Source organism: Apteryx mantelli, chromosome 1 (genome assembly GCF_036417845.1).
Source record: "Apteryx mantelli isolate bAptMan1 chromosome 1, bAptMan1.hap1, whole genome shotgun sequence".
Lineage (NCBI taxonomy): Eukaryota > Metazoa > Chordata > Aves > Apterygiformes > Apterygidae > Apteryx > Apteryx mantelli.
In genome coordinates, this window is record NC_089978.1 from 135,747,886 (window position 1) to 135,882,597 (window position 134,712).

Consider the following 134,712-nt stretch of genomic DNA (forward strand, 5'->3'; position numbering starts at 1 on the left):
GTCCTCTTTGCAGGCATTCAATGTGAATAACATAGCTGGAAGCAGCCAAAGTTGAAGAAGCAGGATGCCAGTTTGTGACCAAGAGTGGAAAGAAAATTTTATTTTGCTAGAAATATGAAATTATTCGTGCTTTACAAATTGTCCCCTGAGGAACCAGCCTCTGGAAGAACAAACCAGAAAGATGGTGGATGGGTGTGCATCTGACCAGTGTTTCTGAGTTATTTTTTGCTATTCTTTGTTGAAGGCAGCACCTAGTCCCAAGAAGCTGACTGAAAGTATCTCTGGTATGCTGATGTTAATTTTAAATAAACTTTGGAATATTAAGAAAATTCGATACGTTTGGAAGATCTTTTATGTTATGTCAAAGAGGCAAAGTTGTGACCTCAGTTTGTATGAATGATATCATTCCATAAGAAAATTAATAAAATAAATGATACACAATTCAGTTGACAGAGAATAAAAGAATTGGAATAATAATCACAGAATCACAGAATGACAGAATGGTTGAGGTTGGAAGGGACCTCTGGAGATCATCTAGTCCAACCCACCTGCTCAAGCAGGGTCACCTACAGCACAATGCCCAGGGCTCTATCCAGACATCTTTTGAATATCTCCAAGGATGGAGACTCCACAACCTCTCTGGGTAACCTGTTCCAGTCACCCTCACAGTAAAGTTTTTCCTCATGTTCATACGGAACTTCCTGTGTTTCAGTTTGTGCCTGTTGCCTCTTGTCCTGTCAGTGGACACCACTGAAAAGAGTCAGGCCCCATCCTCTTCACATCCTCCCTTCAGATATTTACACACGTTGATAAGATCCTCCCTCAGTCTTCTCTTCTCCAGGCTGAACAGGCCCAGCTCTCTCAGTCTTTCCTCACAGAAGAGAAGCTCCCGTCCCTTAATCATCTTAGTAGCCCTCCGCTGGACTCTGTCCAGTAGTGCCATGTCTCTCTTGTACTGGGGAGCCTGGAACTGGACACAGCACTCCAGATGTGGCCTCACTAGGGCTGAGTAGAGGGGGAGAATCACCTCCCTCGACCTGCTGGCAATGCTAGTCCTAATGCAGTGCAGGATACCATTGGCCTTCTTGGCCACAAGGGCACACTGCTGGCCCATGGTCAACTTGGTGTCCACCAGGACCCCCCCAGGACCATCTCTGCAGAGCTGCTTTCCAGCAGGTCAGCCCCCACCCTGTACTGGTGCCGGGGTTATTCCTCCCTCGGTTCAGGACTCTGCACTTGCCCTTGTTGAACTTCATGAGGTTCCCCTCTGCCCATCTCTCCAGCCTGTCCAGGTCCCTCTGAATGGCAGCACAGCCCTCTGGTGTCTCAGCCACTCCTCCCACTTTGGTATCGTCAGCAAACTTGCTGCGGGTGCACTCTGTCCCTTCATCCAGGTCATTGATGAAGAAGTTGGACAATACTGGGCCCAATACTGACCGCTGGGGGACACCACTAGCTACAAGCCTCCAACTAGACTCTGCGCCACTGATCACAACCCTCTGAGCTCTGCCATTCAGCCAGTTCCCAAGCCACCTCACTGTCTGCTCATTTAACCCACACCTCCTGAGCTTGCCTATGAGGATGTTATGGGAGACAGTGTGGAAAGCCTTGCTGAAGTCAAGGTCGACAACATCCACTGCTCTCGCCTCATCTACCCAGGCAGTCATTCCAGCATAGAAGGCTATCAGATTGGTTAAGCATCATTTCCCCTTTGTGAAGCCACGCTGACCACTCCTGCTCGCCTTCTTGTCCGCCACAGCCTTAGAGATGGCCCCCAGGACGAGCTGCGCCATCACCTTTCGAGGGATGGAGGTGAGCCTGACTGGCCTGTAGTTCCCTGGGTCCTCCTCCTTGCCCTTTTTGAAGAGTGGGGTGACGCTGGCTTTCCTCCGGTCCTCAGGCACCTCTCCTGTTCTCCATGACCTTTCAAAGATGATGGAGAGCGGCCTAGCAAGAACATCTGCCAGCTCCCTCAGCACTCGTGGCTGCATCTCATCGGAGCCCATGGATTTGTGGGTGTCAGGTTTGCCTAAATGATCTCTAACGCGATCCTCCTCGACCAAGGGGAAGTCTTCCTTTCTCCAGGCTTTCTCTCTTGCCTCCAGGGTCTGGGATTCCTGAGGGCTGGCCTGAGCAGTAAAGACTGAAGCAAAGGCGGCATTCAGTAACTCTGCCTTCTCTGCATCATTCGTCACCAGGGCACCCACCCCATTCAGCAGCGGTCCCACATTCTCCCTAGTCTTCCTTTTGCTACTGATGTATTTTTAGAAACCGTTCTTGTTGTCCTTGACATCTCTTGCCAGACTTAATTCCAAATGGGCCTTGGCCTTCCTCGTCACATCCCTGCATACTCCACATGGTTCCATGGGAAGTGGTTCTTGTGAAATAATTTAAATAAGGTTTAGAAAGGTAACTGCATAGATTGGTAGTCAACTTTAATAAGACTTAATATAATTTTAAAAAGGCTTAATACAACTTTATATTTTAATACTACGCAATAACCTGACTGAATAATGCATAGCGTTGTATGAGTCAACAGCTGCCTAACTGATTGATCTCAGAAATAGTCATCTGTGGGAGACTAGTATGTGCAATAGTGGAGTGGGGCCTCACAGGGACTGAGACTAGCCCTGCTGTTCAATATGTCATCAGTGATGCAATAATAAAATAAAGTTTAAAACATAGACATATAGACCTCTCTTGAATGTTTTTTTTTTTTTAAGTAATACAGCCAAAAAGCCAAAGTTTTACATCTATTAAGGAAGAAAACTATCTATAACAATAGTGTGGGTGTTGTGGAAAGCACTGGCTCTGAAAAACATGTTGGGGTAGTAGAGGACAAAGAAACCAAAGTGAGACTGTAAGAAAAAACTATACTGCAATCTTTTAGCATAAATGTTGAGAGAGTTATGCAGGAGAAAGAATATGATATGTAAATTTTTAATGGATCTGAAAAGTTAAAAAAATTGTTGAAGAGAACCCTAAAAATGAAAAAGCCATAGAGAAACATGGGGTTTTTAAACTACAAAGTAGTAGCAAAAGACATAACAAGAACCAGTGCTGGCAGCTTAAGTCACAGAAAGTGATTTTTTTTTAAACAGCGATATTGATGAACTAGGGGAAAATCCATCAAGAAATAGTAAATTTTCCATTTCTTTATATCTCCAATATTTTCCGGAAGACAAGCTTTAGCTAAACACATTTAGCTGAATGCTTGAGTATGCAGTGAATTATAAAAGCATGAGATATAATGTCAAACTAGATGATTTTTAGAGTTGCTGGCCTTCAATTCTGATAATTACCTTCCATAGCTCTTTATTTCAAACCAGGAGCGAACACAAACTCAGCCTAGGTGAGGATGGGAGAGGAAGGTGTGTGTGTGAAGAGCTGGAAGGAACAAGAGAAGGAGGGACATTTAACACCTATCCAGGTTCACAATATATCACATTGTGATATGATATATTTCTGCCAGAATGCTAATAGAGAGATAAAGCCCATTTAGTCCTTTTTCTTCCTTCCTCCTGGGCAAAGGCCAGAGGTGAGGAACACCCTATGTTCTAAGAGTTGACAGTCATTGTCATGTTAGTTGACATGGAGACTTAATAACTGGAGAGTTATTAAGTCAGTAGGAAAAAAAATCTGTGTCCAGGAGCCTCAATAAACTGTTCTTTGTATGTTAGAGCTGAAACTGCTTTGCTCTTTCCCCTAACACTGCAGTGTATCCTCCCTTCTCTTACAATCTATAGCACAGTTCATTTAATTCTAAACTAGACTCTTATATGTGGCCAGAAGAATCACACCATCACTTCCTTTGGCTGAAGTGACAAAGGGTGATGAGAATCTAGAAACCTACATCAGATCTACAGCTATACTGAATATATCTAACATTAGTTTAGAGGAAAGCATGGTTTAGTTTCTTGTCTCTTATGTTAGCTTTTGTGTGAATGTAGCTGGTCAGTTATATGAGGTAAGGTGTTTTCTTTATACTTTCGTTCTTTGAATTACTTATGTGTACCTTGATGGAATGATGATAGCATATTAAGTTACTTTCTAATCAGATGGCACCAAATAGCGATAACCTAGATATTAAAAAGAGACTAAATAAAGTGAACAATTTCTTGGTTCTGTTCAGCTAAAGTGTGGGAATGTGTATTTGTGGCATACTTTGCACAAGAGCTGGTTGAAATACCCATCACCACAAGCCTTTGTCCTGACTATTTCTGGGTATTGGTTTATGTGTTATAATACTATCTTGACTTTTAGTGGCTGGGGCTAAGAAAACTAGTGATTGCTGCCCCATAACTCTTAGATGCTCCTTTACCTCACATGTTAAAGGTATTTACCATGAAAGTTACAGAATTTAGGATTCTAGTCAGAACATTATGTATTGCAAAAATAGAAGACATCATGTTTTATCTGTTGCTTTTGGAGAGCGGATTCATTACTGCAGGACTTACCCATTAAAAGAACTAATATTCAGTAGAAAGTGGAAACCAATTTTAGATAAGATTTGCACTTCCTGATCCATAATATTTCATGATTTTCCCTTTTCTAGTTGTATTATTTCGATGTGAAGTGCTCCTGTGGTTGGGAACATGGTTCCACAGCTGCAGAGCCCAATTTAAGAGAGGACTGCTGCAGTCCCATAGTCCATTGCCCTTCTTTGTGCAGGAGCACAGAGAACGATGAGCTGAGTCACTAGTCACTCTTTTCTAGGATGGAAATTGGTTCTCTGTGCAAATGCATACTTACTAACACTGACATAAGGGAAATGAGAGGGTGGAAAGGCAGACCCAAGACAGCCTAAATTTTGATTGGATCATTTTGCTGTAGAATTTCTCAGTCGGTTTATTTTTGTCAGTATTTCAAAATCCTTCAAAACCTTTACTCATCTCCAAAGGTGAAAGAGCTAATTCCAGCTTTTTTCCCTGTATTTCAATGTGTAGGTTAGAAGTCAAACTGTGCTGATTTTTGGAATAGCAAGCTGTTTAATTTTCTGTAAACAAAGGACAAAATGTTGCATCAGCCTTTATCTGTAGTAGGTCAAAAATAAGGAAGACAACCTAAAAAGAAAGTGTGAAGAATCTCCCTGTAGGAAACATTTTATGTAGGAATGTCTGTGGTATGGTAATTGCCTAGGATTTGCTCAGCTTTTTGAGCATGTCTTCATTCCTATATTGATGTTTGTGCTGCCTTTAAAGCCAGCTTTGGTAAATAAGCCTGAAGACACAGCAGTGACATCAGTTTAAACTCCCCTAGCAGGTTAATATTTTCAGCTACTCTGAGCAAAAAATAGCTGTATTTGCTGTTTGCTTCATGGCTCAGTTGTTTGGAATTGCAATACATACACAACAGAGTCATGGAAGTCTTAGGGCTGTGCAGCCTGCACAAAGAGCTGTGATGCATTTTGAAGACTGTTTTTTTTTTGTGTGTGTGGGTGTGTGGGTGTGTGGGTGTGTGGGTGTCCCCACTGAAAGACAGAATGAAGTAGGTTTAAAGTTCCTGGCATTGGTGTGGATACTGCTGTGATGTGTAAGAAGGCACATACATCAGTCCCCTTCAGGAAATGGCACTGAGCAGCTCTTCCTTTTCTGGTGAGGCAGCCTGAATTTATCACAGCAGTTCCATCAAACTGGGTTCACATAGTGGGAGGATACAATATGGAAAGGAACTCTGTCAGCCTTGCACCATTGTCCTGAGTAAGCTGAGAGCTTCAGGTCCTAGAGGCTGAGAATCCAGTACCTTTCATTGGCGATAAGCTCACTTAAATGTCCCTTGGGGAGTGCTGGGAAATCTTTATTTCTACGTCTGCTCAGTTCTTTGCAATTCAAATAGCATGCAGCTGCATGTTCAGATGGGGGTCTATGAGACGCAGAGGTGCTGAGAATTTAAATAAAGCTCAAAGTATCCCCCAAGGAAGAAAAAAAATCTCTGTCTTTTTATTCTCATTATCTGACAAACTTTTCATAGTTCATCCTTAGGATGCTGGCAGCTTCATGGTTCTGCATGGAGAAGGTGAAAAAAGCATTTGAGCTTTCCTTTTCCCCTTTCTTCTCATGCAACTCTGAAAAGTTGATTCACTTGTTTTCCAGATCACTGAGCATATTATTTAGGAAGAGAGGGACAGAGAAGGGGTGTGGAGGAGAGGGATAAATCTAGTCAATTCCTCACCCAAATGAGTGGAAGCTTCTAAAGAAGCATGTTTCAGGTGAAGTGAAATTGCTAATATCCAATGTTCCCAGTTCTACAAATAACATATTAAGAGAAGCTGTTTCTAGCTCTTTGAGGGGGACAGGTCTATTTGAAACAAATTGTTGGTTTGCTTCTATTGTACACATTGATATGCTAGGTTGAATGTCCAGTTTGGAGTACAGGCTTAAACTCCACTTTCCTGGTTTTCTAATACTTGTTTAATTCTCTTAATTAGCTTATTTTTGGAAAGTAAAATACTTGGAAGCCATTGACATGGGTTGTCTTTAACTTGAATTTCACTAAAATGAGGGTAATTTGGATTGAGATGTGCATATTAGAGAGAAGAAGACATCACTAATAAAAAGAAGGCAGCTGCCTGGAGTTTGGAACATACTGTCTGCTTAATATCACTTAACACTCAGTTGTTCAGAGTATGAAGTTAGCACAAACAACATATAAAACCAAAATAAAAATGTTTAAATAGCTAAGCTCTATAATCACTCAGGTTGGAATTTGGCTTGAGCACAGAATTTATCTGGCTATTTCTGCAAAAATAAAATATATATTTGAACCTGGGAGTCCTGGTTTTGTAAAGATTTCCTCATTGTTTTCTGCAAAAATAAACTGTGTAAAGGGTTAAAGTGTATGTTCTGTTGATGAGAAGGTTAAAAGACAATATAACTAATGTGATTGTTCAAAACAAAAGGCAATAATTTTCTCATAACTGTTTAGTACATGTCTGGAAAACGCATCATCTAAAATTAAATGGGATGTTTGTCAAAGTAGCTTAGCCTAGCTATGCAAGTTAGAGTATCCCAAGCTTTAGACAGAAACTTTATTTTACTTAAATAAGGTTCTGGACAAAAAATCCTATTAAAGTTTAGAAAAGAAAATAATTTCTTTTTGATTTCTATGAGATTTAGTACAGTAGGGCTGAAAGTTAATTCTCACACTGTTTTTTTGTAGTTATGTTGGAGTATGCCACGTAGGTCCTGTGTCAAATAGTATGCACTAGCTTCCAGACATGCCATTGACATCTTTAAGAATTTTTGGCAACGTCTGGTTTCATTTATACCACATATTAGCAGGCATTACATGTCATGAGTGTTATTCCATACCTTCCATACCTACTGACAACATGGACCTTTCTACAGAGTATATGGCCCTCTCTCATTTGCTTTATGAATTCCCTGGTGACTATACTACCACACTCTATATAAAGGGCCATGCTCAATGGCTTCACTGCTGAGCTACACTCTTTCTTGCTGATGCTGCTACCAGTGCTCTTTGAGGGTTGGGCAATGGATGGTCTCGGGGAGCAGGAGAGTAAAACAATCAACAAAGGGGTAGATCGAACTGAAGATTATAAACCTATCCCTCATGCTAAGCCTTGAGGGCATGAGGCCTTTGGCTAGCACGTCAAATATCTTCTACCTTGTTACCTTCCTTCAGTTGTTGGCATGACTTGTGCATGCAGCCCAGACCAGCCTCCTCATTGCTCAATGACAGAGTTGGACTAGGGAGACCAGTGTTAGCTGTTGGGACTACATCATTTCTCTTTAGCTGGGATGGCCAGCAGTGGGTACAAAGCTTTATCATCAGATTTGTACTTAAGGTTTCTATGAGGAGCTTGAGTTTGCCTTGCAGTGCTAGTAGACCACCTTCACTAGTTTTAGGCTTGTGCACAAGAGGGTTATTATTGCTGTGTGGAGCTTGACCACCCACAGCTGCTATGAGTATGTCAAGAATGTGTTTGGAGTCACTGCGACTAGTCTACGTTTCTGTGTGGTCTGCATCACTGGTATTCCCCAACTTGTCAGAGGGTTTGCCTGGCATGCATTACCCTCCAATCCATAGATATTCCATAGTTAGGAACCCAGACCTGTTCATTGCCCTGGGTATGGGGTCTACAGCTATACGAATCCTGAGGATATTGCTTCCTGATCCTCCTAGGCCTGGACATCTAGATGGGAATCTTCAGAGATACCAGATACAGTGACTGAATATATTAATTCCTTGCTTTTGGCAACTTGGGCATCTTCCCCTATGGACAGACTCACACTCTCTTTCACTAAAGCAATAGAAAAGCCCAAGGGTTCTCACCTGCATCACAGCTGATTGCAAACTAGTATGTATTCAGCATGGATAATCAGGGAAGTAGGACTGCAACACAAATTAGAGTGTAAATGCACCCCAGAATCTCTGACAAATTGGCCTAGATATGTTTTCTTTTGGATAGGATCAAACTTAACTCTGGGCCAGAAACCTGACTGTGGTGCAGCAAATGTAAATTCTCTCTTGGGGGCCTGAGACCTCTGCTTCTGAGCACAGGAAGGCTACAGTTCTTATAAACATCTGCCTTATAAATGAACAAAACTTTACATTTACTAGCATGTAACCATCTATGGTTGAGAAATTAAGAACAATTTATGTTGTTCTGTTATTGATTCTGAAGCAGAACTTTTTCACGGGAAAGCATCAGTCCATCAAGTATGCGGGACATGGGAACTTACCACCTTCCCACATTACAAACAGGGATTAAATAATTTTCTATTTTGAATGAGCATTTTCAGCAATGACTATCTTCATTTTCAACTGATCTCATTTTCAAAAATGATAAGCATGTGCCGGGTCCTATGAATTCTGGTGGAGAGCTTAGCTGTAGAGCAATAGATATCATCCACATAGGATACTTCTTACTCCTTACATGCAAGGAGGACAAGTCTGCTAACTGTCCTTGATATTGTGAGTCATTGCAGAAAAAACAGACAGCAACCTATGCATGTCATGATTAGTTTCAGTCACCTGCCTCATTCCATTCTGCCACTGCTACTGAGGTTATATTGTCTTAAGCATCTTGAGAACAAGCCAAAATCTTCTGCTTGCTTATGCGTGTGAATTTTTTAGTTATGGAAGAATGCAACATGTTCTATCCAAAGGAGGCAGAATTTTTTCAGTGAGTGAGGAACTCTATAAAATATTTTTCAAAGGGTCCTGGAGTGCCTCAGAATATAAATTATTACATAGAACAAGACATTTGTCCAGGGGGTTCACTAAATTCCGATGTTCATGGACTAAACTTTTTGGCTTAACTTTGAGGAGCACACCCTTCCTCCATCTAAGCTGTACAAGTAAATAATAAAAAAGATCTGAGGCAAGGGTTCATCTTACCAAAACACACAACCAAGAACCCATGGACACTTACATAGCCTTTGTAATACTCCTTGTAAGCCAGACAGTTGTCTTTTTGTCAGAGAATATCGTATTTCAGTGGCTGCCTCTTGTGGAGAAGCTAGTTATGAACATAAAAAAAGAAAAATTGAGACTGAAAATAAAATTACTGAATGGGCTGCAAGGGGTAACACGCAAAGAGATGTGGTTCTTGTTTGGTTACACATTGGCTCTGGAGAGCAGAATACATAACTAGCAGGATATGATGTATGTAAGTACTTAGGGAAGGAGGTTGTACTGTGGGGTTTAAGGACCAAACTTATGGCAGAGATAGGGAAAATGGAATAAAATTAGGCAAAGGAAGAAGGCTGCTTTTTTTCTATTACAGGAGCTCTGTTAGCCAATAGAGTAGTCTAATCAAAGGAAATGAGGGAGACTTGTGGTCTGAGCCAGGGTGGAGTCAAGCCTGGTCATGAGAACAAGGTGTATAGCTTTATGGACAAACACTCTGAAATATAGGTGTAGCACTTGCTTTCCAGTGTTGTGAAACTGACCTCATAAAGCCTGTGCACATTTTATACTTAAGGCCTGGTTTACATCCAACAGAATTGGTTTAGCTAAAGATGAGACTTTAGATTGGGTTAGATTGATGTTTGTAGCTGTGTGTTTAAAAACTAATACCCAGTTCAAGCGAGTTGTATTTAATTGAGGTTGCCTCATATATATCTTCTCTAAACATAAATTTGCACTTTAAAGTGAGATTATGTGTTAGTTTTATTAAGCCAGTGCAAGTGTGTATGGATAATAAAATATCATCCCTGTTAAATATGAGATAAATTTCTAGAAACAGTTTTAAGCCAATATAAGAATCTATAGACCAATGTTTCAGGGTGTCCAAGAATGGATATGACATATACTTTTAAACTAAGCATCAGAATGTCACTGCAAAAATCAGTGTGCTTCTCTGTCAAGGACTCAACAACACAGTTGGACTGTTTACAAATAAAATCTAACCTTTCCTACATGCCACCTGGATATGCTTGTCCTGTACTCTGGGTGTAGTTGCAATCTCTCCTGCTTACCTGTTATTAAAAATTGGCTTTCAGATCTGTTTTACAGGTCAACTGTATGCAAGTTGGCAGTTCTTTACAATCTTATTTGTACTCATGCACTGAGCAAGACTTCCATATCAAAAAAATTCATTTTCAGGCAGTCATGAATTTCTTCAGTTCCTCCTTTTTTCCACTCAGACCTCTGCTGCTACCTTGTGGTCATTTAGTAGAATGGGTTTCTTACATTTGTATTCTATTCTTATCACAAAACTGTCTTGGGATCTTATAATAATAATCCAGATTGATAGTTTCAAGTTCAGAGACACAAAAAGAGGAACTGCCTTGACTTGTCATTTGACATAGAGGCTTTTGTGCTGAATCACACTAGATGTTTCTCAGCTCAGCAGGTTCTTTGCAGATTTTACTCTTAAAAATAAAATAGATTAGATTATTGTTCCTATCTCAGATCAAATTAATTACATTTATTTCTTAAAAAAAAAAAAACCAAAACCTCAAAACCTAACTCTTGAGCCTCTGCATGGAAAGTGAAATGCAGGATTCCTTTCTGGACAGTTAGCAAATTTAGGTAGATTTATTAGTATTAAAATTATTCACATGTACCTGAGTTTTTGCATCTGTCTGCATTTCTTGGAAGCTGTGTAAAGGGGAGACTTCCCATTCAAGCCAACAAGGCATTGTGTCTGCCCATGTATATTGCCCCGGATGCATTTTCTGCCTCCTTGGCAACATAGGGGCAACTTAATCTATACAGTCTTCTCAGCCCAGAGGGAAGAAAGAAACATAAGTTTTGTGCAAAATAAGTGTACTCCTGTGAAACTCCCAAATAAAGGTTTTGTAGTCTGGAGACATTCACATCTATCTATCCACATTTGGTGCCTTTTCCATCTAGCACCAGATTTGCTATCATTTCCATGCTGGGTTTGTTTTCCCAGGCACAGTATTACTAAGGCATAGTATTACTACCAATCCTTTGAGGAAACTCTGGGCAAGATCCAAACTGCTTAGCTGTGTGTTCTGGACACAGTTATATGTTTATCTTTTGCAGAGCATTGTTCTTACCAACAGTGAACCTGTCAGTCTAGGATGCTGCCAGGCCTGTCCCACCTGGATGTCATGAGGCAGTTGTTTGGTGATGGATGGGTGAATGAAGTGGCACTACTTCTGAAACCACCACTGAAGTGTTGCGTAGAAAGATGCGATTTTTCTACCAGCAGGGAATAGGTCCCCTGTTTGTTCAAACAAAAGCAAGGTTGGGCTGTGGGACTTTGGGGGCCTGAAGTTTTATCACTGTGACTTTGTTACAGTATTGAAACAAACATACATGGAATGACAGCCCTCAAATCTGGAAAGGCCATCTTGTAGGGTTCAAGTTACTGAGTCAAATTCAAAATACAACCACCTTCAGGCTGCAGTTATCACTGTCTGTAAAACTCTATCTTCATCTTCCAATTGTTTGTAACTACACAATGCTTAAAGTATCCCCTTTCTTCATTCTCAGCAAGGTGTTCATGATGCTAAACAGCCTAAAATGAATTTTTAAAGTCTATCATTAAAAATTTGTGAAGATTAAGTAAATGCAATATTCCTTAATTAAAATGTTAATGAAATGGCCATAAAATGTATTACATAGTATTTGGAATAATTCTTAAAGCAATGTACCTCTCCTGGTTGAATATGTGCACATAGGGCTGAATGACTGTATAGATCTAGGACACTTGTCTAACAGGACTCTGGCAGAGTATGTATGCACATGCACTACTTGTAAGGTGGCTAGAAATTAAGAGCTTTCTGTTATTAAGAAAGTAAGCTTACTGTTAGCAAGCTAAAGTTAACTCCAGAAGGATCCATCTATCCACTGGAAAGTATAAGTCCATAATTGATGGACACCAAATTGAACATAAATCAGCAGTGTGCCTTTGTGGCAATGACATTTAACTATATACTGTGCTGTATTAGGAAATCTAGAGCCATCAAGGCAAGGAAAGTAATTATTTCCCTCTACTCAGCACAGATAAGGCTGCACCTAGAAGACTGTTTCCGGTGTTGGCCTCTCCAGTGAGAGATAATGATGAACTGGATGGAGGGAATACAGTTAAGGACCACTAAGATATTTAGGGGGCTGGAGAGCGTGGTATGTCAGGAGAGGCTGAGGGAAGCTTGGAGAAGAGAAGTCTGGGGAAAATCTAATTGCTTTGATCAAAAACCTAAAGAGGGGAGGATTTACAGAAAAGGAGGAGTCAGACTCTTAGAACAACACAGCAAAAGCAGAAGAAACAACAGGAACTGGTCATACTAAGGGAAATTCTGATGAGACATAAGGAAAAATTTATCCCCCTGCCAAGGATGGTTCAGTTCTGGAACATGTGCCCAGAGAGCCTGGGGACTCTCAACCCTTGGACATGTTCAGAAATCACCTGGACAAGACCCTGAGCAACCTGATCTGGTTTTGAGAATACCGCTTTTGAGCAGGAGTTTGGAGTAGAGACCTCCAGAGGTCCCTTCCCCCTTAAATATTTCTATAATTCAAACTAGACTGAATTTCCCAACCCCCCCCCCCCCTTTTTATTGAAACTTGTCTCCATATCAATTTTATAGGCTTTTTTTCCAGTAAACAAAACCCAGCTTTGAGAATGATTAAATAAAATGATTTTTTCAATAATGAAATTCTTATTTCAATTAAATGTATAATGAAGAGTTTCAAAGAAATGAAAGATATAATTATACTGACAATTTTTCATGATAATTTTCACGAGTTTAACTTTAAAATGTTATTACCTGTGAAAAGTGTTGAAAAGCTTTGATCCACCTAAAACCCCAAAAGAATGCAAACCCTTGCAAAGATCCTTTACAGTCCCTTTTTGCTTTATGTTGCTTTATTTTGTTTTTCTTCTGCTTTGCAGGTGGCTTTTAGAAAGAACCAGTTCTCTGCCTCAGTGTGGATGAACCAGTATTATAAAAATGAGATACACATTTACGAAGAATAGGGAGAAATAGCTCAGCCAGACTGTTTATGGTGATGTCAGTCAATGCCTTTTGCCTTAGGCCAACTCTCTTCCCTGCTGTCAAACCACACACTAGAGAGATGCCCATTAGTCTTTAATTAAATGGCAGACAGTGAGGAGCTCAGGATTGTCCTCTATTTCCTTTGATTGGCCTGATTTCATTGGTAAGGTCATTTTATTTAGGCAATTCCTGTCTTTGCAGTGAGAAGGTAATACACTCTCAGCCTTTGGATCTGAACTGTGCATGGTACTTCCACACTCCAAAATGCTAATCTGTAGGGAGGTTGCAGGCAATGGAGGAAGAGGCAGAAGAGAGGGAGAAACTCCCTGCCTTTGTGTCCTTCCTACTTTTCAAGAGAAGAATTAATCTCAGCTTGTGTCTTGCTAGACTTATTCTCATTCCTCTCAGACAAGTTTGACTGATTTATGGATTGATTGACTGATAACATACTGGCAAGTTCACTGGAAATGCATATAGAACTGTATTACTGGCCAATGCTGCCGAATTATTCATTAAAGGATAGTAAGATGACTCAAGCAATGGGGTTCTGGCACTTCTCTTGGAAGGTTATGCTAGTATGAAAGCTTCTCATTGTTTCATGGTTATTCATTTTTCCTATTTGAAGCTCTGAGAAGAAGGTCTCCCTAGTTGTTTTCACTGCTGGTCTCTGCATGCATTGGAGTCTGTCAGTATACTATAGAGTAACACAATTTCTAAAACTGTTTATATGAACAAAGACCATTTGAATGATGCAAGAGGTAGTCTGAAAATGTTATAGGGTGAAGGAGAAAAATCACTAGGAAGAAGTGATGGGAGGTGAGGCTGTATTTGGCTTTTCAATGCATGATGGATTTTTTTTTGATTGCGTTTCAGGTACCATGTTGCTCACTGCTCCAAATTCCAAGTGAGATATTTTGTCTCTGAGTTATTGGGAAGATATAGAGAGAGCCTTACAGGGGCTTGCAGCACTTTGATGTTTCCCTCTGTGGACTGTGGGTGGTAAGAGATTATTCAGGGTTATAAGCTTCAGTCATTCTGCTGTAATCTGGATACTGTTGTCTCTCAAGTTTGAAAGTGAAGAAGTTCCTTCAAATGTCGCTTGTGAGCAGTCCTTCTAGGGCTCTTGTAGGAACCTTCTAGGGTTCTTGTAGGAACTATTAATCTGTGTGCATGATGACTAAGAGTTCAACATTTTCCCAATTTTCTTCCTTTTGTGATTTTTCTGCCTTTTATGATAGATACAGCTTTCCTTTAGGGTGTTACAAAATTGATCAACAAGTGCTATACAGAAAGTAACATTTCAGAAAGTGCTCTCAGTTTAATCAGTCTCATGATTTTCTTCCTTGTGAAGACACTGCATGAAAAAGGGGCTAAACTTCAAATAGATTTCCCTGGACTCTCCTATTTGTGGCTCCTATATAATCCTTTCAGTCCCATCTCATGCCTGGCCTTTTGCAGGAGACACTGCCAGTTTAGGAGCATCATCACTGGTTACCTTAGAGCCTTAAAACTCACAACCTGAATGGGACCACAGGGCAGGGCCACAGAGGAAAAATTCCAGCCGAACCAACTCACTACGATCCATCCTGGGCGTGTCTGAGCTGGAGAATATTTCCTTTCCAACTCAGGTGTGTTGTGTCTGGAAAATGCCTTTTTTGGTTGAGCTAACTCAACAGCAGAAACTACAAATGTTCTGCTGGGAGCTTTAACTTTGTACTTCTAGCAGCATGGTCAGATCGAGCCATTTTATTGCTCCTTGACCAATGAAAGTACTTCTTGATAGCCCAAATAAATCCTCCCTGGGACTTACCAGACATGTTTTGTCCCCTATTTGTTATTGTGCCTACAGTTCTTCAGGTTCTAATTTGTGCTGTAAGCTGAACATATCAATGTTTTTATGCACTGTGACTAATAAATGTATTTGTATGTATGTAAATGTATAAATGTTCTGTTTCCTTTCCCCACTATATTTTTCGTAGCACAAACACAAACGCCCACTTACTTGTTTTTACTGTTTATGTCAGTGAAGCCTGAGCAAGGAAATGAAACTTATATTTGTCAGAAGGTAGCAAAGTTAGTACCCAAAGCCCTAGACCTTGCTTTTTGGCAGAAGACAGTGAATTAAAGAGCTATCTGAAAAAAACATATATATATGGAAAGGTCTTTTCCCCTAAAGGATCTTCTAGTGCTTTTCAGTACTTTTTCGTGAAGTACATGTTCATGAAATCAGGCTGATTTATGCAGGCACACACACACAAATCTTTAGCACTGTTTAGTTTTATACCTTTTAATGGAAGACATATGTCAGTATTATTTATATACTCTCTTTGTATATGTGTATATATATGTATGTATAAAGTTAGATGATATATGCTATGCATATATATGTAAGTGCATGTGTTAATATACATATTATTTAATAAACATGTTATGCTTATATTTATATTTGTAAACATACACTTTTCATTAAATATGTATAACCAAAAGAATAGTGCTAAGAATGCAAAATAACTGTATGGGTATTACTTGGATGTAGATGAAGCAACAGAAATTGTTTAGAGTGGCCTGAAAAACTACAAGCAACTAAGGTGGATGGGATGCACCCACAAGTGCTGAGGGAGCTGAGTGGATGTCATTGCTAGGCCACTCTCCATCATCTTTGAAAGGTCATGGAGAACAGGAGAGGTGCCTGAGGACCGGAGGAAAGCCAGCGTCACCCCACTCTTCAAAAAGGGCAAGGAGGAGGACCCAGGGAACTACAGGCCAGTCAGGCTCACCTCCATCCCTCGAAAGGTGATGGCGCAGCTCGTCCTGGGGGCCATCTCTAAGGCTGTGGCGGACAAGAAGGCGAGCAGGAGTGGTCAGCGTGGCTTCACAAAGGGGAAATGATGCTTAACCAATCTGATAGCCTTCTATGCTGGAATGACTGCCTGGGTAGATGAGGCGAGAGCAGTGGATGTTGTCGACCTTGACTTCAGCAAGGCTTTCCACACTGTCTCCCATAACATCCTCATAGGCAAGCTCAGGAGGTGTGGGTTAAATGAGCAGACAGTGAGGTGGCTTGGGAACTGGCTGAATGGCAGAGCTCAGAGGGTTGTGATCAGTGGCGCAGAGTCTAGTTGGAGGCTTGTAGCTAGTGGTGTCCCCCAGCGGTCAGTATTGGGCCCAGTATTGTCCAACTTCTTCATCAATGACCTGGATGAAGGGACAGAGTGCACCCGCAGCAAGTTTGCTGACGATACCAAAGTGGGAGGAGTGGCTGAGACACCAGAGGGCTGTGCTGCCATTCAGAGGGACCTGGACAGGCTGGAGAGATGGGCAGAGGGGAACCTCATGAAGTTCAACAAGGGCAAGTGCAGAGTCCTGAACCGAGGGAGGAATAACCCCGGCACCAGTACAGGGTGGGGGCTGACCTGCTGGAAAGCAGCTCTGCAGAGATGGTCCTGGGGGGGTCCTGGTGGACACCAAGTTGACCATGGGCCAGCAGTGTGCCCTTGTGGCCAAGAAGGCCAATGGTATCCTGCACTGCATTAGGACTAGCATTGCCAGCAGGTCGAGGGAGGTGATTCTCCCCCTCTACTCAGCCCTAGTGAGGCCACATCTGGAGTGCTGTGTCCAGTTCCAGGCTCCCCAGTACAAGAGAGACATGGCACTACTGGACAGAGTCCAGCGGAGGGCTACTAAGATGATTAAGGGACGGGAGCTTCTCTTCTGTGAGGAAAGACTGAGAGAGCTGGGCCTGTTCAGCCTGGAGAAGAGAAGACTGAGGGAGGATCTTATCAACGTGTGTAAATATCTGAAGGGAGGATGTGAAGAGAATGGGGCCTGACTCTTTTCAGTGGTGTCCACTGACAGGACAAGAGGCAACAGGCACAAACTGAAACACAGGAAGTTCCGTATGAACATGAGGAAAAACTTTACTGTGAGGGTGACTGGAACAGGTTACCCAGAGAGGTTGTGGAGTCTCCATCCTTGGAGATATTCAAAAGATGTCTGGATAGAGCCCTGGGCATTGTGCTGTAGGTGACCCTGCTTGAGCAGGTGGGTTGGACTAGATGATCTCCAGAGGTCCCTTCCAACCTCAACCATTCTGTCATTCTGTGATTCTGTGTAAGGGAAATAATTAGACAAAAAGAGAAGATTCAGGTGGGATGCTGGAAGATCCTTCTGCACAATTACAACTCTATAAGGCTATGAAACAGTTACCTCAAACACAGAAGCCTGACCTTTTGCAATATAACTGCTCTGGACTTCAGAAATGGCAGAAGGTATGAATGTGGATTATCTATGGGAGGTTTGGGCAGGTGCAGATTACAATGACACACCATTTTTGGAATTTCAGGCTTCCCTGCATATTTTCTTCTCCTGAGAGGGAAAAGAATTTTTCCAGCCTGGCTCTTTAATCATTATTTTCTTCTTGCCACTCCATGTTCAAATATTTAACCAGCCTCTATTCAGCCTCCAATCAGCCTCCAATTTTCTTCCTTATCTCATATTTAGTTCAGACTTCATCTTTCATAAAGTCACCAAATTCACTTTAATCTCAGAGATTTACTGGTTTCATTGCTAAAATTCCAAACTGGTTGGTCTATAGTGATATGCAGGCCTTCCACCTTATTCTCAGGCTATTGGGTGACTAGAAGAACCTTCATAATTCTTTGTATGGTAACAACCTTTTGTTTAAGTATGGAGAAGCAGGTGGTCTGCCGGCTCGGGCTCAGGGATATTAGCTAAAGAGGAAAGCTGCTGGTCTTTTTTTTTTTTCTTTCTCATTATCTGCTCTGTGTCTTCACAGAAAATTGCAGATGACCTGACCCATCTTGAAGACTGGGAAATCCTGTTTGGGAGATTAATTAATTTGGGATTATTAGTTTTGCAGAGAATTTACAATGTGCTCAGAAACTTTCTGGAGTTATTTCTGGAGGGAGCCTAAATGCAATCTGAATGGCAAAGCCATCTTGCTCGTCAGGTCTTTCTACAATTTCTCACTCTCCTCTGTTAGACGTAGAGTAACCTCCAGTGTTCCCTGGAGCAGCTACTATATGGTAACTCACTCTTAGACTTCTGTTCTCTTTTTCTAGACTGACCTCACTCATTTTAGATATAATTACTTTTGAACAGTTGAACTATAATTGAGAACCAAGATAAACATTGTCCAGAGAGGGACGATGCAGATTTCCAGCCTACTAAGTATTTTGTAAACATTAAGATTCAATGCCTTTGGTTAATTCTTTGTTTTTTCTAGGAGCACCAACTGACAAGACTGGTAATTTTTAAGGCTTGATCACCATTCCTGAGGAGCATTCCTGAGTAACCTGCTAAACCTAGCAACATTTCATATATGTCATCTGTTACCAGCAATGCATGAACTTATTGTTCCTTCTACAGTTACCTCAGGCAACTACAGGTTGAAGGTAAATCCTAAAATGGTATATTGTGGGATAACTGTTTTTTTTCAGTCACTGCATATCTTGCCTGCCTTCTGCAGCTGCAAGGCTGAAAGTTGCATCTCAGCCTAGAGTTCTTCTCTTGATTTGTGGAAGGATGCAACCTACTTGCTTGTTGAAATATTATTCCATGCTGCTGCTGAAGGATGCAGCTAGACTCTGCTCTCTTTCTTGTACGCATTGCTGTCCATTCCTAATCACCGGAGTCACTGGAGTCTGCATGAGTAGAGAGAGGCAGTAAAGCTTTCAGAGCAGTCTCCTTGTCCATGGGGTGCATGGAAACCAAGCTAAATCATACGAAGTGAACTTGCCAGACTTGGGTGGAAGGGTTTCTCCCACCTTTTTCTAGGATACTTAATTAGGATCAGGACTCACTTCCCACAGTTGATTTAAGAGAAATGATGATCCCCATGCCTTCCTTTAGTGTTTCATAAATGTTAACAAAGCTTGAGACTAGCATCCAACTACACACACATGATTACGCTTGTTTCCTTCTGCTCTAAGCAGCAGTGGAACAGAGGTACTGGACTGTATTACCCACTGAACCATTTAGGGGCAATTACAACCATTCTAGCCTGTCTATCTTTTTAATAAAGCAGATATTATGTGGCTCACAAAGCTGAGCAGCTGATAGCACTACGTAAGATGTTATGCAGTGACAGGTAATGCTGGGCAAGTGTTCACCATAATATATTCAAGCACACTTCAGTCCTGCTCTGCATTTCTCCTGTTCTTTCGTCTTTGGTTTCTACATGCCCTTTTGCAGACGCAGGTCAGCAGAGAGACGTTGCCCTTTTCCTGATTTAGTTCTTTGACCTCATACAGCTCCAGTGTAATATCTGTTAGCAAGATCCTCTGTTATTCCAACTTCGTCCTTTCAGCACGTCTGCCAGTAACTTTAGGCTTGACTTGTCATTTTCTTAAGCACAGCCTGATCCATTAAAAGCAGATGGAGTGGTTTTCATTCTCTTTTTATGAAGCATGATGCTGCACGTTGTTAGTACATTTCCTTAGGCTATCACCTTATTTAACTTTAAGTCAATAAGCTGATGAAGAGGAACCTTTTTCCTTTTTTCATTTTGGCAGACTAAGCTGACTGGGTACATATAGAAAGAACTCCTGTGGCTCCCAACATCAGAGAAAATTACAGTGGGCATGCAGCCAACTTTCCCTTTTAAAAAAAAAATATTTATTTCTATTAACAATGATGTCTTTATTTTCAAAGTTTCCAGAAGGACCATTATGCATTGTACTCAACTGAAGCTTCCATGCTGGAATGGAGCAAGATGAAATGTTTGAATACTTAATTAAGATTATTTTTCGACCCAAGTTTCCTGGTTAAAGCAGAGGGATGGGAGTCAAGCAGAAAGTGTTGTGTTCTGCCAGCGTATCTCCATCTGTCGGAAAGAGAGGAGTGTGTTACTGAATTCTGTCCTTTGACAAGAATCAATGATCTAGTCTACATGAGACTGACTGATGAGACTGAAATTGGAAAGGAAATCCAGAAACAATGTGTGGAATTCATGCAATTCCTGAATGGAAGATCAGATGTAGCCTGCTGGAAAATTCTGAAGCCTGGCAGTAGAAGAATTGAAGGTAATTTGGCAGCTGTAACAAAGTCTAGTCAAGTACAGTAGCTGTTGCACAATTACTCTGGAATCACAAATTACCATCTGAGTCAGAATTATATTTCCTTTGTGAAATTTTCACCAGCTCTCCAGTCTTTTAAAAACTGAACTGTGGATCTTCTGGTTATGCAAAATGTCTGAATAGGTGGATCATTCACATATGTGTCTTGCCATTTTTCAAAAGTGTCTGTTATCTTGAGAACAGAAAACTCTTACCCATTTTGAAGTCTGTTTTGCTCATGCAGCAAAATTTGCTTCCTCTGAACACTTCATTTGTTGTAAGGCTATCAATGGGCAATTTTTATTCTTCCAGGATCTGGGAATCACCCCTGCTCCAGGCCTCCAAGGATAGTGATGGTCAGGCTATTCAGAAACTTCTTGCTGGTAAAGCCTGTGGCAATCATCAGAAAGGTAGGGCCCCTTCTTGTGCTAGCCTTGTTTGAAACACTTGTGAGAAGAAAACGTCTAGGGCCTGCATGTTTGGAGAATAGGCACATAGCTGTATCTGTAGCAGATAATGAACTTGTCAGGGTGGAGTGGAGATGGCTCGATAATGGGGATTCAACACTGAACTTGTTAATTTGATATTGTCTCTCTAGGTGCATTAGGGGAGATAGCCCTTCATGTGGCTGCCTTGTATGATAATGTGGACACTGCTCAAGCTCTGATGGAGGCAGCCCCACAGCTCGTCAGTGAAGTAATGACATCTGAGCAGTATGCAGGTAAGAATTGAAAAGACAATTTCAGAACACCCAAATGGTCCAGAATGGTACAATATCTGGGTGCATCTGCAGATGTATCTAGGATCCAAAGCAGCCACTAGAAATGACATACACAAGGAAGTTATGTTTTATTATCCTTTGACTTTGTTGTATAACACATCCGGATACTCTGCTTTCGCTTCAGGAAGTAAACCGATGCTGATCTAAGGTTGAAAAAAGTAAGGAATATAATCTAGTGATTTGTGTGGTAAAACTGGATATTTACAATTTCCCTGTCATTTCCCTACAAGGCTCTGCATTTTTTTTGTGCCTCAGTTCCTCCATCTTTAAAATATCATGAATTTTTTTCAGAGCCATAAACAAAGGCCAATGAAAAGTTTGATGAATTAACATTTAAAAAATTCTTTTAGATACTTGGATAGAAACTGTTACAGATGTGTAAAGTTTTTAGAATTTTACACTTTTACATAAGTGTAAAACTATTAAAGAAGCATAGAAAAATAACTGGAATAAACAAAGCACTAAAACACTTTAATGAGAAATGCTGAGAATGAATATTATTCATTCTGAGTGGCAATTCTTTCAATGTTGTAGTATCTGTCTTTGGGCCAAGATAAATTAAAGACTGCATGGATGAAACACTAGGCCAGATGCTGTGCTGCTTCTCATAGGAGAAAATCCAGAATGTCTTCTACTAAGTCACTCCCAACAAGTGAATGAGATGAAAGTTTGAGCTGAGGATTTTAAGAGAGTCTAAGGAAGTTAGGCACGTTATCTTCACAGTTCCATGCATATTCGATGTTGATTCCCATGGAAATCTTTGAAACGCCTATATTTTCCCAAGCAGCTCTCTCAGTTTTTCACTAATAAAATAGCTCTGTCTGTGTTATGGGTTTCTAATTGTTGAAGTGCCTCTGGCACCCTTGGTATGATGTGGTGGACACAAAGGAGATTGTCTATGTGTTGCAGGGAAGACTGCTCTTCCCATTGCTGTAGTGAAAAAGATCTTCAGTCTGGTGAAGGCAATGGTGGAAGAGCGGACTGATGGCAACAGTCCTCAGGCCACTGGAAATGTTTGCAGGCACAACAGTTACAATCTCCTCTACTTGTGAGCTAAACTGCTGTGATGCCTTTTTCTTTGACATGCTCAGGGTTTAATAAGCTAGCTGGGTATCTTTGCATCTCTTTTCCTTTTCTTCTTTCTTTTTTAGCTCTCTCTCTACTGAATAGCATGTCTGTGAGTCTTCCATAATTCCTTACTTCAGAATTGCCAGGGAAGGCAAATCTTGTCAGAGAACTGTGTTCCAGAAAATCAGTCTTCATTAAAAAAGAAAAAGGAAGAAGTCTTTAGTCCCTGTACTAAAATTTTCCAAACTGGAACTAATTGTTACCCATCGGCAGAGGCCTGTCAGAGCCTGCAGAAGGCCTGATACAGTAAAGGGAAGTACCAAACTTTAATTCTGGGCATTAACTCCAAAATATAATGATAATGATACTGGCAAGAACTGTTAATGATTTCACTTTCACCCATTATAGCAGCTTCTTGACTAAACTGAAACTTCATACCATGTTTTCTCATGTGCCCAAGAGCATCAGCTCTTCCGTACCAGCTATCAAAAACTTTAGTAACCACAACTGTGAATGCAGTTATGCAATACATAATTCTGAAGCATGTGGAAAGTAATACCAAACCAAAGCCAGCATAACAAGGAACAGAAGAACAAAAGGGCAAACTGTGCAAAAATATTCTCTTTGTTGAATCATGTCTTCTTCTCAGATAGACCTGTTGTTCTGTGTGCTCACGCATGGTGTAAGGTAATATCTGATATCAGCCAGAGCTTCACAGTTTGACCCTTAAAATAATGCAGAGTGCTTTGTGTCAATGATAATATTCATTCAAAATACATCTGTCTCAAAGAACATGATATGAAATATCCACCAAATTTCTTATCTACTGTTTTGAAATTAAATAGTTGCCTCAGAATGCACAGAGACTAGTGATTTAATCATCTGTCTTTTCAATTTCTTTCTCATGTAAATGAATTTGTTTCTCCTGTTCTCTCCTATAGTGTTCATGTCATGTCATCTCAGCTTATTTGAAGCATATGACAGTTATGGAGAGCAATTTTTAAAAAAGATCCCAGGAAATCTAACAAAAAGTAAAGGAATGAAATTTAATAAGAAAAAGTGTAGACTGCATATCGGGAAATATTTCTGATAGTAAGTAACGCAGGCTATGAACTATTTCCCCAAGGAAATCAACAGCGATTTCAAAGCACTAGTCACTTAAAAGTAGGGCAGACAAAGTTCCTGAAAAAAATGAAAAAGAGGAATTATATGTTTAGTTGACAATAAGTGAGGCGCTCTCTTGACACAAAAATTCTATCTTTCTATTGTAAAGAACTGTCTCTGAAGCGTTGGAACGCCTCTTCTGACAGGATTTGGCAAGACAGAGAAGATGAGATCAGAGCTGTGGCTTGTTGCGGGAAAGAGAATCATTGTTTTTACTGTACTGTTCAGCTGAACTCCCTTCAAGAGCAGAAAAACTCTTCAGGACAGATGGAAAAGACTTCAAGACAGGAACTGTTATTTTTCATCTCCAAATTCTATGATTTGCTTTTCATGTTTCTTCTCTCTGTAAAGTTTAGGTTTTCCCTTAAGGTATTACTGGGTTGGATTGTCAGTTGGTATAAACTGGAATAGTGCAATAAATGTCATTTGTTGATGTATACAATAATCTAACCACTATATTAAGGAATTGTCAATGTTACTATATGTGACAGTAATCAAATGTGTTTAGGAAAGAAATTTACTGCCACTGAACCTTCAATTCTTTTTCAGTCAGAGATCTGTGATGTGTATATATATGCATATATGCACTCTGTGGAAGGATTCTTAGGCTTACACTTCCATTTTTTCCCTGATAATATTAAAATCTGCTCCTACTGAAGTTAGCATCACAGATCTTTCAGTCTCACAGTTTTCAGTTTTCTATCCTAAATCTGCTGCTGAGCCAACTGTTTAACTCAGATTGAGAAAACAGGAAAGCTTTAGAAGAGGGTTACTAATCTCTCCATGCACTTCCTTAATGAAAGTAACAATTGAGAGAGTTAGACATTTTCCAGACAAAATCTGCTAGAGATGGTGGGCTTGCTTACTTCCTATACTACTCGTGATTACTTCACTATAAATATAGCGACATATTATTGAAGCAAAGGTATTTCAGGTGAACTGCTTTTCTCAGGAAAAAAATTATCTTTGTGAATAGAGCCAATATGAGACTGATGCACTCCTTTACATCCTACTCACACTCTAAAATGGGATTGAAGTGGGATGTAGGCCCTGCACTGCTTCTCTGTACATGATGAACTTCTTATACATGAATGCTAAGTAGGTACATCCACTCAGGTTCCATTTTGCCCTGCCAACAGTGATCATAAGTAGGAGTTAAGATTCTAAATAGGAGTTAAGATTAGTATAAACCATTCCTCGTCCTTCTTGTTTATCCTTTCTGATATTTCCTCTTTGTTATCCTTCAGTTCAGCTTTAAGGTTTATATTTCATTATATGAATCAATTGTCCTTTTCCATCCCTTTAAAAGCAAGGGGGATTGCTCCTTCCACTCCTGTCTCCTTAACGAGCACAAAGATGAAAGCCTGAGAAAAAATGTGTTATAAATTATGACTCTGTTTGTGCAGACTATCTTCACTGCTGCTTCTATGGCACCCTCTTAAGCACAACTATTTAGCCCTGTTTTTTAGGGCTTTGCTGCATTTTCAGTCATTTTAAAGCTATAGGTCCAAAGCAGTTTCTTAGTTTCAAAATTCTTTGTGAATTTACTGCATGCTGTTTCAAAGTGATTCTTATGTGCTTACTGCCCATCCTGGAAGGTCTTCTTACTCTCTCCACCTTCTTCTCTGAAATATGTACATCTTTCATTTGCTCTCCTTCACTCTAAGATTCTTGTCAAAACCATTTTCTGTCTTTCTGAGGCAATACCTCCAGATTCCTGTGCTACTTTTGCTCTCAGCAAGTCATTTTGGGATCCTGTTGTGAGAATTTTAAATAAAGTGGTGTTGGGTGGGCAGAGACACTTTTTTGACATGCAAGTTTTTTCTGACTTTTTACATTATTTGTGCAACTTCATGTTATTTCCCCCATACCCTTTAACTATTCTTCAGGGGAATACACTTCATCTTTTGCTGCCTGTGCTGGGAGTGAGGAAGTTATATGGTTACTCATTGATATTAGAGCTGATGTCAGACCACAAGACTCTTTGGGTAAGAACTGTTCAGTAGCCTCTTTCAGTTTTACTTAAATGATGTACTTTCAAACAGTGTATCCCCTATTCTCAAATTGTGACTGCAGTCATGTCACTTTAAGAGTGTTGAAGCATGAGATTCAAAAAGTCAAGTGAAAGGCAGTGAAGAAGGATGGCCATGACTTATACATAGCATATGGCCCTTCCATAAGAATATGGTCCATGTCACAGAATCACAGAATGGTTGAGGTTGGAAGGGACCTCTGGGAATCATCTAGCCGAACCCCCCTGCTCAAGCAGGGTCACCTAGAACACATTGCACAGTACTGTGTCCAGACAGCTTATGTCAAGACTTATGGAGACAATCTGTAGGGAACATGGGGCACCTGAACTCTCCAATTTCCAGAAGTCAAAGGTCTGTTGATGTCCAGAGCCTTTGTGAAAGAAACCCTATAATATTAGTTTTGGTTTAGTCAAGCCTGTCCCCTATGGCAAGGCCCAACACTGTAGCGATGTGCATATGAAAAATAATGCCAAAGACTGGAATTTCAAAGTTATAAACCCTGCCAATGGAAATGCTGGAAAAAATAATCTATGCTGGAGAAGCTATGAACCTAGAGCTGTCTAGATAGATAAATGCTCTGCTCCAAATTCCTATTCCTAAATCAGAAATGAAAGAGGCTTTTTCACTGATAGCCTATCACACCCATTCCAGGTCAGCAACAAACTAATTAAAACTAACTAAAACCCTTTCGATAATATATTTTTGTAAACTGAAGGCCTTTAGTTGGCAGCTGCTGTCATTATGTTTTCAAGGGGATGTGTTTGTAGCTCACTGAGGGGATACAGAATGCTAACAAATGGCTCTCTCTTACTGGACCTGAGTGGGGACTACATCAGTCTGTAATTTCTGAGATAAGTTTTTTTTCTTACTGTTTCACAGAAGAACTCATTTTCTATCTGACCTCTATAGGCAACACTGTTCTCCATACCCTTGTTCTTCAGCCCAATAAGACCTTTGCCTGCCAGATGCAGTCTCATCCTGTCTTAAGAGAAATATAACATAGGGCTGGAAGCCCTAGACCAGATTCCCAACAACAAGGGGCTCACTTCATTCGAACTGAGAGGGATAGAAGGAAACACCATGGTGAGTATGTGCATAGCATTCAGCTTACCTAAAACTGTTGTCACCCTATCACCTCCTGAACTGAAGATGTTGATTGATTACCTGCATATGGGACCACTTAGCTACTGAAATGCAGCTGCTCAAGGGAAAATGTGATGAGACTGGACCTGTGCTGATCCAGAGAGAACTTCTCAGCTCCTGCATCATCATTAGCATGTTACATCATACAGAGTATCAGAGTATTGTTCCATCAGAGCACAACAGTAGGATGCTTAACTTGAGAGCCTTGAGGACGCTAAGAAGGGCTCACTGAAGAGGCCATAGACATACAAAGGAAGCATGGCTGCCTTGTCCTAATGTTTGGGTTAAAATTTGATGCTGTAGTTTATGGAGACAATCAGGTTATGCTGGCCAGGGCCATGATAACACAGTCTTTTTTTGTTGTTGTTGTTTCCCCCCCCCCCCCTCTTTTTCTGTTAGCTTTTTACATCATCTTCCAGACACAGGATCCTGATGAACTGGACCACTTCTGCAACTACCCCATGGCATTTTTTCGCATCTTTGAGCTCTTCCTCACCATCATTGATGGACCTGCCAGCTATGAAGTGGACCTACCCTTCATGTATGGCATTGCTCATTCAGCCTTGGCTGCTATTGCCACTCTCCTTATGCTCAACTTGCTCATCACCATGATGGGCAAAACCCACTGGAGAGTTGCCTGTGAATGGTATGAGCTTTGGAGAGCACCGGTGAGGTACTATCCAGCTACATAACTCCCTGTTGTGAAGAGTGTGTTGGAAAGGACAGACAGTTTGTCAGGTCTGAAAGGGGCAGAGTTGGGGTCCCATTGCATATAAGGCATGTTTATTTGAGAAGAATTGTGGATTTTCTTATGGAGGGAAGAACTGAATTCTTATGAGCGAAGGTGAGACCTCACCAGATGAGCAGTACATATAGATATTTCATGAATTCAAAGGTGCTTAAAAGGGTATATTGTATCTTGGATACACTGGTCACATTGCAGTTATGAGAACGCCCTCCTATTTCTTCTGTTTCTCCATCCCTCAATGCCTGTCAGATATTTATTTATTTACTTATTTAATTACTGCAGGTTGTTGCCACTATGGTCATGTTGGAGAAGAAACTCACACGATGCCTGTGGCCTCATTCTGGAATCTGTGGCCAAAACTATGGTCTAGGCGACAGATGGTATCTCAGGTAAGCCCTTTTAAATTAGACAACTAAACATGGTAAATTCACATGTGTAAACTTATTGGGGAGGACTGTTCTACCCTGTTCCAACACACTGTTCCTGTGTAAGAAACCTCATCATGCAGGATATGGTTGTTGGAATTTGGTGTGGAGTTCTGAAACCTGAGTGTGGGCAAGAACGAGAAAAAAAGTTATAGGAATAAGAACTTTAAAAACCTTGTTGCATTATATTTGGCCCCACTCCCATACCCCAAGTGCAGTATTTTTATCTACAGTTCATCATGAAGGAACAGAGGAACATGAGGAACAGAGTCTAGCTTACAAGGGGCTTAAGTAAATGTCTCAGCATAATTACACCTCCTAAACCCTCATTGTTAGAAAATGTCTCTTCATGTTTAATCTTGAGCATCATCCAATTCTTCCTCACTCACTCCCACTCCTGAATTCTTTAAACAGTCTCTATGTCTTACCTAAGCATCTTGGAATGATATCCAGGTGGCATGGAAAGACCAAATTATTTCATGTTGTTTGAGCTTGTCAAACAAAGTAATCTTTTATATTACTTTGTGATAAAGGGGGGGGGGTAATAGATAATAAGCTATAAAATAAGGGGGGATATTATTGTTCTCACACCCTGATCAGAGAGAAGCATGCACAGAAAACAACATTATGTAAACTAAAAAACTTGAACCAAAATCAACTGGAATAAATTGATCCTGAATGAATTTAGGCTAGAAGCTAAAAGAAAGACTTCAACAGTGAGAACAGTAACAGTGCTGTGACCCATCACAATATCAGTTTGTTTTTTTTAAAAACAATTACTTTTAAGGTCAGAGTTATTCAGTTTATAAATGGGATCATATAAAACGATGCTCAAAACAGCAAAAGATTTATTTGATGATCCAGGAAGTCCTGGTAGCCTTATACAAAAAGAGCAAAAGCATATCTTCAGCCTTTCTGTGGAGAAGGCATCATCTCACAGCCATGAGGAAAGGGAGCATACCTAAGCTGGTAGTACTAAAGGCTGACTTTACATTTCAGCTGCCTATTGCACTGCACCCTGATGGGGCATGACAGAAGTCACATGAATGTTACATTGATTTTAAGATGTATATTCTTGCTTAATAACTTAGTATTCTTTCCTGGAGAGATCTAACAAGCATCCTAAACTTGAAGAAATGCAGTTTAGCAGTCTGAACAATAAACATTATATCCTTACTAAATTCTGTGTACATGAAGTTAAACAGCTGTTCACATGAACTTAAACACATTTCCTAAGCTGACATTTAGTTTCCCAATGGATAGGTTTGATTGATTGACTAATTTTTCAATTCGCAATAATATTTCTCCAATCAACTAATTAAATTGTTTCTCAGTACAAATTGCAGCCAGCCCAGCTGTACTGCAGAGTACTGCTATTTTTACTGTAGTTCTCTTCAATGGGGAAAACCATATTGGTTTTGATAATGATTAGTATTTTTATTCTTTAACACTTTATTTTGCTTCTCACTGCATTTGAAAATAGGAGCAAAGATTTTGCTCTGTATTCTAAAACAGCCTCCCCCCACTTATATTAAACCAAGGACTGAGAAAATTATACTTGCCCCAAAGGAGAAACCTTTTGGAAAGTTATGAGTCTGTAGAGATGACAGATTATAATACAGCAGTTTTGTAACTTAAGTTATAGTTGAAGCCTTAGGATACATTATAAATATTGTTCTTTTAACATGGCAAAACTAATAGATCTATCTTTAAAAAACTTCTTTTAGTGCCTTCTCATTCACATCTGTAAAACTAGCTGATTTTTCTGAATAAAATGTATTTTCTTTCTTTTTTTTTTAATCTTCTGTTTGCTTGCAAAGTCAGAGTGGTTCAAATGGGACTAGAGTCTATTCTCATCAACAGAATTGTTTATAAATGGTCAATCTGTTACAGCTGTCCAAATGTATGGACAACAGTAGATTTGCATAGAAGTTAGCAGAATGTAATGTGAAGACAAGTGGGTTGCATGGATGTAACTAAAAAAATCTAGTTTTAGCCTGCATCATGTCTAATTTCTAGTGCCATTGTAAGCTAGAAAGAGTCCAACTTTACTTAGTTTGGCCTAACTTTAAGGGATTAGTTTTCAGATGCAAACAGTTTTATCCTTGTCAACTAAGCACACTTGGTCTGCTATCAGAGACATAATTAACAGCCCAAAATTCATTATCTAGTTGGGCATAGGTGCCAACCCATTATACTCATATTTGGGACAGTATCTGCTCCTAGAGTAGTTGAAGAAAAGACCATACTACTCTGATTGTTCAAGGAACAAAAGCCATGGCAGAAATTAAAAAGCTTGGTATCGTTTCAAGTTGCGTATACCAACTGAGAATATTTCAGGAAGGGAATTTTCCTTTTTTATCACCTAGAAAAAGGAGGTAAGATATGTAAGCTACAGGACTCTTCCAGGGTGGTTAAGTCTTCTCTTCAGTCCCTCAGGTAGCAGGGCACCAGGGGGAGTAATTTCTCTCTAAACAGGTCTGAGAGCTGCAAAACGACAGGCTGTAGAAATGGGCACAGCTAATGTCACATTACCTCAGTGCAGCAATTTCACTAATACTGAAGTGGAACTGTTTCATACACAGAATGTTATGACCCTGAATGCCAGAGCATAATGTAAATCCTGGAGGAGGTGCCATTTCTTCAGTATAGGGTTGGAAAGCAGAGGATTATACTGTAGTTCTTTAGTAGGACATGAGGTTTGCCCTGCTATGCTACCTTTTAAGGACATTCAGATTCAAAACTACATGTGGTCTACTGTCCTTAGAGTGCTCCTTAGTTATGAATGGTTGGTAGTGTGGGATGCATGTGAACAGCTCATTGCTTTGCCCCCTCTAGCCTCAGCTGGTTTCAGGGAAGAAAGACCCAATTGTGTCCTGAACCCAACACTGTTGCTTAGCTCCACCTGTACGTGCAAGGGCTATGTAGTGACTGCAGAGAAACTGCCCAAGGCCGAATGGATTCAGGATAATTCCCTTCACTTATACTACCCCCGAATTAGAGTCACTGGCTGCAATCCCTGACCAAAGGAGATCCAGCATGAGGGACAGCCCCACCTTTGTCTGCTAAGGTAAGTTCCTTGGTGCTGCTCATCATTTCCCACCATACACAGAGGTTTCATTCAGCTTAATAAAATCTGAATTGTCTCAGACTAGGGGAGCTACAGCAGCTTCTTTCTTTCCTAGATGCTAAAGATGTTTATACTAAGGGACAGATACTCTCTCAGCTCTCCATCAGAGCCATGTAGTATTAGCCAGCTGGGGCTCCCCCCACTAGCCCTAGTATAGTGCTGTCACAGTAAGTGCTAATGCCACGTTCCCAAACTTTAAAAACAAACAAAACAAAAAAAGGATGCTGCAGCCCATGTCATCTGTACATGCACTTGGGAAACGTGTGTGCCAAAACCACAGAAATCGCTGTGTAACTCATACCATCAATGAGCCTTTCTGCAACATCATTCCAGGTGTGGGCGCAAAAATCTTAGCTTAAGAGCTTGTCTTCAAATACCGTGGGTGAGCATGGCCTACTTGTGACACGACCAAGCCATGACTCGGTGAGGCAGATGTGGACTGACATGTAGCTCCTGGCTCAATTTCATTTGGCTGCCTAAGTACAGTAGGTAGGAACTTGCTTGGCTGATGTGCTCTTTGGCAACATGATAATGAATTGTCACACTGCAGCAGAGTCGATTGTCTGTTTGGGAGACTGTCCAGTAACAGACACCAAAAAGGCGAGTGCAAGGAATAATCAGGAATAATCAGGAATTCCTCATCAGGAATAATTATGAAACAGTGAGCCCTAAGTGGAAGTTTCTTCCTGTCTCCAGATAGCGAAAAGTTGGTAGAAGAGTTAAAGCAGGAGAGTTTTTAGTCTTTGTAATATGTTCTTTCCTATTACAGATGTGACTTTTCTGAGTTCCCATACAAATGCCTAATGCCCTCAGGAAGGTCTGGCCCTTTATACTTGTGCACATTACCCAGTCTTCTTACCATATATTATAGATACCATATGGAGTAACTGTGGGCAGTAATTTGTCATTCTGATCTCTCAGCTTCTTATCTGGTAGGGGTTATGAAACTGTAACTGTTCTTTGCATTGTTTATCACTCTTATGGTGAAGGATGTATAGACAGATAGCAGGCTCCTAGGCTCCCCACTCCTTTTCCTCCTTATTCTCATCCCTACCTGTTGAGGGTCCTCCCATATTGCAGGAAATCCTAGTTGATATTATGGGAATAGAAGGTAGGATTTCTGCTTTCACATAGGGTTGAGAAGAGAAAAGTGAGATAAGGATATTGGTAATGCTTTTGCCATGACTGCCTTTTCTCCATGCTTGCAGAGTCAAGGAGCAATGACAAACACTACCAGATTCATTGCTACACAACAGTCTTTGCATCCTGGGGTATGAAAGATACCAAGTACTATGAAAATAGGGAACACCCTGAGAATAAAGAGGATGGAGAGACTTACAGAAAACAGTCAGCCTTTTGCACTCTTTTGCACTCCATCTGTGACCCCACGCCTGTCCCTGTGCAGTTCTAGCCAGAGCCAGGACATCTTTAAACTTGACCCCTTAGACCAATTGCAGGGCCGTTTTAACCTTGCCTTAGAACTTGAGGAAGAAGAGGTCTACAATGTCCGATCACTACTTGCCTGCCTCTGTATAGTGAGTAAATCCCTTTCCTGTGACTGTAAAAAATACTTTATCATACCCTTGATATGCAACAGTAAATATCCTATTGCCTGCACTCCCACCACGCAGCTTATTTCACTGCAGCTCCCTCTAAGAGGATAATAAACCTCATCGGTATAGGATTCAGAGAAAGCTTCCATTTTGTCTCCCATTGCATGAATGGTTCCTGCATGTACTTTCAGCATGTAAGTTTCCACTAGCCTAAAAAGAGGCCACAGGACTTGAACTAGGTCACTAACTTCTTCTCCTCTAATCTTGACCACCGAAGATATGGAAAATGTAGCCTGCTGTGTTGCCCCACACTGCTTGCAGTAGTGTTAGAATATCCTCACATACAAATGAGCATACATGCATTGGTCCCCTGGTCAGTACATATGGAATACATACATACATACAAAACATATGATGCTAGAGACTACAGGTTCCCCTCAACATCTTGTGCTGGATATGCTTTCTGAAGCGGATGACACTTACTTAGCCTCAGATGCTGTAGGTGGAGCTGACAGTCAGCATACATGTAACTGCGGATTTGTGAGTATTACAAGTTCCTAGAAACCCTTTAAAAAGCAACAGACTGATTTTCTAGTAGTGGACTGACTCCAGTCTGATGCTTTTCTTTTTAGATCTTCACACTCACTTTCTACTTATGTGAATATTTTCTTCTTCCTTCCCTGGATTACTTTTGTATTAAATTCTTTTATATCGTGAAAGAATGCACCTCTACGCTTCCTCTTCAACAAAAAACCCTCCCAAAAACAAACAAAAAAACCATATTGTTCTTATGGTGCAATAAAGAGTCTGAACTGTGTTGACTGTTCTAGTGCAACTGTTCTGGTACACCTCCTGTCATATTATGGGACTCTTCATTAACTATTAAGTGTGTTTTCTCAGTCTTCAATTGCTGGATTGACTGGGGGATTTTTAAATCCACACAGGAGTAGTATCTGCAGAAGTGGTACTATTCTAACCCTGCCTGGCAGCTGGAGAAATACAAAACAGTAAGTTGATGACTAGTTCACAGTTGGCCAACAGATGGGTACAGATCAGAATAGCCAGGGTGACTCCCTCTCTAGACACAAAGACAACAGGTTTTATTCAGTGGCTTTATGGGGGTCTTGCTTAACAAGGCCATTTCCATTTCCTTTCATATGGGTTGGTGAGGCGGACAAGTGCATTATTTATGAGTTTTCCTCTCAAGTTCAGCTTCCTGTTCTTATACTCCCGCATAGGGACAAAGAAAGTCTCTGCTCTGCTCCTCCCCAAAGCAGACCTCTCCTTAAGCAGGTACTAGTCTACCTGAAGGAAGACATAACCTATGTCCTCTGGTCTTCCTCATGCATCACCACCAGAGAGCATACTGTATGGTTGATCCTGAGGACGTTCTTATTCTTTTTAAGGTCTGAACTGACTGGCTGGACTGGTACCTTTCTCTGTACAACTGATTGCTTTTGACGAGAACTTGTGAAAGAGGTTCAACCTCCCTTGATACAATGGTATATTTGGAGTTGAGTACTGCAGATCTGCATTTTCTTCAAAAACAATCTTCAACACATAGTCTGTGCCCAATGCTGTTCAGTTCATCAGTATTTATTTTAGGGCACTAGCTGGAGAGGGTGAGAAAAGAAACAAGCATTTTTCAACAGCAAAGGGCTTCAGATTTTTCAGTCACTCTCTTCAGTGTCTGTAATGGATTCACAAGAGAACAAGAAGACCCAAATTCTGGGTGCTTATGATTTGGAGTGTTAGAACTTCCATCTTTCCTTCCAAGTATAGGCTGGATGGAACAAGAACCTACCTGGTTTCCCTCTCCAATAGCCAACAGAAGAAGGATGGATTTTGGGAATCCTTACTGTTTCATTTTGTCCCAGTCCCAGTCCATAGAGAGAGCTGTGTTGCACCAAGGACTTGCCATTCCTTGTCTCAGCACAATGCTGTAGTATATATCCCTCCTGGATCATGGAATAGATTCAAGAACTGTGCATGAAATTAGCATGGAATTTTGAGCCCTTTACTCTCAACCTCTGGAACAGGTACCAGGTGACATGTTTCATCTCTTAACACATATTGTGCACTACCTGGAACTTGAGTTCCCCACCAAGCTGGCATAGCAAATGATAGGCTGATGCCCATCACCATCTGACTTACAATCTCACACACCAGGATGACATTCTTTTAGGAAAAAATGGTAACTTTTTTTGCCTTTATTATGTCTTTGCAACTTCGCTGGGCTCCCAGCCACAGAATAAGCCTACTGATGGTTTCATAAAGTTTTCTGATCCCCTTTGCTGGCAGAGAAGAGTCAACAGGTGCTTGTGATCTGTCCAAGCTATTATTCCACTCCTCCCCACATTATTATAACTTTCCCTCCCCCAACCCCTTCCCAGTGTTACAACATCAGTCACATTTAAATGCCATCATTTATGTAGCTCTGCTCTCAAGACTTTGTTTTTGTTATTGGAATGAGACATTCAATGCACACTCTCTGGCTGCATTAAGTCTCTAAGGAACATCTTGCCATCTCCTTTTCTTACAGCGAAAATCCCTCTGAATCTCCTCAGAACCTTTCCCAGAGTTTGAGACAGGTGGAATGAGGGTGGTGTAAACGTCACACTTCAGCTGGTTCAAGCTGATTCAAATGGACTCGCATGAGCTGGATGCTGTTTAGAATCTTTTTCTGGTGACCAGCCAGGGTGATGCCAATTTGCTGGATATCTCTGCAAGAGAATGGAGGGTGTGGAAGGTGTTAAAAATGGGCTTCTTGTTTTGAACAGTCCCAGTCCATCTCCCTGTAGCTCCATATCAGTTTGTGTGGATATCATCTTTGTGTGAGAAACAGTTGATAAGGTTTCTGCTTTCACTTTGCAAATGTGAGGTGGAGGGTGGAAAGAGGCTGTTTTAGTCTCAGCTTGGTAGGTTATGATACAGTAAGAAGCAGTGGAAGAATGTTCCTTCTCTTGGCTCCTGTCTTCTACATAAGATTTCAACCCAGTGTATGGCATGGCTGCTTCTACACATCCACCTGAAAATGGTTATTACCTATGGCAGCTGTCATGAACATTTTGATGTGACAGTCTCTCTATAACACTGACATATGTTTTGTAGTGTGCATGGGACCTCTAACAGTGCTTATAGAAACAGATAAAAAATGTACAACTGTATGGAGGGTGTCCATCGGCCTAAAAAGATGTAAGAAAGAGTAACTACTTTGCTCTGTATTCCCTCTCCTTTCTCATGTGCATGTTTTCCCCAGATAGTTCTTACTCCATATCTCTCAGCCTGCTTTTGCTTTGCAATAGGGTCTTTTCTGCATAGAAAACTCAGTGTCTGTTATTTCCTGCTGTCTGCCCCTCTACTTACTCCAGAGTCATGCATGATATGACATCAAATGCGATCAGACCAGCCTGGTCAAAATTCTCCTTGTAACGGCCCATCTTGATGGCATCCAACCACTCATGGGCACTGCTGAGTGAAGGGAAATCTGGAGGATAGTTGCTCAGCAGAGGCTGAGATGGTCTGAAAAAGAGGTAAATTCTAAAAGCCCAACTTACCATCAGCTGACCACAGTGTTAAGCTCAGAGTTAAGAGAAGGAGAAAATGCAATCTCAGAACAGTATAGAATGGCGCAAGACAATGGTATTTGTTCTTCATGATTTCCAGAGTCCCAGCTTGACATCCTGTTTCCAGGATACCTGTCTTCCCATTTCTGCCTAAAAACAATCAACACAACCTAAGGAGCTTATGCTTTCTTTCCATTTTATATTTTCTCAGGCATGTTCTCTTCTTGTTGCCCCAGACCCTTTCCACATTTTCTGGGTCTAGACCTATCTGCTGAGAAAGGAGTTGCAGTGGGGAGGTTTCCAAGGAAGAGAGATGAGACCCTGTATCTTTCTACCTTTGTGACTTGTTCACCCTCTCCAAGATGCTCTCCTTAGACCAAACGGTAACCTATGAGAGAGGAAGTGGGTCTTCTGGACTCCAGCACTCATCAAATTATAACATAACAGTCAAAGGGCAAAGAAACCACTGTTTATAGATGGCATTCGCTGTTTTCCTTGCTCTCTGAATCGGTCCAAAAGCTACAACTCTCCTTATGTTCTAGTTTTTAGTAAACCAAGCACAACTATGCACTTCTCCTCTCCCCCAGCCATGGACTGCATTGCAGTGGGCCAAGGTTTTATACCCAGGGGAAAAATCCTCCAGGATAACAGGACATAATTCTGCCATCAGCCTGACAGCCATCTAATCTTGGTTCCATTTACTCCCCCAGAGACTTCTCCTTTGCTGAACTTTGGCCTCTGGTTTCATCAGGCTGCAAAATGCAGATGGGAAAATATGGGATGCAAGCTGCAGTTCTAATTACAGTTCTAGCTACAGATTTCCTTTCCTCCAAAGCTAAGGTCTTCTTGTCCTTGATCACCTCTTCTAATACGTTGTGTAGCTGCACCCAGAGCTGTCCCTCCCTTCATCCCCAAGGTCCCTCACTCATGTTTATCCTAAGTGCACCTCATACTCAGCACTCACAACTCCTAATTCATCCTGATCACCCTCTAAGTGAATCAGACTATACAGTTCTTCTTCCAGTCCCCTCCCTCATTTTTTTTTCTTCCTAATTGGTCCCAGTCTCAGATGAGAGGGCTGGATAAAGACTATATAGCCTAATTCACTGTCGTCTTCTCCTCATGATGCCTATCCAGAGACCAACCCTATTACTGTGCACTAAATCCTCATCTTACCTGCTGCTCCCACTGCCAGTGGCTTTGAGTGCTGATGGCTTGCAGATCATTTTATCTAGGGCACTGACTATTTGCTCAAATTTGGGTCTCTGGACCCACTCCTTCTGCCAGCAGTCAAGCATCAGCAGGTGCAAAACAGTTGGGCAGTCTGGGGGTGGTGGTAGGCGATAGTCGTGGTCAATGGCATTAATTACCTGCAAGGAAAAGAAGAACAATGCTTGATCACGGCTGGGAAAAAAAAAAAAAGACAAACAAGCTGCAGTCACTGGGCTATGTATGACTTTCTGCTACTCAAATTGATACAGAGGAGAGAGGTAGATGAACATTCTCACCGCTTCCAAAACTTACATCCTGATTGGACATGTCCCAGTAAGGCCTCTCACCATAGGACATCACCTCCCACATGACAATGCCATAGCTCCAGACATCGCTGGAGGAGGTGAATTTGCGATACTGGACAGCTTCAGGGGCAGTCCAACGGATGGGGATTTTGCAACCCTAGAGAGAAGTGGGAGAGCAATCAGAAAGTTAGTGAGATACGGACTATTTGAGGAAGTGACATAACCAAACCGATCAGATGCCAGCAGCATGGCACAACTCTGAGCACAGGATGCCAGCTCTGTTAACATTGTCTTGTAGTTACTGCTGGTTTAAATTTAAGCTATGTTTAAGGTCTCCACCTTGTTCTATTGAGACATACAGATGAAGAACCAGAATCAGGCCCCCTGACTGCTGTAAATTCCATGATGCAATGGAATTTAGCCTTTATAAAAGCATTAGGACACCTACAGTCATTTTAGACAACCCCAACTTGTAATACCAAGGACAGATACACTGAGTGACTAGCGTTAACTCCTTCCTCTTTCCATCTTAACCTCTTTGCAGGTATGACCTGTCAGATGAAGTATAATTCAGGTGCTGGTTCTTCTGAGCATATACACCTAAAACTTGCCTCCCTTTCAGCTACTGGATTCTTCTTCATCCCCCACACACCAAATGCTGGTTTCAACCTCCCTGTTATACTCCTTCTGCTGTTGTGGTATATATAACGGCTGACAGAACTTCATAGGCAGTAAGTTCATTTGATGGTTGATTGTAGGCCCCCCCAAGGGATATATTTGATGGGTATCTTGTCTACAGGAAAAACCTACTTCTACCACAAAGAGTGGTAGTATAGGACCTCAATCTCTCCTTCAGTCCTTTATACTTCCTGTAAGAAATCGATGAAAGGGGAAGATAAAACCTACTTCAATTGATGGGGTTTGTCCTATTCACCATTATTCCACAAAGAATTTTACTGACACCTCATTTCACATGGCAGAATGGATCAGATTTTCAGTTATTCTTGTTCTTTACTGGTTTGGAACAGACAGCCCCAGGGTGAAAGGCTCCACCCCACTTTGCTCTGGTCTCAGGATGAACTGAAAAGGGTATGCCAGAGAACTCCGTACCACAATCATCTACTGAATGTTCTATGGGTATGAAGAACACACAAAGGCTGTACATAGATCTAATCAAAGAGAAACACAGGGCAAATTTATGCTTGGCAGCACAGCAGTAAATCCCTCCACAGTGGTAACTCACCAGAGCTCCAGTATAGGTGGGGTTTGAAGCATCATCTTCCAGAAAGCGGGACAAACCAAAGTCTGAGACCTTGCACACAAGGTTGCTGTTGACTAAGATGTTACGTGCTGCCAGGTCACGATGCACATAGTTCATATCTGAAAGGTAGTGCATGCCAGCCGCAATCCCTCGCAGCATTCCCACCAGCTGTAACACACTGAACTGTCCTTCCTTCTGCTGCAAGTGAGGAAGCAGATAAAGGTTTTTATGACTACAGGAAATGAAGCTAACAGGAAATAGCAAAGAGCAATATAACAAGGCGGATTTATGAAGTTAGAGTACATATGTCTTAAGTTCAGCCAGTCTCTGAAGGTTCAAGGACAGCAAGTAAGAAAGGAGGATGGGCTGCTTAAGGCAAAAAATCTCTAATGAAGTCAGACACCAGTGATCTACTTCTGAAGACAAATCTCATCTTGTGGCTATAATCTCCGTTAACATTCTGTGCCTAGAAATTCTGTGCCTTGTTACCTGCTGAGCTGGCTAAATGAAGGGGGGCAATCCATAGACAACTCTGCAATGAGTTCTATGCAATTCTATACAATGGGTTCATGTACTCTTCCAAATGTACTTGCAAAAGTAGTTGTGGTTGAATCAGCATCTGATTCAGTAAAGAAAGAAATGAAAGAATCTGCACTACAGAAATATCTGTATTTTTGTTTCATTATTAGGAACCCCCTCCCCCCCCCCCCCCCGAACTGGAAACTGAGAGTGCTAAAAAACTCTACAGTTAATGGGAAGTTTAATTACTTGAAGTCACCTGAAAACATTCAGTGGAATAAAGCCTGAAAGACATTACTAGAAAGGCAAACTTTGAAGCATGCATGTAGCAACTGGAGGGCCATGAGCAAAGGAAAACAATTTAGTGTTGATTATCAATAAATATTTGAGTTGGAGAGGTCTATCAGAGTATAGAGATTTTATATTATGAGTGAGCATTATCACCATGCTGGCCCAGCAAACATTTAATCTGATAACTTGCTAATATTTCTATTGCACCTGCAGAGAGCAGTTGAGATGTTATGGAGACAGGGAGGAAGAGGAAGGATAGATGAAATTAACAGATCTGAGAGTGGCACAGAGCAAGGTGAAGAAGGAACAGTTGTTGGGGACTACAGCTCATGGTACCCTGAGGAAGGAATCCAGCGATCCATTCTCCATGAACTCTGTGACAATCATGACTGGTCGGCTCTTGGTGACCACACCCTCCAGGTGGATGACATTGGGATGCTCAAACTGCCCCATGATGCTGGCCTCGCTCAGGAACTCCCGCCGTTGTTCATCTGTGTAACCTGACTTCAGGGTCTTAATAGCTACTGTGTATTCACGCTTCCCTGGGGGTTTTAGGCGCCCAAAACACACCTCTCCAAACTCTCCTGCCAGGAAGGGAAAAAACACAGCTCAAGTAAGGCAACACAGCAGAGATTTTTAGTTTTGTGCAGTAAAATATTCTAATATGAAAAACTCCAGGCATTATTTGGGAAGAGGGTTACTAGGCTGTTACTGAAGGCTCTGAATTCAGCCAGCTTGGAGGCTACTATGATACATCTTCAGGGTTCAAATGAGGCACTCTGGGTCTTCTCAGGGTGTTCTCAACTTGTCTTGGGGACAGCATCTTAGGTTAATTAGGTTAAGGTGGATTTGGGTAAAAATGAAGCTTAGCTATCCAGAGAGACTTGATGTGCCAGGAGGGAGGGTGGGGTCCATTTCAGGCCAGCAGGGTGTCAGCTCTCAAGGTAGATAAGAAGGCACTTCAGAATCTGTAGTTTCTCATGCTACCTGATCCAATGATGTCCTCAATCTTGATTAAGGACACATCAATCTCCTTAGCAAACTCTCTAATTGCTTCATTGGGATCTTCATAGGTTGAAGGGTCAATGTAATATTTCACTCCAAGCCCTGCAGTGGAGAAGACAGTCCAAAACATCACGAGAGTCAGCCCTTGAGAGAAATGGGTGCTAGTGAGTCCTGAAAAGAGACAGGCCCTTGTCATCTGTTCCTCAGGAACACTTACCTCGTGCACTGATGTACTGCTGCAGGCGGTCTGTGTATGGAGTCTCTCGTCTTTTACTGCAGGACATAAAGAAAAAGGAAGTCAAAACACACACAAGAGTCTTCCATAGGATGCTGGAGTAGGCTTCTCCCTGCAAGGCTCAGAGGATCCTTGAACTTAGGGATGGAAGATGGGTATGAAGATCCCAGCCTGTCCATCTTTTATTAACCAATGCAATCTTTTTTTTAACATGGTAGTTTCTAACAGCACTGTGTGCAACCCCAGTTTAGATATGTCAAATGACAGGGCCTCCAGCACTATCCTGAAAAAAAAAAAAAAAAAAAAAAAGCCCTGTAGTTTAGCATTACTGTCTTGGAAGCTTTGTTTCCATGGAGGCTAAATTTGCCTCTTAATTTCATTCAACTGCTACAAATTATTCCTTTCAATACCAACCTAAACCCTCTCCTTCAATGCCTTTTAATTTCAAGAACATTCTCCTTTTAAGAGCCATTTACTCAAATTTCACATACTTAATGTGTTTAATTAACCCCAGAAAGGTTGATTCTTTATTTCTGCTCTTTGTCTCTTAACAGCACTTACTTTGGTTAACCTTTGCCTAAGTATGGTACCCAAAACCATCCGTACAGAGCCATATGGACAGAAATCTGTTCCATAATGTGACCTCTGTGTGTGCAGCTCAAAACAGGTATGATCTTTGTTACTGTAATATTTTTTACAAAGATGCATCTGATTTCCAGTCAGCATAGGTGCTTCCCAGCATAGGCTCTTCTCAAATTTTGTCATCCCATTAAATGTGTATAATTCAATCCATTTTTCCCACATGAGCTAGCTGTTTTCCAAGCTTCATCCTATTCTTGTTTGCTGTTAATATTTTCCATTATTCGAGTCACTTTCTTTGTTCCCAACAATGTTTACAGTTCTTTCCAAAAAAGTATAATTTATGCTCATTTACATGCTTTTCTAAATTATATTAATTAGACTAGATCCCAAATCAAACCTATAGTATCCTGCAGTATCCCTGTGGTATAAATGGATTCATGTCAACTCATACACTTTGCTGTTTAATATCCATCTCATGGTTGCAGTTCTCCAGCCTCTTTTGAGTGAGCACAAGACCTTCTATTTGCTTCAATTAGCATCTGAAATCAGAATTTCCTGAAACATGATATTACTTGGCTTTACTAACAGGACCAATCCTATCATTCTGCAGGAAATTTTGTCCATTATACATACTGTGGGAAGAAACTGGCATGGGGGCCTTTACCTAAGATCTGTAAATGTGCTATTGCATCTGGCAAGTCAGGTCTACATTAGCTTTTTTTCCAGATCATCCATCATTAAAACAAACAAACAAACAAAGAAATAATTAGCTTAGATAGATAAGTCTTTTACACTCTGTATTGGCAAGACACTGTGTATTAACCATTTGCAAAAACAAGTTAAAATTATTGTATTCGTCTCTAAATACATTCAATCTTATAAAAAGCTCATTTTGATGGCCTTCCTCATTTCCTACATCTTCAAGCTTACTCTTCTAGACAAATTTAAAATACGAATTTGATATCTCAGCTTTTTATAAGCCACTGTTGATTGCACATGCTCCCTCATGTTTAAATTAATCTACTTTTTACGATATATTTTTCTGTGTAGCTATATTTACAGAATCCCTTTGACACCCTTCCCCAATGCAGTTTTGGTAGTATTAATTCATTCTAGTTTAGGTTTAGGGTTTTTTAGAAAATATATGCTTTATTGAGTTGTGTACATAATATCACATTTCCAGCTGTAACAAGAAATTATATTTTAACAGTTCAAAGCTACAAAAAGAGGCAACAATGTAAACATAACAATATTTGATAACGCCTGTCTTTCCAGAAAGAAAAATAATAAAATAGAATATACATGGAAGAAGAAAACAAATACAGAAAGGGGAAGAGAACAACAACAACAACAACAACAACCCCCCCCGAAACTAGATGTCACTTTCTAAAGTTATGCAGTTTATAAATTTCTTTAGCTCAGCACAAGGAAAAGCTAATAAGTCCCTCCTGTTTAGAGGCAGAGTAGAGGAAAGATACAGAAATCCACTATTGACAATCTAAGGGATAAAGTTCAAAACTTAGTAAGTCCAAGAAGTGGGTGATGACTGTTTCTTTTCTTCAACTGTCAAAAACCTCCATTCCTTCCTTTTGTACCCCTACACAGCTCTGTGAGTGACCCTTATTTCTCTTTCTGCCTTTTAATAATTCTGTCCTTTTGTCATCACAGACTATCTCTGCAGTGACTTATCTTCCCTTTTTTCTTTCCAAAATGGCAGGTGGTATTTGCATTTTTCAACCTAGATTTTATCTGAGCCTGTGTTTCACAGAACCATCTGGGATGTACAGCTTTTTTTTCTTTAGCAAAAGATCTATGGTCTCTCATCATTCTTGATTAAAAGATACTTTGCAGCTCCTCAGCATCTTCTAAATAAGTGAGTCTAAATACTTATTCCACCAGTCTTTCTTCACTACATTGTTTCATTCTCTACTTGCTTGCCTATTTACAGTCCCTTTCTGAAGTAATTCATTTAAATAAATTTTGAGCACTAGCTTTAAAAAGCTCCGTTGCTACCTAGCCAAATCTCAGCTAAGTACATGAGTGTTTTACCAGAGGACAGGCACCTCAGATGGGAATAATGGGGCAGGATCTTCCTTTAAATTCAGAATAGGGTCTCAAGGGCATTTGAATGAATGTTGATCAGGTTGTCTCCCTTGGGACAGGGTTATGTAGCAGGGGTAAGTAAGTTCCACTTTCTTGGGTGCAGGCACTGGCAAATGAGCAGGTCAAGGAATTCACCTCTTGAAGATGACGGCAAGGATGGCAATGGCAGCAATTACCAAGAAGGCTAGACCACCAAGTGCTGAGCCCACGATAAGCGGCAGTCGGTCCTGCACCATCTCCGAGCGCTCCCCTAGCAAGGGAGACACACACACACACACACAAAAAATGCAGAGGACAAGGGCTGTTAGAGTTTCCCTTCTACTCAGCTAGGTTTCACCCATAATTCCATTCCCACCAGTCCTCTGCTTTCAAGGCTATTCCTGGTATCTCAACATATGCTTTATTTGATTATTCCTCTTTTCCTTCAGTCTCTGTGCTTCTCCAGTGCTTCCCTTTCTACTTCTGAAAAGCCAGTGTTCCCTCCAACCCTCTTTTTCCTCCCCTGATCCACTGATATCTGACTAGCTATGTCAGTACCAGCCACCAGTAAACTTGGGCTGTGAACCCACTGTTTCTTCTTAGTTTAGCTTGTAGATGATGTACGTGAGTACCTTTGACCCAGACGAAAGGTTTCACAAGATGACACATTACTCTTTACATGAATGCATGGGGATACTGTTGGAAGGCAAGGTTCTGTGTATATGTTCTGTGTCCCACCTGTCCTTGCACAGAACATTTAGCTGTAACATATCTTGTGGCAGCTGGAGGTCAAACCACAGCAGAGTATAGCATTGTGTACTGTAATACTTTCCTAAAGAGAACTGCTGACACACTCTGTTCCTCCTGCTCAGAGGCACAGAGGCATATGGAAACAAGGAGTAGGAATGGGGAATATGGAGGTACCAAAGGCTAAGGGTGTGTAAACAATGTGCTCTGATGGCATGAAGTTTCTGTGAGTGGACAAATTTGCATATGCAAATCATGACATACAGAAACATGACACGAGTAGGAGTGTCAGGTAGCAGTCTTCTGGAGCATAAGCTAATACACTCAATGGCACACATAAGTGAAAAATGAGTATGCACAAGTCTGAGTACAAAACAGCAGCACTCACCTTCCATTAGAGTCTGGAAATACATCTTTCCACTGTATGGCCCATAGCCCACTGCTGTTCTGGCTCGTACTTGAAAGGCATAGATCTTGCCTGGACTCAGATTTGAGATGGTGGCCATGTTGGTCTCACTAGTCAAAGTCAATGAATTATCCTCCTCATCTGCCTGCGAATGCCAATGACCGAAAAGGAATATGAGATCTTTGCCCACACCACTGGCTGTCCTCATCAAGGAACACTAGATTTCATGTGTGCCCAATAGTCTTCGATTCTCCCTCTCCCACCTGCTATTCCAGACCTGGGTTCCTCACACAGTACTCAAGCTCCTCACTGCTGGCCTCCATTCCCACAGGTCTGCCAAAGCCCCTCAATCCTGATCTAAACAAAATGAGAGACAAAAGTATCTTGTGCTGTGGTTTCTTGCTGAGAACATCCAAAAACATCCCCTAATCTGTTCTGAAATTTTGCTTTCTACAAGCTCCAAGCTCATCCATTCTCCTTGAAGAATCCAGTGCAAGAACATGTGTAATACTACATCCCGGAAACTGCTGGATGTGTTATAAATTACAGGCAGCTTTACTGCTAGAAGAAACAGTAGTCCTGCATAATTCTGCACATACGTGGGAATGTGTTTGAGCAGCCCTATAGACCTCTTCTCTCAAACCAGTTAGATTGGGAGTCATGAAAGATGTGGGTGGAAATGAACTTTATGTTTGCTACCCTGTAATTCCAGCACATAAACAGGTGACTGAGACCTGCCACTTAGTGAATGAAAGAGTGCACTGCTCTCCACTGAACTGCTCAGAGATGTCTCTCCAGGCATATATGGGGGCACAGGACATAACTCCACAACCCATGATAAAATGCTGCAGTGAGTCCAACTCCAGCATACGCCACATTTAGAAACTTCAGCTCTTTCTGCTGTTACTTGTATCAACTGACACTAAACTTATTCAATTTTTTTAGCCACAGCTTTTTAGCTCAGCTACAAATGTCTTTTCCTTTTTCTGTCTGCATCACTAGATGGTTCCAAGCTGGGAAATGCAGATGTACAGATGTTAGATGACACATATATTATAAACTTCAGTGTTTACTACAGTGTGCTCTTCCCTCAGAATTGAAGCACTTTCTTTCACCTTATTCATCCTGATCCAGAGGAACGTCTCCCAGACGGAAGATTTTCCTATTCTTTCTTGCATTACAGCTATATAGCAGCCTGCATTGCATCATTCTCTGCTAACCTTGTTGAAGTAGCGAAGCTGGTAATCCAGGATGATTCCATTAGGTTGGTCTGGCTGAGGCCAGGACAAAGTGATGCTACTGGTAGTACGACTCACCTGATGCATCATAGGAACTGCAGAGGGGACTAGAATAAAAGAAAGAAAGAGAGATTGCAAAAGGAAAAGCTTAATGAAGATAACTGAATATTTACAATGATATGCTAATATGTTAGTTCATCCCTTCCTTTAATTTCTCTTAATTTACATCATGAAGTACTTTATAAAGTAGCCCAAAGAAATCCAGGTACAATTTCACTCTACTGGGAGATAGAGTCACCTACAACTTGGACAGAAAATGAAGGATCCCACAGCCAACTGATAGTGCAGATGAATTTTGAAATGATCTACAATGTAATTGGGACATTATTCTGGTCTTAAAATTTGCAATTTGTACATGCAAGTTAAAATACCACCTTTGACAGGATGTTCAGTGCCACCATCCTGTTCTAGGGTGCCCCTCTTGGACAAACAGTGAGAGAATTGTAACAGCAAAAACAAAACACAACACCTCTGTTCTGCTTCTCCACCAGACTATAATTCTTTTTTCTGTGGAAAAAAATGAGGTATGGCCTGTCTAAGAAATGGAGCCTTTTGTTTCTAGATCACTGCTGCAAACTAAAAGATGAAGGAGGATGAGGACACTGGTGACTTAAGAGATAGAATTTGAAGTGTTTCTCAGTTCACTGGTCCCAGTTCAGCTGCTGATCACAAAGAACGAAAGCATCTTGTGTTCCTATCCTGATATTCAAGACTAGATCCTGGATCCCAGGCCAATCTCTGGCAGGACATTTGCCCAGATGGCAAAATAATATTTTTTTTCTATTTATTCTTAAATTGCCTGCTAAGTTTCTCTTCTGGAGAATGGGCCAGCCTGGTATATTACCCACTTGGAGCTGCCACCTCTCATGATTCCGTTATGATATTTAGTGCCTAAAGTCTGTGGCAGATATTAATTATTGTGGGAAAAATTCAACTTTCTTTTTTGTTCAAAGTAAGGATCTGCTCCTCAAATATAAAAGAGAACTTTGGAAGCATGCACCTAAAAGCGAGTAAGACCTTTGTGTCTATTATTTTTAGAAATCTTTTGATTTGCTTTAAGCTGACTGTTCTAAAAATCTGAAAGTCAATTCAAGATTTTGGGACACATGGAATTGCTACTACTTCTCACTACTCTGAAATTCATTAAATCAGGAGGAAGAAAACAAAATATTATCTTGAAGACAATAAGCTAATATGGTTAACAATTTCAAACACTGCTTAGTGAATTAAAATATTAAAATTAGAGTAACAAGCCAGCTACTTTTTCTTTGCTTTGCTTTTCACTTTATTGGCCTCCTAGAGGCACCATTACCATTCACAGGTTCTGAAGTCAACCAGAGTAGATAGTATTCTTTATAATAGGAGGCCCTTTGCTGAAGGTAGGTCATACTTAGTTCCTCTAAAAAAAGTTCTCAGGGTGAGAAGGGAGATGAATAGATATTACAGCCACTTACTAGTGAAGCTTTCTGGAGAATGAAAATCTGCTTCTGCAAAAAACATCCATGATTTTAGGAACACACACAGTTCATATTTGGTCTAAAGCTAAAAAATAATATGAGTTTCTTCTTAAGAAGAGACTTCCAAACAAATATTTCAGGATAACTGAAAGAGGATCTTTCAGCTTGCCTTTTCAGTCTGTCCACAGAGTTGTTTTCAGTTTTATTTTCTCCCTGCAGGCAAAATGTCACATTGACATGAGACCTCCAGGTAGACAGCTAGGGAACCCTCATTTCCATTTTCCTAATGGAAGTAACATTTTCAGCAGCATTTAAATCTTCAAGGAAAAGCATGCCAATGAAAAGTTGCCATGACTTGTTTTGCACAAGAGACTTAAACTTCCTAGACGGGAGGGAAAGGCAAGGACATTTGGCAAATGATCAAAAACTGCAGAAAAACATATTCTCCCTTCCTAATTGTGAAAAAGATAAAAGGATTGCTTTTAATAATGAGATACAATTATTCTGGAAGTCACAATTCAAACAGGCTCTAACCAGGTCAGGCAAGTGGGAAACAGTTAAAAATGTCAATGAAACAACAGTGTAAGTTAAGAGTAAGAAAAAATATTTTCTCATCCTCACTCCTCCTATTTCTTACAATTACTTGTGTTTTAAACAGTTTCGCACAACTGCTTCACCTTCTCATTACAATGTTGCTGACAAGGATAGAAGAGGGCAACAATTAAACCAGGCCTTATGTAGAGTTTAAGACATGAATGAAGAACACTGTATTCAGATAATAGTGTGAGGAGAGCAGGATAACTGTCCAGTTGATATTGGATCAAGAAAGATTCCACTACATTGTAATGCTTGTTAAAAGGTTGATATCTTTCTGATGTGACATACAGGACATATGGGACAGGAATGGGTGCAACCCTAAATACACAGGTATACTGCAAAGGAAGAGCCCACTTCCTTGTTCTAATTTTGAATGAAGATTTTGCAGAATGATCACAGTTAAATGTACTCTCCATTCCTGTCCTCTGCCCTCCACCCTCTTTACATTTGTCCCCTTTCCACCCTGAAGAGTTATTTATTCCTACTCTCCTCATTTCTTCCAAAGTCATGCTTTTCCCCCTCCCTGAAAGGCATATTCAGGATGCTCAAAATAAACTAGTGATATTGACCTGTATTTTAGTCAGTACATATCCATTCTGAGGTTAACATATACTATCAACTCTCAGATACCCATCAACAGGCTATCTTTTGCAAGAGGTACAGAGACATCTGAGGTGGCTCTATGTAGAGTAAAGTAAAGCACAGCAAAGCCTGCACCAGAACAATAATAATAAATGGCATTCTACCCAGATGTGCTGTACATAGAAATAGGTTACATCTAGCAGAATCAGAAATACTGGGAAGCATAAGAAAAAATCACTAGAGTGACTTTAGCCTGAGTTACAATGCGTGTATCTCTTGACCATGCTCCCCAGCATCCTAGAGTGCCCCTGTTATCTGGGTTTGTCCATTAATCAAGCTAAACATGGGATGGATACCTGGAATAATGCTGAGTCTGCTGTATCATAGGTGGTCATTTCAGTGACATCCATCTAATAAGCAGATATTTCTTAAGGCAAAAAGCATAAAACAGCAAAAATGCTCAGTAATGAATTAATCCAATACTGAGTGTCTTTAACCTACCTCTCTAAGACAGAGTTTTTAGACTTTGATACATACATTTGCCTGTTATTTAGGGATAAAACCCTCCCACCACTTCAAGTGGGACCTCTCCCACCACTTCAAGTAAAAGTTATACAGATTTCTGCTTTCAAAAAGCATATATCAATATTAAAGTGATTTGAAGTGTGAACATATTTGTGGGTGGAATAAGAACATACTTCCTGTCAAGCTTTTGAATAAAGTTACTTTCCCAGTAATAAATTATGGAACACAAAGCTTCAGGTTGTATGCCTTAAGCGAATGCCCAAAGTACCCTATCTCTGCTGACACAGAAGTGTCTAGATGAATGGTTTTTTTTTTCTTTGCATGCAGACTATTAACAATGTTTATCACAGAACACTGGTTTACAAACTTGTTTCACAGATATGTCTCGAGTTCTATATTGATTTATCACTTCCATCCCATTTTGCTTTTTTCAGATGAGGTTTATAAACGGAGACATGCTAGGTCTGTATCTAATGACACTTGGTTAATTGACTGACAGCTGAAATCACAGGGCCTGATTTTATTATTCACTGAGTGCAAGCAACATGTTGTGAGATCAGACCTGTAAGGAAGACTGGAAAATGACTGCTTTTTGTATTCTATTTGTCTAAGCAAATATATGGAAAATTCTTGTACATAAAAAATCTAATGGAAGATGTAAAGCAGTCCAACCACTAGGTAAATATGACTCCTGGATTCTACTTTTTGCAGGGGTTTTGTGGGTTGCAACTCTCCTACATGGATGGACATAATACAATAATTTCCCTGGATCTTTTCTGGTAGCATACAGGGGTGGATTTAGGATATTTTGAGTACCTTGAAAATGCTGCATTCTCTGCGTTACTAATGTTTGACAATTTTCTGCTTTGCTTTCTTTTAATGCTGATGTCTGTGACAATAGTATCTGTTCAGATCAGCAACATGTGCCTGCAACCCTAAAAATCTACAGACAGGGGAAGGAAGGAATCTGAAGGGAAGGGGGCTGCATCCTCCTTTGCTTCTGCTTCTTCACTGTTGCACAGGAAGAGCCCATTGATGCAGACTGCCAAAGACCCTTGAGAAGAAATGGTGTTCCCTAGATTTAGGACGTTCCCTGGAATAGATCTTCATTTGAATTAATATATCTGCTGCCATTTAGTCTTTATGAGTATAGCTGGAGTTACACAATCCAAGTTTGCTTTAAAGGCTATGCTGAGCTCCCTCAGCATTTCCTCCATCCCCCAAAGAGGCCATACAGTTAGGGCTTGCAAGCACTAAGTAAGAGAACAAGTCCAGGAGAGAATTAAGCTTTTGATGGGAGAAAAGTGGGAGTTCTGCAAAGATCAAAGGAAACTAGGTCATCTTCCTCATTTGTTTTTAGCTTCATGAATGCAATTCACCAATAAATAAGTGTTTAGGAAAACTTTTCCTTTTTTATTAAATTGTACTGAAGATTAAAAAAAAAATGTTTTAAGAAAAGATTACTTACCTATCAGTATAGGTAGCACACAAATGCTACCTGCCTGTAGACCTGATTGATAGACACATCTTTTCCACATGATGAAACACAAAGTCCTTATTTCCCAGGAGCTACTTTAACACTGAGTGGGATCATAAAACTTAATTATTGCACAAATAAAGTACATCTACTTTTTTAAAATATGTCTATTTTTTTAAATAGAAATCATAAGAAGATGGGTGTTCAAATTTTTTTTTTTTTAAAGACTTGCAAAATGAACTCCATTTCACACTAAGGAATCTACAAGTAACCCAGGGATTTTACCATTGCAGAACCTTTCTAAAACAAAGACAATGCATCCACAAATGATGACCAAGAGTGCTCTGATGAAGGTCGTGTTCATTCTATGCCAGTATCTGTACTTGCTCATATTCTGGTTTTCTGAAAGCAGTAAAATAAATTGTCTTAAATAATTGCTCCAGATATACAACTCCTCCTCAAGGGAATTATTAGATCTAAAAAAGAACTACATGTTTACTCTAGCTTTTTAATCTTACCAGAGTGAAAGAGACAGGAAAAAATGAATAACTTCAGTCCTAATAAGATAGAATCTTGGGCTGCAACACTTCCTCAGACTCCTTTCTGTTTGTCCTCTATTCCATTCTTTTCCTGAGTCACACTCAGCATGGAAATAACAAACTAGTTGTAGTGGGCAGAGTAACTCAGGTGAAATTTAAATTCACTTTCTCTTCCAGACATTCTCCTTTTTTTTTTGATCATGTCACTCTCATGTCCCTTATTCAAATTATCTCTTTATTCCATGTCTGACAACTCATTTCTCCCCTAGATGTGTGTCTTCCCACCTTCATCAGTGAGGACTGAGGTAGACACGCTGATGCCACTTAAGAATCCTCTTACTGAACTCTCCTGGCTATCTGATTCTTTAAGTGGGCTTATCTTGAAAATAAGAAGACTACATTTCTTTGTCTTCCCTGCATGCTACTTATTTAAATTCACCTTGTAGTCAACAGAGATTTAGGGTTTAATACATTCTTAGAAATAGACATTTAATGCTATTTGAGATATTCTCTGAGATTCAAGACATGGTGCTCGCTGATTTGACATAGGACCTCCAGGAGACTAGTAACCTTCTAGACAGCTAGCTGGAGATAGGATATGCAACAGTGCCTGAAAAGGCACTATATACCAGTGGTCATGCAGCTGAATTCCAACATTAGTCATTACACTCAGTGGAGCCTAATGAGCAACGCAGCTCGCTCTAAAGCAAACGCTCAAGGTGCAGCTTCTTCATGCATACATTTGAGAGGCCCAGTTGTCCAGATGCCATACCAGTAGGTCTTGGGTCTCCTTGTGCTCCTATGTCATACCTACTAGCCCTGGATAGATGTCTTGGCTACCCTAGGGGGTCTCAGATGGCCCTAGATGCTTATATGTGGACAACTGAATGGAGCTGACTGGTCAGTTGAATCACTCGCTCAGTACTACTGACTAGATCTCCACAGACAACTACAGGAGCTCAGACAACTGGATCACAGGAGGTTGCTTAAAGTGGATTCAGACTGAATCCTGTCCCTTCAGACCAAGAGTCCGTGTATCCTCTATAGATATCTATGCTTTTTCTTTCCCTTCTTTCACCCCAGAAGCTTCTAAAAACATCCAAATTCTTTACATAATCACCTTGTTCCACTCCTGCTTTAATTTTGTCTCTCCCACTATATCCCTCATTTTGTGATCACCTTCAGTTATTCCTTCCTCTCTAATACTAGCCCCAAATCTACGACTCTCAGGTTCTCGCTTCTCCATGTTTACCTCCTCAGCTATTTTCTTATTCTCATATTCTCAGCAAATGGCATGAAGACCTTAACTTTGTTCCACACACCTTCCCACATACCATAGTCCTGTAGGGATGTCAGTTGGAATGCAACATAGACACTTCCTTCTCCATGCTTTTAACATCTTCTCTTTCTTTTTGAAACTGCCCTCTCTGTGTCTTTACTACAGACTTCAGTTTAGTTCTGCCCCTTTCTCTAAATATCTCCATTCTGGAAAAGTCTCTTGGGTTCTCTTCCATCATATTCTTGTACTTTAACTCCTATAGATGAAGAGTGCTTTAGAAAGGAAAATTAGTTAGTTATTTTCACTATCATTATCTCCACTGTTACTGTTTCTGCTGGTGTTCCACTCATATCTAATAAACAATGGAGAATTTTCCCTTATACCACAAGGTGCTGTCTTTTACTATGCACTTCCTATTTCCACTTTCTCAGAAAGCTTCTGTCTTCATTTAAACAACCACTGAAACCTGAAGTGTGTAAACAAGCACATTCATTCTCTGCTCATGCTGCAGAGACAGAACATATTTAAGAGAAAAAATGGGAACAGATCCTCATTTTGGAGTGACTACAGAAATTTTTATTAAGTCCCAGTCACACCTGGGCAAATCCACTGAAGACAACAAAGTTGACAAATGTCACTAAAGGAAAAAAGTAGCTATAAAAGTATTTCTGTTTTTGCTGTGTAAGAAGAAAACAATCCAGTTAAATTCTTAGGGCCCTTTGGTGATTGCTCAGGACTGGCAATTAGAATCAAAAACAAGCAAGCAGATTGTTACTTTAGAAATTAGTGTAATTCATCCAATGGACAATGGACAGAGAGCTCACACTCCATTCCCTTTACCTGATTGTTTCAGTCTGGTAAAACTCAGTAGCATATAGGTTCTGACAGCTCTCTTTTTCTTTCTTTGATCAAGAGAATACCTTGCCTGTGTCCCTGCTCCTGCCAACTAAGGCTATTGGACTGTTGTGCCTCACTCTGGAAAACCAAGCATCTTCAAGCAAATTTCCTTCATCTGCTCAGCCATTTGCATTCATAATCTCAACACAAGCCTTGACATTGAAGTCTTTTCCTCCTCTCACACCATTTCCCCTAAAAATCTTCTGGCAGGTTCTCTTAAATTATGTGGCACTACCCATAATAGTCCCTGTCTCCATCCAGCCTTTTACACATACCTTCACACTCTCTAGCTTTGATTTCTGCGATTCTGCAGATCTGTGGTATTGCCAAGTCCCACTACTCTGAATCCAACTGGTGTAGAAGGCTGCTACATATAAAGATATCCTTTTCATGGGTGCAAGGCAGCCTGGCCACATCACCTTTAACCTCATACACCTCCACTAGCTCTTATAATGTCTGGATTCAATCAAAAAAAATCTATTTTCTTTTAAAAATCTCTAAGGACTTGCTCCAACATTTGAGCCCTTGCCTTCCTTTCTACTTTTTGGGAATGTAATAAATATCTGGATGAATAAGTTAAATAGTATGTCTCTGGCAACAGACATTAATACATGCTTCAGTGGAAGGTGTAGGAAACAAAAGATGGACAGACAGTTACAGTTATGCACCCAAGTTTTTTCATGATCCTTTAAATGAAAACCTGAATTATGTCATAAGGCAGGAGAAAAGACATTTTTACCCTGATTAATACACTTGAGGATGCTAAAATCCATTAAAATTTAGTCACTTTTTTGTTTTTTAATAATATGACAGATTTTTTTTAAGTTTTTTGGTTTCTCTGTTTCAAGCTCCCTCTCTGTCAAGAAGCATAACTTCACTACAATTATATAAAAGCCTTGCTTCCTGTAGCTCATGCTATCTGGAATGGCTTCCCAGTATCTTTCCAGGTACCCTGACATTTAGGTATACACCCTTGGCACGTCACACCTGAGCTGAAAGAAACTCTTTCTTCTCTTGTTTCACCTCTGGACAGTTTTTCTTCTTGTAATTTACCTTAGTAAGCCTATCAAATTATTATTATCCAAATAGGTCTGAGAAGCTTTGTGCTATAAATCACAAAGTCTTATTGTTCTAAAGTAAGTTTTTCTGTGCTATCCGTTCTTAATCTATTGTGAAACATAGTCACTGAAGAGGAGGGACATCACACACAGGCACTGCAGAAAAATGTGGTTAAGTAAGTAACCCATGGATCCTATTGTACTTTGAAGCACGGCAAGCAGGCTGTTAGGTATAAGCAAACTCTTAGAGGAAGGGTGTTTTGGAGACAAAGATTGAATAGGTAACAGGTGAAAAAGAGAAGCAGAACTGTTCCAGGACAGAATATTGCTCAACGTATCTCTAAGAGAGGGGCAGAAGATGGGGAAGAGGATGTTATGGATCAGCAACTGAAAGAGGTCAGAGAACTCTGATGGATGCAGGAGTTAGAGGAATATTCAGAAGCTGCCAGGCCTGAAGGGTCACTTTTAAATCAATGGAGAACAAATTAATGTTATGGCCATTCATTCAGAAGCTTGTCATTCCCCAGCTTTTTGTTTCCCCAAGCCCTCCAGTCCCCTCTCTGTTTCTGCTAGAATGTAAGAGCCCAAAGTGTCCATCTCTGTGTGTATAATAATAATAAAAAGCTAAGCTAAAGTCAAAAGCTGCTGAGGGTATTGAAGGGAGGGGGGCATGGGTGAGACAGGCCATGTGATGGAGGAACCAAGGCCTTGTTAGCATGAGCTGTCACTGTGAATCAAGGGCAGCTCATCTCAAGCTCATTCTTAATGATCTCAGGGAAGAGCAAGAAAACAAACATACACACACACACACACACACACACACACACACACACAGACCAGCCACAAGAACCATCCAGGACACACTGCTGGTTCAGAAAGCTGGCCTCCCCTGAGACTGCTTCAGTGCACAAGACACCACCTTCACATACCCAGGGGGAGCAGGAGGGGTCATAGAAGAGGACAGAAAAGTCAAGCAGTAGCAAAAGAAGAGGGCACATTTGGGGATTCCAGGGAGGAGGAGGAAGCAGCTACTCCAAATTAAATCACCTCAGACATAGATGAAGGAGACTGAGATGAGAAACATGGAGAAAGAGAATTCTTTAGGATGTTAATAGAATACCTGTTTGTTTCCAGCAGAAGCCAAAGAAATTCCCTGGAATTACCATAGGAATTACCCACCTATATCTCCTACTGTAAACTAAATTAGAGCAGTCACTTGTGGGCAGCCTCTTACAGGGCCAGGTATCCTGTCCGTGCCCTGCTAATCAGTGTCTCTCAGATAGTGATACAAAGGGAAGAAACATCCATTGTCGAACCCCTGGCATCTGCTAACAATAGGAAATTACTTGGCATATGCATTCTCTTCCTTTCCATGGCATGGAAGAAACAGAAGGATCTTTAACGGAGATCCTGATCCAGTCATAATGCTTCCCTGCCCTCAAACAGCCCTGTTTCTTCCACTTTCTTTCCAAAGCACTACACTCGGTAGAATCCAGCCATTAGAGCTGGACTAGGTCTACTATTTCACCTCACATCTGACCTTGCAGCATTTCTCTTGAGCTTTACTGAAGCCTGGTTTTGCAGTTTCCACAACTACAATGTGGAATCTGATTAGGGATTTGAGTTAAATGTTTAGATTTCTGTACATGTTTACTGTCACTCAGATGTTTTCTGTCACTCAGTTTAAATTGTTATCCCTCTTTCTCCTCTTCATCACTTTACTCCTCATTCTATCCTCTTGAGTAAGCCATGTACAGTTCCTCTCCATCCCTTGCTCTTTATACATACTGGTAAAGAATAACACATGCTCACCCTCTTATTGTGGATATTTAGCTGAATTGTATGCCTACGTGCATGCGACTTTCTCCAGCTGCCTCAGTAAGTCAGTCCTTGTATAGAATATTTACAGAAATTCAGAGTTCACTTGATGCTGTTTTCCCTTTTCCCCCATATATAAGCCTTCTGTATCCCATCCATCAGTCTGACAGGCTCTTCAAACCTTTAATCTCTCCTTTCCTTTGTCTGCCCACACAAGCCATTAGTATTTTAGGTCCTAGTCATCCCTGTGGCTTAGTTCCTAGCTACCTGCATCACATCTTTCTTACAACTGTAAGACACATTCTAATACTTCTACCATGTGAAAGCTAAAAAAAATCCCCATTTCATATTGACAGGAGAACAATATTCCAAGATAGTTTATCAAAACAGTGAGGCTGAAAAGGCAAGAACAAAGAAATACATGGCTTGTGGAAGAACCCAGGACAACTTTAGTAAAACAGTAATGTTGACTCTACTTCTGGATCCTTTATCAAACTCCAGGCTAACACCTCCCCATCAGTTGTGAAAATTGTAGTTTTCATATCCATTTTTTCCATCTGAACATGAGGAAATACTTTTTCACTGTGAGGGTGACAGAGCACTGGAACAGGTTGCCCAGAGAGGTTGTGGAGTCTCCTTCTCTGGAGATATTCAAAACATGCCTGGATGCAATCCTGTGCAATGTCCTCTAGGTGACCCTGCTTGAGCAGGCGGGTTGGACTAGATGATCTCCAGAGGTCCCTTCCAACCTCAGCGATTCTGTGATTCTGTGATTTATGACCTGAAGGCCTGTACTGTATTAACACGTGCCATCCCAGGATCAGGTGTATTTCAGTGATGAGTAAATGTGAACATTGTTTTTTCTTCATACAGTGCTTGTCTGTTGCTTTATCTTCCACCTCCTTACTTTGATACACAGTAAGGCAAAGGTGGAGAGATTTGATGAATCACTCAATACCACTTGTTGAAGTGCCATGCAGTATGAATTGAAATGAAGAGGATGGGAGATGTTGTACAGGAACAAGAGAGGATGGAAAAACAAAGTGACTGAAAGAATAGAAAGACAAAGAAGAAAAGTAGAGAGTTGGGGGGAAGAAATGCTAGAAAGAGCAAGCAAAGTACAAGAATGCAAAATAGAGAACAGTAGAAGATAAATAAGGTGAAGAGGAGATGAAAAGGTGAAGAAATGCTCTCTAAGAGCTGTGGCAAGCTGATGCTCACAAAACCCCCATCAAGCCCTGATAGTGTCCCCTGTCTCACACAATAAAGCAACATGCTTTGTCTGACCCACAGAACATCTCCCATTGCTGTCTCCTCCAGCGAACCTTCTGCTTTGACAACTCCTCTCCATGCACAATCATATCAGCTGCTAAATTCAGTTTTTCTGCCAAGAGGGGAAAGAAGGAAAGCCCATTCAAGGGAATGAAGGAGAGAGAAGGGCAGAGGTGAAACCATGGAACTGGTAGGGCAAGATAAAAAAGGGCACAACACACAAGCAAGGAGGCAAAGTTGCAGGATGTGAAAGACAAAAGCAAATCAGATGAGACATAGAAGTGGAAAAAACAGGACTCAGATAAAGGGGTTTCCTCACCTGACTGGCTGGTGCTAACATTGATGGTTGCATAGTGGGGTGCTTCTGAACTCAGTTCAGTCACCAAGTTGACAGCCTGGATCTCAAAGGTGTACTGCACACGGGCCAACAGGTTGGAGACTTGCACACGACTTTCCGTCAGGCCCACTTGGCGTGGTTCAAATTGTACACTGTCCCCACAGCGCACACATGGCCCTGGAGACCCAGCTGGGCACACTTTGCAGATAACATTGAAGAAAACATCCTTACGGCCACCCAGGTCCTTGGGGAGGCGCCAGGTCAGAAGCACGTTGGAGCCAATGATTTCATAACTAAGATCACGGGGAGCTGAGGGAATGCCTAGAAGACAGAATGAAAGATCAAAATCCTATGAAAGAATGGGACAGTGTTTTAAGGGAGGAGAAGATGAAGCAGGGGGAAAAAAACAGAAGTTGCTACTGCTTCTCATTCTTGCTCTTCTTCAGCTGTTTCTCAGAACAAGGTTAGGAAAAACATACTCATCGCTACACTGAACATAAAATTACAGACATGGAGGAGCAACTGTACTATCACATTTTAAAGGCACAAAATGGACAAGAAGGGTCATTTGTTTCAAGGGCATGGCTTTTACTTTTCCCTTAAAGAAATGCCAGTAGCCAGGGAATTTCCAAACCTTTCAAAGATTTAATTTTGCACAAACTCAGTAAAAATTTCTCCCTGTGGAGACCTCTAAAAGTCTCTCATTTGTCACTTAACATCTGTATTCTCTCAGACTTCAGTGAGCCTGTTGCATCTATTACAGAAGCTGAGCAGCACTTTCCCTATGATTATTCCTGCCATCAGTCAGATTCCTGAGTGGCATCAGGAGTAATAGCTGAGAGCAGGAAAACTGCCTATTCTGCGTATCCGTCACTTGGCCTGCTAGCACACGGACAGTGAAGAGAAGGAGGAATAGGCAGAGGGGTGAGAAGATAGCATGGGGATGAGAATGGGACAAGATACTGGAGGTTTAGAAAGTGAAAGGCTCAAAAAGGTAAAAACAAAGCAAAACAAAAAAAAGCAGCAGTGTGGCACTGCTAAACCTTGGCATTGAGACAAGGCAAGACTGGAAGGGGCAGAGAGGCTGGGCTTAGTAGCAGGGAGGTGCAAGGGTAACATGAACAGAACACTTCCCTCCAGAGGCTAAAAGGAAATTCAAGAATCCTCATTCTCACCATTCCTCTATTATCAGCAAGTATCTGTGAAACCTACAGGCAAAGCCTTTTCTCTGCCTACTGCAGATAAATGTAATGGATGACACCCTCTATTACTGCAAGTGGAGGAGGTCTTTGTGGGGGATCTCTCAGGCTTCAATCTACTTCATTCCTGGAGCATTTGAGTATTTTCACTTGCTATAATTTCTTGGGGACTCTTTACTTCCAGTGTTGCTAAAAAATAAATAAATTATGTTGGAAAAATTCCATGCAGAAGATTCTGTTAAAAAAAAGAAAAAGTAATAGTTACAAGACCAAACATTTGATCGTTAGGGAATGCCAGAATTAAGCTTGCCTTTGTGAGCTTAATTGGGCATTCAGCATTTGCACCATGATACAGTTTTTAACTGCATAATCACATACTAGGTTTTCCTGAAGATTCTTACCACAGTAAATGCAAAGGATGAATAACTGCTCAGGAAGTAAATCAGTGCTGTGAAGCAAAGATATTACTACTTGCTTGATGATGCTGATTACAGAAATGAAAAATGATCATATTTCTGAATTTCTGAGCATCTAACTTTGCAGCCATAATGTGATTGCAAGTTACTTTAAGAAGTGGATTCTTTGTCTGTCACTTTCATAAAGTTCATAGCTGAGGTTGGATGTATTATTTAAACTAGATTTTTGAGTGCTAATCACCTACCCTATTTCATTTTCTGGGGTTAGTTATTCCTCCTTGACCAAGTACCTTTATTGTGAAGAAGTCATAATTGGTGAGAATCAAAGATAAGCCAATGAGAAAATTAATCATTTCCCATAAATACAATTCAGAGAAGAATTTGAATTCTGTGTGGTAAATAAAGTCTTCACACCTTCAATGGCAAAGAAAAGAAAATATTGGTCAACTCCTTTAGTGAAATATGTTTATCCTGTATATGAAATGAGGTTGACATTTTGTGAAAAAATTAATACTTTATTCTCTCATCAAAAGTTGCATCTTATGCGTACTTGAAATGGACTTATTTAAGGTTGCATGAGCTATCTTAAATTTGGCCTTTTTCATTTTGAGTGTTTGATATTGCAACACCATAGCATTTCTCAAACACAGTGCCACCAATGTATCAGCATTGTAAATAATACATGAGAGCCCTTCTGACTTCTCATCTACATTTAGTAAGTGGATATACCCTACAGTTAGCTGGAGATGCAAAGGGAAGTTTTGCTCTCATTCTTCAAGGACCATGAGAAAGGATGAGTTGAAACTCCCCTGCAGCATACGAGCACATTCTCTGTCACTAACCACCCTCCTCCTTGCTTTCAAACACTCTATCCAAATACTTACCAGTGCAGGGAGCATCAGAAGTGTCAGAAACAGATCGATAGTAGCGGTTCTGACACACACATTCACTGGAGCCTGTCACTGGAGCATGGCTGTGGGCAGGGCACAGATGGCAGGGCTTATTTCCCACAGATACTTTAAAGGAACCAAGGGGGCAGGCTAAGGGGAAGAAAATGAGACAGTTAAGAGCAGGAAACCCATTAATTCAAATTCCACAAAGAATGTGTGTGTGATCTTATTTACATTTAATCCATGCTGCTGGTGTTGGGAGAACTTCTTACACAGAGTAGCTACTACAGGTTTGGTTGCTTTATGACAGTATAGATGATACCAGCTCTGTGCTAGGGGATGTACTGTTAAAATTTCAAAACATTTTTTTTTTATTATTCTATAGAAGGCAACAGGTACTTAAACTGATTCACTGGCAGATGAAAAAGGATCAGTCCAGAGAAACAGCTTTGGCAATCTGAAGTATTTGTCCTCTCATTACTCACCAAAAAACATAAGTATTGGAGAAGGCAAGGAGCACGGTCATGTGATTTGTCTCAAACCAGTCATAACATTTACAGGTGTTATCCACACGTCCTTCCCCCCACCCAGCAGAGCCACAAAATTGGATTTTTTTTTTTATGCTGTCTTAGACAACTTAATTGTTGAAGGTAATGGAAGCTACCATGGCAGATTTTGCATCAAAATGAAGAGGCAACACTCAGCAGTCCTGTTGTTTCCCTCTAGCTCTGGAAACTTCCCAATAATGGATAGAAGCCTCTTAAATTAGCACATTAAATCTTCAAATGCATAGGAATATGCCTATGGAACACACTGAAACAGTGATGAAAATCCATCCTACAGGGAAACAAAATGAATAAAATACACACCGCAGAAAAAATAATATCCTATTAACAATATGGCAGTAAGGCACCTTCTAGGGTTGGCAAAGATGCTGTGCTGAATCACCTCACATAAAGTGCTCTGATCTTACACTGAAGTGCTAGGATGAGATACAGGTTTTATAATTTTTTAAATAAAGTTTTCTAAAGTTGTTCTTCTATATAAATAGGTGCAGCTCTTTTAGATTTTATGGACTAATGAGCTCAGGTGAAATTTCATTCATGGACTGACATTTACTTAGTTAAGTTCACAATAAGGAAAAATTCCAGGAAAGGAGAAACTTTCAGAAAGACCCCAGATGAGTGTTTGATTTTAGAAGATGCACGGGAATACTGCTTGTTCCACTCAAGTGAAGAACTCTTCTAGTGCTTACCCTGAGCAGAACAACTCAAAGCATTGGGAATAGCAAAAAGTTACATACTGAAGAGAAATGTGTAAGAAAACAATATTGTACACAGATGTTAATATGAACCTATGGTATGTAACGAATGCACCGAAGTGACACACCACTCCAAGAGCTGTGGAATTAACCCATCTGGGAGTATGCAAGAAGGCTGTGGTGAAGGGGAGTAGGCTTCCACCTCTGATGAAAACAATTCTTTGGAAATATTTCTAACTCACATAGATGCTGAGCAGCCATTGATTCATCATTCTTTGCAAATAAATAACAACATGAATCAGAGTAGCTTGCTTATCTGTCCTCCTTCTTGTATGTGTTCATTTCTCTTCACTGCCAGCTCTGGAAGTTCTGCACAGACTCTCAGACTCAAGACTGACACCTTTCCTCACAATCCCTTGCTCTGGACCATACATTGTTATGTATTTTGTTTCCCAAGCTGGGTTTTACTTCTAAAATGTCAGTTGATGATAGAATAACATTTACCACAGTTTCAAGGATTTTAGGAAAAGAAGGACCCTTTTCAATGAAGCAGTTCAGACCTGCATAACAGAGAAAATGAATCACTTAAAATTCATGCCTCAAGCTCATGACTCCTGTTTAGTTATAGCATCTTCAACCTGAGACGTAATCTTCATTTAAAGAACTGAAGTACTGTTATAGAATAAGACCTAGAATGATAACTTTCTTGAAAGGAACTAAAAATGCGAACAAAAGCATCTGAGCAACTATTTCTTACAAAGAGTAGTAGTTCTGGTGTTCATTTCAGATATGAGAGACTTCAATCTCTGTTCTGCACACTCTGGAGCAGGCACTTTAACTGTATATCACATATTAGACCTTTAATCTGATCTAAAATCTGGGTGTAGACTTTTGTTTGGCTATTTTTTCCCTCTGTCTAGCTCTGTGTATTTTACCTCAATCCAATCTCACTGCATCCCAGTAAATTAAATCTTGTACCAGCAAAGCCTTCCTGACTAAAAAAGTTTATCAAAACTGGTACTTGAGAAGTTTATCTTCAATAAATGAACATTTTCTGACAAAAATACTCCAGTCACATGTATTTTTGAATTGCAGACCCTAAAACTCCAGTCTTACTAACACCACATCACGTTCAAAGGTAAGTCCACCTCTCCCAAACCTACTCATTATTTCTTTGTTTACAAATTTAGTACTGACTAACAGACTGAGAACCTGCTCCTCAGGAAATTTGCTATCCTGTCTAAATGGAACTGGAGAAAGGTCTGATTTCAAAGCCCATCCTGGATTTTTTTGATGTATACTGTGCACATGGTAGAGATGCAAATCTTGGCAAAGCTGAAAAGGTTACAGTCATAGTCTAGGCATAACAGCCAAACAACATTTCTGAAGTCCCATCAGCTTTAGGTTATTACTTCAGCTTTGCTGCTGGAAGTCTTCTGGCCGCAGTGACCTCCCCATGTGCTGTGATCGGAAGTCCTGGAACAGGTCAGATCATAAGAGGGACTTGAATAATGGTGAAGGATAGTCATTAGATAGGAGAACAGTGATTGTTCCCAGCACTCAGAAAATGACTACGTCCAGTCTGTGATACATTGTCGTATGGAAAGGAAGGGGGGAGAAGAGATTGCAATTTTACATATGATGGATGATGGTAAGGAAAGAGCAGCTGCCTTTGCCTTCAGACCTTTATCCAGCAGAAAGGCAAATTATGCTTGTACGGAAAAATCTGACCCTATGTTCCTATGTACAAAAAAAGCAAACAAGATTTTCTCCACTTTTTTAATTATACTCCCTTCATTCTCAAATTTGACACTCTGTTAACAGCTACAGATCTGGAATATCCTTCTCGTGTTTCTTGGCAAATGCACCTGTACTGAAACTATGAAGATTATGAATGGGCAGTTCTCACATGAAGCACTGCAGAGAGTAACTTGTTCAAAATTGTCCACCTTTTCAGCCATCTTCCTTTATTTTTAATAATAAACATGAAAATACTGAACTGAATGTGAATATGCTTATTTTCTTTCAAGACATTTTATCTCACCTATTTTTTTCTTGCATCAGAGACCTTCTCAAGCTTTTGCCCAGGCTTGGAACTAACGACACTTTCATTCCACTTGCCAAGGTAGACTCTGGAGAATGGTTCTGTTTCTTCATTCAGTCCTAGAGCCTGACATCAAGTCGGTCAATAACCTTGCTGCTAGCCACAGTAGTGAAAACATGCAAATAAGCAGATGATCATAATGCCCACAGTTTGTGTGATGTTAAATAGAATTTTTTAGAGGAAATAGACTTTTTCGCCGTGGTATAAAAACATGTTTGCTCTACAAAGGTACTGTTGAGACAATTCAGGCAGATTCAGCCCTAGCCTGCAAATCACATGGAAGGCTGGGCAAAGCTGTGAATGAAGAGGGTTTTTTTGTTTGCTGTTCAGTAAACAACATTTATTTAAAAATAAACATAGTAGTTTACTTTGAAGACTACTGGTGACCTGCTGTTATGCCTGGGGATGCAGGGACGAGGTCTGCAGGGAACACACTGTTGGGCGTCAGACAGAAATATTAAGCAAATATGCAATGGTTTAGATTTTATACAGTGGAATGAACACACCGATAGTACCATTGTCTCAGTGAAGAAAGACAGTTTATCTGAGGCAGAGCATGTGTATTGCTTAAAAAGCCATGCAAGATTTCATTAGTGCTGTGGACGATCACTCCAAATGACCAGAAGCATTCAACAATGGCTAACAAAAACAAACTGACCAACCAATGCAGCAAATACAGATTTATGTCTGGGGATATTGTGTCTGCTAATGGATAACACTGGTATCTGCTCATACCGCAGATGCCGTACAGTAGTACAGAGACAACACTTTGGAAAAGGTGCTCACATAACAAATACCAGAGATCAAATAGTTAAAATTATTCTCGGATTTGCCTGACTAAATCTAATTTCCGCACCCATGCACTGTGCCTGCCATTAGATATCAATAGCTGTCTCATACAGACAAAGACAGTTTACCACTGCCTCCCATGCCACTGCACAGTGTGGCATGCTCTTCATGCAACCACTGTTAAGTGGTTTCTTGCTATCTATCCCCTCTCCTAGTGCTTGAGGCAGCATCTGTTCCTGAATGTAATCCTGGAAATGTAAATTTAGAGAATGAGGAATCTGTTATTTAACCTGAAGAGCAATGTCAGCATGAAAACAAATGACTATTCAAATGTTTGAATAAAAAGACTGTTTCTACCTATTAAAGCAGCAGGCTTCTGAGAAAGCCTTTCAATACAATCAGATGAAAAAAACTTTAACAACTTTTAAGACTGAACCTGGTCTGCTTCTAAAGTGATTTTGGGATGTGGTTGCCATTGAAAGAAAAGTACCGGACTTCATTTAAAAGAACCTGTAGTATCTCCAGGTCCCTTGTCCTATATTTTGCTCTCTGCAAACTGACTAGAGAAAAAGCTTGCATGAAATCTACAAAAGAAAATTATGCTACAGTGTAATGAACTTTCCATGACTGGATAGTTGTCCTGCTCTTCCCTGGCAATCTCTCTTGTACGTGCTCTGTCCCATAAAAACTAAGAAGTTTAAAGAACAAGAACCTGGACATCTGGAACTTCAGGATAAGAGTTCCATTCCTACTGTAATTATGAAGTTCTCAATGGTTATGCAGAGTAGTGATAACCCTTGACACTTTGGGCCCATAAGATTCTTTACAGTATTTATGCTGACGATAACCCGATTTCTGTGGAATTTGATGAATTACAAACAGCCATCAGTTCTGAATAAAGCTGAATTTAAAAATGTAATTAGTAGGTGACATTTTGTCCTTGAAAGTTCGTACTCATGCAGTAGCTTTCTAAAATAAAAAGCAGCGAAATGCTTCAGCCCATAAGTAGAGCATGAAGCAGCCACACAGGCTGACCTATAAGCAGCTGGAATCCCACTGCAGCTGAGTACAGTTGAAAAACAAAATTCCAGGGCAGCCCCTTTTCACCAACAAACACAATGTCACTAATATGTATCTATCCTTGCATGCTCCTTGACTTTTGGGAGGAGAGGTGGAATTTCTGCCATTTTGGCTACCATTTTGATCCTCAGTGACCCAAAGAACCAGATGAAAGAGGGGTTCAAACAATGAACCCAAGTCTCCACTTAGCTGTATCACTTTTACAAGGTGATACAAAGCAAGCTGCTGAGTCAAGTGCGTAGAAACACTGACTTGTGATGGCTAATTTGTTTTCTAACAAAAAAATCTGAAATGTTAAGTTACAACCAAAAAGTCAGGGGAGGAATGAGGGGAAGGAGAGGGAAGAAATAAAGGGGAGGGGGGAGTGTATAGTATTTGTTTGTATTTTATTTGTTTGGTATTTTTTGGTATTTTAAGTGAAAGTGGAGGCAGCCATTAGGAAAAGGGCCTATTACTAAAACCATCTCAGACTGATACCCAAGATTAAGACAGTAATTTGGGAGTAATCACCAATAACTGTTTCTGTTCTCACACTTACTTGAAAAGGAACTACAATCCTCTCTTCAGATATATTTGCACAGTACTGAGGACAGAATGAGGAGGCTCGAGTAAAGTGAAACACAAAGAGTCCCTTTTATTAAATCTACATGAAAATCTCCATCCATCTCTAGAAATTTGTTCAGGTGATGCCATCAATCATTTGAATGCTTTCTACAGAAACCATCACCAGTACAGCTAAAAGCTTCACAGAAAAAATAGTTTTTGGCAAATTTTCTGTATTTATCTCAAAACCATTTATATTCATAGTATCATTCGCAGTCGAAATGTGAGATGCAAAAGTGCTGAAGGCATCCCACAGAGTCCTCCTAAAGCCAAGCCTGCACCCTGCCCATTAAGTCAGGCTTTGTTTGCCACACAGAACAAAGTCACGTCTTGCAAAGCACAGATAGTGGGGATGACACTATTTTGCCTTTTGTTGATTTAGATTCTGCACATATTAAGCGAATACATACAGACATCAGAGATCACATCAATATTTGGTATTTGTGGTGTCTACATTAAATCAAATCTTAAGAGAAAGGAAATACACTTTATATGAGCTAAGTTGGTCAAGACCTAAGTCAGTATTTTTGCTGTATAATGCTAAACCACAAGAAAGTCTGTGGCCCTCTGTGAAGGGCACTGAACACAGACTTTTCATACATCCATGACTGCCACCTTAGAACTTTCCCCTAGGCATGGGCAAATCAAACTGTCCGGATCCCTGTGGTCTTGGCTGCCCCATGGCCAGAGATTCCACCACATATATCTGGTTGTGGAAGTACAAGGAACAGTGAAAGGGAAAGCTCTTGCTGCTATGCTACATCTCATTTCAGACTTCAGAAGTGAAATGAGAAGGGGAATGGCAGGTCCTCTCTGAGGGAGGTACCTGGGAAAGGAGTTCAAAGGAGACAGAGAGAAAACCAATAGGGCAGAGACCCACCTGGCCAGTTCAGCCCATAAGACAGAAGTGGAATCTGGAATCCAGAGCAACTTAGGAAGAGAGATGTCTCCAGAACAATTATTTTTCTATTGCCTAGTGACATAAATTAATCACTACCCTCTTCTACATAAGCCTGTGAGCTCATGCTGGTGTTTCCAGAAGGGGTGGCAAACACAGAGAAAGGATCAGGCTTTGAAACCCTCACTTCTGCCCCCTTCCCTGAATGTCTTCTTTCTACAGTCAAGAGGAAAAACAGCAAAATGGAATTATACTGCATAGCACAAGCAAAGCCATTTGTAGAGATTAAACATGATTCACAGGTGTGCTATCTTTTCCATCTTCCTAATGAAAATGGAAAAAAAAAAGGCCATGACCTAAAATTTCTAGCTACTTATATTTTTCATTTGCCACCTTGATGAGGAAGGCAGAACTGACTACAGTGGTCTCCATGTAGCCAAAGAATGGTGTGCACAGGCAGGGGCAGCAACTGTCACACACCTTCTGCCTCCACCTAAACATTGACCCTTGCCGAAGAGATACTGTCTCTGCATCCAGTCAGGGAGCCGGTTACGTGCATGAGCACCTCTATCCGTCTCCAAAACTGTGCAAGATCTACTAGCTCACTGCATTCAGGACTGTATGACTAGCCCACAGATGGCAAAAATAATTGTTTCCATGAGACGGAGCATTTTCTGGCATTGCCTCAATCCAGTCACTCTATAAATAGGAAATCAAAGGTTAAGTCTGAAGGAAGCAGGAGAAAAAAATCCACTGGCACTTTAAATATTTAAAAGCTATCTCCTTAGTACAGCAGTTACAGTGAGCCTAGAGCTAGCTGTCTTTCCACACACACACACACGCACACAGAGTCCAGCTCAACTTTTTTCTGCAGGATCTCTTATTTCACATCATAATGAGATTTTTCAGTTTTTGTTTGACTTACATTCCCTTCTTAATATAGATCATGGCATCACATTCACTTTCTGTGGCCCTAAAATCTCTACTCTGTGCTCACTGGAGACAGTCATGAGGAACACTGAAGCTGGAGGGAGCCCACCTTCCTCGCCAGAACTAGCATGTATTCCTTTAATGAACTTCACCATCTTGGGACCATTCCAGAGAAAGTCTGAACAGGAGCAGCTTCTCCACCACTGCACACTTGCAGAACAACTTTACACAAAACACCAGCACCAGTTAAGCCATGGGTCTTGTCACTGGGGTTAGCATGATTTGATCATTCCCCAGGCACCAGTACCTTCCAAGAAAGCACAGATTTAGCTTTCACTGATTCACAATATTCAATGCAAGGACAAAGGGTTGCAGCGCTAGCACCTCAGTAGGCAGAGCAAGCTGCCACTTCCCATTAAGTCAAGGCTAGTATGAAAGGAGAAGGCAGAGTAGGGACTGGGCAAGTGCTTCTCTCTCAGCTTGTCTTGGTCTTTTCTTTTTGTATTTTGGCATGGTGTCAAAGTGCCACTATGGCTCAGCTGGGCACAGCTCATCTCAGAGATGCTAACCCACTTTTCCTCAGTTCCACCCTAGAGCCCTCTTCCCTACATTGCTAGTGTTTGCCTATTCGTTCACTGGGAACAAGTTCCACTTGGGAGGCCAGAGGATTACTTTCTGAAGAACTTCTAACAGTGACAAATATCAAAGACATCCCAGAAAAGTGCTGCAATCATGGACTGTGAATGTGATAGGGGGATGAAGACAATGGAGGGGAGACAGAACAAGAGCCAAGAAAGTCAAGATAGAGGAAGAGACAGAAAGGAAAACTTACTCAGACAATAAGGGCAGAGTGGAAAGCTTCTGAGAGCAAAACAACACAGCAAGGAGAGAAGGACCAAGAAGGGCAGACAGAGACTTAAACAGAGTTTTTTGTACCTCCAGTAGATATTTTAGAGTATGGAATACAGGTAACACTGTGACTTTTTGTGCAAAAATATGATTTGGAAGTGAGCTGGGACATAGCAGGGCATTAAAAGAGCATAAAATATCTCTCTGCTTGACTGAGATAGTGACAAGAGCTCTGGGGTGAATTTCCTTCCTACACCTCTCTAGGGAAAAATACATGTTTTACTTTTAAAATGTGGAGGCTTGTTGGCTGGTAATCAGTTCTAAAGCAACAGACTTACATGGGAAAGATGATGGGCTTTGACTACAGTATAGGAAGAAGAACAGTCTGGCAGCTAAATTGCCAAAGCAGAGAGAAGACCAATAGGCAAAAATAGAGAGCAAGGGAAGAAGTGGCACATCTGGGCAGTTCTTGGTTCCCCAGAAAACCAGATGCATACAGAAGGATGCCCAACTCTTTCACACATATGCATGCTTCCCACAGACACCTTCTCAGCACTGAAAATAGCACAAGAGGTTTGGGTGGCAAAGTAAGGGAAAGTGAAGGGTGATTATTGGATGGGATTTAACAGCTTTAATCAGAACATTCTCTCCAAGTCACCGATCTGCTTCCGTCTGTTACTATATTATGGGGGAGGGCAGAACAGGATTAAAGGACAACCCCAGTGGGAGATCTGGTGGAAAGGGGTCTAGAAAGAGCAGAGGGATCTATTAGCTTTGATAAAAATTTTGCACTCACTAATTTGGAAAGATTTCTCATTTCAGTTATATTTGTAGGACTAAAAGAAATGAAGCTCTTCCAGTTATGGGGATATAAAGCACTGTTTCTAGGACTGTGTCTACATCCAGTTTTGGGTCCCTCAAGGATGTTCACAGAATGACAGAATGGTTGAGGTTGGAAGGGACCTCTGGAGATCATCTAGTCCAACCCACCTGCTCAAGCAGGGTCACCTACAGCACAATGCCCAGGGCTCTATCCAGACATCTTTTGAATATCTCCAAGGATGGAGACTCCACAACCTCTCTGGGTAACCTGTTCCAGTCACCCTCACAGTAAAGTTTTTCCTCATGTTCATACGGAACTTCCTGTGTTTCAGTTTGTGCCTGTTGCCTCTTGTCCTGTCAGTGGACACCACTGAAAAGAGTCAGGCCCCATCCTCTTCACATCCTCCCTTCAGATATTTACACACGTTGATAAGATCCTCCCTCAGTCTTCTCTTCTCCAGGCTGAACAGGCCCAGCTCTCTCAGTCTTTCCTCACAGAAGAGAAGCTCCCGTCCCTTAATCATCTTAGTAGCCCTCCGCTGGACTCTGTCCAGTAGTGCCATGTCTCTCTTGTACTGGGGAGCCTGGAACTGGACACAGCACTCCAGATGTGGCCTCACTAGGGCTGAGTAGAGGGGGAGAATCACCTCCCTCGACCTGCTGGCAATGCTAGTCCTAATGCAGTGCAGGATACCATTGGCCTTCTTGGCCACAAGGGCACACTGCTGGCTCATGGTCAACTTGGTGTCCACCAGGACCCCCCCAGGACCATCTCTGCAGAGCTGCTTTCCAGCAGGTCAGCCCCCACCCTGTACTGGTGCATGGGGTTATTCCTCCCTCGGTTCAGGACTCTGCACTTGCCCTTGTTGAACTTCATGAGGTTCCCCTCTGCCCATCTCTCCAGCCTGTCCAGGTCCCTCTGAATGGCAGCACAGCCCTCTAGTGTCTCAGCCACTCCTCCCACTTTGGTATCGTCAGCAAACTTGCTGCGGGTGCACTCTGTCCCTTCATCCAGGTCACTGATGAATAAGTTGGACAAAACTGGGCCCAATACTGACCCCTGGGGGACACCACTAGCTACAGGCCTCCAACTAGACTCTGCGCCACTGATCACAACCCTCTGAGCTCTGCCATTCAGCCAGTTCCCAAGCCACCTCACTGTCTGCTCGTTTAACCCACACCTCCTGAGCTTGCCTATGAGGATGTTATGGCAGACTGTGTCAAAAGCCTTACTGAAGTCACTGTTCTCCCCCCATCTACTGGAACAGGTTGCCCAGAGAGGTTGTGGAGTCTCCTTCTCTGGAGATATTCAAAACCTGCCTGGACACGATCCTGTATAATGTGCTGTATGTGACCCTGCTTGAGCAGTGGGGTTGGACTAGATGATCTCCAGAGGTCCCTTCCAACCTCAGCCATTCTGTGAATCTGTGAACTGGTAAGAGGGATGTAGTTTGGCAGTTACAGAAGGCAGGACAATGGAAAGGGTCTAATAATGTAGCAGAAATAGGACCTACAAATGACTATCTTATAATGCAGGAAGGCATAATTAGTATGCAGAAAACACACCAGAAAAAAATCTAAATAACTTTTAGATATACCACCCCCCCCCCAAAAAAAAAAAAACCAAAACCAAACAAGCCAATGACAAGTTTATAGTGATAGGAGGGATTTCCCACTCCTGCATGCTGTTCCACAGTTACTGTTACCATGTATCTTGCATCTTGTTCTGAATGAGGTGGGACTAAACAGAGTTAGAAGCAGGGCATAGTAAAGGGATAGGGCCCTAGGTTGACCTAGAGATTCAAAGTTCCTGCAGCTGGTCAAGTGGGGAAGAGACAGTAGAAAATGAATGAAACACAAGGAGGGAAGAGTTTTTTAAACAGAAAAGGAGTAGAGCATCAAATCAAGTGAGTGAGAACTGTTTCTTGCTGAACTGTTGGTAGGAGATCACATAATATTCATGGAATTATATGTTGGACATAGGCAGCTTGAATTTCCTGGCACAGCTGAGAAAGGGATTCTTCAATAAAAGAGGGAGAGATGGAGCAATTACTAGCTAGTTTTCTACTGGGAGGAGAGCCAGAAAATGGGCTGTGAGAATTAAAAAGGCAAAAAAACAGAGGAAAGATTTGGGCAGGGAAAGGAGGGAGCATCAGTAAAGAGCAAACACTGGGTTTAGAAAAAGCTGCAAATGCTTTGAAAGCATTTTCAAGCAAATGATTAAAAAGCACCAAATGTGTGTGTGTGTGTGTGTGTGTGTTGGGGGAGGCAGACTAAAGCTAGAGAAGGTGATGAAAGGGAGCAAGAAATTAAAAAAAAATATATAGATAGGCAATCTAGCACAAAACTGTATTTTTACCAAATGTGAGTTTACCCCAAAATTTAAGATGTTTTCTCACTGCATAGAGGCTAAGAGCAAGGTGTTTGTTCAGTTTTAAGAATAGAAGGTTCTAGGGGAATCTCACTGCTAACATCAACCACCTAATGGGAGGGTGTAAAGAAGATGGAGCCAGATACCTCTTGGAGGTGCATGGTGGTAGCACACAAGGCAATGGACATAAGCTTTGATAAGATAAATTTTATTCATATATTCAGAAAAAAAGAAATTCACCATGAGGGTAGTCAAACACTGGAATAGGTGCCCAGGGAGGCTGTGGAATCTTCCTCCTTGCCAATAACCAGAACTGGACTAGCAAAGTCCTTTGAGTGACCTAACCCGAGTTGGCCCTGCTTTAAGTGTGGGATTAGACCACATGAATTCCACAGGTCCCTTCCAAACAAGATTATGTATGTATGATTTTAAGGAAGCATCCTGTAAGTGATAAAAATTTACAAGGGCTTATTGTGCATTTTTTACTAATAGTATATGCATACATTTAACAGGCTATTGCAGCTTATGCTCTAATGTAGATCTTAACATTGAATTAATATCATACACTTAAAAAATGCTAATAATTTTAACCAGGCTGGTTGGAAAGGACATCTTTTCATAATACAAAAACAATCATGTAATGTTCTTCCATAATGAGCCCTCAAACATCTGTGTGCATTGTCAATAGTTCCTGCAATTCCCGGCAATACAACTGTGTGTCCCTACCGCGACCTGAAAGGACCATGTATGGCCACAGGGGAACAGTGATTTTAGAGAACCCTCTTCGCCAGCTGACTTCTTCACACACCCCTACATCCTAAAAAAGAAGAGCTAATTACAGCTGCTACAGATGACAGGAGATATATTGCTTCCTCAAGACTCTTAGAAATGTCTGGGGAAAGAAGAGAGGAGAAATGGCTATGGTACTCCTCCAACAAAGGAACAAGCACCTCCCCCGTTCAACCCCACAAGCTAAATAGCTCCCTCCTCTCCATTCTTTCTAAACATGGTTCAATCATCTGCTGTGTTTTTCCTACACTCCTGCTATCCTCTGTCCCTCAGACATCACAGCTGGATGAAGGGAGAAGTCAGACTCTGAGGTATGGAAACAACAGGTGGATAGCTGAAGGGTAAATGGCAGGTGCAGTGGTACATTGACCGGGAAATGACACATTTTCAGTGATGTGGGGCAAAGGACTTACTGGATACTGCTATGGGACTGAGGAGAAAGACATGGAACACAGCTGATAAAACTGATTTGAAATTAATTTGTATTTGGGACTTGAGGGGAAAAAAGATAAATTCCATATTATTAATTTAATAGTTTTATTTCAGTGAGGTTTCAAACTAAGAGCTCACCTTACTTCTTCATTTGGAAGTGTCAGCTAGCACTTCATTGAGTAGTCTTTCCTCCTCCTCCCCCCACCCCCCACATTCTAATTTTTGAAATATTTTTAAAAATGTTTTAGTAATTGTGAATTCTATATACCATTTTCAAAAACATCTGGTAACTTAGAACTTAAATCCCATGTGACTTCTAGCTAAATGGCCATGATAAGCAGTTGCCAGAGCATCCCAAGAAACATACTATGTATGGTTTGTGTGCATAGAATCGAGGAACAACAATTTTCATGTAATGAACCTAGATGTCTTGTGAGAAAGTTTGGGAGAACAGCTTACCAGTCCAGAATTTTGGAAACTGGTGACCTAGGATGCCTAATCACACAGAACTTTCCACTCCTGGCCCTTTGTGTGAAAAATCCTTACAGTTACAGGGTACCTTGCAAAGCAAGGCAAGCCAAGGCAAGCCAAGGCAAGGTACCTTGTTTGTGCACATCTACAGGAAGAAAAGGAGTTAAAGTCCTAGCCTTCCTCTTTCCTCTGTAAACTGTCACTTTCCTTTCTGGCTGTTCATAAAGACAAAAAAACTATTTGGATAAAGTCAAAAGTGTATGGACAACTACATCCTGTACCACATAGAGAGGTTACTTCTCTTGGATGTTGTTTCACTCTTAAATTTAGCTGGGAAAATTGGCCATATAGTAAGAAACAGCAGGCAGACTTATGAAACTAATGAAAGAAAGAATATGCTAACTCATGGTAGGGGGCAGGAAAGAAGAAGGCTTTCTATCTGCCCTGAATACTTCTTGTTAGATTCTTTGTACTAGATAAAGAGGTAACAGCTGGTCTAGGAAGGACTCCACAGGCGTCCATATGGTGAGGGGGCAGGCAATGCCCACACACTCTTCTACTGAAGAAGAAGACAGGGACTTGTCTCTCCTTCCTATCCCTGGTTCACTCCTCAGTCTTACTATTATTAAGAACAGTTCTCTGTATGATCTTCAGTAAGAGATTTGCCCTCAGGCTATTATTTTGCCCTGTATTTCATAGAGAATGTTGTAGCAACTAAGTATCACAGTGTCCTTCTGTTCTTAGGAAGGGAGAACATACACAGAGGAGAAGTCCTGAAAAGGATGCCCTGCTAAGATAACACAAATGCAAGAGCACAAGCTACCCTAACTGAATGTGTCTCCATTCAGACAGGAGAGCAACATGTTTTTAACAGGAGAAGAGATCAGGAATGGGGATCAAGCCAGAGGAGTTTATGAAAAACACAAGAAGAAAAAATGTCTCCTAACACTCGAGTTCACTGGTTGCTGTTGGCTGTTCTAAGCTGCTCATGGAAATTCAGGAAGCAACTGATGGAATGTGTTTGGTAGTTTGGTAGATTCTCATTATTTCAGTTACAAACCATGAATTATTTGCCATTCTCATCTATGCCCAGCTCCTGCAAAAATGGGGCTGCAAGGGAATATCAGCTTTCCTTGAACACAACAAAAAAGGGAATCTTCAAGAATCTAAAAGACAGATTTTTTAAAAACCCAATATTTATTTGCTAAACCTAATTTCTATGTTTTCAGAGTGCTTAACACTAGTAGCAGGTACTAAACTATTTACTGGCAGTTTTTTGGATTGTGGATTAATCATGCAACAGAGGCAGAAAAAGCTAGTGTCATCCAGAGCTGCCTTAGGTCTGGCTGGGCTTGCTCTCTCGGGAGCAGCACTGTATGAATGTAGCTATATTTCTTTCAGGGCTACTTTGCATGGCTAGTTATCTAGCTAGCAATATTTGTGTGTGAATGAAACCAAACTTCTATGTCCTTCCAGACTCTAGACCACTGAGAAACATGATGTGGCTTTGAAGCCATATCATTTGTGGCATCATGAATAGCATTGCAGAAGTTGGCCTGTGTCTAGCTGGAATTATGGCGGGACTCCACACTGATCCTGGGCTGGCTCCACACATTCAAGCATTCCTGCTGTGTCCTCTGCAATATCTGCACTAGCTGCTTCTCCCCATTTCCCCACCCAATTACGCAGTGTATTGTAGCGCCCATTACCCCAAGTAATAGGAAATTATGGTGCTAATTTTCTCCCACTAATGGGCAGTCAAAAGGGATTTCAGAAATAAATGCTGCTATAATTTTTCATGACTTTGTTGTTTCAAAGAATTTTTTTAAAAGAAAATTGTGTTGCTTGGAAAGGCACAACATCATGAACATTTCAGGAGTTATAGCTAGAATAAAATGTGATTCCATTACAGCAGGAATATGTAATACCCATGAACTGAGAGCTGCACCAGCCGTCTGCTATTCCTCAGCAGAGCTCAAGGTATTTTAGCAGAGAAAACAATTAGCTTTAGGAATAGTAAAGCTTTCAGTTTTTCATACAATTTGTCATCAAATCTAGAACGTTAAAAAGGAATTCAACTATTTATTAAAAACATATAATTTATAATGCTCACATACTGAAAAGAACAATATTTAGGTACATCATAACAAAGAACAATGAGACTTAATAATATGATCTGATGACATACTACTTTCCTTGATAGTTTCTGATAGTCAGAACATAATTAGAGATGTTAGAAAGAAGCAACTTTCATTAGATCATCCCATTCCCTTCTCTAGAGGCAATGCAAGATTATTGTTTGCAGTACTTTGCTTAGGGGCTACTTAACCTTACTTTTAGAAGTTCCAAGAAACATGTTTTCATCCCTTTCCTTGAAAAATAATCTGTACCACTCACTGTCAGAAACCCTTGAATTTTAAACATCTCTATAGCGGTATTTTATGGTGAAGACACAGTGCATGTCTATGTCTTACAAAATACACTAGAGAAACTACCAGGATTGATGCTGCCATTTCTGTTATTTCTCCAAAAATGCTCCCATGCCAATGCAACAAGCATTAATAAAGATTTCAGTGACTGATGTTCATGGTTTGACTTGTTTCTGTACATCCCCTAAAGGAACACATAAAAGAGGTGCTGCTGAAGCTACTATATGCAGTCAGAAGAACCCAGGTCCTCATACTGAAAATTATTCGACCATTTCTTCCAATTTCAAAAAAGGCATTGAAGCTGAAGTTTAATTACACTGAGTTATCATTACAAAATGAAATGGTAGGCAACACATTTTCAAAGAGTAGATTAACATGCATTTTCTTTTTAAACCAGTCTTAGCAGGACTAAACAAAATGCCATCTTAATCCAATGGATGATTACTCCCATCTCAGCAAGAAGCCCAGGACTCAGATTATCCTTAACATTTAAATAAAAATTAAAAGCCACAAAAATAAAAATTTCTGTTGAGCAATCTAACAATCAAGTGTAGCACAAGTTTAAAAGTCCTTTTGGAACATGCTAAAAATGGTGGATTTGGTGCTTTGGCATATACTACTCAGTGGTAGTTACGCCATCTCCAAAAACAAACATGGTAGTATGAAATTCATTTACAAGTCCTAGCCAAAATATACCAAGCAGACTTCTTTATCAGGTGAAGGACAAGGCAGAACAGACTTGGAAAAGTGGTGAGAATCACAGAAACCAATATTACAGGAATAGGAGATAATGAATGGAATAGAGAAGATGAGGCAGATGACTTTTGTGGGATGACCTGGTAGAACTCCTTGTCACAAAAGGAGTTACAACCATAAAGATATATATCTTCACATAAGAAATATAATGGCTTGAGTGCTGGTTACATTTACACTAGGGGAAATTTCATGAGATTTTAATAAAGCCCTAATTTCATGCTTAATTCCTTACAACACAGAATATTCTTTAGGATGTTCAGAAAGGAACAGTTGCTCAGCTATGACATTTTCTCTATATTCACATGAAATAGGTGGAACTGACCACTCTCAGAGACACAACAGTACTCTTCCTCACCTCCTTATTCTCATTTTCCATCTGTTTGGCAGCCATTATCTTTGTCTCAGCACAGCAAAATGTTGTTTTGAACTGAAGTAAACCATATCATCCAGTAATGCATATGTGCTAGTTACTCCAGCTGATGAGCTTTGCTAAACTTTAGAAATGAGGATGGAGGAGCATTAAAAAAAAAAAAATCCTTCATGCAGAGCTGAAGATCTCCCCTGTGCATGTATGTGGCTGTGTATGCACTCACTACATATGTTGCTGTTTCTGATGCACTTTAGATTTCTTCTGCCTCATTTATAAAGAACAATAATCAGAGCTGGCATCTTTATATCTATGAAACACAAAGATTTTCACTGCAAGACAGTCACAGAGCAGACAGATTTTACTGGCTATTTGTAAAACTAGGAGGGAGAAATTACACATCTACAGCTATTGAGAAACACCTATGCCAAAATCATGAACATCAGATCTCTTCAAAAAGAGCAAAAGGATCCCTATAACTAGTGAAGGAGCATAGGCATCCCTGTGATTCAACTAGTTAACAAAATATTTCCATATCATGTACCTTAAAATGTCTGTTTCACAGAATTGTACAATCATTTGCTTGGAAGGGATCTCAAGGTATCATTTAGTCCAACCTCCTCCTCAAAGCAGGGTCAGCTATGAGATCAGATCAGGTTATTTTGGACTTTGTCTAGTCAGCTCTAGAAAACATCCAAGGACAGAGAATAACATTCAAGGACAGAGACTACACACTGTCTCTGGACACCTATTCCAATGCTTGACTGTCCTCGTGGGGAAGTTTTTTTCTTATATCCAGTCAGAATCTCTAATGTTTCACTTTATGACCAATTTTGATTTATTGTCTGTCATTATCCTGCTATGCACCTGAGGAAACAGCTTGCTTCTTAGGTCCTGCCTAAGCCTTCTCTAGGCTAAACTCAGCTAGCTCTCCTTGACCTCTCCAGAGAAATCACATGCTCCAGCTTCCAACCTTGGTGACCCTTCACTAGGCTCACTCAAGTTTATGAACATCTTTTTCACACTGGAGGCACCAAACCTAGACACAGTATTCTAGATGTGGTCTAAAAAGGGCCAAGTAAAGGGGGAAAAATCACTTTCCTCAATCTATGGGCTATGGTTCTGTTGATACAGCCCAGGATTCTGTTAGCCTTCTTTGCTGCCACGGCATGATGCTGATTCACATTTAGCCTACTGTCCACCAGGATTCCTGGTTCCTTTTCAACAGAGCCACTACCCAGGCAGTCAACTTCCAGCACATATTGCTGCGGGGGCTTAGTCCCTGACAGATGCAGGACTTCACACCTGTCCGTATCAAATTTAATTAGGAATTAATGAACAGCTGAATAAATGCAACTTTAATGAGGGAAGCTTTTGTAAAGGCATGTCCTGCTTTGCATACCTGTAGAGCTCTTTGAAGGGGTAAAAACATGCTGGAAAAGGGTAATCTAGTTGGTGTTGTGTACCTGGAGTTCCAGAAAGCTTTTGAAAAAGCCCCTCAAAGACTTTTAAGGAAACTAAATGGCCACAGGAAAAAGAAGGAAGATCCTGGTTGGAAGCTGGGAGCGTTCAATGGAAGTATCATGTATTCTTGTCTTGCTCTTACTTTTTCCTAAGCATCTACTTACAGCAAAAAATAGACAGGAACTGGGCTAAATGGATGTTTTTCAAACAAACGGGGATGAAGGTTCTAGGACTTTGCAAACTGATGTCAAGATGTACTGCTCACTTGTGATGGCAGACAGAGTAGGAGATTTTGATTTCTCTTTTTCCTGAGACACAAAAATAGCTCCTGGTCTCACAGAGGAAAGTCAAGGGAAAATAATCTATAAATTGTCTCTAAGGAGACTCCTTAAGAATAGTTAACCTCAGGGGACTCAGGTGACTTTTTTTGTGGTTAGGTAAATGCAAAAATAAACCATAGGAAGTGGGTACATTTGGGCCTGTATCCAAAGTGAACATAATCCACATGGAATCTGCTCCAACTCTAGACATCCTCTCATTCATATTCTCTGATGCTAAGATTCAGAAACAGAGGAAAATCATAGTCATATGACCTCCTACATCCTAAAGAATAGAACATGAGCTCTGTACAATACCAACGATAGACATATTCATATTTACTTTACATGAGTCAGTGGGTCTGCATTGACCTATTTGTTGTTTCGGAATAACAAATGTCTAAAAGCCTAAAAGCTTCTCAGAATTAAATTTCGTGTTTTATAGATTCTCTATCTTAATTCAGTAGCTGTCTAGCAATTAATAAACAAACCCCAAACCATGCATATTGGAAATCATATGATAAATGCCATATATTTCTGTATGAATAATCAAGATAATACAGAATTGATGATGCTCTTTTCTTTAATCTAGCCCATCCTAATGAAGGACCATGATGACTTAATGAAAGCAACACAAATTATAATACATTTTGTAAAAATAGTCTACTTGTTTTTTTATTTATAATGTTACTTTTATGACAAAAAGTCTTTAATAAGTGACACATCATGTAAAAAAAAAGCAGCAACAACACAAAGTACACACTTTCTGCTTTCTGTTGACCCAGGTTAAAAATTGTTTTTGGAGGTTAGATCCAATTGTTTCACAGAGGGCATACTGGTCAAAGTTTAACTGCAATAGCGCAGAGGATAACTCAGGAAGAAAAAATCTTCTTTTGTGGAAACAGATACAGACATAAAAGGTAAATAAGGCCACACCAACAAGCAATATGCAAGTCAAGTACATAAGTAGAAGATTGCATACAGAGTTTTCACAGTATGTTTGAGCTTTTTTCCCCTAACACTACAACACTACAAACTGAGAAGACAATATAGGACATGTTCCACTATCAAAAGTATGACTGTTGTCCTCATTATCTCTCTCATATGTTCACTGCACGAGAGGGTATCCTTTCCTCTGCAATTGCCTGATTTTACAGCTTGAAATCAGTGGCAAAACTTCCACTAAATTAAGTGGTATAGGATCATGCCATAAAGGCAGATATAAAGGGAAGTAAAAGTAAGGTGGCCTTTTAGAAAGTTCAAGGAAGAAATGTTTAACAAAGAAAAGGGTTTTTTTCTTCCTAACAAGAGGCAGCCAGGATGCCCAATGTGCTTGAAATATTTAAAGAGCAGAGCAGCTAAAAAATGTATCCTCTTGTATCCCTCCTGGGAAACCTGCATGCTCCATCACCTCTCTAAAAATGCCTGTACACCAATGCACGCAGCATGGGGAATAAACGGGAAGAATTAGAGTTCTGTGTGTGGTCGCAGAACCATGATCTCATTGCAGTTACAGAGACATGGTGGGATAGCTCGCATGACTGGAATGCTGTCCTAGATGGCTACCTGCTTTTTAGGAAGGACAGGCCAGGAAAGCGAGGTGGTGGAGTTGCTCTTTATTTGAGAGAGCACTTGGAATGTATCGAGCTCTGCCTAGGGGTGGCTGAAGAGCGAGTCGAGAGCTTATGGGGAAGGATTAAAGGGCAGGCTAGCATGGGGGACACTGTGGTGGGTGTTTACTACAGGCCACCTGATCAGGAAGAGGAAGTCGATGAGGCCTTCTACAGACAGCTGGAAGTAACCTCATGATCACAGGCCCTGGTTCTCATGGGGGACTTCAGCCAGCCTGATATCTGCTGGAGAGACAACACAGCTAGGCACAAACAGTCCAGGAGGTTCCTGCAGAGCATTGATGATAACTTTTTGACACAGGTGGTGGAGGAGCCAACAAGGAGAGGTGTGCTGCTGGACCTTGTAGTAACAAACAAAGACGGACTGGTTGGAGGTGTGAAGGCTGGGGGCAGCCTTGGCTGCAGTGACCATGAGATGGTGGAGTTCAGGATCCTGCGAGGAGGAAGCAGGGCAATAAGCAGGATCGCAACCCTGGACTTCAGCAGAGCAAACTTTGGCCTCTTCAGGGACCTACTTGGAGGAATCCCATGGGTTAGGGCCCTAGAAGGAAGGGGGGTCCAAGAGAGCTGGTTAATATTCAAGCATCACTTCCTGCAAGCTCAAGATCGGAGCATCCCTATGAGTAAGAAGTTGAGAAAAGGGGGCATGGAAGACATGCATGGATGAGGAAGGAGCTCCTGGCAAAACTCAGCTGGAAGAAGGAAGTAGAGAGAATGTGGAAAGGGGGACAGGCCACTTGGGAGGAATATAGGAATGTTGTCAGAGTCTGCAGGGATGCAACGAGGAAGGCTAAGGCCCGTTTGGAATTAAATCTGGCAAGAGATGTCAAGGACAAGAAGAAGGGCTTCTTCACATACATCAGGAGCAAAAGGAAGACTAGGGAAAATGCAGGCCCGCTGCTGAATGGGGTGGCTGTCCTGGTGAGAGAAGGCAGAGTTACTGAATGCCGCCTTTGCGTCAGTCTTTCCTGCTCAGGCCAGCCCTCAGGACTCTCAGACCCTGGAGGCAAGAGAGAAAGTCTGGAGAAAGGAAGACTTCCCCTTGGTCGAGGAGGATCGCGTTAGAGATCATTTAGGCAAACCTGATACCCACAAATCCATGGGCCTCGATGAGATGCACCCACGAGTGCTGCGGGAGCTGGCGGATGTCATTGCTAGGCCGCTCTCCATCATCTTTGAAAGGTCATGGAGAACAGGAGAGGTGCCTGAGGACCGGAAGAAAGCCAGCGTCACCCCACTCTTCAAAAAGGGCAAGAAGGAGCACCCAGGGAACTACAGGCCAGTCAGGCTCACCTCCATCCCTCGAAAGGTGAGGGAGCAGCTCATCCTGGAGGCCATCTGCAAGCATGTGGAGGATAAGGAGGTGATCAGGAGTAGTCAGCATGGCTTCACAAAGGTGAAGTCATGCTTCACCAACCTGATAGCCTTCTATGCTGGAATGACTGCCTGGGTAGATGAGGCGAGAGCAGTGGATGTTGTCGACCTTGACTTCAGCAAGGCTTTCCACACTGTCTCCCATAACATCCTCATAGGCAAGCTCAGGAGGTGTGGGTTAAACGAGCAGACAGTGAGGTGGCTTGAAAGCTGGCTGAATGGCAGAGCTCAGAGGGTTGTGATCAGTGGCGCAGAGTCTAGTTGGAGGCCTGTAGCTAGTGGTGTCCCCCAGGGGTCAGTATTGGGCCCAGTTTTGTCCAACTTATTCATCAGTGACCTGGATGAAGGGACAGAGTGCACCCGCAGCAAGTTTGCTGACGATACCAAAGTGGGAGGAGTGGCTGAGACACTAGAGGGCTGTGCTGCCATTCAGAGGGACCTGGACAGGCTGGAGAGATGGGCAGAGGGGAACCTCATGAAGTTCAACAAGGGCAAGTGCAGAGTCCTGAACCGAGGGAGGAATAACCCCATGCACCAGTACAGGGTGGGGGCTGACCTGCTGGAAAGCAGCTCTGCAGAGATGGTCCTGGGGGGGTCCTGGTGGACACCAAGTTGACCATGGGCCAGCAGTGTGCCCTTGTGGCCAAGAAGGCCAATTGTATCCTGCACTGCATTAGGACTAACATTGCCAGCAGGTCGAGGGAGGTGATCCTTCCCCTCTCCTCAGCCCTAGTGAGGCCACATCTGGAGTGCTGTGTCCAGTTCCGGGCTCCCCAGTACAAGAGAGACATGGCACTACTGGACAGAGTCCAGCGGAGGGCTACTAAGATGATTAGGGGACTGAAGTATCTCTCTTATGAGGAAAGACTGAGAGAGCTGGGCCTGTTTAGCCTGGAGAAGAGAAGACTGAGAGGGGATCTTATCAATGTGTACAAATATCTTAAGGGAGGGTGTAAAGAGGATGGGGCCAGACTCTTTTCAGTGATGTCCACTGACAGGACAAGAGGCAACAGGCACAAACTGAAACACAGGAAAGTTCCATTTGAATATGAGGAAGAACTTCTTCACTGTGAGGGTGACTGGAACAGGTTGCCCAGAGAGGCTGTGGAGCCTCCTTTTCTGGAGATATTCGAAACCCGCCTGGACACGATCCTGTACAATGTGCTGTAGGTGACCCTGCTTGAGCAGGTGGGTTGGACTAGATGATCTCCAGAGGTCCCTTCCAACCTCAACCATTCTGTCATTCTGTGATTCTGTGAAAGCCAGGATTCAGTCAGAAATCAGGCTGAAGCGAGGTTTGATGATACTAGAAAAGTCTGCACACCAGGAAAAGCAGGTGCAAATAAACACATGATATCCTAGGAAACTTCTCTAATCCTGCTGTGGAAGTGGTTTACTGGCCTGTATAGGAAAGCAAGGAAGAAAGAAAGTACACGAGTATCAACCAATGAGGAGGACAAAATCCATTTCCCTACAAGTGTGTCCTGTTATTTTCAGAGTTTAAAAACAACAAATATATCAATTTGCTGTCTCATCAACAAGATCACACGCATGCTTAATAACAACATGATATTTATCCTGAAACTTTAAAAAATGCAAACCTATCAATAATACTTAAATCAATCAGTTTTCTGAAATACATATAAGCAAATACTGCACATGGTAATTGTTTTTCTTTACATTGTTATTTTGGAAAAACAATGTTTAATGAATGTATGCATATTTTACTAAACATATTAATTCAAGTCTAGCTTGAGAAGTCATTAATGAACAAATCTGCAAGGAGCCGAGACAAACCACAGGTGCCCCAACGCATGACTTCAGGAGCAGAACAAATACTCGTAAAAAACAAAACAAAACAAAACATTTGCTTGTGTTTCAGCTGCTGAAAAGCTGAAGCAGGTTCTTTAGAGAGCAGTAATTTTGGGATCATTGAAACTGCCCAAGATAAACACTTAAAAACAGAGAAGAACTCTTAAAAGGGTTACTTGAAGAAAGATGTAAGAAAAAGTTATATTTGTGAAGTCCTAAGGTTTTACACATTTACATATACTTTACCTAAAATACAGAAATAATTATTAAATAAAACGTGTTAAGAAAATATTAAGGCGAATCTACTATTCTCAAGGCAATGGCACAATCTGCAGGTGCAGTTTGTCCCACCTAAAACCCTACCAAACTCTAGCTTGGGGAATGCATGCTTCATCTGAACAGCATTCAAAAAAGAAACCAACTATTTGATGGTAAATCAAATTGTTGCAGCACTGAAACAAACATGTTGGAGTTCAGAAATGCTTAGTATATCACAGCTTCAACAGAACTGCCAGATGCTGATTGCATGTTTAGGTACCCTAACATGGGTTTAAGAATCCCATTTTAGGCACCCCTTTTTTCAGGAAGTTGCTATACTATGCACAGTGCAGTGAAAACTATGGTTACATATTTTCAGAAAACAAACAAACAAAAATCTTAAGCAGACTTTCTCTTGTTATGTTTTCTTTAAAGCATTAAAGAACAACAAGATCCCAAAGGTTTTGCTGGGAGAAATTCAATTATGTGAACAAAGCAAAATACAATTAACGAGCCTATCAAAAGAGTGTAATGAAAAAAACAAAACAATGTAAACACCAAAAATATTTGGAAGACCAGAATTTCAAAGTGAAAGATCCATAAACAAATGTCCTGTAGCCTGTGGAATAATTTGTACATTCTAATTTCAAATAATTTCCTTATAACTAACCATCACAGCTGAAAAACTTCCTCTAATGGCTCCTTCCAGTTGTGTGCTATAAATATATGAAAGATATGAAGAAAATTGATCTACTGGGATCATCTTTCTGCTGAAGTAATTTGATTTTGGTCCTGTGGTTCATATAAGAAGTCCTCTAGCTACTAGAAATTCATCCATTCCATGCCGAACATTAAATAGTATTCTAAAAAACAATTTCACATATTGAGTGCAGGTTTAGTTTCACTGCAGACTGAGTCTTCAGTCACTATCACTGCACCCACCTACACCCAGATTTTTTCCAGGGATTGAGAGTGCTTCAGCTGAGGCTGCATCTTTGCAGGATTCCTGCAAACTGTAATACAGTTACACAAAATAAGTATCAAAAGTCTTTCAGTCAGGCAGAATTGATCCCTTCTTTCATGGACAGTAGTTTCCTACTGTTTTACCCCCTTCCTCTTTGGAGCTTCAAGGCAGTGTTTAAAGCCCACATTATGAATGACTTGCTCCATTTTTTTCACAGTTCGATTAGAGCGGAAATGTCACTGTACAACTCCATGTCCCTCTAGCTACTCTAAGTCCGTCTAGAAACATAAATGATATTGTAGGACATTTCTGATGCAAAGGAAGTAGTATTATTTGGGGAGGTATACATATCAAACTGACCATCCATTGAAGAATACTTGCAAGAAGCTGGCAGCATAAGATCAGATTCGACAAAAGGCAAGTATAAATGGCACATATCACAGAGCAAGCAAATCCAGCACCACGTCTGGAAACCCACAGACAAGCTACTTCTGTTAAAGACTGTACTAGGTCCTTGATGACATACCAAGCACACAGCCAAATCCTAGGCTATAAAGGCTTTGAGAATGAAAAGAATATTATTTGATAGGAAAGAGACTGGACTAAGCAAAACTGGTGATCTAAACCCGAAGGAGGTTTCAGATAAATTAAGACATCTTCTCTGGACTAACTCTGAAGCTAAGCACCACGTATACTGATCTAGAGAAGGCCTGAATTGGCCAAGAAGCCTTCTAGCAAGAGAAAGAAAAAAAAGAAACTTGTCATTCCCACTATTTCTATTTTAAAACAATGAGGAGGATAAAAAGTCACACACATTTTAAACATTCTTAAAGCATAAACAAATGAAAAGCACTTACCAAATTTAATTCTCTTTGTAAGTCTCCAGCACAATGAACTCCGTGACTTTCAGAGTACTGTGCTTTAATAATGTTATTTTGCATGACTCCAATCACTTCATGAAAAAGGAATTTAAGGTAACATACAGACAATCATTAACTATATTGTGCAATTTTTCACTGAGGGTTAACCAGAATGTTTTGTAATTCTCAACATCCCAGGCATATTCTTATTTGAAAATATTACACTGTAACTTTAGAATTGCCACTGCAGTTGAAACTGGGTTCCATGTTATATTTAATTTTTTTTAAGAGTCCTGAATTGTGGTGGAGCAACATTTTCCATTGCTAAGAGATCCTGGTGATCTCCTAGCACAGATGTCTATCAAAACCGAGGAAGCATCAGAAGCACATTATACACCAAATTATATATATATGTAAGCAACATACAAAGCAGTTTGGTCTAATGGATCGTCTTAAGCTTGAAATGGATAGAGGGTCATGACATTAGACTGCCTGTTCAGGTTTGGCCAGATTTCGGCCCAATACCATTACTGGGTGATATGCAGTTGATTCTACTTCCTCCTAGGACCATTTCACGCAAAATGTCATGTGCCCCAGGACAGAAAGTACTTTACAGGTCTCATTACAGTAGCATTATCAGGGTTGTTTCTTACCCACCCAGTCTCCCTGTCCCATGATCAGACTTTGCTCTTCTCTTGTTACCACTGGTTCCAACAGTACTAGCAAAGGGCCCAAGCCAGTAGAGCATATTAGCTCTGGGCTCAGCTCTGCACCCTGTGACATCTCCCCTCTATGGATGGTGCAACTTGGTGGAGAAGCGGAACCACGTTACAGCTGGCTAGTCACAACTTTTACCCATTCTGCAGATGTAGCCCAAAATGTTCTCTCTGGTCACAGCGTGAACTAAGCCTTGAATGGAGTTTCTAACCATGTTCTTAAAACCAAGAAGTGGTCCCTCCACCTTCAGTCTGCAGCACTAAGTTTGAGAAGAGGCTGTTAGTAAGCGCTCCATGTGAGAAATGATTTCACTTCCTAGATCTGTCAGCTTTTGGCAAGTACCAAATACTAACACAGAGATCCAACAAGGAATGGGCTGCCTAAGGGATGGGGAAAAAAGTCACTCACCTTGGCAGGCTCGTTCATCATCAACAGGCTGGTAGCCAGCCTTGCAGGTGCATCGTCCAATGGCCACCATCCACTCGCCTTCTCCATTGCAGTGCAACCGAACACCTGAAGATCCAGTTGTGCTTGCCTCTTCAGCATTTGCTACACATGTCCCTAGTGACTCCACCAGGGAGGTCCTCTCCCCTCCAGCAAACGTTTCAGGGAAGGAGGCAAATCCTTTCACCACAGCTGGGCACTTGTAGAAGACGACCTGAACTGCTACAAGGGACATGCAGGCTCCTGAGTCCTGGAAGGCCAGGTAGAAGCCACGCTGGGTGAGTGGCCCAAAGCTACGGACTTTAACATTCATCTTTACCACCTTCCCAGCGCTGTCCACCTGGGAAAAGCTTTCATCAGCTGCAATAGTATCCACCTTGGTCCAGGGGCCCTCATGCCACTCTGGTAACTCCTGAGAGGCTATGTCAGCCTCTGCCTGGTGGTAGTAGAGCGTGAAAGTTTCCTTGCAGGAAGAGGCCACAGTACGCATGCTGGCACAGTCTCTCACTGAGAAACGGAGGCGGACATGTACTCGGTGGGCCCCATGCCGCTCAATGAAGTGAGTACGCAACCAATTATTCTGACCTGGTTCAGCCACATTACAGACTTCAAAGGTTCGGATCAGGCGCTTCTTGTCATCCAGAACACTTACCTCATCCCACTATAATGGATATATGGGAGAAAAAAAAGAAGAAGAAATAGTAAAAATCGAGGTTCAGTGTTCGACTGTACCAAAAATACAGGACAGGCCTTCTTCTTCCCTTTAGAGGAAAAGATTTCCACACCTATGACAGGACTTGAGCCCACTGCTGGCATGTGTAGTACAGCACTCTAGACAAGACAAAGTATGATGTTGTAAAGAAGGGCTGTTAAAGGCTGTAAGGAATGACTGTTTCCATGCAAACCTGTCATATTGCGTTGAGGATCTTAATGTCAGAAGTTCACATTTTCACCCCTCCTTCTCCATCTTTCCTATCTCCAGAGGAAAGACACACAAGACAAACAAATAAGACAGAAATGAGAGACTATCCTTTGGAGAAAACATTACAGCAGAAGTCCCTCCTACCCAACTCTACCAAAGTTAGGCTGTATGGGGGAGCGCTGGAGATCTCATGAGTACTTCTGAGGGGAGGGGGGAAGGAAGAGAATAAGGAGGAGGCAATAGTATCCCACCCGATAACCTCCTCTCTTAACGATCTGTTTTTGCACAACATACAGTGTTCAGATTGTTCAGATGCACAGAAAACATAAAACAAGGCTCATTGGCTCCAGTCTCCCTTTTTTCATTGGCTACACACTTGCCTTCCCACCAGAGGTGGGAGCAAGAAGAGGACAAGGGAAATGCTTACCCCATCAGGAGGGTGAGTGGTCCAGCCAATCTCTGAGGTTTCTCCGGTGGTATCCAGAAGTATTTCTGTTTATATTAAAAAATAATTAAATAAAAAGAACATTTTGTGCTTTTCCAAATCATGGCAAAATTTTATCTGTCCCTCACAGGACTCTCTGGAGAAACCAAACCAAACCAAACCAAACCAAACCCTTCTCTTGTAGAGGGCTTCCACATGCCCAGAATACACATTCATGTTTTGAGATCAAGTATGACAGACTATATCCATACTAATAAATTAAGCAGGACCAAGACAGGGCCTTGGGCACTGGCACATGATCATGCTGTGCCATAGCTAGCAAGTTGCTTGGCATTATTTTGGCTGGACAAACACTCTTGCAGGCAGTGTGTAGATACACTCACAGCATGGGCCAGAGTTATCATAATGAGCAGTACAGGTGAGGCCACCCCTTTTTGGAAAGGGTGGGACAGAAAGATAAGTTATATCGATATGTGCCAGGCCACGCCATTCCCCATAGATCCTCACTTGCCCATTTTATTTACTAGTATAAATGTGGACACAAGGCCAGGAACACCTTTGTTTCCAGCTCTGTAACCAAATGTCTGTGGGAGTTTAGGATGATGACCCAGCTGATCCTCCAGTGGATTCACTTTGCTCTGGGGCTGGGCATGCTGCAAGCCTGTGTTCTAGTCCCAGCTTTATCAGAAACTAATTATTAAATAGCCTTTTGTATTATACTGCTCAGGGGTAGAGTACACGCAGAACCTCACAGGCCTACCTTATTCCCACAACTAGTCTGCATTTCCCTTGTTAAGTGAATCTGCCACTGGAGATAGGCAGCAGACTGACTGCTCTTGGAGATGATTCTCCATTCTGTTACAAAGCAATACAGAACAGGTTGTGACATTGTAAGCTCTACACATAGTATTCTCTGCAGGGAACATCAGCTCTGACACCACCCAAGAAGGTACTGGTATGCAAGCATGTGAGTGTTTATATGTATATTTATAGGCGGGACATAGGAAAAAACTCAGTCATGTAAGTATTTACATGTGCTAATATATACTGTACAAGTCAACTTTTTTTTTTTCTTAATTCTGGAAAACCATTCTCCTTTTGTTTGCTTCTTTTAATTTTCTTTTTTCTATCCTATTGGAAAGGAAGTGGAAATGGAAAAAGGAAATGGAAAAGGAAAAAAAACACCAACAATTCTTTCAATTCTCTGTAAGGATGTGATTGTCCTGTCTTTTATGCAGACGTACTACATTAGTAGTTGCTTACTTGCTATTTTCAGATTACTGGATTGCTGATTCCACTGTCCCAATCAGGATTCCTTGGGATTCAGTCCACATTAAACAGCATAAAGAACAGGCCAGATTCATCCTAAAACAGACGTGATCAAGGGGTCAAGTTTATCTAGACCCCAGGCTTCTCCAAAGTCTCAGAATTGATGTTTTGCCTGTTTCTACAGGAGATCATATATTTCTTAGGCTTTTCTGAGGAACAGCTGCAGCAAGTTGTCACAGTTCCCATCTTCAACAGAAGGGTAAAATACCTGGACTGGCTTGCCAGAACTGGAAAGATCTACTGCTTACTGCTGAACCAATCCCTTTATAGAATTACCTAGCAGACCTCAAGAAATACTGAGCAGCTCTGCACTCGAGGGTAACCTGGCTCACATGGCTCCTCTGAGCGACAGAATGACTGGGAAAGGTCTATGAACCTTCTTGAGGCATGATCCTTCCCCAGGCTGTCCCTACAGCAGAGGGACTTTGCACTCCCCCATGCACACTGCTGTTGGGATTGCACAGTCAGGCCCAGAGGGTCAGACTCTGTCATGTCAGTATTTAGCCACTGGCTTCTCAGACATAGCTTTGGTATGTTGGAACAATATGCAAGGTTATTTTTCAATAAACAAGGAACATTTTCCTAATCAGGTCTGAGTCATTCCCTTTACCAAAGTGTAATGTAACTATCCCATAGAAATTCTAGAAGAAAATAAAATAAAGAAAAGAGGACCAGGGCAGGGAAAGGCAGGTAAAAGAAAGGAGAAGAGAGAAAATAAAGATGACTTGTTTAGCAGCCTGGACTCTGCTACTGCTGGCAGGCAGTGTATTTCCCAGACAGCTTCTCTCCAGTGAGCCACGTAATCTTTATCGAGCCCATGAATATTTCACAGAGGAACAGATACAGGTGGTCTGAAGCAGACAAGACTCCTCATCCAATGGTGAATATTTAAAAAGCCAGGAAGCATTAGAAAGAAAAGTACACATGAATATTGTGTGCATATATATCATTTGGAGGCACACAGTCAAAAGTCCCTGACTATTTTCATCTTCTTCTCCCTCTCCTACTGGCTATATCCCTTGAATCAGACCCCTAGTTACCCTTATAAAACTAACAAGCCAGAGACTGTTCTCTATTGCTGAGGAAAACTGGCACTCTACAGTTCATGTTCATATGGCTAAAAGTTCTCTGACCCCACAGAAATGAATGGTTGCATCCAAACCATCTCTCAGGAATGGTCCTTGGCCCATTCTAACTTCTGACCTATGCCTAGGCATTGTTTAGGAGAATACTAGTTGGAATGGACCAAACCCATGACAAGAGACCATACTAATAATTTAACACTGTGAATGGCCATATGCCAGTGTTTAGGTCTAAGCCTTCACCCTGTCAATTTATTTGTACTGATGGAGCAGTCCATATCCTCAGTGCACTGGGCCAGTGTCGCGGCCTGCGGGAGTGACGGGAAAGAATCAGACGCAGTCACAGAATGCAGATTCAATTCCAACTTTATTCAGCAATTTGCCCATCTTATAGGTACAGGCATGCGGCGCCTTGACCCTTGATTGGTGGTTCATACAGATTATGTCACAGGTAGCCAATCATGGCACCGATCACGCACGCAGCGGTCATGCCTTGTACCTTGCTACTTGTTTAGCAAAGCTATCTTACCCTTAACCTTGGTTCCCACTGGCTTCTGCTAGTTTATCTGTACTTTCTCAGGATGTATCATTTCCAGCTGCACCAGTGTCCTTGGTGGACTACTTTAAAGCACGTAGCAGTGGCTATAGCCTGAGGCCTAAGGTTCAGCAAATTTAGGTACTAATGCTAAGCAAGTTGTGCTAAGCAATTATCCCTAAACAGCGTCAGTTCCACACTCTCTCATATAGATTATTGTTCTGAAGCAAATTAATCCTAAACAGCGTTAGTTCCATACTCTCTCATATAGATTATTGTTCTGAAGCACCGCAAGGGCCCCAACAGGCCAGACCATTCTGAATTCTGCTGCTCTTTAGTGCAGAGAGCAATGGTCTCTACAGCTGAATTTGCTAGCCTGGAAGAAAAATGGACTACACCCTTTCAGTCTTGCTCAGAATCAAGGATATGGAGATTAGATCAGACCCAGACTAGGACTGTCCATGATACTGCTAGAGACAACACTTTACCAGGTGACCTCAGAGCATCAGCCAAGCAATATTCCACCCTGGCTTAAAACTGAGGAATAATCAGGATATCTGAGCAATCTGGAGGCTTTAAAGAGATGAAATGATGAAAATCCTTCCTTGACTCCTATTTTAATCTTACATTTTTGAACAATGAGATTCCATTTTCTTAAGATTTCTATTTTAGTTCAAATCAGAAAAAAAAAAAGCTGATGAGAAATTCTCCCCTATTTTGCTTCCTAAATTATTCTACAAGATCTCGTACAGCAGTGAGTTAAATGGATTATTTACACTCTACCTTAAACACATTCAGAATTGACTACACTCTCATTTCACAATGAACCTGTTCTTTCAAATCAAAGAGGGACAAAAAAATGCCGAAGACTTATATTGGTACCATTCTATGGTCATGCCATGAACCAGTCTCTTGGACTTAACTGTACTATGATGTCAACACAAGGCTCAACTAGACAGAGGTTGGAAGTTACCACTGTAAGACCAGGCTGTCCAGGATAGACATGTTAATAATTTTCAGATTTTGGTTACACCATACTTTCAGCAAGACACATTAGTGCCTCTGTTTGCCTCTGTTATGGGCAGAATGTTTCCCTGGGTACGACATGATGACAATTTGTCCAAGGATGACTGATCCTGGGGCAACCTCTATGAAGGCAGAGACAGCCTACCAGCTTTCTGTATTGAAGAAAACTTGTCCTCAGCATCAGCCCACACTTCAGTGGAGCAGTGTAAGGGGAAAACATACAACCCATGGCTACACAAACTACAGCCACCTAGAAGAAAGCTGATCCTGAGAAGATGAAGAAAGAATCTCTTTATCTGTGGGATTAGAAGCTGGTGCTAACAATGACCAAATCGCTGGAAGGGAGGCTTAGAGATCATCTGGTCCAACACTCCTCTCAAAGCAAGGCCAAATTACAGTAGGTTGCTCAAGTCCTTGCCCATTTGAATTTTGAATATCTACAAGTACATATGTACATTGGAAGACAGGGTCTTTGCAAGGGGCACAAGGGTCAAAGGTAACTTTCAGAGAGCTTGCTTTGCTATGCAGCTGAATGCCCTGAGCAGCAAAATCCTCTGGCTTAAAAGAATGCCTGAAAAGAACTGAAATATTACTGGGCTTACTCTGCCTTGTACAACCATTCCTTGAGCGTGCACAAGGGGGAAGACTGAGCCTGCCCTCTAAGACAAAACATTCTCTGAGCTTGTGTGATAATATTGTTAGGGGTTGCCGAATCCAGGAGCCCAACAGAAGCAAGGCTGCTGCTGCTCCATACCCCCAGGTCCAACCAGTAGTGAGGCTGGGTGTATATTCTCAATAGGCACACACACAAACACCTGTATACAATACACACACAAACACATACAGTCAGCCAAATGGATCAGCATGGACAGAAACACTCACCAGTCATGCAAACACAAAGAGCACCAATGGCCTCATCATGTTTCCCTCTCTGGCTGATCAGGATGAAGGTCTGTTAGTAAGAAATACATATGCATTTATATACAATATGGATTCCTCCAGTAACTGGCCTTAGACTCTCAGTCTACCCAGTAGCTGGACCTTGGATTGTTTTGCTTCCAGTTGCAGAGAGATACACGTATACAAATGGGTCTCTCAGTCAACTCCCAGACCTTGCAGTCTACCCAGGAGTTGGCCTTGACTTCCTGGCCCCCTCAGTAGCTGACTCCTCCAACTGCCTCAGTAACAGACACACATACATACCAACAGTTCTCTCAGCTGACCCCCAGGACACCCAGTTTCCCTAGCAGCTGGCTTGAACCTCCTGGTCCCTCCAACAGCCAGCTCACAGACCCTCTGGTCTCTACCTAGCTTCCCAAGCCACTTATCCTGCTCACCAGCTTAGTCTGACTCGATACTTGCTAGCAATCACACACTGACATATGCACTCTCACTCGCTCCAGTTGCTGGCACCAGAGACACACAGGCCCTACATCTCAATGTCCAACTCCCATTGCTGGCACCTGATCTTCATCCATTCTTGTCTCCCCTGTTGCTGGCACCACAGACACATGAGCCCCTATGACTTGTGGTACGTCTCCAGTGGCAGACACTCAGACTTCCATGCACACACATAATACAGAGCACCCTCACCCAGAGGGCTGGAAAATGGCTAGGAAATGGAGTTTAATAAGACAGGACAGACTACACTGTTTGGGCACAATGCATTGCCAGTGACGGGCGAGTGAAGAGTTAACAGGACTGAAGTTTGTCAATTGATACGCAGAAGAACTGATAGCACAAGAGCTGACGTGCACAAAGCTGCTGAACAGAGGACTTAACAGGACTAAAGTCGTCTACCAACCGATATGCGCAAGGATTGATATGCGCAAGGCTGCAGAATGGCAGCATTAACAAGACTGAAGAGGTCTGCCACCTGGAATCTGCACGGACCCCCAGGGAGGGAAGAAGCAATACGGAGGTGTTGTGGTCTTGCCTCGCTAGCAGGGTCCTCCCAAGCAGACAAACAGACAGTCCTGTGATTGCGAAACTTGCTAAAAGTCAGCAAAAGCAGTGTTTGCCCAGAGCCCCAGCCGTATAAAAAGAGACTTGGGAGCTAGGAGAGTTTGAGCAGGGACGGGAACGTGACCTGATCATCCTCTCCGGCTGGACCGTGAGTATCCCCCCCCTCCCCTTTTCCTGGGACGCTGGGTTAAGGTAACTCCTCGAGGTTGAGAGCCCTCTCACTAGGAGAGTGAACAAGAAGGCTTTCAAGTAGGGATAAGCAGTCCTTCCCATTAATAACGCAGTAATCGACGGTTTCAGGTTATCCTTCCTAAATTAGTAATCGCATTATTTTAATGGATGTTACTAATCCAAGAACTTGTGCGAGGAAATAAACATCTTTTTTATTATTATTATATTACTGTCTCAGTCGTTGCTATCGAACCTTCATAGCATGACAGCGTGACAGCCAGACAAGCATACTGACCTGCAACCTGGTTACAGGCAACCGGCCCCTTTTATCCACTTATCCCCTTATTTTCCTGCCCTTGTTCCTCCCCAAACCACTTTGATCCCTCCCTTTCCCTGCCTATTGTTCATCCCCTAAACAACCCATAGAGAGTTTTAGACAATCCCCAAATGCTCTTCCCTGAATCCCATAAGTTCTGTAACCCTGTTGGCAGTAACTCCTCTCAGTCTGAAAGGTGCTCCAGAGAGGATTTCTCATTGACTCATCTTTATGAGTTTCATTCCCAGAAAATGTGACCTATCACTGTCCTGTGATAGCTCTGGGAGAATCCAGGTCACAGTGCTCATTCCTCTGATTCAGGTTCCCATGCCTGTCATTGGTTCTCTGTGCTCCTTTGAGTGCGTGGAGACAAGCCTTTTATCATATAACCTACCAAATATAATTATATAAATGCGGGCTATCACTTGGAGACAGAATACAGAGAAACCTTTGGGAAGCCTTAAACACACTAGAATTCTCCCAAAACTGAACAGCATCATGGTGAAATAAATAAATAAATCAATGCCTAGTGACATATGCAGTTGTAACAAATATTTTATTTTTCAAGAATGAGTTAATTAAACAAGTAAAAAACAAGCCAAAGTAGCTGTGTATAGTTCAAAATCCTCCCTCCCCTCCAAAAAATAAAAAAAAATATAGAGTATATTTACTCTATATAAAGATCGCTGTTTAATTATGTAACAAAATGTCTTTTTATAGTTCAGCTATGATCTGATATGACAAAACAAGCTTGAGGTATAAAATATGCCTCCTTATGCAAGAGAACATATACAAACCCAACCCACATGAGACAAATGAATCTGATTTAAAATAAAAGATAGATCTTTAAAATATTGCTAAGTCATTCCTGTAATGAATGTTCCTGCATCAGGTCTGTACTCACAGGCAATTAACAAGAAAGCAATTTGGAGGCAATGGGACATCTATTTAGTGAGTTCCATGAGGTATAATTTCTAACTATTTGCTATGTCAGAGCAAAATGCTGACGCTATCAGAACATCAAAGTTGTCATTGGCATGGAGAAATTATCACACTCCAATCAGGAGTTACATACCATCTGTCAAAGACAGTAATGTCAGCCAACTGGTTGAGGATATGGAATGGTACAGCTATTTGCAATGTAGCAGAGCTTTTAAGCTTTGTGAATTACTATCCATTTTTCTCTTTGCCTTCCCTATTCTTTTGTTAAAGCTCTTAGGAAACTGACAGGATTTAAGTGCTGCATTGATTCTTTTAAATCCTTCAGGAAATGCTGAGTTAAGGCAGGAGAAATCAGGAAATAACAAAATTTGATAATAAATGCTTAGTTTCAACTTTGCATATATAACCTAATTAAGTGATTACATACAACTTTTCTAGTAATACAACATATTTTCTTTCCCTGCTTAAGGGCTTCATTGTGCAAACACCCGCTATTAAGTCTAGAACTTACCCATCTGCGTAATTCCACTACTGTCAAACTGGTTGCTTCTGATGACCGTATGATGTGATTTTTAAAGTTTATTTATGTTTTTCTGCTTATTTTTTGCTTTATAAACAGCAAAAATGTCAGCTGGGGTCTGCCCGGTTTTACTGCAGCATATAGTCCCAGATGTTGCATACTTTAAGAATGTAAAACTTAACTGAGAAGCTTTTCCTTTACTCTGAAGCTTTAATTAGCTTTGAATATAAACAGTTTTAGTAGCATCCTGACTAGCCCTCTATTGTCCTCCAAGCAGTGAGAGCTATCCTGCAGCTCTTGAACAGTTTCATTATTGAGCTATGACATATACCTGGGAACAGTGATATCCTAGCACAGGAACTACCAAGTAATCTATTATGGGAGAAAACAAATCAAGTGCAGCTGCTGAGACAGACATCTGGAATAACCTGGACTCTTCTCCCCTTCCAAACAAGCTGTCCATCCAGCCCAGTCCCATCCATCTCCCACCTGTCTACTCCTGGAGGTTCCTCTACCCTGGGCTCTGCAAGCATGCAGCAAAGATTTTGGCATGAAGGGTAGCATCAGAAAAGAAGCCAGCAGAAAATAACAGAAAAACTTTGCTAGGATTTTAATAACTCATGTGAATCACAAGCAAGGGAAGTAAAAAGTTAATTTTATTTCTTTTTCCTTGAAGAAAAGTAATATACATTTCCAACTTTATTTGTATGTAACAAAACAAAAGGTAATGGCATGTTTGACTCTGAAGATTACCTTCAAGAAAAAAATACACAGTTTTCCTCCACTTTCCAAGCCAACTCCAGCAATCAAAAAATTATTTTCAGTCACCCAAGATGATCAACCAGTTAACAGAAGAGGTAGGGGAAAAATTAAAATAAAACTGTCTGACCTCACAACCTTTTCTCTGCATAATCCCCTTTGCCAAGGAGCCATTTTAATGGGAAAACGTGCTACTAAAGCAGCAGAATTATCCTTTCCACCGTATCTTCAACTTCCTGAAGATACTTAAAAAGGCTGTCCAGCCATTCTGCAGGTTGGACAGTTTGCTGTAAAACAACTGTAGTCACTTAGACATGCAGAACACATCATTACTTTGGCATATATTTAACGAGCTCAGCAAAATGAATTTGGCTTGTGTCTGCAACTGTAAACATTTATAAGTCAGTCAAACCAAAATCAATATTGCACAGGAGAATTTAATGCTGTGCCTTAATAAGAGGTATTTTATTAGCAAGCTATGACTTTTTTTCAGCTATTTTGCCTGTAGCCCTTCAGGCTTTCTTAAATTCTATGCTTCCCTATCTTTTACACTGAGTAAGGTTAACTTAGCAAAAATCTTTAATGACAAACTCTAAACAGTAATAACATATATATTTAGCTACTTACAGAAATTAAAATTCTGTGCCTTTCCTTCTGTGTTTTTCAAAAACAGGAAAACGTATCTTTTTACCCAGCATGTAGCTCAAAAATAATATCCCCCAAACTAAAACCTTAAAAACCCTTGAAGAAAGTCATAAACTTGGGCAATGCAGTTTTAGTGAGAAGTGCTGTGCAACATTGCTTCCTTTTATAAAGTCAAAATAACAAGGTTACCAATGTGTTCTGTTTCCAAAACAGTTTTACCTCATTCTTCCCATGCAGGTTTTTCTCTAGTCTAAAAATTTTACCTGGAAAATTTTGGATGACATGCTCATTCCTAGTGAAATCAGTGCATGCAAATACTAGATCTGTATCAAATCAGTTCAGCCTAATGATTCTTTTTTATGCATAAAAAAATCCCCCTAAACCCTAGGGTTCATTTTAAACTGCCTACAAGAACTTCCTTACTTCTGAGTCACAAAGGGGTTTAAACTCCCACTACGTCCTGTAAAAGGGTACTGCCTTCACCTCACTTAAAAAGTATTCTGCATAGGAAGTATTTTCTGTCTTTATAATGCATAGAAATATGCTTTGCAGATTTTCACTATTCCCCCCCACTGCACCTCCTTTCATTTCTTAACCATTTACATGAAAGTTTTACCAGTATTTTATCTAGTAGTTTTTCCACTTCTAGAAAATTAAAAAAAACCAAAAAACTTCAGTTTGAGAGAAAAAGTGATTTACATTCAGACTGTTCAAATCAAATTCAAATGCCTGTGAAACACTTGCAAGAAAAATTATCCTGACTGACTTTTCCCATTGAGTCAATCCTCTCCAGTCAGAGGTGAGATATATTATAGGCACCATCTAAGACTTCTAAGAAACCTCCCAGAAAACAAAGATCAAACTTGATATTCCTTATATTTTTTCAACTTAAATCTGAAATCTGAAGTTTCAAGCTTCTATTGTACAGAATCATGAATCAACAAAACCACCATTGGCCTATTTTCTCCCTTATGGGTAAGTCTGTAGCAAAGCTAAGCTTTTCACAAAATTATCAGCAGACTTCCTTTCCTTCTCCTAATGAAGAATTTTTCCTTGCCTTCTGACCACAACAAAAACACATCTCTCTGAAATGCAAATTAGATTTGGAGTGCTATCTTAGGACCATGCAGTACTGTCGCAGTGCAAGGATCTGACCCCCAAACCAATTCAGCAGCTCACAGGCACTTGTACCTTTTGCTTTGTAGGCAGAATTTCACTTTCCCATTCTAATTCAAGCGACTCAAGCATGCGATCTGTGAAGTTGTAACATGTAGTGTTCTTCAAATTCTTTCATCACTACAAACTTAAAGGAGTGATCACTGAATTTTGAAAATGTCAGTTTCTCCAGGAATTGATTTATTTTGTAGTTGGAGAGCATGGACATTTTCCTTCCTTTCTCTATCTCAGTTTCTCCATCAGTTACACTGAGGCATAAAAACACTTGCAGTATTTTGTAAAACCATTTAAAATTCTTCAATAAGTAGAGTTGCAGAGATTTAAGAATTTCAATTATAACCTTGCATGCTATACTCCCAATGAAATGACACAAACTAAAAGGCAGAAAAAAAAAAAATATAACACTTGCTTGTCCCCTGTTAACCAAGGGGCTACAATGATATCCACTTTCAGCAATTTCCATGAACCCAGGAAGCCTATGGCCTGAAGACTCTACAAGCAACCTCTTCCTCCATGATAAATCCTGAATGGCAAGGCCTGGTGACTCAGCCTTGGATCCCAGTACAGAGACATGCTTCCTTCCCCTTCTTGGGGCTTTTATTACCATTTCATAAGAAACACATAATAAATACATAACAAATCTCCTCCCATTGATTATCTTCTCTCCAACTGCCCCCCCCCCAACGCACACACACACATACACACACTCTATTCCCTTCCTATTAAGATAAGGGATGTTTTAACAGTGGTCTTTCCTCTCAATTATTGAAAATAAATAAATAAATAAAAAGATATTTTTTCTTTCCAATCTCTATCCTCTTTTTCTCCAGATCTCCCCACTCCCACTGTTCTCCTTTCCCTCCCTCCAGGTCTTTCCTTCTCTGACCCCCTCCGGTTCCTCCTCTTTCCTCCTCTCCTTTTCAGAGGCTTTCACGTATGAGAGATGAGCATTCATCACAAAGCAGTGCAGTTCAGTGAGCACATGTGGCTGCAAGGATATTTCTTGGAACAAACAAGAGGGTTGTTTACAATACCTCTACCGTTCTCTGATTCTCTCCCATACCTCCCCTCTTACCACTCCTGCACTCATTGCTCTCTGTCCTACTACCTGTTCTTCCTTCTCCCCTTTTCTTGGCCTCTCTTCTTCCCTGCCCATCTTTTCTCTACTCTGTCTTCATTATTCTCTCCCTCCTCTCCTCTGCTGGCTCAGCACAAACTGCCACTTCTTGTTCATGCAAAGCATTCCCTTCATATGGGGCAAGTGGTTCAGATGGCAGAGGCAAAAATTCCTGATTTCAGCCCACTGGATGCAACCGTGTAGAACAGCATAAACCTTCAGAGACTGTTTCACAAAACAAATGTGGTACAAGAACAGGAACACAAGTATCGATACATACAAAGCATAAAGAAGCACCTTATTGTCAGAAGCAAAAGGTTTATTCTCCAAGACTGTCTTACTTCTGAGATAGCCAGTATAAATGCTCATTAATGGGACAAGTTCTTCATATAAGCGGTTGCCTGTCCCACTAGAAATAATACTAATATCTTTCATATCTCATGAGACAGTGAGCAACCATTAAACAGAAAGACATTTCTTAAAGCCCATATAGACTAGTATAAGCATACTAGAGAATAAGTCTTTTTCTCTACAGAAGATGTTTGGAAAGTTGATACATTATATAAGATCTGCTCTTACCTTCCAGAGAGGTGACTAGATGAAAGAAGCAGACCATCCACAGGCAATCCATTCCTGCCACTCTTCTTGCACTGATGGCAGCATTAGAATCCATGAAGATTATCTGTGAATTCCACCATCTCCAAAAAGCACACCCCACTCCCTTCAAATGTTCACAGGCTGCTTGGGGTGTTTCAGTCCTTTCCCAAGTCAAAGCAGAGAGATCTTCACACAAAAGTGCTGGTTAAGACAGAAGGTGGAAACAGAAATCAGGTCACAATAACAGAATTGGCTGTTTTTATACAGCTGCCCCATCATTTACAACTTCTGAGCTACAGATGAAGAGAGAGTAGCACAGACCCAGTATGAATCATATTAGTGCTTTCCTACATGCCCCCACCTTGGCCTTCGGTCCCAATTATTTTGTACACTGCCAGTAAACACAGAGACATCCATGGCATCAGTGGCAATGGGGTTCCCCAGGTCAATGTTAAACTAACTCACAATATAAGCTGAATTCTTACTGAATGGCCTTTGAAGCTTTGGCAAAGTCCCTTGGAAGGTCTCCATTCCAAAACCCTTGTAGGCTTTCCAAATTCTGTCTCTCATAATTGTACTTTGCCTGTTCAGGACCCTTCAGCGCAGTATCCATGACAGGAGAGTTCTTGCCATTTATGGCAATACATATCTGCACTGCTGACATACTTCACCCTAGAAGTAACTGCTTTTCAGATGTAGGCTTTCATCCCTACAAATATCTGGCCGTATGACACTTTCAAAGCTGGACAGCATTATTTCCATAAATATGCTTACAGATAAGGAAGCAAATTATAGATGAGCATTTTTCAAGGCAGTCTGTATCACAGCCAGGAAAAGAACCCAAACCCAAATTTATTGTCTTAAGTAAAAAACAAATAAACAAAACAAAACAAAAACACTGTTAAGAACCTGACATCAAAGCCTGGCTTCACAGTCCCTGGAGAAGCATGGAGCTTAATCCAGCACTGGATTGGATCAACCCAGCACAATAATTTTGGTAAGCAAGGTATTTTTGGGCCCATCCACCCAGCTACCAGCCTGCCAGAGAAATACTATGGTAGTAAGTATGTTATGTGAAAAACAGTATGTTTTGTTTCTTTAGGTGATCTTTGTGCAGAGCATTATAAACACTTCAGGGATGCCAGTCGAGTGTAGCTAATGAGAAAGACAAATGTCTAAGGCAAGACAGAGAAGAAATGACTTAATAACTCGACTAATGTAGGGGAGGGAAGAGTTGTAATTAAACGAGGAGCTTCACTGCAGTGGCCTTGCTGTCTCTCCTCTACTGCCCCTAAAAAAGACCTAGAACACCAAGTACAGATGAACCAGGGGCACCCCTAACATCAGAAAATGACAAGGAAACTAAAGGGACATCAGGAAGAAGCAACAACTTTGATTCAGGAAAATGGTTTTTGAGGAGAGAGAAAAGGAAAATCAGTTAAGTATGACTGAGGAAAAACAAAGATTAAATGAGAGAATTGGAGGTAATACAGGTACTGCATTCTAGTTTAGGAAGGGTGTAAAAACCACATAAGAAATAAACACTGCAGAATGAAACTATGAAAAGGATAAAATTTCAGGCTTAATGATCAGAAAACCCTTCCTTACAGTGAGAACTATCAGAGTATAGAATAGTGTCCTCCAGGAAAAGGGCAGAAGACCTACTGCTTGAACAACTTCAACCTAGACTGGGTAATGTCTACACGAATACTCTACATAGAAAAGTAAATATTCAGCATGTGTGCTCCCAGTTGATTTTTACTACTATGAGCCTAAAAGCCCATTTTTAGGCTAGACAAATCCTGAGAGGCAGGCACTTATTTATTTTGAAGGCCAATAAATGCAGAAATAGAGGCCAAATCAACTGAAGAAAATTTAATTTCAGTCAATGGGACTTCATTCACTTATGTAAGGTTTGAAAACAACCCACAGTTCAGTGACTTTCTCAGTGACACCTAACATACCAGTGGCAGAGCAGGGAACAGAACCCATGTATGCTCTAGCTGCTGGATCTCAGTCCATCTTGAAATTGCTAAGTAATAGGAAATCAGATTGCTATCACAAGATAGATAAAACTATAAAACCCTATTACCAAGAAGCAGCCACAAAATCATTTCTGGCCCACAGGAAATCAGCTGTTCTCCTCCCCTCCCTACCTGCACATCCCTCTTAAAATGTCTGTTCAGTTTACCCTGCTGGGCCTTGTATCCCAGTGAGGTTGCACTGCACTTCATGTGGCAGCACTCACCCTTGGTCTGGATGAGACGAGAAAACTATTTCTCCCTTAAATAAATAGTGGCTAATCCAAAATGTCGAGTTTCTTTTAGCAGTTAAAAACATAAATGTCTGTCAGATATTTTTTATGTATATACATTTTTATTTATTTATATTGTTGCCTCTTCCTCTACCCAATGAAAAGTGCTGGCCATGAAGGGTAGAAGAGAACATTATGGAAGCATTTAGGGAAGAGCAGGAGGGAAACGCCAGCCTTTCTGAATTAAAGAGAGCCAAACCCCTGAATTGATAGCTACTGTCCTGCTCTTCCCCCCAGTACTTGATGCATGCAGGATTTGACCACACCCAAAGTCACTCATCTTTCACAGTCATGTACCAGCTGTGAATATTTCTTATGCTAACCCTTCCATAAGGGATTCAAAATCATCTCTGGGTATGTGGAATTCCACCAGTACCCTTGGCTAGTGGAAGGATCTCCAACACCTTAGAAGTTCTGAAAACCATACAGCATCTGAAAAGCATGGCACATGATAAATCTGAGAGGGATTTCCTCAGAACTGACTGCTTTTAGTTCTCTAGGTTTGCTTTGGACTCTTGAGACTGATCAAGAACAGTGATACCTTGATATACTCTATTATTTCTCTGCTGGCCTCAGGTTCTGCTGAATCTAAGCTTTAAAGAAAATACCTTGCTTTCTAATCCTTTTGATTGCACCCATAAATATTTAGATAGACCTTTGCTGCAGCACATTCTGATCTAGTATGCAGACAATCTGTAGCTACAGGTCCAAAAGCAATCCACACCGCTCCTATTCACCTCTGACAGACACCGCTTGCAGAACCTGACAATACCAAATAACTGTCAAATGCTGACCTGAATCATGCACCTATCTGGGTTCTGTGGGAGGAATTTAGGCAGGCCTTTGGGATGAAGAAAAGAGCAAAGATTGTTTGGGCACTGCACAAACCTTTCAGAGAAGAGATGAGGGCCTGACAGGTTCTTCCTCCTCAGCAAAGACATGCTGTCATTTCTTTGAGTTCTGTATTTCCCCATGAAAGTAGCAAAGCAGAAGAGAGGCAGCAGGAAGAACTGACAGTCTCATAGCCCACTATCACTATAGGAGACCTAAGATCAGCTCCATTATTCCATTCCCTAAAATCTGACAGTAGCTCCCAAGGGGTTATCATCCTGCATTCCTTTGTAGAAATCCTAACTCCAGGACTGGTCGAAGTATCTCATTCCCAGGAGACATGGAGGCAAATGGAAACAATGGGGCTGACAACACGACGAGGAAATCATCAATTCTTAAAAAAGAATTCCTGACAGCCTAGTAAAGAAGAACACTAGTTATATTTTGGGATATGAAGCCAATAGAATAACAGTTCTCATGCTCTTGTGCAAACTAATTTCAGAACATAAGAAATGCCCCGCACAGAACAGCGGTCTAACACAGTTTTCTGTGCCCAGCAATGGCAGAAAGAGATGATACCTGGATGGAGCTTGCAAGCCTGGCCACTCTGCAGTAAATTCACCCAGTACTCCTCCAGCAACCACAACCACAAGACTAGGGTTGCTTGAGCAACGAATTTATCTAATCCCTTTTTCTGAACTTGCTGATGCTCTTCTAGGTACACTTCTATGGCAACTGATTTCAAATGATCACTAATCCCGTGTAATGAAGTACTTCTATGTATTTTAAACTGATCTACTAGTAGAAGGTGAAATCCTAACAATGCCGAACTCTTTACTGTTCCCATTCTTCCAAACTATTCCAAGAACTTTTCCAAATCATCCTGTTTCCTTCCATGGGAGCAATATTGCTTTTCCCTTCATTGCTAACTGCGACCCCTCTAGGTCTATTTCACAGTAGAAATCATTACAGGGGTATAATTACAGCCTCCCTCTGCTATGCTTGATTCAACAAATCTCCTTCATATTTGTTATACTTCTTTCTCACACAAAGCATCTAGACGCAAAAGAAAGGCACCTCAAAACTCTTCAGGGTACAGAAAATGCTTTAAAAGACTTTACTGGCACAGTCTTGTCTTCTCTTCCACATTTTGCACCGTGACTCATAACAGCCTAGTATTATCTGTCAGTGAAGAGCATTAAAAAAGATAAATGAACACATCCTCTAGGAGAGTCAATAAGCTACTATGCCAATTAATTTGTGCTGTACATGGATTCATCATATTTAGGCAGAATAGAAAAAAGAAAAATGGGAGTTAATATTTCATCTGATTGATGATAAGCAGGGATCATGCTAATGTCATACATCAGGTCAGAGGCCCTTTCTAATTTTTTCTCCAGTTGTCTCCTACTATAATTGCTCTTTGCCACTGAAATGCCCTTGTAGCTCTGGGCCACTCGCCTCACTAAGCTAAATCTTATCTATCTAGCTCACAAGACTGTTGTGAAAAACTGTCATTCAATGCCTGTGCAACACTTTGAGCACAGACATAACACTGCCTAGCTCTTACACTTTCATTTGTAGAACATAATGACAGTAACTGCTATTCCTATCTTTCTACATCCTGAATAGAAAATGAACAGGGGGGAGAGCAACACACAATCTACTGATCAGTGTTTTAATATTATGGAGTTAACGTGATTTTCTTCAGAATTCATCATTGGGGCATATATAGCAGCACAGAGGAACATTTAATTCAATGCAAAAATTATTTCAACAGCTGCTATATATCCTTTTGTCTTCTGTTACTATTCAAGATTATTTTAAATGACTCCAAAATACTTTAAAAATATCTTGGAGGAGAGCAAAATTTGCAAAGACCTTTGCGGATAATTTTATGGTTAATGTAGTTTATTAATTTAATATGGAGAAATAAAATTAATTTAATATGGAGTTTTTCTAGTTGCTAAAGTATAACTAAACTTAAAGATATTCTTTTTTGACAGTGCAGTTCATGATAAATTTCCCCTAGCTTGTTTGGTCATTTGTTTATTACAGAATATCTGCAAAGGAAAATGGTTGTGTCTATGTCTTTTGGGATTCTTTAAAGTTTACAACAATCCAAAGGTTGGTTTTGAATACTCTCTAAAGAAAAGGATTTACTTTCTTGTTTACCATGGAAATAAAAGCACTCTGGAAGCTGGTCCTCCATGCTCTGACTATAAATTTCCTAGTAGGATCCAAGTGAAGAACTTCCACAGGCCTTAAGGGGAAGGGGTGCTTATTTTAATATTGTTTTATTAAGCCCTTGAGGCTCAGATCCACTCCATCCAAAAGGAGGTGCCCAAATTAGGAGAATAATTACTCTAAACAGTCTCTACAGCCAGTGGACTGAGCTGAATCATTTTCAGTAGATTCCTAAGATCTCCACTAAATAAAAAAGGGAGCTTTGGACAGCTAAACTCCCTCTCCAGGTGCCTCCGTAGGAGCTGCCTAAAGCTGTGTGGGGTAATTCTCAGTCTTTGTTTTCTAACCCACCCTATACAAAGAGAAGTGGCTACTTTAGCACTTAGTTAACCACACTACTTTCCTTTAAGTCCCTCTTCTCTGCCATGACTTGTACACTTGTCTAGACAAGCCTCACAGCTGGGACGGTGACCCCAGCTTATCTTTCTAACCAATACTCTTTCACTGTTGCCCTATGTGTCCTCAGACGCTCTCGACACCTTCCAAAAATGTTTCTGCCATGCCTAACAAGATGGACACTGACCTCTCAGTACTATTGCAATAAACATATCAAATAATGTTTGGGGTTTTTTATTAAAGATTCAAAAGCAGATCCTTTCTTCCACATGCTTATTAGGTATTTGAACTAAATGCATGTTAAGTACAGTAAAATGTATTTTGAAATTCCTAAATAAAATCTCTTCCCACCTGAGAGGATTTTACTTACCAGATAGTTTTTTATCATGATTCATGAGTTCCTCACATATTTTTTCCAAAGAAGTACTGGTAATCATATCAAAATTTTTAATATTAAAACCTGTCAAAAAAAACCCAGCCCTAGACCTTTGAACATGTTATGGAACAAAACATGTGAAGAAATTCATTGCTGTGCACATCATCCACCACTTGCCTGATAGAAAATGCCCTAAAATATAATAGGAATTGGACGGATACAGAAATTATTCCATTTGAATTTTTGTACAGTAAATAAAGGAGGCTGTCCAAAGAAAAGGGAGGAAAAGAACCAGTGGCTGCCCATTGCATTTATCTTCTTTGATGGAAAGAGTGGATAACAGCTGTACCTACTGGCTATGGCTTCCCTAGGCTCTTATAATCAACTTCACCCTAATGTATCTCAGGAAACTTCTCTCAATACAACAGTGCACAGGCGCTTGAAATGCAATTTTATCTAAGTGGAAATAAAAACGATGTTTTCAGCTTAAGGTGTGATTTATCTTTTGCACAGGTCAAAGCATATCTGCAGAAGGAGGGCACTGAGGCTAGAGAGAAAAAAAAATGGCTAATTTACAGCCTTTTGGACACAGCATTAAACCTTTCTCAGGCAGCATGTAAAAGGTTTTATTTTCAAAATTCTCAGCATAGACCTTTATGTTAAGGGGATCTGACTTAAATATTCCCGAGGCAGATCATATTATCAACTTCTAGGTGAAAAAAGTTGAATTTTGTGCTAGTGAAAATTCTTTGAAATTTGACATTTCCTTTTCCTGTACAACTGGCAAGAACTAAGTGTAAGCAAACACTGACATTTTTCACAGTAATTTTATAGTAACAATGCCTACAATTTATCATATGAACAAGTTTGAAAACACCAAGAAAAAATGTGTGTACTATCTTGGCATTAAAAAAGGGAAAGAAAATAAAACTTTTCCACAAACAATATTCAGACAAAGAAGTCTGATGTAAAGAGTACAACTCCCTGAAATCATGTTCTGATCTTTCCAGTGATGCTGATTTTGCTTCTTTTGTCACTGAAATTAATGTTTTATTACCTATCATACTCTGATTGCTGATGGATGGAAAATGATAAAGATAGCAAGCAGAGTATTTGTAATGGCAAGACAAGAAATGCCACAAATCAGACAAATAACCTTGAGGTCTGCTGTAGATGTCTGGGAGATCATCTGCAAATCTGCATGGACAAATCAAGTGGAGAGATGCAGAAGGGCCTTAAAAACACTGTCAAGAACCTGGAAAAGAAACCAAGGGCTTGAAAGATTCGGCAGGGGGAAGAGGGAGGAGGGATAAAAAGGTAAGATTCGGATTATGAAAGCTTACAAGCCTGTGAAGGGGAATATTTTATACTAATACATTCCACAGTTTCTCCTTTTAAATTAAGAATATAGCCTCACACGGCATGTCTGGAAATATATGAACCAAGATATATGCACATATACTTAAAAATACAATAGGGAAAAAAAATCTGAGAATATTTTTCTTTACTTAAACTGCTCTTTGTAGACAAAAGTTTGCAAAGCCCTTTAGTAAGGATTAAAATTTTTGTAAGCCTTACTTTTGAATGTCCTTTAAGATTCCAACAACATACAACACGCTAGAATGCTGAAAGGGAAACTAGGTGTTTTCCTGAAAGTTAAATTAGCTTCTCTCTGTAGAGCAAGCTGTAGTAAAGTAGATTCATTTAAAAAATATATACGTATGTATTTACTCTTCTATAAGAGTTTTACAGGAAGGAGTATTTACCATAAGCAGCAAGAGTGTGTTGTTTGTATTCACAGTATTCAAATGTACACAGTCCATTAGGAGCCAGTGTTAGCACCGGCAGCTGGCTAAAAGATAGTGTTGCTCTTGCATGGGGAGTCCCAGCATTTCGTAATTGCCTTTCATTCCAAGAGAGAAACTGAAATTTCAAAACGGACTACAGAAAAGACTGCTCTTTTTATAAAATTAAAGAGCTCTCCTTTCTGGCTCCAAGGAACCACTTGTGGGTTTTCAGAGAACCTGCTCTGTGATTTAAGAGTTAGATTTAATTACAACTGCTTTTTGCATTTTAATAAGCTTTATGTCCTTCTGCTGTCATATGGCTTGATTCTTGAAGTGCTGACTGCAAGCACTTGCAGATAGAGGCTGGTTTTATTTTTAAAACTATGCAATTATTAGCATTATTTATCATTGCTGTTTCGATTCATGTTAAGAGAAGCAAGCAGAATGCTTCTTTGTAAAACAGCAAGGCAGAATGCACTGAAGCATTATCTCTTCACTGACTTTGCTGTTACCCTGATCTTGACATATCAGTCTCACTGATTCCCTTAAATTTTGCTGACTGTACCAACAGGCTACGCAATACATAAGCATTACCTGCAGCATGTAAATTAGAGTGTTTGATGTGGAAATATATGCACAAAACTAGGAAGTTCTGAGGGAGGGAGAAAATAGCTCAAAGAAAAGTCCCATTGTGCAGCTAGCATCCTTACATGACCACTGCTTGCCAAGATGGGAATTCTGTCTGCTCTACCATTAGTAAGAGCCTCACATTCCCATTACATGCTAAGGCACTACAACTTAATCCTGCACTGCATGGAGATGTTCCACAGAACTGCACACCAGCACTAACTATAGTCTATCTATAACCATTTTTGGAGGAGGTGTATGGCATTGTGCAGCAATAACCAAACAGTGAGCTAACTCCTCTGTAGCAATCCCTCAGGGCACAGAGAGCCAGGGATTGTGAAACCAACCACTTATTCTGGGAAAACTGTGAGAAAATAGATGATTCCTTGAGGATTCCTCTCTCCAAGTCCAGTCTCAAAATTCAGAATCTTCATTTCCTCCCCTCATGGTACTTTGATCTCACTGTTCAAATAATTGAACTGAGCAGCAAGTACAGAGAATATGAGGGTCCTATTCAACTTCAAAAACATATTAATTTGTCCTATTTTCATTTATCTTTTAGCAATGACATCTATATATTTATTTAAAGGACTAAATTAACGATTCATGCTGGTTCACGGCTCAGACCAGACTCCCATATCTATTTAGACATTCAGACAATTAGACAATTGCCCAAAACTGGCTTTCATCTAAGAAGAGACAGTTGGGAGAGCAGAGAGGCAGAAATGGCAGCTTGACGAAGAGAAGCAAGATCAAGGTGGCAAAGAAAAGAGAGCTGACTTGAAAAGGAATGACTAGGTGTGACAAGTAGCTCAGCTGAGTGAAGCATCGTAGGGAGCCCATGTGTAGGGGAGACAGGTTAGAGTCCCACCAAAAATTTGAACTTGCCACTGGCAGAGCCTTCAGAGCATCGAAGTGCATTCTCAGGTCCTTCCCTCCCATTCCTCCTCCATCCCACATTTCCAGCTCATTGTCTCCACCCACAGGAAATGAGAGCATTATGGGCTACTAATAGTTAGGGAGAATAACAGAACAAGTCTTAAGAGGAAGAGGGAAGACCAAGTGGGTTAAGATAAAAATAGGTATTTCAGGTTTGTAACATCTCTTTCTGATGCATGCTCATATTATTTTTAGTGCCAGGGATGAATACAATAAGGTATAAGTCTCAGAGCTCACCCTGCCTCCTCTGTGTCTCAAAGGCTCATTTCACTGTGGATGCTGGAGCTCACTGCTCTTGTTACAGGCACATCCAACTTCAAGTGGCATACACCACTTCCTCTCCCTGGTTACCAGTCTTGGATTGCTACAAAGCATATCCAAGATAGATCTGCTGTCAGGATGGTAGTCCCTCCCCCTACTTGCTGGGAATAATAGGACCTAAAAGAGGGGGAAGGGCATCTTTATTTAGATGACATCTGGCCTACAGTCCTCAGTCAACTGCAGGATTTGTTCCCTGTGTATTCCTTAGAGCTTTTCTAGTCATATTTTTAAACAACACAAGCAACCGGGGTTCCAACACTTCCTCTGGGCTACCTTCTACAATCTCCTTAGACCCTCACTGGAAAAAAAAAAAAAAAATCCTCAATATTGAACCTGAAATCATCTGCTTTGGGCAATTTCAGCTAGTTCTATTACTTTAACCAGACTGCCTAGGATGCCATAAATAGCCTCCCAGGTACTGCAGATACTCTGCAGCAATGCCTTTTCAGTCATCGTTAAGCTAATACCTGCAGCTCTCTTAATAACATGTCATAAATTCCCTACAGTCTCCTAATCACTTCTGGTGCTCTTCACTGAGGTCCCAATTCATCACTGTCCCTGACACTGAAGCCCACACGGTCAAATACAAATACTCCAGGTGCTTTCGCATTAATGCCACAGAGAGAGGGACTGTCTGATTTCAATACCATAATTCAGAAGCAAGAGAATTAAAAAAATAGCAGAAAACACTAGACTAACCTGCTATGATCTGGGAAAGAAAGCAAAGCCTTTTAAAGAGAATCATTTAAAAACTCATTTTAAAGGAACTTTCTGAGGTTTTAGGCCAAGTTCCCTCTTTCCGCTGTGGCTTCTATGCCCACAGCTGTTTATAACACTATTAGACAGGATGATGTTATGGACTGGCATACAGTCAGTCAGGAGAAGCATGAGAGGTGCAACAGTGTTTCCATTCTGATCTTTTAAATTAGAGATGTCTAGTAGGTGACATTTTACCAAAGATGGGAACACTTGCTCTAGTTTAATTCTTTCTATTAAAAGAATAAAAGTTTTCATTTTTTACTCTGTTTTCAAAGACTAATTTGTTTTCTTTACCTCCCCCTCTTTTTTGGTAATTAATCCAAGAGTCAAAATAAAATAAAAAAAAATCTATTTGGGAAACAGTTTTTTAAATCATTCTCTCCAAGGGATAGTATCTAGTCACTGACTTGATTTCCTGAGTTGCAGAAACCTGCAGTTCTCTCTGAGACCATGCAGAGCCACTTCCACTTCAACACAGAAAAAATTATCCATGGGAAACATACAATTGCCAAGGTGATTCTTCAAGTCAACATTAGGAGGACTTTTGATTGAAACAAGGTGCACAGGTCATGCATCATTCCCATTACTTCACCACTTGCCTTTCTGGTGCACAGCCTGGAGCCCTGAGCAAAAAGGTGCTATACTAAGACACCAAAAGCAAACTAATTACGTTTCAGCATCTAACTCCACCTCTGTGTCCCTGCAGAACACAACACCAAGACAAATGCAAATTATGGAAAACTCCTTTTCAAGCCTCTAACTGCTAGTATATACATGGGTCAGCACAGTTTCTTCTGCCTCTCAAATTCTCAACATGCCTTACTGCAACTTTACAATTTCTAACACAGAAGACTGCTCAGTGAGGTACTGAAGGAAGAGAAGGCCACAGAGATCCTGTCTCTACCAGTAATTAAATGAATACTTCCCAGCAGAACTATTCCATTTCTGACACCATAATGATGGCAGTGATAACTGTGGATATTGTGGCCCCTTTATGAACAACATATGTTCCAAATAAGATTAGCAAACTAACTGAAAAGTGAAAATGCAAGTACATGTTTGCATTCCCATTGCTGCTGCCAACAGCTCAAAGCATACTGACATTAGCATGGGAAGGGACAATTTGGGAGACAACTGCAGGCAAGCAGCACAATCCAGGTGTGCTTCCAGCAGCAATTCTTCTTCCTGGCTTAGAGTTAAGAAGGAGTAATTTAAAACAGCTTCCCTGGTTCAGAAAGTATTTCTGATCCTGCTTACTGAGATCAAATTGGTCCTAGCAATGAGTAAAACTCAACATTTAGAAGTTCAATTTTGATAAACATTCCAAAGTTTCGATTGCCAAACTAAAACTTGCCCAGAAATCTCTTCGTGATAATACCCCCTCTCTTGTGAAACTCCATCCTTTCCTAAAGAATAGTTTGGAAGAATAGAAGTTCTGCCAAGGAATCCTGCTTCCAGTTGTAGACATCCTTAGGATCTGAGGGAACCTGTGGTAAGCCTGACACAAAGGGCCCCCACACAGGCTTCTGTATTCCACATAGTGCCTCTGAAGTGATCAGCTGGGCCAAACAGGTTCATATCATGTGGGTGGCCTGTGGTAAGTGGGAGAAAGATCAGGTCATTCAGGGAGCTTTGAAAGCCTTGCAATAACTTGGAGGAACATCAATACACCACATTTCACCTTGCAAAATCAAAAGCTTGTTAAAACAGAAATAAGTAAGAAAGAGTTAGTAGTCCTCAATCTATAGCTTATAGCATGTAATTACATGATTTACACACATGAAATATTTTTCAGAGACATGGCACAGAGAAAAACTGCACTTAGAAACTGCTGAATCAGCAGAGGATTCATTTACATGGCAAGCTTGGGGAGGGAGAAAAAAAAAAAAAAGACTGTCTGGAAATGAAGTGTTGTGTCTTTCCATATACAGGTCTGGGCAGGTGAGAATTTCCATCCTCAAGTGAACTAAGACCTTAAGGACCTATGTGTCATATGTAAAGCTACATTTTGCAGACAGTGGTATGTTCTCAGTCTGCCCGGCATCTTCTCTACTCCCAGGAGAGCACTTTTATTCTCCTCTTTAACTGTGTATATGTGCGTGTGCATGCATGTGTGTGTGAGTGTGCATGAATCGTTTGATCAGAAATTTCCTTGACAAGCAAGCCCTGAGCATCAGAATGTACAAGGGCCTCTGGAGGCCTAGAAAATTGAAACCGGTGCCTGGAAAAAGTTGAATTACAAAGCTGCTTCTTTTCTCAGAAGTGATCTCTAAAAGAGTCCTCAGATAGCACCTCCCTGATAGGAGGAGCCTGCTCCATGTTGACTTTTTAGAGACAAGACAGCACTTTCCATAAAAAAAGCACTGTATCAGTATCTTTACAAAATATATTTGCCTTTTTAACACCACATGTATTAATAGTGCACTTAAAATAAAATGCTATTCCCAGAGGCAAAGGAATATTTCTTGAAAGTGCAATCCATGCTTCTGACAAGAAAGCATGGGTTCACTTCTCTTTGTTAAACATACAACTTCTGATATTAATCAAATGCAAGAACAGTGACCACATAAAATGGCAGATTTGCTCTTCATGTGTCAGAGCACAGTGGCTGACATAAGTAATTAAGGACTTTTTTCCCCCTCTTTTGGGGTCTGTTTCCATTGCACAGTTTACACCACCCAAGAGACAGTTTTTTGCTTGTACAACATCAACAGAATTACTTACTAAACTCCTGTAAGTTAGACTTGTACACATCCACTGAAGTCCATGAGGTTATGCAGTTGCCAAACAGAGCAAATACAGAGAGAAGAGGGATGTCTGGCCCAAGACTTGACATGCAGAAACTTAATGGTAAGGTTTCAAGAACTGGAAAACTGCTGAATTTGTGGAGTCACTCATTAGAAAAAGTATGTTCTTAACTGTATTGCTGTAAGGTGATATAAAACTTCCTGACAAAATACAGATTTTCTTTTTTTTAAACAGCAAGGTACAATAGTAGCATGATATTAAAGCAGATTTTTTAAAAAATAGAGGAAATAAAGGCAAAATTGATGAGGCAGGCTCATCAATTTCCTCCTCAAGCTTCTCTTTAGTCAGCTTTTCTCTTCATAGAAAATACTCTTTCAGTGTTTTGAAAAAAATCATTACATGTTTATGAGAGGGGGCACCCAATCTGGAGAGTTCTTAATAAACACTTTTCTACAATATCACCCTTTTTTGGTCTGTGTGGCAAGAGTGTGTTGTAAAGATCAAGCTTCACCATACATACCAACTTCTGCACCTTGCATCTTCTATTGTTTGTGTGTGCAGTAAACATATACATTGGACTCAATATGGCCACAGAAAGGAGAAATTAAAATAAGTTGTGCAACCTAAACTGTGCAATAATAGTACTTTTGCACTCATTTGCAAGGACTTTAAGAGAAGTTTCCCCATGGGGGCTGCAGAGGGATGATGTACGCATAACAAGGAAGAGCACATTTTAGGGGGAGCAGACAAGTAGAGGGAAGTATTCATGAGGCCAGAGGAAAAGCATGCATAAATCTCCTAACAATGCAGGTAGCCAGGAAAGACAAACTGGCCACGGAGGGACTCTCTTTTGATGGAGGCAAACAAGGTAAGGGGAGAGAAACTGTAAGGATCCCTACATGATTCTGTGCACATGCAGTGTCTCAAAGAAGGAGCAGACATCTGCACATGGGCACAAAGACAAAAGTCCATAACAAAGCTGTACAGGCATAAAGAAGATTATCCTCAACACAATGAGGGAACAGGTTTCTTTGTCAGACACATGCTGGCAGCTTGTGGGGGCAAGGCATGCTGGAGGATAAGCAGCTGTCTTCTTGGGGCCACCAGCTGCTTTTCCCCCAGAAGCATGTCACCGGTCAGCCTGTAAGCCAAAGATGGTAGGTGAGGACAGTGGCAGCCCTGGGCAAAAGAAATAAGGGGAGCTATGCCTCCTCCACTCCCCTCCAAAAACAGTCTCTATAAATCCAAGCTGTTTGTGCCACACATAACAGCTTGGAAGAGCTGCGAGCTTCAGAATAAAGCAAGAACATAAGTTTTTCTCTGCAGGGTTTTAGTGCTCAAATTAAAGAGGACACAATCCTGCTTGATTACAAGCTCTAATGCCTAGCAAAAAAAAAGCAACAGTCTTCCCTAGTATCAAAACACATGGCCATATCTGCAGTTCTGTGTAGCTCAGTGTTAACAAATGTTAACAAATAGGAGGAAACTCAAGAAACAGCACGAAAGAATGTTTAGAGGCTAGAGGGGCCGGGTAATACATGACAAAGAATTAAAAACTGCACATGTCTAACTTGGCTAAGAGTGCACATGTGCAAAAGGCAGTAGAGGAAAGGATGCAATCACCTGCAGTTATCTGAGGCTTGCCAAAAGCTTAGCAAAATGAATTAAGGTGGCACAAGGGGTTGAATTTAGGGATCAAACTTCAAAGAAAAACAGGTTTTTTTTTTCAGGACAGAGATCAGGTAACTTCTAACAAAAAGGATTATTAGATTGTGGACTACCTCCCTTCTTCCTGCCCCCAAAGGAACCTCAGCACTGGAATGATTTCAAACTAGTAGTTTTAGTGTGGCTCAGGGGCAGGTGGATCAGCTATGATGGAACACAGGTGCAGCCATGTCCAGTTTCCATGCTTCTGGTAAGGATCGATGTAAGAAAAAGGAGGAAGGGAGCCTCCCTTGCTCAACCCAGCTGAGGCAGCAAATCTGTCTCTGTAACAGATGTGACTGGTAGTTCCCACTGTCTTGACTTTGTTGTTTCCGTTTGCCCTCTCAACTCTCTCCTTCCTGATCAATCTGCATAACTTTATATGACAGATAGTATGATTTGGAGAATCATCCTTCATTGACCTTGGGAGATTTGCTTCACCATCTTTACTCTCTTTATTTCTAGAACTTGTGGGGGAAGCAGGTGAAATTCACTTTTATCCCCAACTAAGTGAGTGTGGTATTAGCAAGGGAGAATTCAGAGTAAGTGAAATCATCTCAGTGAATCCATGAAAGGCAAAGCTAAAATTACCCATTGCAACAATCCCTCCCACATTCACAGATTTATTTAGCATTAGTAGTAGTAACTTTTACCACCTCCTTGAAAATAGGTTAGCATGGCTTTTTCTCTGGCATAAACACTCATACAGTCTTCTGTCCCCCACAAAAGCATTAAACAACCCTGCCCATAGAAAGGGCCACAGAGCATTCCTGCTATCATTCCACCAAGATCAGGGAACAGTATACACCACAGTACACATCTACCCCTGCCTCCTCATTTCAGGGAATGAAAAGGCAGCATTTAACTATTGCTCCTAAAGGAGTCAGAGAGAGATAGAAAAACGTAAAAGAGAAGACCAAACGAGCTATGCATGCGTGAACAGTGTCTGCTTTTGATAGCAATTTCCACGAGCAGCAAGCCATGACCTGATTTCATACAGCTCTTCTCCCATTGCACATACACAGCATGACAGGAGAAGTGGGCTGGGGAGGATCTCCCTGGGCGCTCCAAGCCCCAGTAACACAGATTTTAAACAGCACAGACACCGGTAACGGGGGGAGGGGAGGGACGACAAAAAACCAAAAAGCAAAAAACCCCCACAATTTCCACAATGTTAGGAGTTTTAATTCTGTTCAGAAGTAATACCTGGTTTGCTCTCTCTCTCCCCTTCTAGGGCGGTAGAGCCCCGAGGATATCCTGGATGATGGCTCTTCTCCTCAGAACTCTTCGGCCGGGCTCACAGTGCCCTCGCCCGCCGCAATACCTTTTGCTGGGCTCCAGCAGCACCCCCTTCTCTTCCCTGTGTTGCTCAGCTTTGGCAGTAACCCTTCCCGCTAGAGCCGTGCCGCGCTGCCTCCCGGCATCAGAAAAGTTGGACAAAGACCATGTTCGCCGTGTGAGCTACACCATCCCGGGTGCCCCGCGCCGGTCCCCTCGCTCGGCGCTCGCTGCGGCTTTGTCCCCGGGCGCTGGGCACGGCTGCGGGGCTGAGGCTCCCGCTCCCCACCCGCGGTCCTTTAGAGACGGCTTTCGCGGAGGCTGAGGTGTGAGAGCAGCCCTAATCCTTGAGCTCCTCTCCAGCCCCTTCTTCGGGATCGCTTTTCCCCTCCTCTCCTCTCCTCCCCTCTCCACCCCTCCGCTCAGTAGAATCAGCCGCTCTCCCTTTCTTCGGGCTCCTCTCTCTCGCCGCGCCCCTCCTCCCCTCGCTGGGCTCCCCCCACGACCTGTGCAGAGGCCTAGGCCAGCGCAGCATGCGAGGAGAAGAGGGGGAGCCTGTGCGACTGCGAGACTCCGCACTCGGGGGGAGGGGGTGTCACTCCGGTGCTGGGGTCACCCCCCTCCCCGGTCCCCGGCGCCCCCCTCCTGGTCCCGGCAGCGGCGGCTCGCGGGGCGGAGCCGGGTGCCGAACCGCCCCCGTCCTACGCCCTCTCCGCCGGGCGGGCTCCGCCGTCGATTCATGCCTCTGCCACTCCCGCTGCCTCCCGCTGCTCCCACCCCAACGTCTTCCCGTGGGGGAGCCCCCGACGGGACTGCCCTCGCCGCAGTGTCCGAGCTGCCGGCCCGGACTGGGCCCCCATGCTGCTGTGGTGCGGTTTTGGTGGGGACTCCGATGAGCACGCAAGGGTGTAGCTGTAGCACTGGCAGGCGTGCCCATGCTGCCTCACCTGACTGCCGGGAGCCTGCAAGGAGTTTCAGTGCTCTAGTCCGGGAGTAACTGCACGGACTAGTGATCTTCGGCAGGTCTCTAGTGTCACTGCTGACATCCATGCTGCCGTATAGCATCTGCTATTGCTCTGCAGCAACCTAGACTAAAGTTAGCACACATTTGTTTACCTGTGCTGCACTCCCAAAGTGCTGAGGCTAAAGTATCGCGGGGGGGGGGGGGGGGGGAGTGCTTCTCAGCTTCTAGGTACCAACAAACCTCCACTCTGCCTTAATTCCCAACCATGGCATGGATGAGTACAGGGCATCCTCAGGAAGGGGCAAATTCCAGAAAAGTACCTCAGCTTCCAACGTAGAGACACGAAGGACTGGAAGCATCTTCCTGGGTCACTCCTGTCTCCTGCTAGTGCAAGCACATAAACAAGAGTCCACCTACCCAATCTGCAAATGTCACTATGCCAAATCTGGAGAAACACTAGAGGAAGAAGCATGCATTACCTTCTGACTCTACCTACCTTCCTGACTAGCAAAGCAACAAGGAAAAATGTCAGAAAATGGCAGCTGCCCTGAGCTATAGTGCAAGCACAGTGTGTCCATTAGGATTAAATAGGAAATACGGCAAAAATCAGTGGCTTACAATTTCAACACATAATTTTCTGATAACAAAGAGTAGAATTTTGGGCTTCTGCTCCCAAGGTAACTTCCCTTGGTTTGAAGTATAAGCTTCACAAGACACACAATACAAAGTGACCATTATTCCTTTCAGTGTAAAACATGCACGTGTACAAATGCACATTAGCCATCTCATTGCGCTGAAAAATGTATTACTTCCTTTTAAAAGAAGTACTATCTGTAGATGGGGTCATATCTCTGAGTTCAAACGGTTAGGGCTATTTTCCATACAGCCCAGTCTTTTCTAGCAATTCTGTATATATGCAGCATAATATAAGCTCCTACATCTTCCCAGACAGCGCAGTTTCATTCTTAATCCTCTCTGTGGGAGTTTCTAGACACCAATTACTACAACCCTCTTTCCTCCCCGCCCCTGTCACAGCCTGATTCTGAAAGAAAATGACTTCAGGAGGTATTTCAGGTACTCAGCTCCTCTCAGCATCTGACCCTTACTCAGTTCTGTAGTAAATTTTTGCAAGTATGTTTTCCTTTTTTTCCTCTTTTTACTACCAAGAGGAGCATCTGGCCCATAGAAAGAAGTGAGGCTCTACCGTAGAACTGGAGGCAGGAAAAAGGATCACTAGCTACTTTACTCAATAGCTGCAGAAACAGTGCCTCCCCTGCACAGTAATGGAATATTCCCCCCAAACCTCCTCCTCCTTGTGGAATGGAAGCCAAGAGTTAAAGAGCTGCAGCTCTGAATGGGGAAGTTTGGGCAAAGTTCCTGAGCTACAGGCACATATATACATGCACCATCCAAACCCACTGTTTCAAATCTCACTAGCTGGAAGGGCAGATAATGGTGAATTCTGCACTGGGGATTAACTTTAAGGCAGTGTTTAAATGTTCTCTCTCTGCTGCTGCTGCAGGATTTTGCAGTGAGTGCATTTATATGTTTAAAAATGTTTCCACTTTTTGAAACCTACGTCTGCTAGGCACATTGTTGCATCTTGCCACACAAACAAGCAAACAAACAATCAAACAAAAAACCCAAAACCTTCTCCAAAATGTAAACATTCGCAGTCCAGACATGACAGAAAGAAGAAACAAAAACTTTAAGTCCCAAACTAGCATGGATGGATCAGATGCTACTTCCACTCTGGTCTATGACAACAATCTTATGTGTGACAAAAATAGCACACCTTATGCAACTGTGTGTTGCATGAGATAGACAAATATGTGCCCCAACTTACATAGGCAGGCATTCATTTTATAGATACAAAATTCCACATAATAATGTGGGACACAAATATGCAGACACATGTACAGATCTCATAGTATCTAGAACAAAAGAAGGTGTGCTTCTTAAAACAATGCATGGAATAGCAAAGCATAATCCATCTCATAAATCTCTGTGCAGAACATGTTGGGTCCTGAAGAGAAAAGAGATGGAATTTGCAGGGCAGACCACACAAACCAAAGAGAAGAAAACACCCATGAGAGAATAGCTGAGGAGGGTAAAGAGGAGGGGTGGGACTGAGACAAGGGGAATAGAGTTTCAAAGGAAAAATAAAAAGGAGTGTGAGAGAGAGAGAGAGGTGGGAGACAGGGGCAGAGGAAACAAGATATGCACAGAGGAACCATGAAAAATACACAGGGAAAAGAAAGGGAAGCAAGGAAGAGAGGGAGGAGCTGGGAATAGCAAACAGCAGGCAGAGGAAAGAGTAAGAAGGGAACTATTTATATATGAGAGGACATATTTGACAATCAGTTTTGAAGCAGAATTGTTTTCAGTGAGTAAGTTCTGCTTCAAGAAGATTTTTTCAAGGTCAAATTTATTCCTCCAAAAATCTAAAAAAGCACATATCCCTTCCCAGATTTCTAAAAATAAATAAATAAATAAAAATAAATAAATCCTACAGATGAGGCATAATAGGTGTAAATTAGAACCTTATTATTATACCCTTCTGGGTATCATATACTATGGTCTTCTTTTGTATTGGTTTGTTTGATGAAGTATGAGTGTATTTTCTCCCTAACACATGAAGAAAGCCCAGCATATAAAGAAGAGAAACTCAGAGAGAATTAATAAGAGATAATTGAATAGAATTTGGGGAAGCTCAAAAGTGTGCAAGGACTAAGGAGCAGCACAAGATAGGGTAAAAGACCAGATCCTACAGCTTCACAGTCCTTCTACACTGGATCTTGGTAGTCATTAGCATCCAGTCCTGCATTTGGTTGTTTATTTTTTAATCTTTATCACAGATAATGAGATTTTCTACAAGCACAGAGGGGCTTCTTGTGGGTTTTAGCTCTTACTTGAAAGAAGCAGCATGTTTCTGCCTACAGAGCAGACTGTTCTCCACTTTGTCCCTCCTTTGCCATCCCTCGCTTCTGTTTAGAGCACTAAGTTTCCTGAGCTTTAATGGAAACAAATCTAAACCAGAGAGGGAAAAAACAATCTGTGTTAACTGAATGTGCACCCACCCATAATTTTGATGACCATTGTAATTAACTATACGCATCCTTCTTCAGGATGAATAAACAGCTAGAGCAGTATCTGTCCACTGGAGCCTAGAATCTAAATGTCTGTGTATCTATCTATTTTCCATCAGCCTATCAGTCTGTTGGTCTGCCTATATAATCCAACCATTTTGACATATGCATCACCCAAATTGATCACTGCTGTTCGTGTTAGTAATACCCAGAAAGAGGCCCAGACATTTAAGCTCTAGCCCAGGTTTTTGAGAAAATTATGGGAGGAAAGCAGCTGCCTGGTAATCCATGCCTGGTTTTATAAGAGGCCCAGTTCCATGCTGGGACTGGGCACTTCGGGTGTATTTACTCAATTCTGTGCAGACCTGCAGTCCAGCTGGGTGTGTTCAAGACCAGCTGCTGGCTCTTTACCTGAATGCCCTGACCTAGTGAATTAATTCAAAGCTTGCTGGGACATCTGATACTGCAGGGATTCTTCAGCTGAAAAAGGGAGAAAGAACAAAACCCATGAACCCCACAGTTATGGATAAGTGACAGAAAAATGTATATTTGTCTTGTGCATGCCGTTACCGAAGCCTTAGAATTCAAATGAAGTATGAATGTAAAGGTATCTGTCTTATAAACACCATCCCTTCCTACTTAAACTGCTCAGTCTGCTCCTTAAAAGGCTCTTTAGGCACTCACTCCTTAACAAGAATTATAACTTTGATTTTATCTGCCAAACCTTCTCTGTATTCCATCAAGCACTTGAGACTAGATTTTTCTACCTGTTCATCCATTTTGATCCATGTTCCAAATTCCACTCACTTCCCAGGCTTTTTTTTTATTTTGAAAGTGTGTTGTGTCCCTGTTGTTTGAACAATACTTGGGATTTCTGATTTCTGCAGGATTTCTGAATAACAGGAGCTACAAATGCTTGCTAGAATAACAAAGTATACTGCGCTTTTGTCAGTATTGTCTGTTTGACTCAGAAGGAAGGGGGCCTGAAATAAATTGTAATTTTGCCAGTGTTTTGCTGCTTCAATAAGAACAATTTGGAAGTATTCTGTACTTAGAGTAGATCTGTACTTAGATTCAGATGATTGTTGCTAATCAGAAGGATGACTCCAGAAATCTGCCCAAGATTTCTAAAAGCTCCATTTTCTATTGCATGCTCAAGCAGAGCAGATAGACCAACAGTTATGTAGATGGGAGGGACAGTTACTTTTCCTAAATGCTTTGGGGTTTATGCTGCCACTTGTAAATGACCCTGCTAAAAAGGTTTCATAACATAGGACATTTTCTTGGAAGCCCAGCAGAAAACAAGGACAGTAATTTACTGCATGTAGGAGGGCAGAGAGGAAAAGGTGCATCCAAAGTGAAACACTTTGAAGAAGATGACTGTGGAATGGAGCTGGGACTTTGTGTTGATGGCTGTGAAGACGCTCTGTAAGATAACGTAAGGCACATACTGACTACGTTTCTTTTTGGCTCCAATGCTGGATAGAGCTGCTTGGATCACGCTGCGTCACAGTGCAAGGTATCTGAATCTGCTCAAGCTTACAGTAAGGGATTAGGTAAATGACTGCAGTTCCAGTTTAGCTCTTGGCTGAAAAAATATGTATGAAGGGAGAACTAAAAATTCAGTTTGGATTGGATTAATATTATTTCATTTGTTTCTGAGAGAAAAAGAAAAGCAGAAATGTTAAACTTAACAATTAATTTTGTTTAACATGAAACACTCCATTTAGTTTATTTATTTCAGGAGCTCTTGAGAGGAGGAAATGAATGGCTAGATACATAAAGCTGCAGGAAAAAACTGTTTGCCATGAACAGAACAAGCCTGTAGCCTGGTAGTTTGGCTACTTGGTTGCATCTGGGTCCCTGTTTCTTTTCCAGGAAACATTTAATTACTTGTAAGAAGTGGAAACATCTCAACAGGAAACATTAAGAATATCTCCCTTCACTCATCCCACCTCCCACACACAGACTGGCATGCTCAGGAGCCTGGGGGTGACAACATATTCCTGTAAAGTTTAAAATCACCTTAGGGCAAAATGGGAACCACTTCTAAGGCTGTGATTCCACAAACATTTCAACCCCACAAGAGTACAAGCTTCTCTGAAAATGAACCTTTCTTTCCCCTTTCTCTGCCCCAAGCCATATGTCCTTACCACCTTACCTGTGCTGGCAGCAAAGGTTTGTGCAGGGATCTGGATCAGGGGACAGATCTGGCTGAAAACTAATTCAGCAAAAACATTTGGAAATTTTTGGAGCAGGTGTAGGAGACTTTATGGAACTGCAAAGCTGTTATAGCTGGAATACAGGTGGGAAGGGGGAGGATATGCACATTGAGTAGGGACAGGCAAGACTGCTCCTTTAGGCATCAGCCAAACTGATGTATTTTTAAAGTGGCCATAGGTCAGTCCCCTGAGCATGAGTTCTTTAATACTAAGTATCCCATAATGGGAATGAGTTTTCGCTATCTTTTGTTCTTGCAGTCTGTGATTCTGAAACTATTTCCTTCCCACCTAAAAATAAAATTGGAAAAAGAAAGAAAATTGATCTAAAACTGTTTAAAAAACTAGAACTAAGAAATTGCTGAAATGGATTGTTCAGCAAATCTTCTAAATACTGGGGGGAAAAAAAATCACCCAGGTTTAACCACAGCATGAGAAGACTAAACGCTCCTATGCATTATGCAGCACCCCTGCAGGAGATGAGTAAGCATCTTGGAACTAATGGCAGCAATGAAAAAAATACTTCCATTTGTTGTGGCTGGGAAAGGCTTTATTGTCTCATCTCAGTTCTCTTTCTGCTTATCTTTCTGAATGTTTAGTAAAGGAGTCCAGGATGTAAGCAAAGAGGACTAAGATTTGTGAAAAAGGTAGGAATAAAAATTAAAGAAGAGCTTGGGGAAGCAAGAGTACTTTTGAATTGTATCTCAAGGGAATAGAGAGCCAGGAGAGGTGTTTAAGAATGGGTAGTGTTTGAGACTGGGTAATAACTTTCTGCTTATGGTGAGCTCTAGATACAGGGGTTCAGAGAGTCTAAAGATAACAGTATTAATGATCAGACTGAGAATAATGTGGAGGTCTAGCATTTCTCTAGCTCTTTCAAGAGAGCATGGACTTATAGTTCACTGTGGATATAAACATCACACAAAACACATAACTTAAGAGTGTCTCCTTCATTTCAAAAACCACACGTGTTGGGGTCAGAAGACTCCACTTTGAACTTCTGTAATAGAGTAGTGTCCCTCAGTGGACAGAAGTGGTATTGTTAGGCAACAGAACACACTGCTTAACGTGAAAACATCCCAAAGCACATCGAAACATACAGGTACGAGTATCAGCCTGCACTGACTTCCTGCTAATGCTTCGCATGACTACTGTTTACTATAAGGAGAGGCATAAAAGTACTAGGTGAAAAAAATGGTTTTAGAAATTCCATGGAAAAGTAAAACTGGGAAAAACAGTAACCTTCTTTGCTTAACAGTACATAGTGACACTGCAGAGTTCATGGTAGGTTTTTTTCTCCTTCAACCAACTGAACTTGGTGGAGAAAGGATTTCAAAACTACCTACTGTGTCTCTAACACTTCAAGGTTATCCAGGAATTCCAGCTGACTATCATTAGTCTTTAGCTACCACCCTGCTAGGCTTCTATGTGTATTGGAGCAATGGGTGCTCTCTGTTTAATGTCAGTGTTATCTCAGGGACACACTGTGATGCCATATTATGGAGAATTAGGTGAGTTAGTTTTTAAGGAAGTCTTTTTTTCTATGAGTCAATCCTCTCTATTCAGTAATTAGGAGTAACTGCAAGCTGCCTGCCTGAGAGGTGCTTTATGTTGTGATGCTGGGTGAGATGTACGATTGCTGTGCAGATCCTGCTTTGCATCTGTCCTTAGAAAAAAGTGGCAGTGATCTCTGAAGTGTAATGTGGAAAAAATGACAAATTCTCTGTTCTCACATTGACAGCCTTGTGCTTATTTTCCTCTACTAGTTAGTGTCCACTGAATTGGTGCAAAAAGGCTCTTGGGAGCATTTTAAAGGCAGAAAGTCAGGCAGGAAAAGCCAACTCAAGGTCTTTGCTGGTGCCAGAATACAGGCATGGATTGGGACCCTTCTCAGGTTGCATTAGCATTACTGAGAAGATAATCTAGTCCTTGTACAAGCAAGAGCAGGGAAAGGTCATCCTAGAAATACAGTAGCTTTCATGGGAAATCTTATGGACCACCTTCTGCTAGGTCTATCCATGAGGGCAGTGCTTTTGAGAAAAGACAATAGTTAGATCACATCTGCAGCTATTTAGTAGGATCCAAGGTGCCAGACAGAACAGCTGGCAAGAATGTAATCTTGCCTTTGATGTATACTTCAGCTTCCCTGTTTCCCTTATGTCTGAAAATGTCATTGATCTGCTACTAAAAATACTATATATAAGCCCTTCCTTAGATCCACACATTCCCTCCTGTAAAGGGGTCAATCTGGAAGACATGGGTGAGGAGGAGCTAACAAGGTGGTCAGAATGGTCAGAGCAAACATGGTGTGCAGCCACATCTGAAAACTGAATTTGTGCCATCAAGAAGAGAACAACTGAGCCTTTCATGATACCTAATGTGTCATGTGAACACACTATGGACTGTACTTTCAGCCAATTATATGCTTGCACGAACCCCCAGCACTATAAATAGCCCATGTATCTTAGCACCATGGAGAACTCTCCCACGTACTGTGTGTGCCCGGCTCCTCCTCTGCAACCCTCTGCACATTAGCTGGGTTCTCCCATGTTGATTGGAGTGTAAGTAAATAAACTCTGTCTCATTCCAAAGCTGTGTGTATCAACTCTCCGCATATCCAAGCCTTTTTGATGGGCCTTGCCCCTTAACATTTTGGTGTAGTTGGTAGGATGTACTGAGTAAATGAACATGCCTTTGTGGAAAAGAGGAGACAGAGATAAAGGGGAGGAAATGCGTTGCATCCCCTGTGGCCACTGGCTAGCACGTGGGCCCTTGTGGTGCAGTGCATGGTAGGGCTGGTTGCCCCTGCTGCATGGCTGGAGCTGGAGAGAGTAGAAGAGGTCTCTGCTGTAACCTTGACTGACTTCATGGAGAATCTCCAGCTGGAAAGAAGGGGTTGCAGAGCAGATAGCTCGGGGGAGTTGGGATGGCTTTTACGGCACTCCCCACTCTTGATGGCTGGGTCCTGGACCTAGAGGCCCAGCTCCAGCAAGCTGAGGAGGATTTACAACACTCCTAGGATTCCAGTTGTCTCTGGGGGTAATTGAAAGTGCTGCTGCTTGGACCGACACAGTTGAGATGAAGCATGCTGTGTTGACAGAGTGGTTAGTAAATCACAAGGGGCAGAAAAGGGGAAAGTTTGATGTGACATCTGCGGTAATACGGGTGTTAGGAAGGTGTATTGGGACCCCAAGACCTGGGATGGTGACACTTGGTCATCCTCCCCAGGGAGTTCTGAGGATGAGAAGGAGATCTTGCAGTTGCCTCGTGGCCCTAGTGGAGAGTTGTTATAAGGGGCTGGCTGTGCCCAGAGTCCCACTTCAGGGTTATATAGTAGTCTGCCTGTTCAAACTTAGTGATTTACCGTCCATTAATATAAGCAGCAGCCTGGGGAGGAGGTGCTGGCTTGGCTAGTCCTCGTGTGGGATTAAGGGGCTAAAATAATTACGTTAGAAAAGGAAGAATTTACACGGATGGGCTCCCTGAGTCATCATCCAGGAATGCATGATAATTTACAGAGAGTACAAACCCCACAGGGCATACCCTACCCCTCCTTGATGTATTATATGCAGTCAGTGTTACTTGGCTGGAAGTGTTGGAGTTTGATGATCTTTTAATTCAGAACTCTGTTCAGGAAGGAGTGCAGGTAGTGAGACAGCTAGGAATGTTAGCAGCGATTGGGGCGGGTGCCGCAAATGCTGTCCAATCCCCTGACGATTCTATGGTCACCTGAGCTATCTGTATCAAAGCTGTCAAGCTAGTAGCCCTGCATTTGAAATTGATGGTACTACCTGTAACAACAAGTGCTGTAGGGACTGTAGGAGACCTCACTAGGATTCTCCTACAACTTGAGGGGCTAGTGCCCACAATGGCGGTTCAAAACCTCAGTCAGTGAAAGCTGTGCAAGGTAAGCAAAAGAAAGAGTCACCTGCTGCAGAATGTTTTTAGATCTGATTCGAGCAGGTGTGCCAAAGGATGAAATAGATAAACAGCCCAGTGCAGTATTGCTGAAGCGCTGGTTGGGGCTGAAATTCCAGCAGAGGTCTGGAAAGAAGGGCCAAGCAGATTTGACTGGGACAAGGGCAACACCATCAGTGCCCTCAGAACCCATAGTCCAGTGACAGTTACCCAAAGCTCAGCAATGACAGGAAAGTGGGTCCCGTACATCCCCTGCCTGCATTTGCCATCTAATGGTGGGGGACTAGTGCCCCTATGTCCCACTAGAGATTTACTGGCAGGGGGGTAGCAGGCAGTGAGTCATGGCCCTGGTGGACACTGGAGCTGAAGCTACTGTTCTACATGGGAATCCAAAATTGTCTAAAAATCAGCAAATAGTTGCACTGCTGAGTGCTGCTGTACCTGATATGGTAACCCTAATGGAACATCTTGCCAAAGGCATGGGGCAATGGCATGCTGTAATAGACTTAGCAAATACAGTCTTCTCTGTTGCTATAGAGGAGGAGACCCCGGAACAATTTGCTTTTACCTGGAAGAAAAGACAGTATGCATTCCAAGTGCTACCCCGAGGGTATAAGCATAGCCCAACCATTTGCCATCATGCTGTCATGGCATATTTGGCATTTGTATCCTTACCAGCATGAGTGATTGTGACCCACTACATAGATGATATCCTCCTCATCAGCCCACAACAAACCCTTAGAGCAGAAACGTTGCAACAGTTTCTACAGCATCTGAAACAAAGAAGATGGGCTATCAACTGGCAGAAGATACAGGGGCCAGCCAAGGAAGTGATTTTTCTAGGGGTACTTTGGTCAGGAACTGAACACGAAATTCCTGAGAAAAAGTCCTATATACCATCATGTAGTTCCCTGCACCAAGTGCTAAAGAGCAGTTAATGTCATTTTTAGGACTGATGGGATACTGGTGATCCTTCATTCCCCATATCACTGCCATTCCGAAGCCCCTATACGCCCTAGTGAAAAGGAAAGCCTCCTGGAAGTGGATAAACATTCATCAGTGAACTTTTGAACAGGCAAAGGACACAATCAAAGAACATGGATGGCTGAGCCCTGTCTGGCAGGGCCTTCCATTCAGATTGGAAGTCACTGTGGTGGACAGCATGATGTTGTGGAGCCTATGGCAGAAACATAGCTGTTGCTGAGAAATGGTAGGCTTCTCGTCCAAATCCTTTGGGGGAATGAAATTCCCAATTCACCCCTTTGGAACAGCAGCTTCTGGCTGTGGTATGGGCACTCCAGAACACCAGGTGAGTCACTGGATCAGACCCTGTTAATTGTGCACACTCCATTACCAATTGTAGGCAGGATTCAAGAAGACAGTCCCCTGAACTGTACAGGTAGTGCACAAAACCATACTCTGGAAATGGAAGCATTACTTGCAACAGTGCCATGAAGTAGGCAGGGAGGATCTGAGTGCCTCTCATAAGTTACTGTTAGGGGCTGTAGATTTTTTCCACTTTACCGAGTGTGTGTGGGAAACTTGGCAGCCCAAATCCCCTGGGTTACCATGCATAGAGGCACCACCCTAGTTGGAACTCAAGGCCGAAGATCAACAGAAAGCCTGGTTTACAGAATGAGTCAGCTTCATATGAATATCGAAAACGAGCCTGGCAAGCTAGAGCATACTGTCCAGCCTTGGAAGAATTAATGTATGAAAGTGGCAAGGGGCAGTCAAGTTGATGGGCACAGCTGTGAGCAGTTGCATTAGCCCTCACAGGCACTAAAGAAACAATCTATATTTATACTGATAACTGGGCAGTGGATAAGGGAATGTTAGTGTGGATGGCTGCATGACATCAGGACCAGTGGCATATCAATGGAAAACCTGTTTGGGGCAAAGATCTTTGGTAATAAATTTGGCAGCATTGCTCACAGAGAACAGTGGCAGTGTGACATGTGGATGCACACACCACAGCTGGCAGTCTTGAAGCTCTAGCCAACCAAGAAGCAGATGCTCTTCTGACTTGTCAGACAGTGACTGCCAGAACCCTTTTGGAGTGGATCCGTCAGCAGTTCAGACATCTTGATGCAGAACGAGCAGTATCCTGGGCTTGAGAATGGCATTTAGTCACAACAGAAGATGACCAGAGAACCCTTAAAGCCAATTGCCCTTCATGTATGGTGCTTGCACCAGTGCGAAGCCCTAGCCCATGAGGACATATCAAGCATGGACAACACCCTGGAGAAATACGGCAAGTTGATTACATAAGCCCATTGCCCAAAGTCTGAGATTGGGCCTATGTGCTAACAGCTGTTGATACCTATTCTGGACTCTTGTTCACTTATCTGACAAAAGCCTCTGATCAGTATACCACCATTAAGGGACTGGAATGTTTAATGTTTCACTATGGAGATATGCAACAGATTCAAAGCGACCAAAGTACTCATTTCACTGGAGAGATAATAAAGGTTTGGGTGGGAGAGAAGGGAATGGAGTAAATTTAACATATCGCCTTTCACCCACATGCCACTGGTTTGATCAAATGGATGAATGGTCTTTTAAAGGACCAGTTGAGGGAATTATCTCCCAAAATGAGCCTGCAAGGATGGGGAGGTAATTTAGATACAGCAGTATGAGTCTGGAACCACTGGCCGCCGTGTAGGTCCCGCTCTGCACAGTTTAAGGGAGAGACCATCGTAAAGCCTCCAGTGTTCAGAGTACACTTGTGCCACTCAAATGCACAGCACCCTGTGAGAAATACTGTGTTGAGTGTGGAGCTAAATCTTAATTCTCCTTGATAACATCACTCTACAACCCAATTCTCAACATTTAATAGATACTGTGATAGCTGTTGCGCTGCCAAATGGTAGTTATGGTCAATTGGAATCCCAGGACCAGCTTGCTAAATGGCGGGGGGGGGGGGGGGGGGACAGTAGATGGAGGGGTGATGAATGCAGACTGTCATAGTAATGTATAATCAATTCTCTATAATCATGGGGCCTGCCTCTGTGACTTCATACAAGGGGGACCCAATTGCCCAGCTTATTTGTGAGCGAGTTCTACTTCCCTGCTGCAACAGTTGGACTGGAATCTGAGATAACCACCTCTAAGAAAGGGTATGGGAGTACAGGAAGACCTGTATGGGTACATAAACCTAAGGAAGTGCCAACGGGTGGGGATTTTTTTGCTGAAGGTCGGGGGTACTGTGTTAGTACTAACTGAAGGGAGTGATGTTCCTGTTTATATTCCTTTCCACAGGATAACCCCAAGATCACTATGAGTGCTGCTGTGGCATAAGAGGCAGCACTACACCATGCATTGCAACCTTTGCAACCATTCTTAATGTCTCCAACTGTTGGGTGTATGTTCCTGATCCAAAACATGCCTCAGGAAGGATGCCCCTCCTAGCTTAGCCTTTTGGGCCTGAAGATCAATGCAGCAATGAGTTCTATGGGTATCAATATCACACAATGTATGAAGCAGTATAATATTACCCATAACTTTGAACATGACAGCTATGTAAGAGGGGCCAACCACACCTCAATGCTGCAATTAGCCACTTCATGCTGCAGTTGGCTATTTTATGTGAACAGCGGTACTATCCCTGTTGAGCATAGCATTAGTAATTATATTATCTCTTATCATAACTCTGCCTTACCCCTGTAAGTTCTGTGGGGAGACCAGTTATTTTTAAATACATCTGAATATGGGAATGGAACTTCTAAAATTCTACTATGGCCCAGTAGGTATAAGGAAGGATATGGCCTGAACAATGATGACTGTTCAAAGAGAGGCTTAACTACCTGGAATGACACGTATTTTATCTGCAGACATACTACCTATCCTTGGTTGCCACTCAACTGGAGAGGGAGCTGTTATTTAGGATATATCCATCCTTCAGTGCATCACATTACTCAGCTTGATCCTTATGATCCTCCCTCTTTCCATCCCCAACATCGATGTGCCATTACTGAAACAGAACAATATTTTACTGTCTTTTTCCCAATGTATGGTACAGCCTGAACCGTTAAGGAAATTAGGCTGTTATCCAGTATGCTGGAACAACTAGCCAACGAAATATGTACTGAGCTAGTAGCAATGAGGACAATGGTATTATAAAACCAGCTAGCTCTTGACTATCTCTTGGCCAAGCAATGCTGTACTTGTGCCCTTATAGGAGCTGAGTGCTGTGCTTACATAACTGACACCTCTGAGAATCACTCCAATTTAATCTATCATATCTGAGAAGCCTTCAAGCTTTTACACCAACCTGATCCATGGTCATAGCTCAGCAACCTCTTTGGAGGCTGGGAAGCTAACTCCTCATAATTGTTTGGCTGTTATTTTTGTTCTAATGTTAATGAAAATATGTTGTATGTGTAGTGTTAACCTTGTGACTCTCAGAACACCTGTTTACTCCTTGGGGACACGTTTTCCACACACTAATATATATCTAAGCAGCACCTAGTAAGCTCTGACCAGCGACAGAGGGGTGGAGTGCAAAGGAGTCAGTCCTGAAGATACAGGCGAGGAGGAGCTAGCAAGGCAGTTGGAACGGTCAGGGCAAATGCGGTGTGCAGTGACATTCTATAACCCGACTTGTGCCATCAAGAAGAGAACAACTGAGCCTTGTATAATACCTAATGTGTTATGTGAACACCCTATGGGTTTGTTGCTAGACCTAGGTGATAAGGTATGGTGGCTCCATTTGACTGGTCTGTACTTTTAGCTGGTCATACCCCTGCATGAACCCCCAGCACTGTAAATAGCCCATGTGTCTTAGCGTCATGGAGAACTCTCTCATGGACACCCCCTGTGTGTGCCTGGCTCCCCCTCTGCAACCCTCTGCACATTAGCTGGGTTCTTCCATGTTGATTGGAGTGTAAGTAAATAAACTCTATCTCATCCCAAAGCTGTGTGTATCCACATATCCAAACCTTATTGATGGGCCTTTCCCCCTTAACACCCACCGCACAGAAACTTCAGTACTCCTACGAACCATTCACTGCAGCTCACTTCCTGCATAAAAAAAGTAAAACGGCTTTGACACAGTGTAATCAAGTAAATAATAAGCAACTGTGGAAAAGAAATGTGAAAACAGTGAATTTATGTCTGTGCTTGGCAATGAGATTGGCACAGGCGCTCAGTTGAGGTGATTTTTGCCTGTCTATTCAGAGATGCTAAGGATATTTCCCAGTCATGGAGGCTAACCTGGTGCAGCTCCTGTGAAACTTTAGCTGGAGAATAAAGGGGACTGTAGGGACTATAGATCTGTAAGCACCGACTGTCACAGCGGGCATGTTCTGCTTCAGAATTGTGGCTATTCAATTGTGCAGTCTCTTCATCCAGACCTGCTTTGTTCCCTAATTTTTATCCTGTGTAGTATTCCTATGGTGCTCTGCCACTTTGCAGTTATGTGTGCATTTTGACTACATTGTTTCCTGTAGTCTCTTGTAAGAAGGGGAGAGTAACAGAAGTCTCTTGCATCAGAAATGGGCCTTGTGGAGCCAATCAGGCTATTTTGTAACTAATTTGCTGACTTCTATCCACTTATGGTCCCATAAACAGCTCCTGAAAGACATGCTAGTATGTTGATTTTGTCAGCCAGTTCTCAATATCCTTTATAGGTCAGAGGATTTGTGCATGTAAAAATGTGTGGTACTGTTGTTTTCTCCTTGTAAGTGATTTTGTGGCTGCATGGAAAGAAACAGAGTAGAGAGCCTGTCTGTGCCCAAAACTCAGATGAGGAAGGGGATACCTCCTCCTGTAGAAGATGAGTAGCTAATATGTCCTACTCAGAGTGAGATGCTGCCTACTGGTTTTGCAATCAACAGGATCGGCATTTATATGCTTGAAAGACTATCTGTCTGCAACTGCAATAGTTTACATCCTTGATTAAGCATCCTCTGGCCCACAGGCAGAGGAAAAAAATAGCTCCAGAAAAAGTCTGCAACTTCATACAAATGCAAGACCATTCTTGAGACAAATATGGAAGCTTAGAAACCTAATAGTGAGGACAAAGACCAAGCTGACCTGGCATCTTTGACCTGTTTAACTCTGTAGTGGAACTGCTTAGTGATGGTCTCCAGAGTCTAAGCAGTAGTTCCAGAACAGGATAAATCCTCTGATTTGAGGAATGATCAGAGGCTTCTCAGGCAGGCAGTATGTTGGATTCTGGGCTACAGAGTAGGGCACGTGTTTTTACTTTCCAGGCCTCACCCAAGGGTAAGCAGAAGAACAGCTGTTTGTCATGCTGATGACTAGCTATGAGGCTTGGTTTGTCAGCATTAGGGCTAACAGTGAAATGATCAAAGAAAATTTTAATGGCCTCTCTGCAAGAATGACACATTAATTGGTGAAGCATTCTATATTAGAGGGAAAAATACTATCCTGTAGGGGGGTTTTCAGACTCAGGAGCAAAATAGAAAGCTGGCAAGTCCAAAACCATGTTTCCACAATCAATGCAAATTGATGGGCTAATAGATAGATGGTCCCTAACCTGATGGACTAATAGGCACTCACTTTGTGCAATCTGCATTGATAGGAACTCTGTGTTGCAGGCAGTCCTGGCCTCCTTCTCTCTACTCTGGCTCATTTTACCTCAGGCACGCTGCATCTGCATTATCATGTTACCTGGTGGTATTCTCTAAGTCAAGTGACTACTCATTCAGCACTGATGTTGGAGCACACTTTGGGATTTGAACCCCTGCCAGGAGTGCTTGAGAGAAACTTCAGCAAGGCCTGGTCCTTACATCACTGTCTAGTGCTCTCCTGCAGCCATTCTGGATGATCATGCCCACAGTTACAAGCAGAGAGTCAATATGATGGACCAGCAATCTTGCCTTGCTTGGACCATATCCAAAGCTAGCTCCTCCAGAAGTTCCTTCCTGAGTTAGGCTGGAAACCAGAGTACTGGAAAGAGTGCCTGGCCTGGTGACCAAGCCTATCAGGCCTACGGAGTGTTTGAGTGCTTTCTCTTGGAAGTTTTCTCTGTAGGCCAAGCTTGCCCTGTGTTGCTTTCCACCAGGTCAGTTCCTTGTATACCTTAGCAGCCAGCCCTCAGTCTCAGGTTGGGGCATTAGCTGGCAGATTAGAGAAGCTGTGTTCTTCGGTGGGGTCCTTGATTGCAAGGCTAGGTACTATTGCCTCAGGGGCACAATTAGTACATTAGCTTCAGTGAAGGATTCTGACCACGGAGACTTCTCTTAACATTTCTGGACCTCTGTGGAGTCTTTTCTTTGTGGGGCTCTGTTAGCCTAGCTCTTACTTCCCATTGGGTATCTAGTTTCAGAGTATTCCCAGGTACACCTGCTGCCTTGTGTGGCTTCTGGATGACTGCAGGGCACTGAGAGTCTCTGAGAGCACTGTTCTCTGTGGCCTTGCTGTGAGCCTTGTTATTTGACCATGGGTTGCATAAGTAAGGAAAGAAAAATTATTTTGTTCTCAGGACAGTAACATGGTTTTTCCTTTTCCTGTGAATAAACCAGACTTATGTCTTGCC

At 41.5% G+C, this 134,712-nt stretch overlaps 1 protein-coding gene across 4 annotated transcripts; it reads right to left on the reverse strand.

Moving 5' to 3' along the window:
• Nucleotides 1–17,372: 17,372 nt before the first annotated feature.
• LOC106497239 (ephrin type-B receptor 5) lies at nucleotides 17,373–117,410 on the reverse strand. Of its 4 annotated transcripts, none has more exons than XM_013958093.2 (17): nucleotides 116,947–117,410; nucleotides 100,734–100,952; nucleotides 88,554–88,618; nucleotides 87,169–87,865; nucleotides 60,407–60,562; nucleotides 57,890–58,228; nucleotides 45,992–46,116; nucleotides 44,754–44,916; nucleotides 43,775–43,889; nucleotides 40,937–40,992; nucleotides 40,702–40,821; nucleotides 40,051–40,298; nucleotides 38,887–39,102; nucleotides 37,651–37,800; nucleotides 37,303–37,496; nucleotides 35,927–36,082; nucleotides 17,373–17,545 (listed from the first exon to the last, which is right to left on the reverse strand). In XM_013958093.2, exons 2-17 carry the CDS (start codon nucleotides 100,825–100,827, stop codon nucleotides 17,533–17,535), a joined length of 2,907 nt encoding a protein of 968 aa, XP_013813547.1. In that variant the 5' UTR covers nucleotides 100,828–100,952; nucleotides 116,947–117,410; the 3' UTR covers nucleotides 17,373–17,532. The 4 variants fall into 4 exon arrangements, with proteins under 4 accessions (XP_013813547.1, XP_013813546.1, XP_013813548.1 ...); XM_013958092.2 differs by lacking the exon at nucleotides 17,373–17,545 and adding an exon at nucleotides 34,141–35,283; XM_013958094.2 differs by lacking the exons at nucleotides 17,373–17,545; nucleotides 40,702–40,821 and adding an exon at nucleotides 34,141–35,283.
• Nucleotides 117,411–134,712: the final 17,302 nt, after the last annotated feature.

What these genes read in the sequence shown, in the direction of transcription:
- LOC106497239 (XM_013958092.2), bottom strand. Translation starts at nt 100,827, where the DNA reads ATGGATTCTAATGCTGCCATCAGTGCAAGAAGAGTGGCAGGAATGGAT. An exon ending in TTTCCAGACTCTAATGGAAG is followed by an intron (nt 43,890 to 44,753) that starts GTGAGTGCTGCT and finishes CTCCCTTGCTAG; the next exon opens with GGGAGCGCTCGGAGATGGTG. An exon ending in ACTGGCAGTGGGAGCAGCAG is followed by an intron (nt 36,083 to 37,302) that starts GTAAGATGAGGA and finishes CCTCTTTTTCAG; the next exon opens with ACCATCTCAGCCTCTGCTGA.